Genomic DNA, 140500 nt, shown 5'->3' with positions numbered 1-140500 from the left:
GGTTGCTACGTGAACATTATATTTTTAAAATCATTAAAAGAGCCAGAATCATCTTTAAATCTCTGCTGCCACTCCACCTTGACGATGTCAGGTATGCCACTCTGATTTGCATGTAGTTTTCATCATTTGAAAGCGCAAACCGACATGCAGGTCGTTCTAATGAGCCTCTCTTATCTGTGAACAATTTCGACCAAAATGATCAGACAAACAATATTTTCTGAGACCTAATGAAGCGTTAAATCTATATTTTAAAAACGTATTTCACTTTTGTCGTTGCCTAGTTCTCTATGTTCATTTTCAACACCATGTGGCAGTCACCTGCGTTATCTCGCACCACTTTGGTTGCAACCACTTAGTAAAACATGAGGGACATCAGCTGCGAATATGTTTAACAATTGAAGCTAATTCAAGGGTACATTTTCCGATTATAATGCTCGAATGTTTTTAAATATCATGCTTGACACTTTTTATGCGTCATTTAAAGCAATTGAATCCTGTACTGTCATTGATACTTTTCATCTTTTTATTCGCCCCTGTTTGATGGTTTAGTCGTTCCCGGAAGAACCAGTGTTTACAGCAGCGCAGTAATAGTTGGAGGTATAGAGTCGAACTTAAATAGGAACTATGTGTGGGGTTTTTTTAGAGTTGTAATATATTGTTAATGCATTTGTCTAAATTACCAATAACCTGTGATAAAAATGACGGTTTGGACGAGAAAGAGCGGCCGACAAGCTGGCTAGCGTTGCTGGGTTAGCCAGCGAGGCGAGAGTAGCAGCAGCTGCTAACTTAGCACGGAGCGGCTGCTGGTCCATCCAGTCCAGGATCTCAGGTATGTCCGCCTCACCCTCAAACAGGTGTTCAGGTGTACGTGTGTCGGAGACAAGCAGTCGCATCGGTTCGTTTCCCCGTGTTCGGCAGGGAGACAAGCGGCCATGGGTGCAGAGAGCAGCGCGGCGCGGGGTTGCACTCTGCTGGAGGAGCCGCTGCTGACCCTGCCCTCCGGACCCACCATGTACTCGGCGGTTCTCCAGGACGGGAAGCCTGCTTCTGTGTTTGTTCACAAGCGGGACAATGAAGAGAAAGTCAACAAAACTGCTAAGGTGAGCTCGCATAAAGGCCTTTCTCCGGAGCTGTGGAATATTTGCACTTGCTGCATTTTGTTTACTCCTTATTCCTATAATAAGCTGCCATTGCAAAACAATTTCGTTCAGTGTAGGATGGAGATTTTGCCTCCTCAATCAATTTAAAAAGATAATATTAGCTACAGACGTGCATTTATTATAAAAGTCTCTCAAAGACTAAGCAAACTTGTGTGAAACTGTCTAATACACAAGTTTTGAGATTAAAACAAGTCTTCATTTTTGATAACTTTTCATGGCAGCAATTTGCGTCTGGGTTGTAACAGAGGATAATCAGAAAACTCATTTGTACATTGTTTTATCCCTGCTACTAAATGACCTGCTAGCATTTCTAAAGTGGCCATAGTTTAAACAAGGTTGCTGATATCACTTTCATTTTGATTACGTTAGAAGAGCAGAGTGGTTACTTAAATAGGAGTTTGCCTCAAATCCTTCTTTGTCAACCAAGATTGTAATGAAACAAGTGGTATTTTCAATACTTAATATTTAAAGAGCATATCAGGTTGGAAAGGTTGCACCCAAATCAACAATTAGCTCACTAGTGGAGAGCAATTCATACCCAAGAAATGATATAAAGAGTCTGGGGCCATTTCTTGAAGACTATTCAACGACTCAGTGCCCTGCATGTACAGGTGTGTCCCTTCAGACAGCTGAATAACTTGTTCAGTTTGCCATTCTGTTTTATAGCAGCCTGTAATAAACCATTTATTTCATTCAGATGTGTTCAACTTGGAAGCACCCTGGCTCTTGAGGACAGGAGTCGGACACGTCGGCACTATAGGAAAGGGTTGCCAGCAGACAGATTTAAGCATTTCTGTGCACACATAGCTTTGAGCAGTAGCCTTGTGTCATGTAGCAGGAAAGACTCAAACATGGAGAAACAAACCCTGAGCAACGGACCAAGAATGATTTGGTGATTAATAATAATATAATAGAGCACTATGTTTTAGGGCAGAAGTGATATCCAAGTGGCTCAGGGATAAAAGCACTGAAATGTGTCCTTGAACAGGAAGCTCTCAAAGTTTCTGCAAATTTACCTTCCCGTTCGCCGTTTCTCCTAGAGGTTCACACCACTTTGCAACTCCAAAGCAAAGAAATATTGACTTATTTCTTTGATGAAATGTGTTTAAAAACACAATGTCCTCTTAATGAAATAGGCTTTGGTTTGACTGCTTTGAAGAGCTTGTGAACGTCTAATGCTTTAAGTTGTATTCATAAAATACCAAGCATTTGAAATGCATATTTTACAGACACAAAACAAATGTGGCAGAATCAATTTTAAGCGCACAACTAATGAAGCCACTTTTCACGCCCTGCAGCATCTGAAGACGCTGAGGCACCCGTGTCTGCTCCGCTTCCTGTCCTGCTCGGTGCAGGACGGCGGCATCCACCTCGTGACGGAACACGTCCAGCCGCTGGAGCTGCTGTTGGACAGCCTGTCCCCGGAGGAAATCTGCTCAGGCATCTACGATGTCCTGCAGGCACTCGTCTTTCTGCACGAGAGGGTGAGCGAGATTAGGACCCATTTGCTTCTGTTGCCAGCGACCCGGGTGGACATTTGCCACTCTTGCCTCTCTTGTGTTGAAACCTGGCTGCATCTCGTTGCCCAGGGTAAATCGAGCCACAACAACGTCTGCCTTTCCTCTGTGTTCGTCAGTGAAGACGGCCACTGGAAGCTGGGAGGGATGGAGACCGTGTGCAAGTTCTCTGAAGCAACTCCAGAGGTAGAAGACGGAATAATAGCAGATTCATTGTTATCAAATATTCTTTGGGTGGATTTTCACATGCGCGTTAAAAGATTAAAGAAGTTTTGGAACTTGGTTTTCAACGGATCAGTTAATTTGACTGTATTTCTGTGTCAGTTTCTCGATAGCATTCAGAGTGCTAGAGAGGCCTCCTGTGTTCCTCCTGAAGAGCAGGTCAGTGAGTTTGACTTTATCACAAAAATGTGGAAAAAATTCTCCCTCCTACATTTTCATTAAAAACAAAAGACATTGTTGACAGGTGGAAGGCTTTCAAATCCTTCCAGACAACCATGCTCACGCTCGGGACTGTTACTCGTTTGGTACAATGGTGGAGGCTCTGGTCCCTCTGCTGAGTGACTATGGTGAGTGTAGATGACTTGATGAAAATCTGGTTGTAAATTGTTAAATTTCACTTCTTTTTCTTCCTCTGCTCTTCTTTTCTGTGTCGTTTCTAGTGTCGCAAGAGCTCTCCGACGGTCTGACAAAAACCCTGCAGGCAGGCCTGCTGAACTCTGACCCCCTGGCTCGACCTCCACTCAGCTCCTTGCTCAATCATAGCTTCTTCAGGTTCTTGTGCATTTCTTTTATTAGCATTTGGAGCATTTTATACTCACAAAACTGTGATTTTAAACACAACGCTATTTTTTTTTCTTCTGTGAATAGGAATGACTTTCTGGAAATACTGAATTTTCTGAAGTCCCTCACTCTGAAGACTGAAGAGGAAAAAAATGAATTTTTTAAGTAATAATTTGTTTTGTTTAAATCTAATATTAGGTGTACTCATAATTTGCAATGCATTGCAAACGTATTGATATCCCGTAAGATATTGTACATTTGTCACGTTATAACCACGTACTGTAAGCTGCAAGAGCAGAAGGGGCTGAATATAAATATTACATTCTTAAGACTTTCAACTTTCATCCATCACATACAATCCAATAAAAATACATTAAGGTTTATACTTGCAATGTGACAAATGTTTAAACCGTTTTAGGAGTCTGAATACTTTGAAAAGGGATTGTAAATTTTAATGGCGTCTGAATTTTCTTTGGTGTTATTTTTTTTTTATATTTCAGGTTTCTCCTTGACCGAGTCCAGAACCTTCCTGAAGAGCTGATTGCTTCACGCCTTGTCCCCAAACTTCTCCACTCCCTTGTTTTTGCAGAACCCATGGCCGTCAAGAGCTTCCTCCCTCATCTGTTAAGACCAAAAAAGGGTAATATGGCATTTTATCAAGAATATGTCAAGTAACTTGAAAAAGAGATGCTTAAATGTTTAAGCAAAGTAAATGCATAACTAAAAACTCATAATTTCACCTCTGTGGTCAGATTCCAGTCAAGATGATGGCAGTGAGGATTGTCTGCTGTCTGTGTCCCTTCATCGGAAACATGTGATTCCTCAGCTGCTTAAACTCTACCAAGTAAACGAAGAGCACATTCGGATTGTGCTCTTGACTCACATCCACATCTACGCCGAATTCTTCTCCCACGATGAACTAAAAAATCAGATTCTACCTCAGGTAAAAAGCTCAGTTTTGTATTACTCAACACACGCAGTTAAAGGTGTCGAGGTGTTTTGGGTTTGTTTCAGTTTAGTGCAGCACAAGCAGCTAGACCAGAAAATCATTTGTTTTAGTTGTAGTCTTGGTCCTGTTGGTTCGGGGCAAAAGTTATGCCGCATATTATCAACCAAATTTGACAATACATGTCCTATTATCATCAAATGTTACTTCTGTTTTTTGTGATTGAAGTATTTTTGGCATGTAAACCCCAACTGCCATCACTTACCTACTCCTGGTTGTGAAGTTGGTGTTGAATAGTAAAACATAAAGAGAGAAATATAACTGTCAGATTTCAGGTTTATTTCAGGTTATATCACAATGATAAGAAACGAAGGGCTAAAACTAGTTGATGTAAAGTTACCAAACAAAAGTAGTCAACATCCATGAGTAATTGACAGACCAAATCTTCACCATTTAACTTAAGAACTTGTCGTCATCAGCAGCATGCCCAAGTGGTGTCCCCCAGGGATGTAATCTTGGTCCCTTTCTGTTCTTTTTACACCTGCTTGTATTTGACGTCGAGTTTAAAGTAGCATCCGTTTTACTTACAATTTTGAAAACAAAAGAAACAGTTAATACAATTTGGACAACATGACCATATCCTTCTTTGTGAGTTAGGGCCAGTAAAAATATCCACATTTTGGTTTCCTTCAAAATCCTGAATGTTATTTTTAAAACAATTTTTCCATCCATACAATGACGAATGCAAGTGTTAAAACCATTTAATATTATTATTTTTTTTACTTTATGATTCTTGCTCAGGTCAAGACATTTCTCTCATTCTTACACTTCTGGAGAAGTTATCAGTGCCTTTATTTCTTTCAGTCAGCCTTATTCTCATATTTCTGAATGTTTTGTCTGCACCTCTAGGATGCAGCCTAGTGCTTTATAAACTGTTTTATATAAATTTAGTCTCCACTTTTTTTTTTTTTTTTTTTTTTTTTTTTACTGGGTACAGGTTTTGTTGGGGATGAGAGACACCAATGACTCTCTGGTTGCCATGACTCTCCAAAGTCTTGCTGTGTTGGTGCCTTTGCTGGGAGCTCAAGTGGTTGTTGGTGGAGACAGAAGCAAGGTCTTTAAACGCACAACACCAAGTTTTACCAGGTCTGCAGAGGTCACACCTGAAAGTAAGGAACTCCTTATTGAGATAAAAGCTGACACAGCTATTGTTGGACTCCACGTTTAGTGTCCAAAAGGATTATCCAGATCAATTTAATCCATTTAAAAATTTGTAAACAAGTGTCAAATAATGTTTTCTTACTAGCATATGGAGGGTAGAAACAGGTTTTACCGACAGCACGCACTAATGATATTTTACTTGTATTCCTTAGCTTCTCCTGTCCACATAGTTGGAAGCTCAAACTCTCAGATGGTTCAACCCTCCAAAATCCTGAATATGCTCCCCAAACCATCAGAGACCAAAGGCTCAGACTTCAGCCACGTGGGAAACTTGACAGGCACACAAGAGAAGCCCAGGGTGATTCCGCCATCATCTGGTAAGACCTTTATGCTGTTTAAGTTGGGTGTCGACTTTATTGTAGCTGAAATTCAGTGTGGCCTCTTTGTTGTGTTTTCCAGATAACAGCCGAAAAATGCCTTTAACCTTAAACGGCTTTCATCGGGATAATAATAGACAGGAAGTGTTCCTCGGTTCGGAGCAGGCTGACAGGCTGGAGGGCCCTGTGGAGGACTGGCCTGACTGGAGTGAAAACGATGTGGGAGAAAGTAGAAATGCGCAGTCTGTCCACATCCACATTGAGGCATCAGAGGGAGTTGATGCTATTGGCAGCAGCCTCCCAAATGAGAACGCAGAGGAGGAGCCTTGGGATGACTTTGAGGATCCTGAACCGACGTCGGATCTCTCCCCTACAGCTCCTTCTGCAGATTCACTGATTCTAACACCTTCCAGACGGAGCACCACTACGTCCGCTGATCAAATTACTGAAGCGTTGACACTAAAATCCTCGAAACCCCTAAAGCTGACCTCGGCGCTGTATCAGTCGACACAGGGTAAGAGTGCTTCCTCATTGGACGATGACTGGAGTCAAAAGGATTTCCAGAAACCACTAAGCCCATCAGCCCCAGTGCCCAAATCAACAGTGCCAACGAAGAGCGACAGGACAGGAGGCCTGGGAGATGAGTTCACTATTAAGGTGAAAAAGAAGGTAGAGCAAGACCCAGAACTGGATTTGTTTGCAGACATGGTGCCGGACATCAAGTTATCTTCAACCGTTCTGCTGCCTCTAGAGGAGAGAAGTGTGCATGTCGCAGGAACGTCAGCAGTCTTTTCAGATAAAACTCTTGAGATGGACTCAGCCATTGATACTGTAACCCTCACTGCCAAGTTTGCAGCAGCTAACCCGTCTGAGGTGGGTTTTTCAATTGTTATTGAATCCATTTATGGTAGATGAATCATTATATAGAGACTTATTTTAAAGTTGTATTTGTAATTGGAAAAACCAAGTCAGTTAGTGATCAAATGTGTGTGGGTCACTAGATTAATTATGTTTGGCTGTCACAACTAACTAACTTGCGCGATTGAAAGTTTTGATTCTGCTTGATAATTTATGCCCAAAGAATGTTGGTTTTATGACTTTCAAATGTACCGTTTTAATAAAGATGTTTCACTTGTTCCTGTTTTGGTCCGTTTTTTTAAGGCTGAGGCAGATGGCTGGGGAGATGGAGATGACCTCAACTGGGAGGATGAGAATGCCTGGTGATGGCGACTGACGCTAAACTCAATCTGGAGCAAAACACTCAACCACTGGAAACCTTTAATCCATGCACCACATCTGGAGCGCCACTGTCCCACAAAGCTGGAAGGAGCTTCTCATAAAACGATGCAGTCTGATCAAGGAGGGCCAAAATTTTTTTATCGCTGTTTATTATGGGAACGTGGTGATACATGGGCTGCCCGATGGTGCTAGACCTGGACAGAAGAAGCCATTTGTAATTGTTTGCCAGTTGACATTAGTCACCTCAGTAATGGTTAAGAATCCTAACTAGAGGTAAATGGCGTTGCTTTCATTTGCTCTTTTTTTATGTGCCAAATCAACTGTTAGCATCAAGCTCAAGATACATTTTTAGCAGGACAAAGGTTGATTTCTTAAAGGCTTGCACTTTGAATGAATGTGAAATAGAAAATATATTTATTTGAGCTTTTTGGTTGGTGGTGAAATAAACATTTTGCTGCAAAAAATGTTTTTCTGTCTTTACGTCATGTCACAGAACCAATAAGAAAAAATATGACTGATGGGATCAATTGCAAATGCTCAGTATTTAAAGAGATTTAATAAACGGCATCAAACACAGCAAAATAAACTAAAACTCGGCACACATCCGATTCGCTGTACAATAAGTCTTGAGGGGGTTTTAAAATTAGAAAAGTGCTAGGTTGAGTGTCTGACTGAAGTGATTTCTCTTATGAGGGTCATCAGTTGCTGAAGTTTGGCTTTAAGCCACGATGGAGGTGGTGCCGTCATGCTGGCTTTACTCTCCACGAGAGCATGAAGGGCTTTTAAAGAGCTCTGAGCCGTCTGGATGTGGCGCTCGTACTCCTCATCTGCACTCGTCTCCTGTCGAGCTCTCTTTGGGCTTGGCTAAGAGGGAGGAAATTACAGAGAAAGTAAAGTTAACTCAATGTTATTTATTTCCCCCTCATGCTTAAAGCAAAAATAATGGAAGCAATCTAGGTAAATGTAAGCTAGTTACAGATTAAGAGATTTTGTTGGAGTATGGACTAATGAAATAAACAGCAGTAAAATTTAGCTTCTGGTTACCTTTTTATACAAGCATGAAAATACCAGTCCAACATTTTCTTCTTTTGCCATGCCTGTTTTTATGTGACAGCAGGATTTATGTAGGGTCACAAGTCTTAAAAGATGATCAGATTTCCAATCAGAGGGCTTAGATTTTATTTAGTTAAGAACAGCAATACCTGTAATTGATTCCGTATATTGTACCTCTGGCTAAGTAATTAGGGTGTTATTACACTGTGGCAAAACTTTAAGGCTCCATATGTGGGACAGGAAACTGCTCTGTCGGAAGGAATTTATCGCTGGCACTCTAAAATATATTACCATAAAACAAGGCACATTCGACTCACCACATTGTAAATAATGATTAATGCAAGAACAAGTCCTAAAGACAAAATGAGAAGGAAGAAAAAGAGCTTATGGCGGGACTTTGTCCTCATGTAGGAACTGCTAGAGTTCATGTCAAGTCCTTGGAAATGAGGATTAGACTAACCATGGCTGCCATGGCAGGAAGAACGCGACGACTTGTCCTAAAATCAATAAGGAATTCTTTAATTTTCCCTGCATCAATTAAGATGGTCGATGCCTTTACACCAGTCCCCACCGCTGTGAGTTAGACCCCACTACTGCTGTCATTTTTAAATTTCAACATATGAAAGGCTGGATGTTCAGCTGAGCAGTTATGAGACCGTCATGAGAACAGAAGTGGATTCAGGACACAGGCCTGAGCTGAGATTGATTTCTGTGGATTCTGACAGTTCATGCACCTCATCGAAGTGGGAAGGTATTAATTCAAGCAGCAGTAGGGAGTCTCTGCAAGTATAAAAAGCAGAGCGAAAGTCCAGGTGGATAACGTTACACTATCCATTACTAGCTCCTTCAGGAGAGCGTACATTTTATCTGGCTTGAAAAACGCATGTTCTTCTAGTTGAACATATGAATTGGTATATTTGTAGCATAGACTACTTCATAAAAGGCAAAAGGTTTGATAAAAAAAATGCAGAAAACTTAGTAAACAGTTTTTTTAGTTTGAAAGCAGGTTGCCTTAGTCTGCCACCAGTTATAAGACTGTGTACATTCAGAGAGATGCCATAAATCTGAGCTCAATGACGCTGCTAACCTCAGGCTCTGTGATGGCTTCAGTTTCAGCAGCCTGTTTGTCAGAACCACTTTCTTTGCTCTCCAGTTTCTTATTGTGTTGCTCGATCACAGCTTTCTCCAGTTTCAGCCTTTTTAGCCGTGACTCCACATCTTCCAGTACTTTCAGTGTCTGCAAAAAAAAAAAAAAGAAAAACACACAATATCCACGATAGCCTGTTTTAATAAATCAGTTTCAATCCGAGTACATCCTCATTGAATGTTTATCACCGACCTTGCTTAGGTAATTGATCACTTTGGTCTTTGTTTCTTCCACACACAAACTCTGGGAAATGACCTCTTCATGGTTTGTATTCTTGAGCACCACAGGGAGATAATATGTTAAAGTCAGGCTGAAGCACCTACAGCCATGGCCAAAAGTTTTATGAATGACAGATTTTGTTTTTCTGCAAACTCTATTGTGCCACTGATGTTAAAATTGTTGTATAGCCAAATTGTTTTTTATGGTGTAGTGGTCAAGATTAAACAGTCACTCAAAATTTCATTGTTTTCATACCAGCCACTTGATAATCACTTTTGCCCCGAGACATGATGGTGCATCATTCATCAACACATTGCACCAGGAGGAAGCTTCGATGGTTTCCTTTTTCATGGCAGTGTTTTTGGACAAAACTATGAATGAGCCAATTCATCTGAAAGAGAGGATGCACTTAGGATGTTTCACTGTCGACATGACACAAAGTGTCCAGAGAATCCTTTTTCTAGATGTTCTTAACAGTCTAAACATGTCATCGGGTAAAACGACTCTCATCCTGTTGCTTCATGCAAAAGTCAGTCTCCCCTTGTTGTTTTTCTCAGAAAGAAATAGCTTCTTTGCTCCTCTTTGTAAAACAAGGCTAGAGTCCAGATGCTTACACCTCACAATGCATTCAGAAACTTTGCACACCATGCAATCGAAAGCTCTGTAGGTCGTGATCCTGGAGCTTACAGGACTCTCCTAAGTCCCTTGAAGCTTTGATCAGAGCAGCTGAACCTTGCCTTGACGGGTTTATTTGGTCGCGATCCGTTTTGAAGCAACATCCTTTCCTGTGAAGCACATCTGATGCAAACCAATGACGGCAGCTGCTCTTCCCTTGTCAACACTTTCCCCTAAGCTCATTGTAAGTATGTTATCAGGTCACTTTGTGGCAGCTCTAAAAACCACTGCATCTGTATTTTATTTTATTTTTTATAACTTTGCAGTTAACTGTCTTTCATCTAGTCACCTTACAGAGCAACATACAATTAATGCAAGTTGCCGAAGAAGTTTCCAAAAAAAAACAAAGATTTCTGTCAATCTGAAAACAGTTGGCCACAACTGATTATTTGAAAAAAAAAAAAAAAAATGTACAATGGCGAAGTTTGTGTGGTACCCCTGCAAAGTAAGAAAAGGCCTCTAGGGCGTGCTGATGTAGCAGCCAAGACTTGTCAGCCAGAAGGACTCCAAACAGACTGCTCAATCTAGGAAGAACCTGGCTCTGTGGGACCAAAATATGTTACAAAAAATATTTATAAGTATCTAACATGGTGCTGTATTGTTAGATAACACAAGAACTGGACTAACAGGTTTGCTTAAATCATTGTAAATAAGGATACGAGGTAAACATGTGTACTACTGTACTTTTCAGTAGGCCCACATTCAAGTTTTTTAAAAACTTTTTTCAATTGTATTGGAATTAAAATATAAATAATGTAACATTTTAATTAGGCATTTAAAAAGTTTCTAATTTTAAATAAAGTTAGTGAAACAAGTTAACTTTTTGACGAAATTATAATTTATTAAGATGTATCTGTACTTTTTTACCTGACAGTCTTCAGGAAAAAAGATCTTTCCCAGGGAGGAGAGAAACCCCAGAGCAGCCAGCAGTAGATAATCCGGACATTTCTGAGAAACTACAGCTTCCAGACACAACAGAGCCTAAAATAACAATGAGCAGAAATATGATCCACTTTTTAACCCTTTAATGTGTAAAAAGAAAAGAAAACAAAACAAAAAAACAGCATTACCTGAGAAATGGCTTCAGGTCTGATGTTCTTTACAACAACAGTTGTCGCTGACAAGAGCAGCTTCAAAGTATCTTGGAGCACAAGGTGGGTCTGCAACTGTTTAGGACAAGTTACACAGAAATGAGTCTTCAATCTTTTTCACTAATTTCGTGTGTGTACATTTGTGTGTTTTTGTCACCTGACTGGGATTCATTCGTGACCACAACTGTGTAATCATCCTCACAACAGACAATGAGCACTGTTCCTCAGGAGAAGGATGCCCTCGAAGCAGAGAGAGGAGCGACCCCAGCGCTGTGTTCTGGCACCAACACAGACATTGTATGAAAAAATCATTAATTTTTAATATCACAGTTTCCCCACCCTGCTCCACTGTATTGTTTTCTACCCTGAAGGTCATTCCGGGAAGAAAACAACCCTGAATGACAGCTGCTAGGCAGCAATCCAGTTGTCAAAGTGTGAGGTACACAGTCTGCTAGTGGCTGTTATGCATAAACTTTGACACTAAATGTGACATATTTATGTTGCAAGTAGATAATTTTGAATCTGTCCTTAAAACAGAACAGATGTCTGGATAATTTCCACGGAAAACATTAAAGTAAACATTCACAGAAAATATCGGATGTTTGACTAAGACAGCTGTCTTTAATCTCGGAAACAGGCGTATCTTACTCTTGAGCCCAACCATTGTTTCCATATCAGTTTTGGTGCACAGAAGCAAAACTGCTTTAAAATGTCAGTAAACCTCAAATATCCAAGACTGTCCTCACCACTTTGTCCACTTGTCCCAGTTTGTATCCTCCGTCCTCCCACTCCATAAGAACCCTTTGCATCAGGGCAATGATCTCTGTCTCCACACGAAGACGGACGTCCTGAGAAAGAGCTCTGAGGAGGACGTGATGCCACACGGGAAGATTTTCCACCTTTGATGGTGAGAACTCTGCCACCAACTCCAACTGGAAAAATAACTCCTAAGATCATTGTTTCTAATAATAAATAGGGTGGGTTGAGGCAATGAAGAAGCATCCAGAATATGAGATTTGCCCTTTATTTACGTTGTCTCTTCAGCAGAAGAGATAATCCTGACATTTTTGTTATTAGGACCTTTACTTTTCCGTTTAAAATGTCAAAAGTCTGTCAACTGGGAAATTAAAAAGTAAAAAAAAAAAAACTGTAAAACTAACAGGCTGCACCAGTTGCAGTTTTCTGGCCAATCTCCGATCTTTAAAAAGCCCGACGTTCTGATTCAGATTTTGATTTCTACAACTGTCTGTGAGGCCGTGGAAATCTTCAAAGATCCGTTTTTAACGTCAAAGGTTTTTTTCTGTAAAAAAATGTTCATGTCTCAGATTTGTGTTCTCAGGATGACTGTTCCATTGTCTCATTTTCTTTAGATAACAAGAGGATATTTTGTTATAACTAAATACTTGTATGATCTCAAAATATTACCCTTACAAAAGCTGAAACTAATTATATTAACAATGCAGAAACCCTGGTTGTTTTGCATTTTAGAAAACTCTTTGAAAGTTTGTTCAGATATGAAGTTACATTAATGTTGGCAAAGTAAGCAGAAGGTAAATACGTTTCCCATTTGTGACAGAAACCAGATTCAAGAGTGTCCTCATTTACTGTCCTGAGATACTAGCTGCTTTGAAAACAGAAACAGCAGAGCATCAAAACAAAGCTTTATCTTTAAATTAGTGATTGTCCAACAACTTCCTAGTTTTCCAAACTACTTAAATTTTATCTTCCTCTTTCTACACAGCCAAAGGGCTGGACTGACCAGTAAGTTAAAAATTTCACAGCCCTGCCTTGGGGTTCTTTCTGACAACCTAACCATTTTGCATTTCTGATCTTAATGCCTCTAACCTGGTGGCTCGGGGTCATGAGGAAAACCATACGTCTCAGTAGCAATCCCAGGTGTAACAACTGGTAGCATTCAGAGTTGCATGCTTTCACCTAGAGGAGGAAAAAAAAAACAGACAGCAGAATTACCCTTTAATAGACACTGAAGTAAACCTCCAAATCACCAAATTCAGGTGTTCTCCTAATTTTCATGCAAAGACATGTTTATGAAATTCAGCATCTTGGCATGCATTCTGCTCTTAAAAACATCTGTGAAGTCACTGTCTGGAGACAGTAGCTACAGGCCTCCAAACATCGTGGAATTCAAATTATGTCAATCTGAATTCCACAGAACAGATCTTGGAATGAATCACCAAGTCCAAGCAGCTGCAGGCAAATCTTGATATCCAGTTTGTGATAAGTGCAACGCAAAAGGAAACTGGACTACAGCAGATAACTGTCCTTTAGAGGGTCATAACATGCTGCTCTACTTGATGAGTGTGGTTTAGATGGTTGCCAGGGACATGGTACTTGAATGACTGCACTGTTTGTGACACAAGGTGTTTTTCTTCATAGGATTGTCGTTTCCCCTTAGTCCCAGTGATAGAAACTCCTAATGTTAACAATTTGGGGACAACCATTTCCTGACTAAACAAGACAGCACACCTGTCATGGATGAGGGAAATGTGTTTGGGAGAACTTGACTAGCTGCACAGATGAGTTTGAGTGGAAACCGTGCTGGAGGCCTGGTCCTCCGGGATATACATGACCTCACAGATGTGCTGTGGAAGACTACTTAGATAAAGAGACTCGTCAACCTTGTGGCAAGCGTTTCAATACTTGTGTCAACACAGTAAATGTCTTCTGGTTTTACCCACCAGCTGAGCAATAAGCAGGACATGATGTAGGCAAAGTTCTGCTGTTCCGTATCTGAAAGAATAAGTTGAATTAAACAGTCACTCATGTTAAAAATGCTTACTTGCAGACAGAGTTAAGCAAGTTAGACAAACAAATGGTGGGGATATGCATTTACTTCTGTGCAAATTAAGCTGAAAAATATAACTTTGCAAAGTCCTGGAAATGTATTAATGAATCCTCTTGTGACTCTCCTGGTTTGTGTAGGTGCTACAATAATTATTATAAGATACTATCTTAGTATCTTTCATCAGATCACAATTCAAGCTTGCAAAAGAAGCTTGAATAGTATAAATGTTGCTGTACTGCAAATAGCTTAACTACTCATCACTTAGTTGCAATGAATAGAAAAACCGGAGACCTCATTTTAAGTGCAATGCTCAGAACTTTGATTTAAAATAAGGGTGTGTTTATATTGCAGTCTGCAGTGACCCAATTCCGATTTTTTTGACGTAATGCGACCTGTATCTGATCTTTTCATGGCAGTGTGAACAGCAAAGGTCGGATTCTTTTTCGAATGTGACCCATATCCGGTACGCATCCGATTCAAATGCGACCTAACGTCCAGGTCGCATTCATCCAAACTGAACGTCACTGATTCTCAACAAATCTCACTATTCTGCGTCCTGATACGCGCAAGTGGGAAGAAAAACAACAACCATGACGGATTATATGAGGATTAAGTTGTTAATATGTTGCTTCGGCCGGATAACAACTTCAAATGTGTAAGCTATGCTCCACCGTTAGCCTCCATGTTTACTTCAGCAAACACTGAGCACTTCTTCTTTTTATGGCAGTTGGCAGAACACTGAGAACGCTGATGCTATTGCGCCCTCTATTGCGCATGCGGGACACTTTCAGGTCGTTTGCCCGTTTACACTGCAGAACTCATACAAAAAAATCGGAATTGCCAAAAAATCGGAATTGAGGCTGCAGTGTGAACGCACCCTAAAAGGCATATTTATTGCACTAACCGTGCTGTGAAGCACCACACATCTACTGCCAACAAAGCTGTTGGCGTGTCAGCCTGCAGCACAGCATCCATCAAACAACGTTCCTAAGGAAGCGAGATAGAAGAACAAGGGAAATCAGATAAGCGAGAACCAAAAACCACAAAGCTCAAAGCACAGGGAGGCAATTAAACAAATGTATATATATTTAACAGCCATATCAGAATGAAAGTGAAAGAATAGCTTGACTTGAATGAGAGGGACACCTACATGAAAACAAAGGCAGTTTGTTGCTTGCCAAACTAAATGTTTGGTTTGAAACTAACTTCAACCCAGAACTCCATTTCAGAGCCAAAATCCATACAAGTAGATAGAATACGTGCAAGTCAAAATTTAAGCTCAAATGTATTTTCCTCCAGCAGTAAAATACTTATTTTGTGTTTCCCCCTTATATGATTTAAATACTTTTCCAAAGAATAAAACTTGTCACAATTAAAAAAAAAAATCTCTAAAATCTCATATTTTTTAGATGAAATAAATGATAATTTGGTTCCACTTTTTGTTTGACATGTAATTCACAGGACATTCAAACTGATTTCAAAGTCGTACAATGCAAAGAGTAAGGACTGGACCCTCCTCAATCCTACATAGAACATGGCTATTTTGATTAAGTCAACAATACTCTGTGGGTCGGATCTGGAGGGTCTAGGCCACACAGTCATTTGCTGATTCTGAATTCATGATGGCTCTTGCTAATATGAGAAGGAAGTTTAATTTTCAAGCTTCACTGACATGCCAATGTTAGTTTTACCAGTCCTGTCTGAGTTGTATCATATTTGAGCTATAAATGTTTTAATTATGTTCATAATTGTTAACTTTGTGTGTAAGTGGCTGGACGTGCAGGCCTTACTAGTACAGGAAAGTAGACTGGAGGGAGCACAGCCACACTGGCACAGAGCTGTACACAAATGTGTTGGTGCAGGGTGACCTCGGCCTGGGCCTGACCCTTCAGCATAACCCCTGGCAACCGAACTGGTACTTTACGCTCAGTGTAGCATCGTCGGAAACTAATAAAGATAGCATGGAAAAGAGGAAGCCTAGAAAGGGAGAAAGAACAAAGGAAAATGTTTTGACACTCGGCCAACATAAACCTGCTTTACTTTAACCTGATAAGAAATCATCAATCAGGGCCAACAAGCTTACTGTACTGACAAAGGCTTTACTCTCAGTTTGAAAGATTAAATATGCATATAATACAATCTGAGAAATCACAATAAAATACGAGAATGACTGCTAACATACATTAGAATAGACTTTAAAGTAAGATGGCAAAACTGAAATAAAAACGCAAATTATCAGGGACCCTTAAGAGTATTAGGAAAACAAAAACTCTTTAGAAACCCCGGTGTGTCACCTCGGTGTGTCTTCTGGAAACTGACTTCCAGAGTACCAAAGCTCCATCACTTCCTCTGGTTGGCTGAGCAGCTGTCCCAAAATATTCACCAGCATGAGAAAATGTGGAAGCTCGTGCTCAGAGCTCAACCCTGCAGGGAAGGGAGTTGTGAGAATGTTAATATCTTTTTGTTTTGGGTTCATAGCAAACACAGACCCCAAACAATAAGCAGTCTATCCTGGACAAAAAATTACTGTTTCCGTCTGAGAAAAAGATCTTGAAAAAGTAGCTCTTAGCCAATGTCTGCTGTTTAGCTTTGAAACAACTTAGATGCAGTTTCTTCATGACGTGAACAATGTAGCAGCTTTTTACCTTCTAAAATGTTATCTTTATCAGGAAAATGAAATGACCCACAGAAGGAAGCTCAGTTATTTATCTGCTGCTGTGAGTCCATTTATAGCTAAATGTAGGGAAAACAGGAATTAACTATTAATTTTAGAAGGAAAAAAAATTGTGTCTTACCAGAAATGAGAATAATTCAATAGATTTAAAAAGTTGTTTCACAAATATTTAACAACTGTAAGAAAACATGGACGCCTTACAAAGGATATTTAATGGACACTTTTTAAAATGTAAACTCACACACGTCTGGCTCCAGGACAACTTCAGCAAAGGGCCTCAGAGGCAAAAGCTGAAGCAGGAAAGCATCCATCGGAACCAGAACTGATGCACTTAGCTCACCAGTCAGAGCTGTGGGCAGCGACGGGGCACACAAACTTGGAGGAAACTTACTAAAAGACACAAAGCGCATCATAATCAGAAGTATGCCAGGAATCCCAGACTAAATGTTTAGAAGTTAAATCTCACTTCTTCAGCTCAGATGGAAACATTTGTACCTGAATATCTGGAGGTAGAGTTGGTGAAAGCAGCTGGATTTTTTTGTCAGAAAATATTTAAATTCCTGTTAAGAGAAGAAGATTGAAAGAAAAGTTGGTAATACCTAAAATCAAGAGAGCAACACGTTTCAAAATGTTGCAAAAAAAGATTTCAGTACCTTTATGTAATGAACCAAAGTGTTAGCAAAGAATCTGCACATCTTTGCAGTTTTCTGGAAAAGCTTGTACTCTGGACTTTGAACAGTCTCCTGCAACAGGTCCAAAGTACATTAATAAGACAGGGATTTGTGATGCACAAAATAATAAGTTTATTATAGTTATAAACTGCCACTTTTATGTACAGTACCACTACAAAAGGTCAAATGTAGGTGAAAACAACAGACAAGTATATTACTAATAATTTATAAATATCTTATACTTTGATACTTTAAAATATCTAATTAGATCTTTCTGACCTGTAAACCTGCCAGCTTTATCTGTTCAGCCATCTCCACACAGCTGTGTAAGGAAGCCAACAAGTTGTCAGACAAGCTGTTGACGATGTCGCCATGGTGCAGCTGTTCCTCCACCAACGACTGGTACTTCAGGCTCTGCCTGAACAAAATAATTTCAAATATATAACTAGGACATATGTCTAAATCTGGATTAAGACAGCTTCATTACCCAGCAAAAATATCTAAGTATACATTTTCTCACAATACAACCACAAACAACACAATTTCATTGGGATTTTAGTTGATAGACCACCACAAAGTGGAAGATACATTTGATGTCAAGGGAAAATGGTAAATGGTTTTCAAATTATTTAACAATTAAACATCTAAAAGGTGTGGTGGGAAATTATCAGTTAATGGAAAACATCACAAATCTGACCTTTAACAAGGAGAAGCCAGTGAAATGCTACAGAGTTAAAACTGGGGCAGCTGCTAACCTTCCACTGGACAACAACCCTAGACATATAGCCAGTGATTCAATGTGACGGTTTAGATTAAAGCATATTCATGTACTAAAATGGCCCAACCAGAGATCTGACCAAAATCCTATCGAGAATCTGTGGCAAGATTTGAAAACCGAGCTCCTGTTTTGCAAAGAAGAGTGGGTAAAAATGTCAATCTCCAGAGAAGACTTGGAACTGTAAAATACTTTCAAAACCAGGTATTCCTTTCCTTCCACTTTACAAATATACACTACTTTGTGTAGGTATGTCACAACCAATCCCAATGAAAATTCTGTCTGTAATAGGTACACAATGTAAAAAAAAAAAAAAGCAGCTCAAGATAGATCAACAAAACATGCTTACAGAATAAAAGAATAAAAAAGGACTTACTTTATTAGGAACTTCCATGTGTTTGCATGCAGTGCAATGTCAAGGTTAGAGATAATGGAGCAGATATCGAGAAGGCTGTGAATCACTGTAAAACATTGACATGCTTAGTGAGTCTCAAACTGCATAAAATATACCCTGATAAAATAAAGTCAACAATTTCACAGTGACCAGTGTTGCAGTGAAAGACAGAAGGATGCGTACTTCCATACACACACCTAAACACACCTGCAACAATGTCAGAAACCTCTTCATCTGAGGCGCTACTGTCCAGAGAGATCCTGTCCAGGACCTCCAGTAGACTCTTTTGTAGGGAATACGCCTCCTTGAAGAGTCCTTGCAGCAGATCGGCCACCAGAGATAGACGGCCACAATAAACTATCTCACTGTCCTGTGGACAGAAGCACGGACAGCATGTTGCTGAACTCAGTTCTATACTTAAAGATTACATTAGTTATTTGAAGAACACAAAAACAGTTACCAAAAGTAATAAAAATATGCACTAAACATGTAATAAAGGTAAACATAACACATTTACATACGTCTCAACTCAAAGAAATTGAGTCAGAGGGTAAAAGTTTGCTACAACAAAAATCTAGCTTAATTTGTTTCATTCAAGGTCAGAGTATAAAAGTTTAAGCTTCCCTACTTTATCTACATTAACTCCAGGAAGAGGAGTTAATGCTGGAATAGAAGTCTAATCTCTGCTGCTGTTGGTTTTGGCTTTATTACTTGCAAATTATCAAGAGAAGGCTTCCCTTAATTCTTTCCCAGAAGGTTGAAAATACACCCCATTTCCTTCTTTCTTCGGAGGATCCAAACTAAAAAACAAACCTTGCAGTGCTGAAATGTTTTTCTCAGGACTTTAAGGATGCAAGTCGGTAGCGAACGGATAGCATCCAAACACAGACCTTCTTCAAATGAGCCAACGTGGCGCACACAAATGGAAAGTGCATCGATTAACTGAACCATTGCCTGAAAGAGACAAAATCTTAGTCAAGCATGAGCCAGAGGAAAAGTTAGTAATTAGAGATGCACCAAATAATTGGCCAGAGATTAGAACCAAATATATTTTTTTTCCATGATCTGAACATGCATTCTGTAAATGCATAAAAAAAACATCCAGATTAGAGATTTAATCTTTGACGTTTACTTTGGCACCATTTCATAATATCTTCATCAAAATCAGTTGGAATCTGTAGGCCAGATCCTGAATGTCAGGAAGAATTTTCATGAGGATATAACACTCTTTCTAATCTCACTTTGTATGCTTACCTGTAGAATGTTCCTTAGAAAAGCACACAGTTCAGTGTTTTGACTTGAAAGCTCGCCAACTTGATTCATAATTTCTTTCATCATGTTGTCGAACATTGCAACTGCCTGCACACATTTGTGTAAGACAAAAGGAGACAAATTGTTACACTTTTTCGGGAGACTTGTTAATAAATTGGTAAATCGGACGTCAACAAGTACCCACAACACAGTCTAATACCGCAAGGAAATAATATAGAACACTATTTTCCCCCTAGGGGAAGAATTACAGACATATCATTTAAACACGGCAGCTGAAGGATATCAAATAATCGTCCTCTATTCTTAAGTTAGAAATTGTGAGTGAATTTTACTATGTTCACAGGCCACCATGCCCTTAAAAATCACAAGAATTAATTAATTAATTGTGCATTAAAATATATATATATATATTTCTGAAATAAATGCAATACCAATATTTTGATGTAATGTAGTGGGAGTTTCTTCAACAATTAAATGTGAAACTTAAAATGGTAATATAGCATATGTTCTATTTAATAACATTAATTTTACAAAATTAATGTCTGTTTACACTTTATATAAAATTTCTAAAATTGGTTCTGAAATAAAAATCCACAGCACAAACTCGTTTTCCATTCACCTTTGGTAGGATCTTAGAAAAGCACTCGTCTTCCAGCTCTGACAAACCAATGTGTGGCAAGAACATCTCTGTAATTATCTTCAGTATACCTGTGTGATTATTTTTTTTACATTAGAGATGGTTCACAGGAGGATTAAGAAAATAAATACACAGAGATGTTTAATAATTAATAAAGAGAATAATTACTCACGTAGACAATCATTCCAGGTAGCTGCTTCATAATGCAAAGAGTAGAAACAGTCAAGAAAAAGTTCTGTATTGCACTTTCTTTTTATACCACAATTCTATTATGTGTCAAAAGTGTCACCATTCTATTAAAAAACATTAAATATATACTTGCATATGTAAAAATTTAAATAATGTTGGAAAAGCACAGATTGAAAAAAATCACTAAAGTTAAAAATAGTATAACTGTTGAAATTATCAAAAGCCATAGCATTAGTCAGCAAAAAAAGCTTAAGATTTTTATTATGTCAATCATCCATAAAATACATAGACAACTAAATGTGGAAGTCATTATTTAAAATATGAATTCATGTGTTGAAAGCATATCTTATAATTTCATTGTAGTTTCAGTGTTGTAGTGTATTGTGAATTTATTTTACAGATCAACTTTACTCAGTTGGTTAGACAAGCACAGTCACAGACGAGGTAAATGGTCTGCAGTTCAACTGTTGTCCAGGTTAGCAAATGTTAGGGTGCATTTGACATGCACTGTGACTGATTCAGTCATGTTGTGATGAACTGTAGCACAGCAAATATGAATTTGTTAATTAAATACTGAAATAGTTAATAACTTAAAGTTAATTGAGGTTCATGTGTGATTTACACATTTGCAAATTGTGCATTTCATAAATTACACATCTATATAAAATATGGCAGTTTTTATTAAATTTATTATATACATTGGGATTTTTCTGATGCGTTGAACCGTTCAGGAATTACGGTAAAGAGACGTACACAAGCCGAATCCTGTCGGCGGCGAAAGGCTGGTTATAAGACGGATTTTGTACCAGCTCTCATTAGCTTCATATAAAACAACAATCTTACGAAAATATGTGTACGTTTTGACTCATAAAGCATTACACAACATTCCTATTTGGATAAGACTGTGAGTCACTAAATGTTGTGTGAAAGGATATTGTAAGTTTAGGCAGGACAGACTTGAGCTCCTGGCGACAGGTTTCCTGACTCCACTGCACCACCTCTTCCAGCAAAGATGTGTTGGTCTGGGACATGATGAAAGAAAATCCGCCGGTGTTGGAAGGAAGGACGGGGATTTTAGGGTCCTCTCTGGGGGATGGAGTCAATAAAAGTGATTCGCATTCATATTCACCAGTATGTCCTCTTCTGGGGAACGAAGTGTTGTTAATAGCAAGTCATTTAAAGCTTTGAAAGGCGACAAAGAACCCGAGAAAACCTTAGCCTTACAATGCAAGCACAGCTCAATGTTACAATCAATGTTAGCTTGTTGTAGGTAAACTAGTTACTCGTGAACTCTTACCGAACAGAACACGGGACTGAATCTTTCAGTTCGGACATCGATTAAGCTCAAATTCCTTTACCTGTGTTTCTCCTGACGTCACACGTATTCTTTGTTTCCTATCCAAAAAGCCCTAAACTTATTTTTTTCTTTTAAATTGCCAAAGTAAAAAAAAGTATTGACGGTTTATTTTCGACGAGCATAACATTCCGCGCGCCTGTGCTTAAATCGGATATGACGTCAGAACTACGCGTATCATCGCATATTGTGCTGATTGGTTGGAATCGAAGGATAAACCAATGACAAAACTAAACGCGTTTAAATCGATGACAAAAGCAACATTGGGTGGAAGACTTTTTTTATTTTTACTGTGATGAAAAACATGTTTAGTTTCACTCACTGTGGTTCTTGAGTGTATTATTAATGCATTAAAACGCTTGAAATATAATAAATAAATAGAATAAATAAATAGAATAGTTGACGTCACACATCAGGCTTACTGTATTTATGTTAACAAGAGAAAAAAATAAAGTTGGTGGTTAACATCAGTTCAGCATCTTCTGACCCACAGTTAGAGACGGCAGTAATCACGTATCTTTAATATAAACAGCAACGAAAAAATATTTTTTAGTAAAGGAAAAATAATACACATACATATTTCACATTCAAAGGCTATAATTGGTAACTGAAATGTTATATTGCATCAAATATTAAAACATAACGAGAAACATAACACTCAACAAAGAGCAATGTTGAGGGCAATGGTTCCCAATTAACAATCAACAGCAGTTAACATCTGTAAAATTAAACACAGCTAAAATGCACATTAATTGTTAAAAACATGTACAAAACAGGACAAAATTGCGCATGAAATGTTGTACATAATTAAGTTTGCCTAAAATATATCTTAAAATGTCATACTTGAAAAGAAAACACGAAGTTGATCATAAAACTTACCACAGTTGCTGATGGCAACCGAAAAATGGGATGAACTGTCTGTTACTTTTCGCTATGGTAACAATCAACTGTCAAGAGCAACACAGAACTTAACATAAAATAACACATAACCTTATAAGTCAGGAGAAAATAACTGTTGACTAAACAACATGAATGTGAAGAATGAATAAACCTATTTGACAAACTTCACATCTATCTGTTATCTTATTGTTAAAATAAGATCATAAAAATAAAATAAAATCCTACATTGAATCATTATCCTTCTCAAAACCATTGGAAGCCTTTTTTTTTTTTTTTCTGGTAGTCTACAATTTTTTTATCGGATTTTGTGGTATCATGCACTGGCCTATCACTAAGGTTGGCAATTTAAAAAAAAAGATTCTCCATGACAGATTCTCCACATTACTTAACAATTGTTTTACAGCAAACATATTTATTTATATTGGGGATAAGCACTAACAAATGCCATACATTTTACAAATTCCATGTATAAATTAATCACACCGGTAAAAGGCACTTAAAAAAATATTTTGTAGTTTATCAACCACTGAATATACTTCTAATTATTTGATGAAACACAAACATCAAGTTGTGTGAGATCATAGACAAACACACGATTCAGTGGACATACTTAATAGCAGTGAGCTTTTCAACAGATCAGACAAAAGAATAATCATTACACTTGACATTTGTGAATTGTAGCTAACTCATTCCTAATGAGGTGCTTTCCCCACACACTCTTTTATTCCTGACCAAACACAGAACGCTTTCATTAAAGCTGGGAATGCAGCACATCTGTTGTTTTTTACGTAGTTCGATGGAAGTAAGTAACTGATAACATAAATTTACGATGTTTAGGCAGATACACTTATGTGTGCTATTTTTTAATTGTGTACAGCCTTTTCAAATAGTTTCCATATCTGAAGTGAGTTTCTATATCAAAACTTCCTTCCATAAATCTTATGCTGTATTTGTAGAATATCAATGCAAGCATTTCTAATGATACTGTAAAAAATTAATTACCAAGTAAGTGTATCCAGCTCTAGGTTAATGAATGTTAAGATAATTTTCAGAAGAAATTAGCAAAGCAAATACAGGCTTTTTACTTTTAAGTTGGGAATTTTCTCTCTGACCTAACTGACCTTATGGATTGATGCCAATAAGCTATTGTACTGCTGGTAAACTCTAAAGCAGGGAAGTAAAGTATGCCGTATATTCATGTGACTTCTCTTTTAGCACCCTGAGGTGTGAGTTGCAAGCTGCAGGAAATGACTAACTTCTTGTTTGGACAAATGGACTCCTGCAGAGATGTGTATCTTTCCAAAAGTGAGATTGGTTTCAGTCCACTTGGAGGAAAGATGTCTGGGACAGCGTGACCGTTTCTACCATAACAAAATCAGCAAAAATTTCTCTTCAGACATAGTGTGAACTGAGGTTGCCCAAAAATATGCCTAGCATGAATATTACAATATTACATGCAAGAAGCCCTCAGGTGCAGCCTAAGACGAAAACAAATATCGACGGTAATAACATTTCCAAAATGTAGTTGAAATCAGATGTCTACATAGACCAAATAAAAAGAAAATCAAATGGTTAGTTAGAATAACCAAAATGATTTCTATTCGCTAAATACGAGAAAACTGAGCTTCTTCAGTGACAGGCTTCATAATAGGTTCTTCCTCACGGCAGCTGTTAGACTCTAAAACCAGCACTGCTCCAAACAGTGCTTACCTCCCTGCAGGTATTTGCAGATTTTCCTTTTACGTCTGTCGTTTCTTATGCACAATTGTACATATATTTGAACATTTCATTTTAGAAGATCCTACTCATTTGCACAATTCTCTGAATCTGAAGATGCTGTTTTTTTTAATGTTGTACTTGATGTGACTACATATTTTCATTTGTATTCAATAATTTTTATAGAATCAAATTTGCTACCTTGTTCTTACAAGAAAAGTTAAACATATAAAATATTGGTGAGAGAATAACACAATTAGCCCAGAAGCTAATGAAATAAGAAAAAAAAAAAAAAACACTTTCAATGGGGAAATTTGCTCTGCCAGACAACATGGCGCTTCCTTTTCGTTCCCCACTTAATGTGGAGTAATGTGAAAAATATATAGTTCATTCAGTCTTTACAGTAATGAATGCATTTTCCAAGAAAGGGATGTGTCAGAGGAGCTTAAGAATGTTGCCTCCCACTCTGACCCTCCAGTTTGCAGATAATGTAGAGGTTATCGCTTAACAGGAAACCATGTTGGAATTTGAATGGAAACCGGAAAGAAAGAGCCCTTTTCTTTTTTCTTTTAAAGTCGCCGGGTGGCTGATTGAACATGGCCAAAAATCAGTGTTCACCTTGCACCTCGTAATGAGGGTCAAGTACAACAGAGGAGATCTCTGGCAGTGTTAGCAGAGAAGCTAAATCTGTTCTTGTCTGCCACATCTTATTTTCACTGTAACTAATTTCAGATAGGGGAAAGCCCTGAGCAAAAGAATGGGGGATGCCTGCTTGGCATAGCAAGAATTCTGTGTGGTACGACTTTGAAGCTGTTCTGTTCAGACCCAGACATTGTTTCAACCACACACACACACACACAAAATCTTTTGTTTGATTTCTTATAAAATAAATAAAATCAAAAACAAAAAATATATGCTTTTGCATTTATCACAGAAAAATAACATATTCAAGACATAAAAACATCCACGGCATATTTGCCTTGATTAAATGTTGTCAGAATATGAAATTTGAATCAGTGCTCACACTTTTTGTAGTAGTTTTGCTAATTTTCTTTTCCTTCACTCCCACATTATTCCTAATGATGTGTCTCTAAAGCTTTTGTGTAGAATCCCTTTGACACAGATTCCCAGTTAGATTTAGATCTGACATTTTACACCCAAATCCAACTTCAATTTAGCTCTGATAAATTGAAGTTGCTCTGACTATATATTCAAATGTTGTTATTCTGCTGGAATGTGAACCTCTTCCCCAGCCTTAAGACTTATGCAGCATTTAACAGGATTGCCCAATATTAAGCACCATGCAGTTGTCTTCACCTACTGAAAAAGAAAAATTACCACAGCCTGATGCTGCCACCAACATGCGTCACTTTAAGGCTGAGGTCTTCATGATGATGTAGTTATTTTGCCAGAAAGCTACATTCTGGTTTCATATGACCAGAACATCTTCTCACACCTCAAACATCTTTATGCATTTCTAAAGGCTTTGTTTCAACAACTTTAGTGACTTGTGACTTTCCTATGAAGATTTGCTGTGTGTTTGAGTTATAGTTTTCCCTTCTTCCACCTGAGCAGCTGCAACTCCCATGGAGACACCATAGACCTCCTAACTGCTTCTACTTCTCACACTGTTGGTAGGTTCAGAGCAGACATATTTTCAGATGATACGTTAAACAGTGCCTCATAAGTTGTTCAAAGTACACTCTTGTATGGTGTTTTCTTTATAACTTTGTAATTTAGTGTTTTTATTAAAGTACCTTGAACCTCCCTTTTGCTAAAATGTGCTATGCAAATAAACTTGGTCATTTTTAAAACATGACCCTGTTTTAAATGTTTACAAAGATATATTCCTGATTTGTTTGTTCACTAATGTCCCCTAACAANCTGGGACAGCGTGACCGTTTCTACCATAACAAAATCAGCAAAAATTTCTCTTCAGACATAGTGTGAACTGAGGTTGCCCAAAAATATGCCTAGTATGAATATTACAATATTACATGCAAGAAGCCCTCAGGTGCAGCCTAAGACGAAAACAAATATCGACGGTAATAACATTTCCAAAATGTAGTTGAAATCAGATGTCTACATAGACCAAATAAAAAGAAAATCAAATGGTTAGTTAGAATAACCAAAATGATTTCTATTCGCTAAATACGAGAAAACTGAGCTTCTTCAGTGACAGGCTTCATAAGAGGTTCTTCCTCACAGCAGCTGTTAGACTCTAAAACCAGCACTGCTCCAAACAGTGCTTACCTCCCTGCAGGTATTTGCAGATTTTCCTTTTACGTCTGTCGTTTCTTATGCACAATTGTACATATATTTGAACATTTCATTTTAGAAGATCCTACTCATTTGCACAATTCTCTGAATCTGAAGATGCTGTTTTTTTTAATGTTGTACTTGATGTGACTACATATTTTCATTTGTATTCAATAATTTTTATAGAATCAAATTTGCTACCTTGTTCTTACAAGAAAAGTTAAACATATAAAATATTGGTGAGAGAATAACACAATTAGCCCAGAAGCTAATGAAATAAGAAAAAAAAAAAAAAACACTTTCAATGGGGAAATTTGCTCTGCCAGACAACATGGCGCTTCCTTTTCGTTCCCCACTTAATGTGGAGTAATGTGAAAAATATATAGTTCATTCAGTCTTTACAGTAATGAATGCATTTTCCAAGAAAGGGATGTGTCAGAGGAGCTTAAGAATGTTGCCTCCCACTCTGACCCTCCAGTTTGCAGATAATGTAGAGGTTATCGCTTAACAGGAAACCATGTTGGAATTTGAATGGAAACCGGAAAGAAAGAGCCCTTTTCTTTTTTCTTTTAAAGTCGCCGGGTGGCTGATTGAACATGGCCAAAAATCAGTGTTCACCTTGCACCTCGTAATGAGGGTCAAGTACAACAGAGGAGATCTCTGGCAGTGTTAGCAGAGAAGCTAAATCTGTTCTTGTCTGCCACATCTTATTTTCACTGTAACTAATTTCAGATAGGGGAAAACCCTGAGCAAAGGAATGGGGGATGCCTGCTTGGCATAGCAAGAATTCTGTGTGGTACGACTTTGAAGCTGTTCTGTTCAGACCCAGACATTGTTTCACACCCAAAACAGAAATGAAAGTGTGATCTTAGCTCTCTCAACCACACACAAAAAAATCTTCTCTTTGATTTCTTACAAAATAAATAAAATCAAAAACAAAAACTATATGCTTCTGCATTTATCACAGAAAATAACATATTCAAGACATAAAAACATCCACGGTATATTTGCCTTGATTAAATGTAGTCAGAATATGAAATGTTCCTACAACAATCTCTTTCGGTTTGGCTGACTAGTACAGATTGTTGCAATATTACATGAACAAATTTGAATCAGAGTGCTCACACTTTTTGTAGTAGTTTTGCTCATTTTCTTTTCCTTCACTCCCAAATTATTCCTAATTATGTGTCTCTACAGCTTTTGTGTAGAATCCCTTTGACACAGATTCCCAGTTAGATTTAGATCTGACATTTTACACCCAAATCCAACTTCAATTTAGCTCTGATAAATTGAAGTTGCTCTGACTATATATTCAAATGTTGTTATTCTGCTGGAATGTGAACCTCTTCCCCAGCCTTAAGACTTATGCAGCATTTAACAGGATTGCCCAATATTAAGCACCATGCAGTTGTCTTCACCTACTGAAAAAGAAAAATTACCACAGCCTGATGCTGCCACCAACATGCGTCACTTTAAGGCTGGTGTCTTCATGGTGATGTAGTTATTTTGCCAGAAAGCTACATTCTGGTTTCATATGACCAGAACATCTTCTCACACCTCAAACATCTTTATGCATTTCTAAAGGCTTTGTTTCAACAACTTTAGTGACTTGTGACTTTCCTATGAAGATTTGCTGTGTGTTTGAGTTGTAGTTTTCCCTTCTTCCACCTGAGCAGCTGCAGCTCCCATGGAGTCACCATAGGCCTCCTAACTGCTTCTACTTCTCACACTGTTGGTAGGTTCAGAGCAGACATATTTTCAGATGATACGTTAAACAGTGTCTCATAAGTTGTTCAAAGTACACTCTTGTATGGTGTTTTCGGTAACACTTTATTTGAAAGGGGGAGAATAAGACTGTCATGACACTGTCATAAAAATCTGTCATGAACATGAATAAGTCTTCATGAATATTTATGACTGTTGTCATAAAGTGTCAGGTAAATTATGACACTTTTAATACAAAGTTGACATTATTCAAAATGTCTTTGTTATGACAACTTGATATTAACCAGGAAATCATTACTGATATAAATTTGTTATAAAAGTATTACTGATTGCACTTTAAAAATTAGGTAACTTTATGTTATTAAAGGTAAAGTTTGAACAGTAATGATTTATTGGTTAATGTCAAGTTGTCATAACAAAGACATTTTGAATAATGTCAACTTTGTATTAAAAGTGTCATAATTTACCAAATGACGCTTTATGACAACAGTCATAAATATTCATGAAGGCTTATTCATGTTCATGACAGGTATTATGTCATGTTTATGACAGTGTCATGACAGCCTTATTCAGCCCCCTTCAAATAAAGTGTTAGTGTTTTCTTTATAACTTTGTAATTTTGTGTTTTTATTAAAGTACCTTGAACCTCCCTTTTGCTAAAATGTGCTATGCAAATAAACTTGATTGAATGATTGTTTTTAAAACATGACCCTGATTTAAATGTTTACAAAGATATATTCCTGATTTGTTTGTTCACTAATGTCCCCTAACAAGTCTCTGAGGCCTTAAATGTCACAATTTTAGGATATTTAACATTAAAACTAATGTTGATCAAATAATTGACTTGCTAAAACTGTAATAACAGCAAATAGAAACTAAGGCAATTTACGCTAAAGTCATTATTTTCTGTAAAAAGGGTCTTGTAATGAAATGCAATGCCAAAATGGAAAAGGAAAAAATAATTCTTATCTGTCGGTGGCTTTCAAAACAACACGCTTTCCCCCAGCTTAACAGGATGCGCCGTCATTCCAGCTTGCCCACACCTTCCTGTATGGAATTTACGCTTGCCAAACAAACTTCAATTTTCATGAAGTGATGCCAACAGAAAGGTAAAATGGGGAAAATTGTCTATATTAAGATCCTTGATTAGCCTTTAGAAAAAAAAAAAAGAAAATGACTGAACTTGGCCTTAAAAATATACAAAGCATTTTATACAAGATTTCACTGAGACCAAAGAGTTTAATGCTGTATTTAAAATATAACAGACCAGATGGTTAAAGTATCATTCTGTGGTTTGGTGCATAAATACAGGCAGGCATTTGGAAATGAGAACAAGGCTCCTATTTTTTGTCATCGGACCAAGTGACCTCATAGTCACCGAAGACAGTTTTCAGCTTCTCAACAGACACAGAGTGGTCTGCTTTCCCAAAAGCCTGAAAAAAGAAGCAAAGAAAGCATTTATATGACAAAAGATTTCAAGAAAAAAAAATTATATGTCTTTAATTTTAATTCAAACTCACTGTGGATTCTCCAAACACCCTGATCTTCTTGTCCTTGTTGTTGTGCTCAATCTTCCCTCCTCCAAGGCATTTACACTCCATCCCTAAGGCCTCCAGAGCCGGACTGACCTTCTCAAATATGTGATCTGCATAGATAACATAAAAATAGGTTTAAATCACTTAACTCAAATAACCAACACGTGAAAGCTATTTATTTTGACTGTAAATCTCCTAAAGCCGTGGTCTGCATTATTCATTCTCGAAAGCGTGCTAAAAATTGTGCAGCTGAACTTTTGGCGGACAGTCCGGTTTGATGGGCACAAAGACAACACTTAAAGCAGAACTGACACACTTGACGCTCCTCTTGCAGCAGACCTGCAACTTAGGAACTTACTGTGGTACTCCGCACTTTTAGTGCCTCGTACTACGTCTTTCTGTGCATCGCCATCTTTTACTTTAACTCTTAGCAGTATATATTTAAAAGTCCCCTCGGGATCAATCTCAACATCGGGAATTTTAGCCAGAGCTTCTGCCATTGTGCCTACAGATCTACCTACGCTATCAGTGAGCCTCCGACTGATCAGAGACCTGCCAAGCACGCTGAGCATGATACGTTCACGCGATTGGTTCCTTTTGCGTCAGGACTTCTATTTCCGGTCTTAAAGCGACAGGGCATTTGCAGTTTGGCACCACATACTTGCGACGCGTCGAGTGCGCACGCTGGTGACCTCGCGTGGCAAACACATGAAACGTTTCGCTTTGTACACAGACCTCATATTATTGCGTCTTGAACTTTGCACGTCATTACTACACACTTAAATATTTTATTTGGATCTTATTTTAGAGGCCAACACAAAGTAGTCATTGCGAATTGCCAGTAAGTGGATACATGTTTTTTTGTTGTTGTTTTTTTTTTACAATTTCTACTGAGAAATAACTAAAGGGTTGTGCCTTTGTACTCCCATTAAGAAACATCTTTAATGTTAAATAACTTGCAAGTTATTTAAGGTGTGACTCTACCAGCTCTGCACATGTGGAGACTGAGATTTTTGCCATTTTTCTTCCTCCCAAAATAGCAGAAGAGCAGTCATACTGGGCAGAGACCTCTTCCCGAGATAGCATCTTTAAAGTCCGGTCACAGATTTAAGTCTGGACTTTGACTGGGACATTGCTACATATTTATGCTTTGATCAAAACCAATTCCACTGCAGATCTGGCTGTCTTTTCCTTGTCTTTTCGGGTGGCTTTTTATTTGCTAATGTCCTTCAACAAACCTCTGAGACCATAACGTTTACGATTGTAGAACAAGTTGTACACAAAAGTGCACGTTTGTTTTGCATATTTGTGGATGTTTACTGGTTGAATTCTCTTAACAGCAATATACACAACAACTATAATCAGGTTTTCCAAACAATGCTTCACAAGATTTGAGGAAAACTGATATTGCTAAATCTGACGGCAGAAGTTTTCAACAAGAGATTGTATTGTTCTCTGTCCATGTTTGTTTTGATTTGCTCTTGTCTATCAAATACGGATTTGGTCTTTAATCATAACATGGTTTGAATAATAAACTTAAAATGTTATTAAATTTTTGGTTTGAAGAGCATTTCAGCAGACAGCAACATTGATGTTTATCATTGCTCAGAAAGTCTTTTGGATGCACTTGCAACAGAGGTATTGGTGTCAGGCAAAAAAAGAAAAGAAAAGAGAGAGAAGTCACAGACCTCTTGTGAAGTGGAATGCAACATTTTCTGTAGGAAACTTGTCATGTAATCTTGCCTGAATTACATTTTAAAATTCATATATCTGTTTCAGTGTCCTTGTATAAGAATACAGTGTTTGCACTGTAACAAATGTAATTAGAAAACCAGTATAAAAGTTATATATATTTTGTCCTTGAAGTGCATAAGAGTGCATAACTCTTACACTTTAAAGGGGAAGTAGTAAAAGTTGTGAGGACTCAGTTGACATACCCACATACTAAATTGAGTTTGGGTCTGGACTTTGAGGCGACCATTCTAACACATGAATATGCTGCGATCTAAAGCATTTCATTAGAACTGTGGTCGTTTGTCTGGGTTGAAGTTGAACCTCAACCCAGATCCCAAGTGTTTTGGAGCCGTCTTTCTATCAACTGTGATCAGCTTCCCTGTCTCTGAGGAAGGAAGGCATCTTCACAACATAATGCTGCCGCCACCAAGTCCTATCATTGGTGTGTTTTGTTCACGATGAAGTGCAACAATAACAACGTGCATATAAGCTAAAATCTTTCAACAGTGTTTCTTTTTGTTGCTAATTTGTAAAGGCCAGATTTGAAGAATGCACAAAAACAGGACTCATAAAACTACATATCATTTTTGTTTTCGGTTTGAACTACTGTGCATTAGTCTTAAGGTGTTTTGGATGCTGTTAGCATCAGCAAAGCATTTTTTTTATTATTTTTTTCAGAAACATTTGGGTAAAAGAACAGATACCTTTATAACTATAAACAGAATGGCAAGAGTTTTCTATGTCAAACTGTTTTGCTTTGCTGATGTGTTACTTTTGATTTGTCGCTTCCTGACAAAACCTCTTTGCACTTTGTTGTCCACAAGACAGTCATAGATTTAGGTCAAAGGTCATAGTTTTATGTCCCTGCATGTTGATATTGCTTGTTAAACATTTTCCTCGATGATCTTGCCAGTGATTACTCTATCTTGTAGCTTTGGGACTGGAGTCAAAAAAGACAAAGGATTGAGAGGAAGCCACAAATTCATGTTTAACTTATATGCTAAATAAGTCATTGTCAACATTTTTGCATTTACTTTTGGTAACTTCGTGTCATGCAATTTGGTCCGTGTTGTTTTTGAGCATCTGCAAAGCTGTTTTATTGTCTCTGCATAAGTTATTTTTTGTGTGTGTTGCAGTTGTAATTAGGTCACAAATCTAAATTGAAATTGTTGCAGGTCTAGTCCAAATCGTAGCTACACATTGGAGCAGTAATTAGCACTGTTGCCTTGCAGCAAGAAAATCCTGGGTTCAAAAGTAGGGAAGACATAAGAATATAACTTTTCTAGGATGACTCCTGCTCCCTTCCTTTTGCTGGAGAGAGGCATGAGATCACCTGCCCTGCAATAATTAAGCAGGTACAAAAATTTGGATGGGTGACCTCCTCTAAATTACATGTGTTTTAAATGTTTTAAGCAAAGCTTAAAACCCTCATTTTGCCCCAGGGCGCAGTCCTTTGTGAGTTAATCAAAGAGTTGATATTGTTTTTCTGGGGAAGAGGAAGAGGTAGCAAGGTGTCAAGGAGCAGTGGCTGCTGTCCGACGCCTTGAGCCAGAAAGGAAGGAAAAGAACTGACAGGAATAGAAAAAGTCAGCCTGCAGGCGCCTCTGAGCCTGCATTAAACTGCAGCTTTCCCATTCCCAAGGGGAGTTATCAAAGATTGTCCATTCTTTTTGCTTCTCCTCTTTGCATGATGATGTCCTCATTCTGGAAATTCTGATTTAGTTTTGGGTTACGAAACATATGTTACTGTTTACACATTGTTTGTCGGGAAAACCCTTTGGCATAAAGGTAAAGGCCCAAGAAGTTTAGGTTAATATCTGTTCAGTTCACATTGATTAAACAGCTGGACACCAGCTCATCAATTTATTTGGTTGTTTTTGCTGTTTACAGATGAAGATACATTGAGCACACATGTACTTAGAAGACTTTAAAACTTAAAGATCTAATTTATTTTAATTTATAGTGCAAAATGATGTATTATTTTAGTCGCTTTTTTGTAAACTTTCAAAATCAAACAACTTTATAGTCATATTCTTTTGAGAAAGACATTGTCTTAAAAGAAAATGAGGTTTGACCACTGAATCCTCCAAAAAGATAGAAACAGGCGCCAATACTAATCAAATGTTAATTCCACCTGCTCAAATAGAGTCGCTTTGAAATATACAGAAAGGAAAGGAAGAACACCCTGATTTAAAAAAAAGAAGTAGTAAAACATTCTTGTAAGGAGCTCAACAACAGTAATTGAATTTAATTTGTATACTTCTTACATGATGAAGCCGAGTTACTCTTAAATCTTTGCCTAGAAAATTGTATGATCAAAATTCTTAGGAAGTAGATACTGTTATTTCTTACAGCTTCTCCCAGAACATGGCCAAGAAACATTTACTGTCAAATTTAATCACAGCTCCACTCTGAAAAATAACAAGAATATCTGAGTTCGTGGGAAGGAAACACAAAATAATTAAGAAAAACTAAAGAAAAATACACAATGCCGTTTTTGCAGATGAGGGTGTATTGGGTAGCAGGCTTCATTTATCATCCAGCCCTGACATCAGTAACAATGAAATGTTGGAGGAAATTTCACTTGATACTGATTCTTCCAAGTCATTACTCCTAGTCTGCACGCTTTTCATTTTAGAGGTCAAATGTTGATGCTGTAGTTCAACAGCTGGACTCATCAGGTAAGTTTGTCAGGCAACTTATCTGGGACCTGATGATCAAACATCAATTACTGAGCTGCATTTTTTTTTTCATGTCTCATTCACATTAAACTTGCCTTCTTATCTAGCAGACTAAAAGTTGTGCTAGTGCAAACATGTCAACTGATTAGAGCTCTTTTGCACATTTTATATCCATGCAGACCATATTATCACTCACATCGCACGCACAGCGATCCACCCACCCTGTCGAATGACGGCCACTCTTCTTTGAACTATTAAAACACAGCCAGACAGTTCACTGAGGTGCAAAGGCAAGCTTCTCCATTCTAATGAAAACAAAACAAAGAAAATAATCCTTCACACGCCCTCCCTACAGAATAGTGCAATAGACAACTGGACAACTAGATAAAGAAAATTTGAATATCTTGGTCACACCTGGGCAATAAACTCAGCATCAACCACCACAAAAGTGACATCCAAAATATGGTCCATCAGCAGTTTTGTGATGGCTCATACCAAAATATGAGCCATCAGAGATTTTCTGTTAGCCACAAACTCAAAGAGCTTTTTGTGGGCACCACAGATTCTCCTGATCCTGCACAGAAGCTTTTCCCTGCCTATTTGGCTCTGTTGTTCCACATGCTTTTATGAAATACATGTTATCTTTTGATTCCTGGCCCATTCGTGTGTGCAATACTTCCGAAGAATTCGGGATCTTAAGTGGTGCCATGCCCAGTCTACTGGAACTGACTAAAGCACATGTTTTTATTTACGTCACATGTACTAAGTCAGCACTAGGAAACTGGTGAAAACTGATAACCAAAAGCTCCCTTAAACATGACATCATGCCAAAGGCGTGTTGAGTAACATTTGACTTTAGTTTCTACTATGGTATTTTAGTCAGAACACGTCCCTAAAATATGTACATTGCTGATTAAATGAATTCAAGGTTTGAGGTCTTAAACCTCAAAGAAGGTTTAAGACCTTCTTTGCTTTCTTTCAGCAAAGAAAGCAAAGAAGAGTGTGTGTTCATCGGCTTGTTTATTTTGGTATCTGTTGCATGGTTCTGGTTATTGCAATCCATTTCTTGTGTTTGGAGAACATTGATAATAACACCAGACTGAAAGAGTGATTTTTTTTTTATTTAAACAAAGTTTAGATAAACAAAGAATTAATCAAACAATGTATAAACAAGCGAAGAAATAAGTAAATAAGTTGATTTGAATAATTCAGGCTCAAAATCAATCTGAACGATATTTATCAATTTCATACTGTAAGAATAATACAGAATATAAAGTTTTAATTGAATGACATGAAATTATATCACATTTAAATATAAGGTAGCATAAACAAATCATAAAGTATATTAGTGTATAGTTTGTACAAACAAAACCTAGATAAAAATCCCACTTAAAAATTAGCATTTTCTCTTTGAAAGTAAAAAAAAAAGAGAAAGTTTCTAGATATCAAGAAGTGAAAGGAAACGATACGTGAGGTTCGGGGAAATTCCATGGAAATGCTTCACTGGAATGAAGGCTTCCTGTAAGCCTGAACCGGGTCAGAGCAACGTATAAAAATAGGCTCCTCAGCAAATCAAGCTCAGAATCGTTTCAGGAGAATCACAAGACTGTTGAAGCTCTTCAGCCATCAACCCTAAAACTGTGAGTTCACTGGATTTCATTTTATTTTATTTTATTGTTTTGCTGTGATCAGGTTGCTAATGCAAAACTTGGCATTGTTTTGTCTTAATGCACAATTTTTGTTTGTTTTGACAGAAATTCATCTTTGGATTTAAAAAAAAAAGTGGATATATGATGTCTGCCTCGTTGATGCCATTTGTCTTTTTCTGCTCAAGTATGTAAAAATTAAATTCATTAATAAAAGTCACTTTTTAGCTTTTGTGAATACATATTGATGATCCCTTATGATCCCACAGTGTAACACGTGTCTTTGTTCTCTCTTCAAAGTGCTGTGCATGTGGACTGGTGTGGAGTGCTGGTCTTACTTCCACTCAGAAATCACAATGGACTGGGTGTCAGCCAGAAAATGGTGCCAGACAAGTTATACAGACATGGTCGCCATCCAGAATCGAGAGGAGATCGAGCACCTGAAAAGAATGCTACCGAGGAAAGCCGGCTACTACTGGATTGGGATCCGCAAGGTTGGTGATGTCTGGACCTGGGTCGGGACCAACAAATCACTCACAGCAGAAGCAACCAACTGGGCTGATGGTGAACCAAATAACGGCCAGAATGGGATGATCTCAGGCCAAGCTGAGGATTGTGTTGAGATGTACATCAAAAGGGAAAAGGATGAAGGGAAATGGAATGACGAGCGGTGCTCAAAGAAAAAGACCGCTTTGTGTTACACAGGTGAGGACTTTATTTTGTTTTTCTAGTTTTGTTCATGTTATCATGAAGGCGTCCTTAAAGATTAAAATTCTGAGGATTCATCAGCTATGTGGTATTTTTTTGCAGCTGCCTGTAAAAGCGACTCATGCATCCATGGTGAATGTGTGGAGACCATCAACAGCCACATGTGTAAATGCTCTCCAGGTTTTTATGGAGAAAAGTGTGAGCAAGGTGAGAAATTGTACTTTATTGTTTCTAGTTGTGGTGGAGATTTTTTGATGCTTGCGCCATTAAAACATCTGAATGCGCTATGTTCGTTTTGCAGTTGTGCAATGCGACGAAGATCAAGTGATCGCTCCTGGAAACGGAAACGTAACTTGCAGTCACAAGCACAAGAACTTCTCCTACGACTCTTTTTGCCAGTATTCATGTGAAGAAGGATATCAGCTTAGTATGTCAGAACCTCAGAAATGCCAAGAAACAGGGACATGGTCAAAGCAGTCCCCGACATGTGAACGTAAGTTGAATTGCAACACAAAGATGAAATGACTCAGCATCTACATCAGCACCAGCTTCTAAAGCCTCTAATCCGTTTTGTGTCCTGTCACCTGCAGTGATTCAATGCCAGGTGCTGTCTGCTCCCGAAAGAGGATTTATGGACTGCTCTGATCCACTGAGCAGTTTCAGCTATCGCTCCAGCTGCAGCTTTGCCTGCATGGAAGGATACGAGCTGGACGATTCGTCCTCCATCACTCTGCAATGTGAATCATCTGGAAAATGGAATGCATCAGAGCCATCATGTGTTGGTACGGCCACTGATTGTTCACAATTCAAACAGCTCCGAAATGCAGATTAAATGTCATCTGTGATGTTAAAGTTAACATTTATGTCTTTCACACATGCTGAAGAGCTTAAGTTTGTTTCTGTTCTCTGTCATCCAGCTGTTCAGTGTCCGGCCCTCCAGAATCCAGACAATGGTTTCGTTACCTGTGAAGATGACACAGACATGAGGTTTAGCTACGGAAAGAGGTGCAGCTTCAGCTGTGACCCTGGCTACCACCTGATCGGATCAGAGATGATCACCTGTACATCAGAGGCTGTTTGGAGTGACAAGATGTCGCTTTGTGAAGGTGAGGCAACAGCTAAAGTGTTTTTTTGTTTGTTTTTTACAGAATTAAAAGTAACACTTCTTACCATGGTTCTCTTAGCTATAATTTTATGTTATAAGAAAAGAATTGGGGTTTATTAATAAGGCCTTGTTTCGCAGCTGTTCAATGCCCCGCCCTCAAGGATCCAGAAAACGGCTCTGTGAAATGTGAAGATGGACATGGCTATGAAAAGAACTGCAGCTTTAGCTGTGAACCAGGCTTCGAACTGCAGGGTGTGCACACCATTCAATGTTCTGAGGATGGACAGTGGAGCAATGGCATTCCTACCTGCAAAGGTATGTGTCTTTTATGTCTTTTGTTTTGGCAAAGTTTTTAATAGACTTCTCTTTTGTGTGACATCTTAAGGCTTTCCTTATATTTAAACTATTACTTTGTGTTGTAGCCGTCCAGTGTCCAGCCCTGCAGGGTCTAGAAAACGGTGCCCTGAGCTGTGACACAGAGATGAGGTTCAGCTACAGAACGTCGTGTAGCTTTATCTGTGATCCAGGCTTCGAACTGCAGGGGGCGCACTCCATTCAGTGTTCTGAAGATAAAAGGTGGACTGATGCCATACCTTCCTGCACAGGTTTGTTCTCTGTTTTTATTTTTTCCACAAACTTTTCAATCTATATATATATATATATTTTTTTTTTTTTTTCCTGTAAAACTTTGGGACATTTTACAGCTCTTCTAAAGGTTAAAACTATCACTCTGCGTTGCAGCTGTCCAGTGCCCAGCCCTGCTGGATCTTGAAAACGGTGCCATGACCTGTGAAAATGATGTGGAGATGAGGTTCAGCTACAAAAAGAGCTGCAGCTTCACATGCGTCCCTGGCCATCGCCTGGTGGGACCGAGCGAGGTCACATGCACAGCAGACGCAGAATGGAGTGGGACGATGCCACACTGCGAAGGTGAGAAACGTCTTAGAGTATGCACATCTTGTTCTTCATAATTCAATTACCTGCTATGTGTCAAAGAAGCCTTCACTAAATATACATTTCACACTCTTCCGTGACAGCCATCACCTGCCAGAATCCGGATGGGGCAGCTCACATGATTGTAGAATGCAGCAAACCTTCGACCGACCTGGGCCCCAGCTCCACTTGCAGCTTTCGCTGTGAATCCGACTTTGAGCTGCGGGGAGCAAACACCACTACATGCAGTCAAGATGGACAGTGGAGTGAGGCCCTACCAACCTGCAACGGTATGAAAAAAAATAAATAAATAAACAATGGCCTACGTGTAGATGTTGCTGTAAGCAGAGATTTATTGCCATAATTGTAAGATTTATCTTTTAAGATCATTTCTTTTCATCCCTCAGCTATCAGGTGCCCTCCTCTTGACGCTCCAGAAAACGGTCACATTAATTGCTCAGACAGGCAGCCGGTCTTCAACTCTCAGTGCTCCTTCGCATGCGATCAGGATTACACGTTAGACGGACATGAGATCCTGACCTGTGATCGCCGTGGCAGCTGGACCGGAAAGAACCCCACTTGTCAAGGTAAAGAAAAAGGAGAATTAAACATACTCAAATAAAAGAAGAATTTATGGCTCAAAGCACAGCTGAGTGGAAATTTGGTCAGATTGTTCACATTTCACAATGTCTCCACAGCTAGTCCGGCTTCTGCCACTGTTATTGCCACTGGTGTGGCAGGAGGAGCCACTGCTTTGGCATCCGGTGTGTCTCTGACCATGTGGATCTTGAAAAAAATGAAGCAAAGGGCATCTAAGTTTGAGCTAAACAGGTAAATTTTGCATTTATATCTTTTTTTTATTTTTTTATTTACCAAGTTAAATATAAAATTTGAAGAATCACGGCACTCACCTTGTTTTCTTCTTAATTTTTTTTCCTTACAGCACCTCTGACTCGGAAGAACCTCTTCAGGTCTACAAAAGCAGTGGTGACAGTCTCATCTAAGCCACAGATATTCACAAAGTAACAGACAGAAAGCATGATTTAACCAGAAAGGATGGACGTGGCATGTGTGAATTTTCTCCCAATGGGAGTTTGATATTGAACATATTGTTCTGCAGCACTATCAGTATGCTGGAAACGTATTTTACTTTGGCTTTACTGTGAATGTTTTATAAGATTGTGGGTGTACTGTGAATTATTTTGGCATATTAATATCAGTATTTATATAGTATTATTTATGGGATCTGTATTTCTGAATGTTAAGTATAAAACTGATTTAATGCAAATATCTCCTGTAGCTGTTGTTCATCTGCATCTGTGAGTGTATGGATGGGCGAGTTTTCTATATGCGAATAATCTTAATAAACATGGTTAAATACAGCAAAATGTCAAACTGTACTCATTACTGTGCTCACATCATCAGGTCTTATATAACAGGTCAGTTTTATTTCCATATTAAGTTCAGAGGTCCTGCTACCAATGCAAAGGTCCTACTTGTATGTTAGTTCAGTCATCCTATCTGTCTACAAATGTTCCCACATAGTGATTGATGACAGCCATCCTGTCCTCCTGACTCTGCCCTGACCTCGGGGTCGGCAGGGGTAGATGAGCAATTCTGATTGGCTTACCAGGAAGGAAACTACGCTGCTGAAGTTGTTTGTTCCACAACTGATCAGCATTTCTTGTTTTTGAGAAGTGGCTGTTTCGCTTGTCAGCACTTTTAGGGGAACACAGAAGAAGTAGAAGTCAAAGTTCACGGCAGATACCATTACTTCTTTATGTAACATCTCAATTTGTCTCCTTATCAGAGTTAAATTTCTTATAACTGCTGGTTCAACCTCCATAATATTTAGTCCTTTCCACAGATTTTAGCAGCAGTTTCTTGTTCCTTCCAAGAAATTGCAAACCCTTTTGGACATGTATCAATTCCTTCCATAAAATTATTTTGTTCTACAGCATTATAATTTACTCTTGTCAGTCAACATGAACACATTGTTATAAGGAATGCTGAATAGTCATTCCCTGTAAAACTACTGGTTCTCATTTCATTGCTTGAGTCATTATAAACAAAAAATGTTGAACCTGTTAAACTCTGCCAAGCTAATTTGAACATTTCTTTATGACTCTTTCCCTAAAATGTTTCCCAATTTGAACAATTTATTTTAGAAGAACCTCTGCTGTCACTGATGATATTGTTCACAGTTGTGCAAAGACTGTTTTATGACTGTACATTAGTTTGTACTTTGCTCTTGTATAATGCTGTAAACAGATTAGAATAGATAGTTAAATAGCAAATTCCTCTAAGAGTTCATGTCACTTGAAGTGTCAGTGTCACCAAAATGAAAAGTCCTGATACTATAATTATAAACACAAGTAAGAAATCAGGTAAACTCTTTTATATAGCACACTACATGTGAGTACATCAAACATATTAACATAGAAAAACACAGAGGATAAAACAAAACAAAAGATAAAACTTCACACATGTGGCATAAAGCTGTATAAAACACATTGACTGGGGTAACCACACAGGTATGTTTTGCAGTTTTACTGCATAACATGCTCTGCTTTTTGAAAAAACTACAATTGATAATAACACACAAGATCATTTTGAAATAATCTTCTAAAAGAAGTAAATAAAATATAACAAAGGACTATATGGAAAATTGATCTTGTGCTGTAACGCACGGCTTCCCAGATTCCTAAAGAAAGTAAAAAAAGGCTAACGTTAATAAACCAGGTGATTGATGGCTAGACTTTGCAGCTTTGTCCAGTGAGAAACTACAAGTGAGCAGTTTTTCACCTGGTGAGTAGTTTTTCTATATTTTGATGAATGTAGAAACAAATTATTTATTCTCGTACAGAAACAAAGTATAAAACTATTAGCGCTGAGAAGAAATAAACGAAAAACCTGCCCCTTGAGTCACCTTTATCAGAAATGAGTGGAATTCCCCCAAAACATTAATTCTAGATAAGCACTAGGCCAATAAATCATTCAGTGCCACTATGACACACATCCAGCTATTCTATGATAATGTTGGGCAAGTATAAAACTCTTTCACTGACCAAAAGCTGTGCCAATCTAATATTCAACTTACTGTATGAACCTCATGCGTACGAGGTTCTCTCTTTGATATAACTGGGAAAACAAATGTTAGAAATTAAGCATTTTTACAGTTTTTGATTATTTATTACGCCAGCAGTTCTGGGTAAGTAAGACATTATACAGTTGCAGATTATTAACTATTGCTAACTATTCACTTTATCCTTTTAAATAGGTAAAGCTGCTCATTGAAGATGAAGTGGCTTCTGTTCATCATTCTTGGTGGGTTTTGATTTTAATACGTTGAGCTAAATAAATGTTAGCTGCCGTTGTATGGAAATGAATTCTGTTCCCTAATGTCTTTTTCAGGTTGGTCTTTTGCAGAGGCAACATGGGGCTGGACATACCACTACTCAAACAAAACAATGACGTGGTCTGAGGCTAGAAAATGGTGCCAGGAGCATTTCACAGACATGGTGGTTATCCAGAACCAGACAGAGAACGACTACATCGTTTCCATATTGCCGAACAGAACCAATAGTCCGTATTACTGGATTGGACTCACAAAAAAGCACATAAATGAAACCTGGAAGTGGATTGGTAACAACAGCACCTGGGTCGGTGAACACTCATGGGCAGTGAATGAGCCAAACAACAACCACATCACCGAGTTCTGTGTTGAGATCTACATCAACAGTGGACAGAACCGAGGGAAGTGGAACGATGAGAAGTGTGCCAGAAGCAAATACCCAGTTTGCTATCAAGGTAAGTGGAACAGATTATTTTGAGGAAGCAAGTCAGTTAAAAGTAAAATAAAAAGGTGCAACTTGGCTTCAGAAGTAACAAAGAATATTTGTCCTGAACAGCTCAGTGTGATGATTCGTCGTGTGTGAAAGGAAGCTGCCGGGAGACTTTAAACAGCACAGCCTGCCTGTGTAGTGATGGCTATGAGGGAGACAAGTGCCAAACAGGTGATGATAAAGATGTTTCTAAAAGACCGAAATGCATGAGATTCACAGTGCATAGCCAGGACACAACCATCCAACTTCAGCGGAAATTGTGCCAAAATAGCCAATGTGCTAAAGATCTGTCTTGTAAAGTCATGTTCAATTTATCAAATGTCAGGAAGAGCAAAAAGACAGACTGAAGCGGACCACTTTTTAAATTATTGTTCACACATCTGACCTACTTGTTATCTCTTTCCGCATAAGGTCATCGACATTGTTCTTGCACTCATCCTGCTCTTTTTTTTATAGCATTAAGCAGAACACCTGTTTCCTTCGTTTCCTGAGCCCCACTTAATTATCGAAATATGCACACATCAGCACTCCTGTCCTTTTTGAAACACCTAATATTTGGAAAAAGTATTTGTTCTTACATAACAGGTTTTGTGTTTGAACCACCCTTGCCAACAGTTGTGGATTGCCCCCCTCTGTCTCAGCCTGAAAATGGAGTCCTAAAATGCTCACAAGGAGGGTGGGAATTCAACACGACCTGCAGCTTTAAATGCGATCCAGGATTCGCCATAAACGGCTCGTATACGGTGACCTGCAAGGCCAACAGGACCTGGAGTGATCTACAGCCAGTTTGTTCTGGTGAATACATAGTTTTAACCTCAAATGCAGTATTACTAAATTACTAGATTGAATCTGTGTTCAATAACTTCCTTTGTGTGCACTAATATGTTTTGTGTTTTTAAGCAAATATGTTTTACACAGAATGTAATTCCAAGGTATTACATCATGTTTTCAATCTGTTTGCGCCCTCAGCTGTGCAGTGCCCCCCTCTGTCTCAGCCTTCTAATGGCAACTACAGTTGCTCCAAAGAAGGCCAGATATTTAACTCAACCTGCCACTTCGAATGCCATCTAGGTTTCTTCATTATTGGCTCATCAGCCGTGACCTGTGCGGCTAATGGCCACTGGACTGGACCGAGGCCTGTTTGTACAAGTAATTACACGCAAGTACTAAGATTCTGTCCTAAAAAAAAATCGACTTTATGGCAGAAGACAAGAAATCTGTGCTGCTTTTCCGCAGGCTATAAACAGGCGCTGCTGGCTGTTGCTGGGTGTGGAGCCTTGTGTTCATTCTTTTGCATCTGTTTCTGCTGCATAAGGCACAGAAGAAGTCAGTATTTCTCCATTGGGCTTTAAAGAAATATGAGATGCTGTGAAATCCTGCTTCGCGACTGATGTCTGTGACTGTTTGTTTCTTACAGAGAAGAAACGCGCTCAAGACAGGTCAGTGTTGAAGTAAGGAAGTTGCTCAAAGCACTTTTCAGATTCCGTACGGCCTTTAATCAATGCAATTTTGTCTTTTATATTGACAGTCTTGTTATTCATAGGGAGCCAGAAGATGCAACGAGTCCACCCAGTGAAGTAAATGGAGGAGCAAGTGGAAACTCACTCACACCCTAACAAAATATGCAGATAATTATTATTGAATACAGATTTTTATATTTATCATGGATAACTGTTCCGTTACCTGACTAATATATTTACTATCTGTCTGTTGTCAAGTACACTGTAAAAATAAAGGTTGCATATCACATGTCTAATAGATTAAAATTTTGTATAAAATGATCAAAATGCCTTAAAATGTCCAACTTAAATAACCATTGAATGATAATGTTGTATTCTTTTTTTTATCTTTTTTTAAAAAAAAAAACAAAATAAATGTAATTATATGGACTCATATTTTATTTATTTTACTTGTATGTCTTGGTGTTTGTACTAATGCACACGTTCTTGTATCTTGGTAGAGACCTCAACTTAAGAGAGTCCAGTGCAGTTTGGTCCTTACAAGCAAATCAGAAATTATGAACTCTAAAGGCCTTAATTCAGAAAAGCCCCTCCTTTGAACGGTGCCTTTGCTCCTGGAGATAAAAAGGTTAAACAATGGTTTATTTGTGGACTATGCATCCTCTGGGTGGACTACAAAGACTAAAACTTTAATTCTTACTTATGTTAAGAATATTTCCTGTATTATTTACATCATGCTGCTGCTGCCCAATAATTCCAATTTAGTACATCTTTATCTTATACTGAAAAAGAAATAATACAACTTTAAACCGAATCCTGAAATAAACAGAAATCTGATGTAGTAAAGCAGCACTATACTAGACAGTTTGTTGCCGTGTTGATGATTTGTCAGAACTATGAATCTGCTTTGCAAAGAAGATTCTTCACCACTGAGCAGATCTGACAAATTTAAAGTCACTATCAAACATTACACAAAGGTTTACTCGCAAAATGAATAAGAAAAGAATCGGTGGCACTGTTGTATGCATGCTGGAGATAACATTGTCCAATTGCGATGAGTTTAAGGTCAGGCAATGAGCGTATGAACCAAAGAAGCCAAGATTACTATAGTAATTGATAGCTGAGCAATCTTTATGAAAGACTGGCAATGAAGAAAGCCAAAATTGACAGGAAGTCATGAGAAATCCCTTTTTAATTTTTGCCACAAGATAGGAAAACTGTGCAGCGGTTCACTTAACCCTAGACATTCATGCTGAACATTCTTGTTCTGGTGAAAAAACAGCTGAAAAACACATTGCAGCTGCATACAGCTATGATACACATGTTCAGATCAACTTAATTAATGTGTTATATTCCCCCAGTCAAAATCATACTCTAATGTAATGTCCATTGCAAAATAAATGTGTGCATGCGTGCACAGTACATGTACTTAAACTTAGTTATTAAACACTATGTTAATAACTGAAGAGGGAAACGTTTCTTTAAACGTTTCCCTCTTCCTCTTTAAAAAACAACATTTTTTTGCATCTCTTTTGCAAACACATGCAATCTCTTGCCAGATCTTCAGCAAGGTTTCCAGCACTGTTTCCACCCCTTTGGGTCCAGTCATTTTAACTGTTCCTGCCGATGCCATTGTGAACATGGTTTTGGATTAGTAGGCGGACCCTGACCTCTACTCCTTGCCTGTGGTTGTTGGAGCCACTTTGTTCCTCTGTGCTTGGAAAACTGGAAGTGGAATGCCAACAAAGTTTATGTTTGAGATATAAAAGTAATTTCTTTATCTCTCCCTGTCACTTGAGTAGCATAAAAAGCAGGTTTACAAGTTCTTAAATATTGAACAGAACTGGAAAGAGTGCAACCACAGACGTTTGAGGGCATTTTGTGACCTTGCATGACCAAGCAGATAAATTGTCTAGAACTAAAAAAGTGCTTTGTACTTTAATGTTTTTCTTTCTTTATTCTGGCCCAAACAGAACTTACTAAGGGACTTTTCTTTGTTTTCTTTTTGTGCTTTTAATGCCTGATTGTCGTCATGCTCGAACACTCATGGTAAAGTCACTTCCTGTCCAGACTGTGCAACAGGTCAGATCGAAGTCACACCTGTCATCAGTTTCCTTCACACTCATTTAGGCCCACGTTGGATAACAAACCTGTGCTTTAACGGTTGTGGGTAGCTCGTGTTTATTTTACCATAGAATATGTACACTGTGATTATTAATCTCCTGTTTACAGGGTGAGTTGACACAAAAGTGTTTCATAAGGATATTGGAACATAGCATTTGGTTTCCAGTCATTTGTACCCTTGTCCCCTCACCTTGAAAAGATGGCTACAACAGGAAACTAGGAATTTGGATTATGTGTTGTGTTTCTCACTGTGCACCTACACCCTCCAATGTACATAACCTCTTACTTGTGCATAATTGTGAAGTTGAATGAAAAGGTTTTTTTTTTCTTTTTCTAATAAAATAAAATCTGAATAGTGTGGGATACCTTTGTATTTAGCTGCTCTAAATGTTTCTACCGGCTTCAACATTTTTAGGTTGCCCAGCCAATGTCCCAGTTTGAAACTGTTAGAGAATCAGTGGATGAAGCGAAAGATTAGTGTGATGACAGGAAGAAGCTCCAACCTTGAAGAAATAAATCAGCAATAAAACAAGTTGAGATGACTGTTGTAATACCAACAAAACTTTTTCATTGATCGCTTAGAAGGATACGAATAGTTTAAAAAGTCAGTGTAAGAATGTGCAAAGAACAGAATACATATTTTTCATTAGGCTGTTGTGCAACTTTTATTTCAGCTTTGAAAATGTTCACATTTTTCACATATTACATTTCTTTTGAAAAATGTATAGATTAAAGCATTTTCTTCCGATCCCATTACAAGATAAAATTGTCACTTTGTAAAATCATTTACAGTTTCCAATCAATATTTAGTTTCCATTTGCAAAATATTAAATATACACACAAAAAAAGATTCTTTTTTCAAAATCAGGGTTATCTTTTGGGAATTGTCTGTCATTTCCGATCAGAAAGAAGCAACATGGTTGAATATAAATAATGTAAAATCCTAACCTGCCAGAGGTATGAATAATTATGGGCTTTATTGAACAAATATGGTTAAATAAGTCAAGTAAAGTAGAGTAGTGCTTCAAAAACTACCTTTATTATTGTTATCGAAATAGAAATGTAGACAAGTGATGCATGTCTGTTCAATATTCTTCTCCTTCATCTTCCTCTCCCATGCTATCAGCTCCAACCTCCTCATAATCCTTCTCCAGAGCTGCCAAATCCTCCCTGGCCTCAGAGAATTCGCCCTCTTCCATCCCTTCCCCTACATACCAGTGAACAAAGGCCCGCTTGGTGTACATCAGGTCAAACTTGTGGTTAAGTCGAGCCCAGGCTTCAGCAATAGCTGTGGTGTTGCTCAGCATGCACACTGCCCTCTGGAGCTTGGCTAGGTCTCCCCCAGGAACCACTGTGGGTGGCTGGTAATTGATGCCTACCTTGAAACCAGTTGGACACCAGTCTACAAACTGGATAGACCGCTTTGTTTTGATTGCAGCAATGGCAGCATTGACGTCTTTGGGCACCACGTCGCCACGGTACAGAAGGCAGCAAGCCATGTACTTGCCCATGCGGGGGTCGCATTTGACCATCTGATTGGCAGGCTCGAAGCAGGAGTTAGTGATCTCAGCTACTGTAAGCTGCTCGTGGTACGCCTTCTCGGCTGAGATCACAGGGGCATATGTGGCCATAGGGAAGTGGATGCGAGGATATGGCACCAAGTTGGTCTGGAACTCTGTCAGATCCACATTCAGGGCACCGTCGAAACGAAGAGACGCAGTAACGGAGGACACAACCTGGCTGATGATCCTGTTCAGGTTGTTGTAGGCGGGACGCTCAATGCCAAGGTTTCTCCGGCAGATGTCGTAGATTGCCTCGTTGTCCACCATGAACGCACAGTCGGAGTGTTCCAGGGTGGTGTGTGTGGTCAAGACAGAGTTGTACGGCTCCACCACAGCAGTGGACACCTGAGGAGCGGGGTAGATTGAAAACTCAAGTTTGGACTTCTTGCCGTAGTCCACAGAAAGACGCTCCATTAGCAGGGAGGTAAAACCAGAGCCGGTTCCTCCACCAAAGCTGTGGAAAACCAGGAAGCCCTGAAGGCCGGTGCACTGGTCAGACTGGGGACCAAAGGAAAGCACACATGAAGTAGAGTTACATCTTATTTAATCTGAAAACTAAATGGGACTCCAGAAATAGTCACCAGTCTGCGGATCCTGTCCAGAACCTGGTCGATGATCTCTTTTCCAATGGTGTAGTGTCCACGGGCATAGTTGTTGGCTGCATCTTCCTTACCAGTGATCATCTGTTCAGGATGGAACAGCTGGCGGTACGTTCCAGTGCGCACTTCATCTGAAGACAAGACACTCAGATTCAGAACAATTTTCCCTCTTCATCTCCTAACATGTTGAGTGATCTTTCTTACCAATGACAGAGGGCTCGAGGTCTACAAAAACAGCTCTGGGGACATGCTTCCCAGTTCCAGTCTGACTGAAGAACGTATTGAAAGAGTCGTCTCCTCCTCCAACGGTTTTGTCACTGGGCATCTGTCCATCCGGCTGTATCCCATGCTCCAAGCAGTAGAGCTCCCAGCAGGAGTTACCAATCTGGACACCAGCCTGGCCGATGTGTACAGAGATGCACTCACGCTGTGGAAAAAAAGATTAATCATCTCATCAAGAAATGTTAAAATATATGAAGCAAGCAATGGAAAATGCTGGTCTATCCCATTTTCCCCTCTCAATTACATTTCAAGGCCACAAATCACAAGGCTTTGGCTGCCCTTTACCTACCAGAGCAACAAGATAAGGGCTCTTTTGTTAATAGACACCAGCATCGGATGACTACAGTCATTTGACTAGTCAAACTAGAACATTGGAAATGAGAACATAAATAGTTTTCCAGCTAAGAAGTCAGAAAACAGATGCCCTTGTGTGAACAAAATCCCATTTGAATAAAGTTCAGTAGCCAAACAGGAAGTAAGTGCGCCTGATTAAATACACAGATGAAAGCAGTTTCTTTAAAATATGAGAACTCCCATGAAGCTTAATAAGCAAGTTTTGTGGGAGCAAAAAACAAATAAAAACACACAAGCAGTTTCAGTTTCTATGAGGTTCATGCAGCTCCTTACATAATGTACTCCAAGAGGGGATTGCTTCCTGCATTTGAAAAGCCAAATACACTTCACATATTCATGTGATAATTTTGTTATATTAGCTTAACAGTTTGTAACAAATCATTATGAATAACAGTGGCTCATTTTTTATGCTCACCATGATTCCGGAAGTTGAGAGTTTGAGGTGTTGGAAGAAGAAAAAGCTTCAAACTTTTCCCTCACTGACAGCTAAGAGTCTTCAGAAAGATGAAAGTGATGAATTAAGGTTAGAGGCACTATTTATATTCATTTGCCCATAGAAGTACACTTTAGTCTGATAGGTTAGGTGCCAAGAGACACATTCTTATTGGTTAAAAATGAAACAAGTATTTGACTTGCTGAAACACCCCCAGCTTCTGGTGAATGCCATCATTATTGACACAGGAGGGTTTTCAACTAACTCAAGCTAACTCATTTGATTATTGCTATTATAAATAAGAAAACATTTTTTGGTTCTGAATATTTATGTCAGTGTTGCTTTTTAGAAAATAAAATAGTGAAACGGATTATTATTATTATTGTTATTATTATTATTATTATTATTATTATTATTATTATTATTATTATTATTATTTTATTTCATTTTTTTGTTAAAAGCAACAAATTCTTAAGACATTTGAGATTTTCACTCTGAGATTTTGCTCCAGTTAAAGAAAAGGGGGAAAAAAAAAAGATTTATTAAACATTTTTTTGTAAATAATCAGGTCAAATCAAACAAACAGTGGTCCAAACAAAAAATATATATTATGGGAAGGAAGTAAGTCATGCATTCATCTGTTTTTCCTGATCCATTTGCATCATGCTGTTGATAAACCGGTAGTGAATACACAACAACTAGTTCACAGTTATGGTGTATAGACAACTGGTAATAAGACTTTCAAATCTGTGAACACTCTCTGTACACTTTTCTAAGAAAAAAAATCTGAATTTTAAGGCAAAAAATGGTATTAATAATCATCTGAAGTTAATTTTGATTCCTGGAGATCACCTGGATCTCCAGTTGGGTCTCCACCCTCAAATACCTTAACCAGTATTTGGGAAATGTTTTCTACTAAGCTAAGTTCACCAATATGGAAACCACTACAAAATACATTAAATTAAATTAAAGATTAGGTTAGAGGTACTGGAATCATTCTCTGGTAAATCATTAAATTGTAATTTAATTAAATAAATGTCAGTTTGGACAATTAATTTACCAACATGTAAAAAAATATTTATATAATTTTATTTACTGGAATTTATTGATGTGAAGTAGTCAAAGTTTCCAATTAAAACTGTACAGGAAAATAAAATACCCTCATGTTTTTTTTTTCTTTTTGTTTGTTTGTTTGTTTTTTGCATTCCTTTTTAATCTTTAACAAACTTGCCCGTACCTTTCACATAAACCAATTTTAAATAACATGTATTAAGAAAGCTTTTTATGTACATGCTGGGTGTCATCTGTTATCCACTAGGGGGTGCTGCAGCGCTCTACATCCCTCTTCTTCTCACAGCTTTGGTGCTGTGGCAAACCTGAAGTGTTGAAGCGTTAACAAAACAGCACAAAAGAAATCTATTTAATAATTAGGCAACTTTAAAGTCCAACTGCTTGCATTTGGATTTATTTAGTAGCATCAGAGTGAAAGGGTTAAAATGTATGCTTCAGATTTATATTTGTTTTAAAAATCATGTAATTTCATTTTCCTGTCACAACTAAGCACTACGTCGTGGTGGTACATTGTAGTCTGTGGCTGTAATGCGACACAATGTGAGAATATCAGTGGTTGGGAATGTTTCTGCAAGGTCCAATTTAATCATTGGAGCCTAAACATTTAATAGATAGACTATTTCATCTCACTTGAGCAAATTCGCATAATTGTTTCATGAGGTGTCTATTATTCAAATGTAGAACTGGACAAATGTGTTCTGTCTTAACAGCTCCCTGGGTTTTTTAGTGAAATACTGCAGCAGTTTAACAACTACTGAGGCAGCAGTCCCTTTACTGTCTAACAAGACAGTAAAGAGAGTTGACTATATTTGGCTGCCACATTTTGCCTGTTTTTATTTGTTAAAAAAAAAGAAAAGAAAAGAAAAGAAAGTGCAATAATTTGCCAAAATATATGTTTTCCTACCACATCACAATTGTGTGCTTTTCGGTCTGTCATAGAAAACGCATTTAAGCTAGAGGTTGAAATGTGTCACCACGTATAAAATTCACAGGGCCCAATTCAGCAGTCAGGCAGCACTTCCACTTTTCACTTTACACATGCTTTAGAGCGCCCTCTTCTGCTACAATAATTTTATGCCGTCACTTCACTGGTTTATTTGGTAGCACTGATAAGAAATGAGGAAAAAAAATGATCTGATCACACTAAACCACAACTGGGTAATAACAACAGCAGCACCTAAAACAACATTTTTTAACCCAAATTCCAGGGATTTAAAAAAATATTTTAGGTAATGTGATCACTGCTAACAACACAGCTAAGGATAAGGAGGCAGACAGCATTTTAATGTGGAAGGCATTTTGTGTTAGGAACATTTTCAGTGCTTGTTGTTGTAGATAAATTGTAAAGATTCTCCCAGGTGTATTCTTTAGTTTTTTCCCTTGTTTCTAGATTTTACTTTACACTTTATTGAGTGATAAACATGCTTGCTGCATGTATTTTGTTTTTGTTATATAAAACATAATTAATGGTTTGCAGAAATATATATGTTGTACAGTGAGCAATATTGTTGAAGCTAGATATTTACACGCATAGTTTGAACACATAGTTTTGACTCTGTGTTTTGCCATAATGACCATTGCTACATTTGGAAGAAATGGGGAAATGGAAGGACAGAGTTTGTTGATGTTGGAACTGGTGATCTTATTAATATGAGACTCTTAAGGTGGGGGGTGTGGGGGGGGGGAGAAGAAAACAAGGACTTGTCAGCAGACAAACTGAAACTTTTGACTTTGGGTTGAGTGAATTTTGTGCCACTCAACCCAGATAAAACAGAGTTTCTGTGAGTAGAAACTGTTTTATCGTTGTTAAGTTTAAGGAAGCTTGATGCAAACCGGGATTTTATTTCAGCACAAAATTTCTGACCCAAATCATAAAATTAATAAGCATATTTACCAAATGTACAAAGGCAATGTAGGTACTTAATTTTTTTTTTTTTTTTTTAATTTATTTCTTTTTTAAATATACTGTATATAAAAAAAACTCTTGTTATTCTGGCTAACTAGGAAGAAAACCTCACAATCCTTATTGACCTAAAAGACAGTAAGAAACAAGTGTCTGTTTGTAGGTCAACTATTAACTATTTTAGCTGAAGCGGGTCACAGTCACAGTGTTTGCATTGTGTTTACTTTAAAATCAGACTGTGCAATTTATGATCTGCACTGATTCTTTTTTGTTGTACATTCGAGCTGTTACCCATTACCAGAGAAACATCTTGTTGGCTGGTAAAAGCCTTTGTAAATGTCTTCAGGAAAGTGTGTGTATCTGTCTTGATGCTACAACAGCATGAAGCCAATTATACCAGTTAAAAGACAGAGGGTTTGTGGCCTGCAGCTGGCACAAGGGGTGCAATTAATAACCCACTGCTGACAGGAAACGGTTTGGCTACCATCATGATAATAATGAGGTTATTGCTACCTGCTGTGACTGTATGATCACATTTTATTTATTTGTTTTTTTGTTTTTTTTAATCCTTCCCCTACTGCTGGTAGCATTTAACGCCGTTCAAATCTCTCACAAACGCTGTTTTCTCTTATTCTTTTTGAACACGGACACCAGTTAACTCTTCAGAATGTGCCTTTAAAGCTAACGGCGTTGCTCCTCCTTGCACATGAGCCTGCATTCATGCAAATGCCAGCAGATACTTGGAGCAGATACCGACACAAAGGGACTCACACGAAGATATTCTCTGCTACACACTTCTTCAGCTCTCTGCTTGGCACCAGATCACCCCGCTGACAGACACTTAGATTGTTCCTGACCAATGACTTGCGCTCTCTGCTCTGCGAGGTCTGATTTCATAGTGGGAAATGTGAGACAAGTCCAGGAGAGGGTTCACGGCAGGGGCAAGGAGGCAATCCGTACAGTCGGGCTTCGTATCTTCACGTCATGCTGGGCATTCTCTCCTGACACAGCTTTCAGCCCCTCCGTTGTCTGGTGCCTCGTCTATTCTGAGGGTTTTCTCAGCCTCCCGTCCAAAGGATTGGAAGCATTCCAGTCGGGCACAGTGCCTGGGTGGTCCCACCACCCCACCCTCTCCCCTCGTCCACTGGAAGAAGAAGGCAGAAGAATGTGAGAGGCACAATGTGACCGTTGATGAAGACGGCATGGATGCAATGCTTACCTGCCGTTGACCCATACAGCAGTGAGGGCTCCGCGATTTACAATCTACAGATCCAGGCCAAGGCCAGGGGAAGAAGATCCACTGACCCATCATTTAGATGGGCCTGACAGGTGACGAGGACGGACTGACCTGCACGTCACCCAAAGAATCTTTGGGTGACATGCAAAAAAATAAAAAATCCGGCGTATCTTGAATGTATTTTTATTATTTTGAATGAACAGTGAACACGCACACATTGTGAGAATAAATACAAATACATTCCGAGGTTATTTATGTACATGAACAGAAGGGGTTTCTGACTAACCATGAAAAGTGAGGGGAACGGCACCATGCGTGGAGGGTTTATACGCTTTCTAGACATTGCGCTGCAAATGGGAAATGGAGAGCATTAACGGAAGCGATGTGACAATGTTTACCAAGAATCGAATATGTTAAATTACATGGCATCACAGTGTACCCATCTCCCCTTCTGAAATTTTACATGTGTTGACCTAACTAGCCTGGGGAGATGAAAATGTGTTTCCAGAGTGGATTGCAGCTTCTCCCTGAGCCTGAACTCCACCCTCAGGAGGTGAAGTATGAGTCCTGCATGGAGTAGAGGCAGTCAATGGGAGTGAGTGGGGACGATCCGGCCAGAGAGAGGCAGTCATTGTCAGCAACATGGCACAGAGACTCCGTGTCTATTTCCCCATACAAGCCTTGAAAACCTGCGAAAATACAAATTATTATTAGATTAGCGCATGTAGACTTGACCTTTCACTTACAAGAGCCGACTGTCACACGAATGACTTCGCCAGGCTTGTTATGCAAAGCAAATGTCTTACCCATGACAATTTAAAAAGACATGTTCGCATCGATACATGTTGAAATTCTTCTAAAATTAACAATCTCATGTTGCTCATTCATGATTAGTCGTAACTTTCTAGTTAATGTTTCAGACCGAATAGAATGAATACATCGTTGAAACAGCTGAATGTGAAAACGTCAGTGGGATGAACGTTGATATGACTCTGGATTCAAGACTGTGGACAAGTTTTGGAATTGAAAAATCACATTGGTATATTTTAAAATAGTGAATAAAACTATATTCTTCATGGTGTCCAAATAAACCACAAGAATCCTATTTCACCCAATCAGCCAAGTTTTATTTTTGATATTTTACATTTTGTTTATGCTATATTGTTCCTCCAGATTAAATAGAATGTAGAATATAAATCTTCTAAGATGGCTCCATGTTTAAGAGGGAAGGTAATATTTTTATTGTCTTTTTTATGTTTATTAAAAACACTTTACTAGTTAATTTGAAGTTAATGTACCGGTAGTCTAAAACACAGCTTAGGATAGTAAAATCTACAGTAAATTACATCAATTTCCAGTAAATCGTCACTTTTCCATTTGATGTGGCATTAGTTTGGGATGATTAAAGGACTTTATGTAATTTTTTATTTTTTAATAGCAAGAAAGTTGAAGGTCCTTTGTCTTTGAAGACACAATTATTTATCTGAGTTAGTTCTTTCATCTGAATGTCTGAAGCACAGTATTTTACCGCAGAGTCAATAGTCTGGAGTGACCAGATGAAATTGACTGTGTCTTTATACATACAGAGGAAATTTTCATTCACTGACTATTCTGTTGGATAAAATGTGATTCCTGCTCAGACACAACCAGAATAAAAACAATGAACCAGTGATAATGAACTGTACCATATTTATCAAACTACTAACACATGATTCCAATTCCACAGTCAGTTCTTTTGTGCTCAAAGTGAATTAAAGTTCTAAAAATAACTTTTTTTTTTCATTTTTTTTACATTTGAAAAGAATACACCCAGTTTTCACAAATGTATCTATAAACTTGAGAATTGATATCAGAACCCTGTCTATGTGAGAACTTGTCTGTTCTCGGGGTATCCCTGCTGATGTGGGAGCCGTAAGCAGTGGCTTATGTTGCTTATGCATTGTGCTGGCTCAACAACAACCTTCTAACTTTTTGGAAAACAGCCAAGCTGCAAAAATAATCCTGTTTTTTTAACGGGGAGGTAACACAGATTCTGATATGAAAAAAGAAAATAAGGGTTAAAAAAAAAAAAAAAAACAGAAGGTGACTTGATTCCAAATTCTAGGTTTCGCACTGATATGTGAAATTTCAACAAGCTTAAATTTTAACATTTACAAAATGATTTAAATTCACTCTCACTTTTCTTTCTTTGTCAAATTACAAAATGCTTTTTCATGAACTAAAACAGGGTTTAATTTGCAGAGTTCTTTTACCGTAAGGGTGCATGTGATCCCCTGGCATCTGGGGTGGAGTCAGGCCCTGTCTGAAGGGGTCCGTGTCCCAGTCCTGCTGCTCCAAAGAGGTGAGCCCCATCTGCTGCTGCTGCTGCTGCTGAACATGGGCGAAAGATGGCCCCATGCACTTTGCCTCTGAACCTAAACTGCCACATGAGGGCACTGTAGAGCACAGAAACTCAATGAAATTGTTTCATAAAGCTGATTGATAAGATTCTTCTTTAACATTGATGTGAATTTGTTACATTTGCTCTTTTTGTGATCTGTGATTCAGTTGATTTTACTCTTAATCCAAATTGTGAGTAATTAAAGTCACAAGTGATGAATTGTAAGGTTTTACGTCTGTACTCACCTGTTGAGAGTTCACACTGCTCCTGAGTGTGTTGCTGCTCCTGCTGCTGTTGTCTTCTGGCCAATTTCTTCATCTAAACAACAAACGTCCATTAAATTAAATACCAAAAAACAAAAAAGAAAAAAAAAAAAGAAAAAATATTTTTTGCTCTGTGTCACGTGACTCAGTCGCAAAAATATTAACAGTGAAGTCAAGAACATCTGTCATTGAGTGAGAGAAACCACACATGAGTCCACTTTGAGAGGAAATATTAGCTCTAATCTCCAGTGATCTCCCTGCAAGATGTCATCAGCTTCCTGTATAAGGAGATAACTCGGCTGATTTCCACTCTGGCTCACAAAGTCAGTGCAGAAAGACTGCTTTTATTAAACGTGCATGTGAGATTGTGTATGCGTGTGCGTGTGTGAGCGTGTGTGCGTGTGTGTGTGTGTGTGCGTGTGTGTGCTTACTTTAGCTCTCTGGTTCTGGAACCAAACCTGCACAACCCGGACACTTAGGCCTGTTTCTGCTGCCAAGGTCTCCCTTACCTTGGATTAAGATTCAGGTGGGAAGCAGAAAAAGATATAAAGCAAGGTTAGAAAAGTACAAAACAGGAGGAAAGATAATTGTGCATTTGAAGGTTAAAAAGTTTGTTTGCTCTTACAAGGGTCAAATCATAATGACGCTACATCTTAGATTTATATGAGGTAAATCTGCTTTGTATCTTTACAACTTCCTTCAACTTCCTAATATGAAACAAAAACAAAACAAAAAAACCCCACTGTGTCACTGAGCTGTGATGAAGTCACTTGCCTCTACTCTGTATAAAATCAAAGCGCGTTACCTTTCGGCAAGGTTTTGATGAGACCTCAAAGGAAGCCTTGAAGGTGCGTCTCTGTTGGGTGGTCAGAATAGTGCGAGGTCTTTTGGGACGTTTGGTTTCTGGATTATCTGCACCGCCTCGCCTCTGTGTAATCCGCCCCAATTCCTCCTCTTCTTCATCGTCACTTTTACCTGCTGGGCCAACGTGACAGGGAAAGACATGCAGAAATTAGACCTGGGAAACATTTTACCAAGCAAAACCTAGTTGTGTAATTTAATATGTAGAGCAGATATAATGTACCTGGATGAACATTTTAGGCTTTAACAGCAGTTAGTCCTGATGATCTGTTCAAATCAGCTGATTGCATCACTACTTTTATTTTTCATTCAGAATTTCACAGATCTTACTTGATTTAAATAAATAAATACTCACAGCACTGTCACTTTGTGTAGTACTAAATAAAAGTAGCGTTCCACTACAGTTTTTACACATTTTTGTCAAAATCATGACAACTCAAATGTCTTGTTTAAACCATCCAAACTGATGCTTAACTGTTAGGTGGAATAAAAAGGATGAATTATTTTTCAGTTTTACAAATGAAAACTTTGATGCTTATAGATAAAATCCGGTGCAATCAATTTCTTTGATTGATTGTCACCCAATTGATAAATGGAGACCAGTTTTGTGCGCGTCTGCCTGTGTGTGTGTAAAAACAACTGCTTGTTCCAGTTAAGAAATAAAAAATAAAAGACAAATATAGGGAAATCAAAAAAAAAAAAGAAAAAAAAAAGTTTTGAAGCCGCGTAAAACTAGGTGAGGTTATACAACGATACATTAAGGTTTAGACATCTTACAGAGCGCTGTTCAATCCGTCATTTGAAAAACAAATTCAGACAGAGAGAGAGGAAACAGTTAAACAGAGAAGCAGCCAAGAGACGTGGTGGAGTTGTGGAGCTCTGCAGCTCAGGTGGGAAAATCTACACTGACAGAACAACCAGTGGTGGTGCACGCTAGAAATCTGACCACTATGGAAGGTTGCCAAGAAGAAAGACATTGCATAGGAAAAAAAAAATCATAGGAGGAGCTGTCTGCTGTTTACCACCAGCTATACATGAGACACAGCAAATGTGTAGCAGAAGGTGCTCTGCTAAATGAGCTTTTCCCCTAAATGCAAAATATGTTGGGAAAAAAACATTTTATGTGTGGGAAAACTGAAGCTGGTCACCACTCTGAACAAACAAAGCTCATAGCGACAGCATCATGCTGCTTCTCTTTAAATTTGGGTGTCAGACCTGTTTTAAGTGAGCTCAAAACAGGTAATAATAGCAAAAACCAATTGTTTGTCTAGTCACATTCAGCAAAAGTAGGAAACTGTTGTCCAAAACTGACTTTTGCGATTTTGGACGACAGCACTTAGTTTATATGAACTAATTAATCATGTCTGAACGAGGTTTGATTCACATAGGATTAAATATGAATTTCCTGACTTAATAGTAGTTGCACATTTTTATTTAATGTACTTTGCATGAAAACTTAGCGTGATTATTTTGAAATCACATCGTCTGCAACAGAAAATATATATATATATATTTTTTTTAATCAGTCATCATATCTAACAATGCATAAGGCATATACACATCAGTTTTTTTCAGTGCATTTCTTTTGAGAAGTTTTTGATAGGAAATGAATCAGGTATCGCTCTAAAGTCAGTGGGAAAGCAGCATCAGTTTTAAGCAAAATAATATGTTTCTGTTTTTATTCACATTATATGAAAAATGGGATTCTGTTTTATACTTCTCAATAATCAATAGAAATACTTACATCTGCTTTTTATTTTAAAAAAAACTGTATTCATTATTGTAAAGGAAGCAATGCTATTGGTCTAACGGCGTTTTAATTATTAAATGATGATTTATTTCTCATCTTAAAATGTTAATGCATAATTAATTAAAGCAAGCAGCTCCTAAATATAAATAATTGACTTATTTATGCATATATAAATTCATACATAAAACATTTCTAATACTTACACATGTAGACCTAAATAAATGATCTCATAGTCTGCTTTTCGAAAGGGCTGCTATGTCAGCTGCTGCCTGCTTTAGTGAGCTACACAATTTTGAGCAAACAACCCCCAAAGCAAGAATAAAGAGCACGTATGTCATTAATAGTCAGTGGAAGAGAAGCAGCATCAAAGAATTCAGATTGTATACCCGTATCTGAGGACGCTGGACTCGCCAGACACTGATGGTAGTCCTCTCTGGCACACAGAAGCTGTCCCTCCCTGAGGACACAGCGGTCTCCAGTCTGCAGGCGGCAGGAACAAACTTTGCAGGTGAAGCAGCGCAGGTGGAAAGCGGCGGCTCCTGCTCGCATCACAAGCTCTGCAGGGGAGATGGCCTCCGCACAGCCCCCACAACGCACTGCAAACAGACTGAAGACAAGAAGGTGTGAGTAGGCATAAGTATCGGACACTCAACCAGCCGTTAGGGTAATGCGTTTGTTTGCTTTAAGTTCTCAAAGACTTTGTACGCCTCAGTAAAACGTCACTTCATGAGAAGAAAGTACACTTTCTTGACCTGGAGAATGTTGCTGAGTCTCGCTGTCACTCAAAACCGCAACCAGCGCCTGACTTCTCCCCTTTCCTCCTCCTTCCCCTCCTACCCCAAAACCGTTTAGACACATACCCTCAGTGTGTCGGGTGTGTATCTTAGCGCCTGGCAACCAGAACTGGTGGGCTCAGCCCCGAGAGACTGTTGCCGTGGCTCCGACTGCTGTGTCCGAGGCCGTGCTCCTGGGGGCCGGAGAGAAAAGGCTCTCGGCAGGCCATGGCTCCAGGCTGAGGGGGGGAATCAGGTCTCCTGGTGGGAGAGACTGAGCCGCTGGTCCCAAGAATTATCCGTGGAATTATCTTTAAGTCTGCTTAACCAGAGTCGGACAAAGGCAGAGCCGGCCCCCGAGCAGCGGGACCATTGTCCTCCAGTTGGCAAGGCCACATTTTGGGTCTGTCACGCAGGATGATGCGTCATCATCCTGGAGCTGGCGTTTGTTTCCAGACCTGACTGGGTCACCAGACCAGGCAGTGAGGAGGCATGAGAAAGTGACAGCTTTACCCCCCTTTTTTTTTTTTTTGTTTTCATCTAAAATACTGCACTTGCCCAACAAGGAGAGAGAACTGGGTTTTATACCTTTTTTTCATACATAAAATAAAGAATGCAAACAGGGTCAAAGCGCTTTTAGTTTCTTCAGTCGTAATTTTCCTAAGATAAAGCAAAATGCATGGCAAATAACATAATAATGATTAATGCCCCAAGATTTGCTACAGCTACTAAACGACAATAATCTTGTATGTTTTATAATTTTGTGTGTTTTGGAAGCATGCTTAGGGTCATCGTTCATGTTGTAACCAGGTTGTAACTTCCTGCTTGATGTCTTGACATGTTGCTTCGATGCTGTTCTTTCCTCCTGATGTAATCTATTTTGCGATGCGCTTCAGATCATCCTGGAGAAAAACAATCCACAGCACGATGATACTACAAACATGTCCGTTTCTTGGACACAGAGGCATTTCTTTCCTGAATGGTGTGGCTGGACAGTCCTGTATTTTATCTAATTAATTTTTTTTTGTTTCTGCATATAATTGATCGAACAGATGAAAGCAGTGATTCCAGGCATCTGTGAATTGTACTCAAGGGTTGGCTAATTTCTTTTGATTTTTTTCATGATGCCAGAAGGACCTGCTGAGGATCAGATGTTGCTCTAAAATACACTTGACATTATGTTTAATCCTTAGGTTGAGAATACACCTATTAAAGGCTTGGAAAGTCGTTAAATCATAACCTAGACTTCCCTAAATTGTTAAAGCAAATGGTAATGTCAGTATTTGTAAAAAAAAAAAAAATTCATTTGAAAAAGGTTGCATGATTTTAGCATTTTAGCAGGTACAAATAGATTAAGCTAAACACAGGCACATAAAAAGACATTACGTTTTATGAATAATTTTGGGAAAGTTTATTTTCTTAGGTTTTCTTATTTTTCTTTAAATATCCAGAGGAACATGTTTTTTTATGTAATATTGAACACATTTATGATTTACATTTTCCTTAATATTCACAAACCAACTCAGACCAAGACAAAACAAACACTTACGATAAAGGACCCCTGTCGAGTGGTCTAGAGCTCCTACATCCTAAAGGCAAACATTGCTGAGACCTCTTAATGTCACTCTGGAAACGGTGAATCCCAGCCCCAGAAACTCACCAGTCGCCCTACTTGACCCGTCAGAACCGTACGGCCCTCAGCGTTGATGGTGTGGGCTTTAATATGGCCAACATACCATCTGTGGTATGTGCATTCCTGTGGTGACACGAGGTGAATCACCCAAATATATCAAAGGACGTGTGGCTGAGGAAATACCCGGAGTGTTTGCGGGTCTCTGGGATACACTGAGCCGATCTCTCCCCGTGACGCTAATGATAGATGTCAGCAGAGAGCAAACTGCGGGCATTAATGTTTTGGAGATCATTTCTTGTTTTGAGAATCGCCGTTCCATTACAGGCCCAGTCCAGCTCGCCCTATTAGCCCTGGTTCTTTTAAGAGTCAGTAATGCAAAGGCAAGAGTACCTCAAATACTTAGGCAGCAGCTCAAGATGTTTAATATTTCAGAGTTTCCGCTGACATGATTGGCCCAGCGACTCGGCCGGGAGAGCGGGAACACTCAGTCACGCTGGATTAAGACCAATTAGTGACATGGTGGTTATAGAGAAATAAGTCAGCAGAATATTATTCTCCTCCATACCATTATGGGGCACATTTAAGGTGAACACACCGTGTAAGAAAAACAAAACAAAACAAAACAAAACAAAACAACTAAACTCTACACTCACTCACTGTTCTTGCCATGACCTCAGAAGCTGACCTTTGGTAGTGGGGCAAACAGACTGCAGGTCTGCTGGACATGCACAGATCCTGTTTCTGGATCAGGTTAACCTGGATCCTCTGCTGAACACACACAGCAACATAGGACACATATCAGATATGCATCTTCGGGTCAAATGCACCACCCGTCACATCGCATATCTGCAGACCAATCTGCTGTCCACTCCACATGCCCACTGAGCCATTTAGGTAATCTATATACTGACAGTCCAACCAAACTAAACCTCCTGTTGTCTGACAGGATTTATGTTTTAATAAATAATACGACAGCTTGTTGCATGTAGAGTACCATATCATCGACGCCGGTCAGAAGAACAAATGTAAGACTAATTTAATTAAGTTAATCCTTTGGTTCTTAAATGTAACCATTGAAAGAAAAGTGATCAAAAAGTTCACATGTTCTTCACACCATCTGGATTTAACCAGTGATCATCATGAGCAACATATTACTGGTTGGATGCAGCATGTGCAAGTCCAGATAAATGCAATGTTATGGCTATATTCTTGCTATATGCACACTCATTTATGTATTTTATTTTTTTTTAGCGTGTAAAATTATATTGTTCACACTTATTTTCTCCAACAGGTACTACATGTTAAAAACCTTCAAAAATGTGTTGATGTCCCCACTCTGTTTCAGCCTGGGTCCATCAGTTGTAATATTATGGTTTCTCGAAACCAGAACAAATCCAAATGAAAATGTTCCAGTTTAAAATCATTAAGTCACAAATCTAAAAAATATTGTATTAGGAAATTTTCAAACCATAAACTTCTGGATAATTTTTGCAAGTTAGAGTGAATCCCAACTTTCAAGCTAGTAATGAAAAAAAAACAAACAAACAAACAAACAAACAAAAAAACACGTTAACTAAAGACACCATGTGTTTATGCATTTATTTAAAAATACATTTAGCATTCCAGTTCATATGATGTAGTTCATTAGTATTTTTTTTTCCAAAAGCAATAATACTGTTTTATTTTGCTTAGCAATAAATGTTTACATTTAATTTAGTTTACTCTTTAATTGCTTGAAAAGTTTGTATGGCTTTTACAGTATTTTAATCTTTACAACACAATTATGAACTGGTTTAAATTGGCACTTTATTAAGTAAATCTTCCAACACATGTGCTCTACTTTTTACTGGTTCATGATGATCTTTTTTTCTGTCAAAAGAATACAGAAAAAAAAAGTAATATCCAAATGCTATCCCTAAATTAAAAAAAATGGTAAAGGGCAGTAATAAATACACAAACAAAAAAAAATATATATATATATATATATATATATATATATATATATATATATATATATATATATGCAGAGAACACTATCATTGTCTTATAACTCCTTATAACTCCATTCAGCCTCCTAGCACACTCTGGCTGCTCTCACAAGCACAAAGGAAAACATGATCCAGACAGAAGATCCTGCATGTGCTTAGAGACAAATGTTGTCTCAGTATGAAAAAAATCACACTAAAAAAGTGGCACCGTTTGTTTGGTGAGCTGATTCTGGCACACATTTCTAAAACACTCAACGAGGACAAAAGCAGTGCCCATGTGTGTCACCCAGACAGGAGGCTGGGGGTGTGGTGAGGGTCGGCAGGGGGAGGGGGGTTTTCAGAGGTGGAGCCTTGGCACCAGGCCTCCTGCTAATTGATCAGCTCAGATATCTCACGGTCGACTGGACCTCGTCCCATTGCTCAACACAGGGGCTGCTGCAGGAAGAGATTTCCAGATGCCGCTGCGCATATCGCCAGGGCTCCTGGAGCGCACTGTCCCCCAAAATAAGTTCACACCATCCTCACCGTCTCTCTGCAAGGGATGCACCAGACCTTCTGACATATGGCTCTGCTCTACTAATTACCTCTTTGCACTGCTCTTTGGTTCTGAACTGTTATAGCCGCTCATCACATGGAACTGTTTGGAATTTCGACCAGAATAATAGTGTTGAACCTATATAAAATTGCTTTCTTTTTTTTTTTTTTACATTCGTCTGGACTACTTTTGTTGGTGCAACCTTTGCCAAACTGGAGCAAAAATAATATGGGCTAATACCTTTTGGGTGGGTGTATTTCCTCTTGTTTGGGTGAGAGCAGCTTGAAGGAAGACTGTGGCGACACGTAAGTGGGAGAGAGTACGGTCACTTTTTTTTAGGGAGGTGTGAGAGGTGGGGAGGGGACCATATGCTGTCCCCAGCTTGCATTTGCCACGCCAATGGCCCCCAACATCTTAACACATTTTGACAATGTGTCAGCTGAGCTATACCCCTGGTTGTGCGTGAAGGTGTGATGGTGTTATTGTGCATGTGTTGTCTGTGATCATGATGTACCATAAACAATAGTTTCCTTACATCCTTTCCCCGCCCACCCATCCACCCACTCTGCAGTCACCTTGTTCTCTCAGCTCGCCAAGGCCAACTTTCTTTAAAGTCATGACGCAAAGTTAAAAACCCTTGCAAACTCAACCACGGAGATTTGACTACACTGCAAAAATGGAAACTATTTCATTGAGTCTTTAGCCTCTGTTTCTTACTGTTACACAAGCAAACGCCCACCAACACATGCATTCTTCGTCAAGGTCAAGATGTGGACAAGGATTCTTTTGTGAAAGTCGGACTAACATTGGGATAGCGAGTACGTAAATGGGCACCAAAGGAAAACATTGCACTTGCAAACTTGCTGTAACTCATAGGTATCCTATTTTGGTATAAAATGTTATATACGGTTTCCTAGCAAGTGTTCATACCGTTTGGGGTTTCTATGCAGGGGACAGAGTAAAAGTGTAAAACATGGTGCTGTGGTTAAATCAGATCAAGACTGGACTTTTTTTAACCAGCATTGTACATCCCTACTGTGATCAGTGGTGGTGGCAGCATCGTGCCCTTGGGATGTTTTTTCTTCATCAACAGAAAAAAAAACATCTGAGAAATATCTCAGAAGTGAAGATGGAGGGACAAAAACAGTGCAAAACTTGAGGTGGAGTTTGACAAACCAGGACAGCGAAGTTAAACATAAAGTCAGAGCTACAATGGACTCGTTTTAGTACAAGTATAAAAAAGGTTCAATTCTAAGGTCTAAGTTTGGACTTAAATCGACGAAACGGCTTAGAGACTAATGTTTAAAGAAATTCAAAATGGCGGAAGAAGGTGAGCTGGTTTGCAAAGAACAACGACAGAAATACCCAGACGACTTTTGTGATGATCTATGAAATAAAATTCCAATCAAAAATATTTTTTAAAAACAAACACAGGACGAAGTTCAAGGAGTTGAGAATACCTTTGAAACTGTTTCCTGCACCTTGAAAACTCTGATGCATTTTTATGGACGCCCAATATCATTTATAATGCTAATGTGGGAAATGAAATTAATCGAGTAAAAGTAATTATCCCTGTATAATGAGTTATAGTAGGTTACTTATCTGCTTTGAACCAGAATGGTGAGAGTTTGTCAGCGCTCATTGAAAAACTCTAGACGACTGAAGATAATGTCAGAATGAGGTTTTTGGTTATAGCATGGATGTCTGGTGAAGTTGGAAATTGTGACTTTTTTTTTTTTTTTTCTTTCCACACTAAGAAAATATCATAAAGTTTCTGTACTCACTGAGCATAGTCCCGCCTGCAGAAAAGTTTCCGGTCCCGCAGAAAGCAGGAATTCCTGAGCGGGTCCCCGCACGCCGCGCACCGCACGCACTCCTCATGCCAGAGGCCATCACTGACTCTGAGGAGAAACCTGTCTCTGATCGGCCGGTGGCACCCAGCGCACACTGCCTTCTGATCCATGCCTGCAGGGTTCAGAGGGGGAGCTCCTTTGACGAGCGGGCTTTCAACTAAATCAGCGTATCTGGGAAAAAGAAAAAAAAAAAAGAAGAAGAAGAAGAAAAAACTCATTCAGATCGATGCACCAATCATCACTTGGATAAAATGTTTGAATGCAATACAATTTCCGTAACGTCAGAATTGCATTTATTTTATTTCATACGTGTCTGCTAATTTCAATACTCATCGCAAAGGCCTTGAAAAGAAATATTTTTTGAAATATTACGATAAAATAAAGAAATGTTCACATAGCCGTTCTCTAAGCCTATATGGTAGAAACTTTATTTATTTTACTTTATTTCTTTTTTTACTTTTTAAGAAATTTAACTGACATAAAGCACTTTCAATAAACTTTTGCCACTAATGCTCTGAGGTAGAACTTACAACAGTATTACAATGACACACATTACCTGTGATATGCGAATTTCTCTTAAAGGAAAAAAAAATAATAATAATAATAATAATACTTTGGTTCACAAAATCCCACGTCTTGTACGGAGCATCTCCGGCGCTCAGGATCCCGCTGCTGCGGCTTGCTGCCGAGCGCAGAGCCGCGCATCAAAAGTTTCTCCTCGGGGGTTTCCACTCAGAGTCCTCTACAAGCGTCCACTCCCATCCAGTAAAAAGCCTGCGCTGCTCTATCAATTATCCTATTATCGGAGAACAGGAAAGAAACAGAGAGCTGTGCATACTTCCTCCATGTGCAGGTGCAGGTTACCTCTTTCCAAGTCTCCCCCTCCTCCTTCGGTCGCTTTCTCTCCCCCTGCAGTTCACTACTTTCTCCACTCTGAATTCCTCTGAGGCAGCAGCACTCTCTTTTTTTTGTTGCTCAATAGATAGATAGATAGATAGATAGATAGATAGATAGATAGATAGATAGATAGATAGATAGATAGATAGATAGATAGATAGATAGATAGATTGTCATAAACGTTAAATCAAATTTCGATTAATTAGTTTGTTTATTACCCTGTTATTCTTTTTTATGTAATGCTGTCAATTGAGTTTGTCAATAGTAAAAAAATTAGTTTCATGTTTAGTTGTGCTTTCATAAGCTGCAATCAGGAGCAATGAAATTAAACTAAGGGGGAAAACCAGTGTTGACAATGACAATGAATGAAATGCAAGATGTTAAAGGTGCAAAAACGCAAATATCTCCTTAAAATATTAGTTGATTTTTTTTAGGTCTCTCTGCCTCTGAAGTTGGCACATCCACAAGTTGCAGTGCAGCTATGTAAGGACAGTCAATGATTAACCACATATCTTCTTTGTCTTAGTCTAGCCAGGTCTCCAGCCACACCTGAACTGGATAGTAAACTGTTTCTGTGCATCTATATTGTAATCAAAGTACTTTTTCAAAGAAAACTTAAAAGTAAAGGGTTATCTTTAAATCTCCCTCAATACACAACTGTTTTAAAAATAATATTTTTTAACAATCCCTCAAGAGTGCAGGAACTCGTTCCATTAATTATTGTTTATGTTAAACCAACATGTAAAGGTTTGGTGAAGTTATTCCAAAAACAACCTAGTTATTTTAAAATTTAGGGTCATGTTTTTGGATGAATGAAGACATTTCTTCAAGTTACGACATCTTTCTGTGTCTGTGTTGACTTGGACAGCTTTGGAGGTCTTATTAGCCTACTGAAAGGTCCATTAATGATCAGTTCTCGGTCTTCTGTCCACCAGAATATAGTTCAAGACCCTCATGTTACTTTAAAGAGTTTATGATGAAAGAGAAAGAGACCCTCAGTATTGGTCAGCTGACCAAAACAAACGGTTCAAAAATAAAGGGCCAGTCCCCCCCCAAAAAACAAACAAACAAACAACAAAAACAATCAGCAAACTCTATGTTTACTTTTGTGACAGTAGAAGAGAAAATGCTTTTTTTCTGATATAATTTCCAAAAATGAATTTGGCATTTGGATAGTCTACTGGAGTTTGAAGAGAACTGGGGGCATGCTGCAGTTCTTTAACTTTAAATGCTGGACATATTTGTGCCTCCCTCACAATTCTCACCCCCGTTCCTGATGGTGAGAATAATTTTGATCCCATCCATCCTCAGTGAAATAGTGAAATAGATTGTTTTGTCATGTCATACAGTATTTACACCCAAGTGAAAATGTAATAATAATAATAATAATAATAATAATAATAAAACAAAAAAGGGTTCTTAAAAACTGATGCAAAGTAAAGAAAGTGTCTCAGTTACATGTATTTTAAAGCTTATTTTAAAGCATACATGTGTTCTTCAAAAGACATTGTATGGGTGACAAACATTTGTTTATGCCCCCTACAAATTATTCCTACTCAATAAAGCTTGGATATTTCAGAGTTTTCAGTGTGAGATTAATTATATTTACACAGTTCCACTCGGGGTGGCAATAAAGCTGTCTACATCTGTAGGTGTGTAGGTGTGAGATCTGAGGTTCATGCTTTATTGAAAACCACTTTGAAGAGTTTTAATTGATTGTTTTGATGAGACTGGACTCAATCAGCTGAGAAAATGTTCTAATAGGCCATTGGAGGCGATTGAACGAGTTCCGCATAATTAAATTCAGCCATTGGAGTAAGAGTGAATTGTATTGCACGTTTTGGAACACTTAATAATAAGCATCATAATCTTTTAATATTTTATGAAAAAAAAGTGGGTATTGCTTATTTCAATCTATTTAATTTTGCCATTCAAAATTACTAAAAAACACAATCCCCCCCTCAAAAAATAAATAAATAAAAAATAAAACTGTCTCTAACTGTCCTTGGATGTCCTGCAGCTGAACCACGAAGCTAGAAAAAGATCCATGAGTCTGCACACACACACACCCACGCACACGCACACACACACAAACACACGTCCCAAATACTGTGAGGCACTTTATTGGCGCCCTCTCGTGGACAAAACCTGGCAAAGGTGTTGCCAGATTAAATTTTTCACTTTTCATTCAATAATCTGAGAAAAAGAAAAAAAACCTTCAGAATAAACAACACATTTCACTCACATTTTAAATAACTTTATTCTGTAAGAAGCTTTAAACGTGTTCTTTTATGAAATGTTTTTTTTTTTTGTTGTTGTTTGTTTTTTTCTCTCTCTTAGAATAAAATTATTCCTCTGTAATTTGCATTGGGATGCTTTTAAAACAAATACAACAAATCATCTATTTACAAAATCTGTTACCAAATCTATCAGAATTTGTGTGCATATAGGATTCTCCTCCAAACAACTGGAAAATATCACTGTTATTTTAATCACATTGCTTTACTTGGTAGAAAACAGTTTAACAGTTTTGATCAAGTCTCTCCTTTTTTTCTTCAATCCAACTTCACATCGCTCACAAGGTGGGGGTATTTACAGGGGAAGGGAAGTGGAGGACTGGTGTCATGTGATCTGATGCGGAGCCTCCAGCATCTCCATCAGGAAAGTGTCAATGGGCGTGTCCCCGATTAGTTTAAAGAAGAACAGATGCTCCAAACACTTGAGGCCGATGGAGCGCAGAGCTGGCAGGCGCAGCAGCAATTTGGCGAACCTGCAAATGATTTAAAAAAAAATCTAGTTTCAAAAATTATCTTCAGACATCACCTAAATAGTAATGAGGAAAATTATCCTGCTCTTCAGGCGACAAGCTGTTTGAGACATGCCCATCGAGGGAGGCTACATTCAAGCACAAATATTGTTAAAATTGTTTAAAATATGCTGTTACCACAAACTATTTTACAGTGATCAATGACATTAAACCACAATACGATGACATGAAGTTTGTAGCTGAAATATAGTAAAATGTAGAAGAGATAGAGTAAAAACTGTTTAAAACAATGTTACAGTTAAATGTATTCACAATATAAGATAAAACCATCAACTGGGAAAGTGGGCACGTCGTCCTCCTGATGGCTTCTATTTAATTGACTGAAACATTTAATGTCTTCTGATTATAATATCCACAGTGCAATAACTGGAACCCATATATTATGGTGTGAGTGCGACATTTCCCACCTGCCAGGCTGGTCGGGGTACTTCTGTTTTGTATACGACTCCAATGACGCGTAGACTTTTTCCCTTAGTGCCTCAACCTCTGATGGGTTTGACAAACCTTTTGCATCTAAAACACAACAATCCAACATATGTTTTAGTCCAGCGCAGTACTGAAAGGTGCAAAATGCCGCTGTACTCGAGAGCGGCCCAGACTGACCTGGGTTGAATAGGACGATGGCTCGCAGGCAGCCCAGCTCTGTCTTATCCATCTGCATGTCTTTCATTTTGGATACCAACTCTGTGAGAACTCTGCAGTCAAAGATTTTCACGTCAGCAGGATAAAAATGTCTTTTAAAACAAGTGTTCCACAAAAAGACGCAACGTAAATTTTAACTGAGTAGTCTTAGGCCGTTCCTGTGAGACTCTTTGGAGTTTGCATCTTCAATATAAACATTTTAAGCCAGAAAGGCCTCCACAGGGCTTTGACAGATTTTCAGTTTCCATATATTTCCAGACTGAAATTTCAAATGATTTTCTGAAGTACTTTAGAACATTTTGGACTTTTTTAAGCGCAAAAATAATTTACCCTTATTTCTGAAGTACTTTCTGAAGGGTCTCTTACCTGTCGAAGATGGATCCCACTCCTGCACTGTGGGCGCTACTTCTGTGCACGTGTAGACCTGTAGCCAACAGGATGCCGTCTTTAACCGTGACTGAGCGATGCGAGAAAGAGGCAATGAGCAGCTCGTTCCAGCCTGGACAAATAAATAAATGAATGAATAAATAAATAAATAAATAAATAAATAAATAAATAAATAAATAAATAAATAAATAAATAAATAAATAAAGACATATTGACTATATTATGCATTAGATTTTTTAGCAAGATTGGTTGCTTTTGTCTTTTTTCTTTTCTGCGACTCCCTTTATTTATGGCACGTGTGCAAGCTCTCCCACCAGTAGGGGTCAGTGTAGCGGATGCTGCACACTGCACTAGTGGGACTTGGCTAGTGCAGTAAATATTCCAGTTATATTTGCTTTCACTGCTCTATAAAACCAGGTGGGAAAAACATGTCGAGCAAATGTAACAGACTGAAGTAGACAAAATGTATGTATGTGTTTTTAAAAATGTTTTTACTGGTTTCACGTGTTTATTTTTCTGCGCAGCTGAGCCTGAATGAGTGCGCGTACCTGCTCGAAGCAGGATGACCTGGTCGTCCAGAGGGAGCTCAGAGAAGTGTGGGATCCTTTTGGCCCACTCCACCAAGGTGAAGAGCTGCTTGTCTGCTGCCTGGCAGATATTAGTGACGGGGTCGTTGGTCTGGAGAGAAACATGGAGGAAGGAAGCCCACACGACGCAGTTAATACCTGAGCTTGCGAGCTCCTGCATTGTGACTCACAAAGTCACAGTGACCACAGTCAGTGAGCAGGTGTGGGCGTAGCTATGTTTAGCTACTTTGTAAACCAGCAGCTTCCTTTCATGACTCGAGACTCTTGAAATAGTCTATACTTTGAAAAGAAACTATCCACAATAATTCTTAATAAAACAGCGCCTTGTAAAAGTATCCACATCTTGTTGTTTTTTTTGACATTTCGTCACGGTTCAACTGTGATCCGCAACAGTTTATAATGATGGTTAAACACAAACAGCACCTATTTAGAAAATGGAAGGAAATTGTTTAAAAAATGTACACAGGGCAGACGGGTCAAGGAAAAAGTTGAGGAGAAGTTTTACGCAGATTCAGGTTATGATCCCATATTCCAAGCTTTTCAAACCAGATTCACCTTCCAGCAGGAAAACAGCCATCAATATGCAGCTAGATCTGCAAAGAGTCTCTTTATTCAGTGTGACAGAGTTTGAGTTATTTTGCAAAGACTGACCAACATAATTTTTCTCTAAGTGTGCAAAGTAGGAAGTGATAGCATCAATGCATCTGACCTTTTTTATTCTGTAAGATATTTCAATCGGACTTCGGAGTAAAGATTATGACATCCGTAAGTCTAAATTGGATTTAGTCTCTCAAGCTGCTTAACCTGGCTAACCTTTGATTAACTCATCAAGCAATCTTTTATCAGTGTTTATAGACTCGATTCCCTTCTAAACTCGTTTCAGCTTGGATTGGTCGGGTTCTTTTTGTTTAGCTTCATAATCTGTAATACACGTCGCTTCCTCGCCAGTTTGTTGATCCCTATAGATGGATACAGCACATATTGTGGAAATAGGAGCTTTGTATTAATTCGTCTCTTAGATCCTTACCGAGTTTCCGGGGCTGCCATCGCTGTACGTCTCCGTTTTGGGCTCCACAGCCAGCTCAGCATCCAGGATCTTTTCCACCGGCATGTCGTCGTTGAAACTGCTGGTGGATTCCACCTCGTTCTCGCCACGCTCCTTCCCGCGCTGCCTCTCTTCCTGCACGGCTGCACACACACCCACACCCAAACACGGAGACACACCCAAAACATCCATTTAAATTCAAGCTTTTTAAACACAGATATGTGAGCTTATGAAAAAGTGTGTCGAACGACTGACGGTACTTTGAATCAGACAAACTGGCCTCATAATATCGCATATTCCAGTTTATTGAATATGACTTTTACACTTTGTTGAAGCACCTACTGATTTATTTTTTTAGCACCTAGTCTACTTTGGAGGGAGTTTATCAGCATCCCACATCCTGAAGTGTTAATATTTGACCACTCTGCCTTGGAGACGTCATTCAGATCTGTCAGACAGTGAGGACATCTCCTGTCCACAGCTCTGTTGTGGTGACCCTACAGATCTGCTGTCAGATTTAGTTCTTGATTCTGTCTTGGCAATTTCAAAGCTATTCCAATGATGAAAATGCTTTTTATTTTTTAATTGATTTGAATACACACACTCCTTCCTCATCTTTGGCTTTTCAGCAAATGTTTAAAAGTTTTGGGTGAAAGTTGATCTGTAGTAATTTCGCTACAAGTATGGTTTTGGGTAAATGTCAGGACAATCCTTCTGATAGCTGAGCTTTACTCGGTTTCAACAAATTTACTACAAATGATAACGTGTGTGTATGAGCACAAGAAGACTGAATAGTGGAACTGAATCATGATGTGGGCAAACAAAATGTTGGTTTAAAGATCAGCAGAATAATAGTCAAGTTATTAAGGAAAAAAAAGGTAATAACACAGGATATAGGTCATATTAAAGTTAGAGAATGATGTATTTAAAAAACTCCTGTTTGAACAGGACCCTTTTAAAAGCCTCTGCAGATGGACCTCCAACAATTAAAATTGTGAAGTATGGACTTGTCTTAGTTAAAACCTTGACAACTTCAAGTAAGAGATTATATCAAATCTACGGAGCCTCTAAAAACCCACTTAGTCTGCTTTATGTTGTTTCTAACAACAGATATAATTTCCCTAATTGTTGTAAAACTGAAGATCAGTCAGTTTATCTAGGATTTAAGGAAAAAAGTAAGCTTCAAATCAATAATCAGATATCACCCACACCTGCTGTTTGAACCTGTTAATGTGTCCAAACAGAAAATAAGACTCACAAACGATCAGGACTGTCAAACAAAAACCTGTTTGGTGTGAATTAAAACGATTCTACAGGCTCACCTTCCCTCTTCATGCCCATGGCCAGGCATTTCTGATAGCGGCAGTACTGGCAGCGGTTCCGCTGGCGCTTGTCTATCAGGCACTCTTTGTTGTCTCGACACGTGTAGGTGAGATCTTTACGGACAGTGCGCTTGAAGAAGCCTTTGCAGCCTTCGCAGCTGTACACACCATAGTGCTTTCCTGCGCGACATAAATCCAACCCGTCAGACCTGCTGCTGTTCTGAACCACAAAATCCGTAAATCTTTTTTTTTGTTTTGTTTTTTTTTGGGGGGGGGGAGAACATCTCAAGGTCTTAGATAATTACAGCGGGAGGAAAAACAGAGCAAAACTTGAGAGGATTCTTGGCAGTGCTTGGGTCCACCCTCAAATGTTACCTGAAGAGCGATCCCCGCAGATAGCACAGATGTGCTTTGACATCCCCCCCGGGCTTGTACATTGGTAGTTGATGTTTCCCAGGGACTGCAGGCCTGGCGGAGGCTTGATGTCCTCCGAACTGCTAACACTGTTCATTGAGTTCATCTGAGGATGGCAGGAAGACAGAGGATAAAACAAAGAGTTGAGGCTGGGTTGGCTGGAGCTGCGCAAAACAGAGCACAGGAGGAAGTACAGAGGAAGCGAAAGGAGTTCAGCAGTCTCATGACAGTATCTCCCTTCCCCTTTCTGTTTTTTTTTTCTGCCTTCTGCTAGATCACTTTTTTTTTTTCCTCTCCCCACCCACACACTTTATTGTGAAAGTGTCTCAGCAAACGATCACATGCTTGGTCAGAGGGAGGGGCTGAATCCGCTTTCTGAGACTTGTCATACAAGTTTTTTTTTTTCTTTTGAGCATGTGTACTTGAAGGAGGTGTAGGAGAGGGGAATACACATGGGTGCTGCAGTACTCAAAAACAACAGCAGAGGGCACTCAGACAGAATTTCCTTTTTTAAAGCTATTTAAATATACTGTGTCCACTACAGTCAGAAATGGTCTTCACTAGTTTTCCCCCCAAAATTTACATTTGAACTGATGTACGTTTCTGTAAAATAAAAGTATTTTCTGCCTGACAGATTTCTTTGGTTTCTGCTTTAAGCTACACTTGCTGGTTTCAGATTAGCGAACAGACGCTTGATAAAACCAATAAAATAACCTGTGTAAATACACAACGCAGGTTGCAGATGATAAGCTAACATATTAAGAGACATGAAACTACCCACACCATTCCAAAGCTTTGTGTGAAACATATTTCCGTTTAAATAGAGAAACTGGTTGTGCCACTCAACTCCTGCCTTCCGGTGTTTACAGTTACTGCCAACAAGTCTTTAGTGGATTTTCAGGCACTTCTTCTTTGTGGAACGGGTGTTTTGTTTTCCCGCCACATCAGAGGGATTTCAAGAACGAGCAGCCTGTTTAAGGTCCATGTCACAACATCTACCAGAATTAAGTATAGACTTTGACTAGGTCATTTCAAGGCCTTCTTTTTGAGTTAGACTATTTTCTGCTGAATAGCCTAAGTGTGCGTATCCTTAAGATCAGAACAACAGTCTTCTTCAGGGTTTTCTGTTAGCAATCTGAATTCATAGTTTTCATTTAATTGAGAAATGCATTTCTATGCCAAATATGCCAGATGTTTAAAATGTTTTACTTTTGTTTTGCTAGTGCATAGATATATTTTTTTTAAGTCTCATGTTGGTGATTTTCACCCTGAAACTCTCCTATGGAAGTCATTTTTGCCCCATCACTTTCTTATTGTTGAATCGAGTACCCAGGCCGTAGATGAGGCGGTTGAGGCCTGCAGTGCTTGAGATGTTGAGATTGCTTCTTTTGTGATAAATCATCAAGGTATTATGCAAAACTATAAAAGCGAAACCAAAGCCATTTGTGGGTCCCTTAATGCCGGCTACTACAACGTGGCCCGTATTTACCCAAAACTCTGCCTTGGAGCTGCAGGCCCCAGCCGAGCTGCAGCACCAGTGAGCACCACTTTCTTTTGAGCTGTTTTTTTGATATACGCAGCATTTTTACAACAAATTAAGGTAACATAGTTACTTGCTTGTGGGGAAAAAATGGCAGTATGTGTTTTGATAATTTTGTTCAACTTCTTTATGTATATACTCGGGTTATCTTTGTCTGACAATAAATGTTGCTCTGTGATCTGTACTTAAAAAAAGCAAAAAAACAAGCATCTGTATAGGGGCAGATACTTTTGTCGCAGCACTGTCAGTGACAAGTCTAGCTCCAGGTTGTTACATCATGGTGTGCAATAGCAAACTTAAACTTCAACGAGGTTAACAGGGACATCAATCCACGAGAAATGGAAGTTTTTATGTAATCACTTTCAAGACCGTGAAAGCTTTCGACTCCTGCATATTTTCAGCCTCTTATCGACATCCTGCCCTTTGACCTTGAGCCGTCGGCAGCTACCCTGCAGAATGCACATTTGTCTCCCGTACTCACGTTTGTCAACGTGCAAACATCTGCAAAACAACTGGAGAGAGGCATGCCTCTGACCTATATATTTAGCTGAGAATGACATATGGATAATCCCCCTGTCCAAAGTCACCTCTAGCTCTTCCTATCACTTATTTACAACATGCACTCTGCAGATCCTCTGATGGCCAACTGGGCCTGGGTATTTCAGACCTCTAAAGGTTACCAGAGGTTTTCCTTCATGTTAGTTCTCCCTTATGTTCTCAGAGAGCGCTGGTTTTCCATGCATCTGTCACCCTCTCTCAGCGCGGGTGGCCCCGGAGGCAGATAGTCATACTTAAATGAAACATCAGCTCCTCTGTACTCGCTCATCGGTGAGTCAGTGGTGAACTGCGATTCTTCTTTAGCATGCAATGGTGTTGTCACAAATAATTAATATCACAAAGACTAAAAAAGTAAACCTTTTCAGCGGTGTTGTGCAGACAGGATGCTGCTTTAAAAAAAAACAAAAAAAAACAGTAAACCACTACATATAAGGACTACAAGCTCTTAGTATGGATTATTGATGGATCATATATTCTTTATTCAACACAAGAGCACATTGCTTCATTTAGGCTAGGTTTATATGGGCTTTAAAGGGGGGCAGACTCCACTATGACCTGTGAATCAAGCACTTTCAAAAGTCTGAGAAATGAGAAATCATTTTGACAAGAAGATAAAGCAATTTAAACCAATTTCAAGCAAGTTGGAAAGAAATTTCACATTTTTTGTGGAAATTTCTGCTCTCATCAGAATTAGTATGGGGGGGGAAAAAAAGGGGATCGCTTCCAAATTTGTCAACTTCACCACAAATGATGAGCCAGATGAATTTGGGTCACATCTTGGGGTTCTAACTGGACAAAGATGTTAAATAAACATCACAACATGTTTTGCATTGTGTCAAGCAGGACAACATTAGCCTTCTGGAATGACTCCGACCTCAATCCTTTTTAACCAGTTTGGCCCAGAAGCTGGGTCATTGCTGGGTAGCCATTCAGATCAAATGACCTCTACTGATTCTAACAAGAAGAGACCTGAGATTGTGCCTGAATTCATGCAGGAAATGTGGTTACTCTGCGTCTTGCTATAGCCAAATATTTATTACCAAATACTTAAAGGTTACTGAGCCCTGAGCTAAATAACTGGAAGCTTACAATAATAATAATAATAAAAAAAAAATCAATTCATGTCAATTGATTCTGACCCAAAACACAGTTCCTCACTAAACTAAACATACAGTGAGGTAAAGAAAAAGAAAAAACACCATTGATATCAATAAATAAATTAATCTTTGACAGTTTTTGCTTAGAAAGAACTAACAATTGATGAGTTAATTTAGAAAACCATTGACCTGAATTGTTAATGAAATCAACCATCAGTTGCACTCTTTTAAATACAAATAAACATGGAACCAACTCATCCTTAAAAATTAAAGCCAGTAAAGGATTTTAAGAGCCAGAACTAGTATGTTCTGTAAAAAAAATAATAAAAAATGTCCATATCAGCAGTGACCCATTTATAGAGAAGAAATGATTCATGAAAACTTTTAACACCCTCTATGAGCAATATTAAAACCAAGATAGAGACGGGGTTATCTGAGGTTATGCACTTCCACACCAATACTTAGTTTTTGCCTGTGCCTTTGGAAATAAAAATGTAAAAAGTGACCTGACAGTATGAGCATTCTTGCCCCTTTGCTTTTGGCAAACAGAGAAAAAGAAACTGTGCCATCAAACACCCACATCTACCCAGACTGTCGCTGTAGGCTGGATCCATACCACGACTGAAGTAGTTTATAACGCTGATTGCTGCTTCCTGCAGCAAGGACCTCAGTTCAGCCACTGCCATGTGATCATGTGTATTCACAGCTGATTCCTTATGGGGCTGTCCTTCATTCATTCAGTAGTGGAAAACAATAAAGAGGAAAGACAATTATGGATTTAACAAAAAGAATTCAGAAAAGTATGACATCCATTTGTATTCAGCCTGCTTTAACTTCCTTCCAGACTGAATCTGTGTTTCATAATCCCTGTACAAATGCAGACGTTCAGTGACGCCTCCGGAGTTCTGGCCTTGACGAATAAATGACAAGAAAGTCATAGGTCAAGTTTGCATGTATAGAGGACACAGCAAATGTGGAAAAAAAACAATCTGCTCTGGTCAGATGAGTCCAAACCGAATCTTTTAGCCTGCATAAAAAAAGGCTTTCAAATGCAGAAAACTAACACTAAACAATCCCCGACATGAAACACGGTGAAAGTAGCATCATGTTGTTGGGATGCTGTTAGTCACAGCAGGTCAGAGTTGATGGAAAACTGGATGGACCAGAATCCCATAAGAAAGGCAGCAGGAAGCTGCAAAGTATTAAAAACTGGGGCAGAGGTTTACCTTTCAGCAGGACAATGACTCGAAACGTACGGACAGATTTAAATTATGTTTTAGATTAAAAGGTGTTTTAGATTAAAACGTCCACCGCTCAGATCAGACGACGGTGGACCAAATGTCCACCGTCTGATCTGAGCTACTTTGCATAGTTCAGTCCTGTTCACTTCCAATTATTTTGCTGTTGTAATTGTACAAACAAATGGTTCTACAAAGTATAGAATCAGTACACAAAACAGTAAAGTTTCTGATTCTAACATAAAAAAATGTATGAAAGTTCATACATTACCATGTACCATATATATGTTCTTTATCCATATATATGGATAAAGAACAGAGGAAAGCCGTTGTGGTGGATGTAGCAATACCAAGTGACCACAACATCAGGAAAAAGGAGCATGAGAAACTGGAGAAATACCAGGGCCTCAGAGAGGAACTGGAGAAGGCCTGGAAGGTGAAGACCACAGTGGTGCCTGTGGTCATCGGGGCCCTCGGGGCAGTCACCCCCAAACTGGAGCAGTGGCTCAAACAGATCCCAGGAACAACATCAGACATCTCAGTCCAGAAATGTGCAGTTCTAGGCACAGCCAAGATACTGGAGGAGAACCCTCAAGCTCCCAGGCCTCTGGTAGAGGACCCGAGCTCAGAGGATGAAAAAGAGGTGTCAGGTTTTTCTCTGCAGGTATAGCGGGACTGCCCCTCTGCATCACAGCAGTACTTCACAACTCAGATGACCTTTAGGGCAAGAAGTTTAAAGGTCAACAGAAAGGTTAAGGAGAAAGAGGAGGGCCTAAGTGAGCTAGTGGACAGACCCATACATCAGGCTCTGATCTGCTCTAAGATATTCCACAAATGAGAGACACATGATCAAGAGTTAAGCATGTCAAGTTCTCCAAGTACTTTGTTTTCAGACTAAAAATGTTGTAAAGTAGAAAGTGTAACTTTAAACAGCTTGAAGGGCAGAAAAATAAAACACATATTAGAACCTTTCAAAAATATATATGCTACTTCTTGAAAAATCTCAGTCTCTAGCTTACATCCACACATTTCTCACCTGTGGACTGCTGATTGGTCCAAAGTTCATGTTGGGAGTAGACTGGAGGGGTATGGAGGGTGATCCCAGAGACGACGTGATGACGGGATAAGGCGATGCCAGGCCGTTCATCGGCGAGCCCAGGGTGGACATGGGGGACGGTAGGGGCCTGGAGCTGCTGATGACTGAAGGATGTCCCACCATGCCAGCCATGGAAGGGGGATGCGCGTGGCCTGCATTCATTGGCCCTGCCGAGTCTGGATAAGACAAGAGTGTAGTGAGTGACTGAGCAACCTACTTAACGCCACAAACTTTGACCTCATGAATTACTTATTGAACCGAATGCGCTGTGTTAATCATAACTCAATCAGTCTGCAGTTTCCTTCCAAATGATGAATCAAAGTCTAATATTTACACATAGTTTATAGCCCATTAAGGATTCCGCCGACTCACGGGGAAAATATCTCTCTTCTGGGCTGCTAAACGATCCACCAGCTTATCTGTCATCTGGTTGAACAGTTGGCTTTCTGCAGGTTTATGATAGTCTTTAAAAGGAAAAGATTTAACAGACTTACAACCAAAAACATTAAGCTGACAGATACTAAAAACACTGATCCCAGTTGTGAAAACAGTACCTCGTTGCCATGGAAAGTAAGAATAATAATAACTAGCATCCAAAACCAGAAGAATATGTCCAAAAGATCAACACCTCAAAAAAAAAACAAAATATATATATATATAAACAAAAGACTACAAAGAAAATAAATTCAAACTAACATAACAAAGCTACTCCAACTTGCTGCCACCATGAGCAGCGCAATTACAGAACACTCCAGTCCTCAAGAGCAGGGGTCCTACAACTTTCAATGTGTTCCAGGGTTCATACGCCTGAATCAAAGGACTGAATTACCTCCTTATGCACTCAAGAGTCCTGATAATGACCCAATTATGTGACTCAGGCATGTTGACACAAAGACACACATCTAAAAGCTGCGGGACGCCGGCCCTCAGGTAGTTTGACATCTGTGCTTTAGAACATTCGCTGTTTAACCTACAGACAGATTTTCAAAGTAAATCTTAAAGTGATTACATTATTGCAGGGTTTAATGATATCAGCAAAAATATGTCTTTATAATTGTATCACTGAAAATTGTTCTGATAATTTCTTTATCATTGCACAATGTCCTTTCTAAACTAAGCCTGTTCAATTGGATGATATATATAATTGACATGAAACTTTCAATGTGTTATCCTACTAAAAAAAATGTTTCCATGCTGTCTCCTGCCAATGTTACGTTGCCGTGGCGATTGGGATGTACACACTGGGGCTCAAAATCAATATGTCACTTGACATATTGAGCTCTCCTTTCTGATTATGAAGAAAGAAAATAAACCTTAAAAAATAAGTAATATTGCCAAGTATTAGTATAAACATTAGTCAATCAGCAGGCTATCATGTGAATGAGCTCATCTCATCTCATTTCAACATTCTTGGTCCAGCTATGTTAAGTTTTCTCTGGGTCACAATTTGACACCTAAATATTTTTATTCGTACCCCTGACAAAAACGTCCACACAAAAGTTTTAAAATATGTAAAATTTTATTACTTATTTTTTACTTGTTTTTTTTTCATTAAAAAAATCAAACTGTTAATGTGAAAACATTTATTCTATAAGGATTTTTTTTTTAAACAGCACTCTTCCCTATTACCAAACTACCAAAAAAACTACAATAATAAAAAAAAATCAACTTTCTTAAAACCCGTCACATTAAGTGTCTTATTTAAATATTTCATGCTCAAATAATACATTTACCAATAAAGTTGCTTATGTTAGTGTAATGAGCATAAATGCTGATATCACTAGGTTTGTTCATACCTAAAATGTATAATTCCCAGACATTTACACGGCTATTTCCAAGTTTATCTGTAAATTAATGTAACACTATGTAATAAAGGATTAATTCATTTTAGGGGTGTTTTCCACATCTTTATCAGATGTGCCGATAAATGTGCAGGGCGCCGCATGTCCGTTTGACTCGGGTATTCTAAACAACTTCTGTGATTAGCTGAAAAAACGAAATGTTCTAGCTCAAGACAGATGATTAACACAGAGTCTTTGATGACAACGCTGCAAATTCAGTGATTGACTACAAAGATCCTCAAATAAATTGTGGCTGTAAGGGGGGAAAAAAAGATTAAAGCCAGCTGAGATCATGCTAACGAAAGAAGCCATGTGTTTCTGCGCTATCAGTGTTCGCTGTGTATGGCTATACTGTTGGAAGCCCACCTGATTTCGGTCACAGGGCGCTGACTTTGCCTTGCATCCAGTGATGTAAACTGACAGGCTGGCATTTACACAGATGACCTACTTAGAAAAGCTGTCAGTCAGCTGGTTAACAGGGCATACAGTGTAATTTCATGCATGTGTCGTAGCTGAGAGCCACACAACTTTCACCAAATAACAATGTACTTGTAAAATATGTACGACTGCGTACCACACACACAAAACCACACTCTGGCCACAGGCTATCCCAATGCAGCAACAACAATCTAGGCTGATGTTGTTGACTCAGAAAAAAAAAAAAAGAAGAAAACCGAGTTGCCTTAAGCAAAATGTTACTGATGAACAATGACATGTCTATTGTAAGCATGTAAACATTTGGATCAGACTGCACAAGCTGCTGCCTTTGTGTCAGTGCCTTCTCCCACCAAACACACTGACACACACACACACACACACACACTCAGTGTGATAATGGGCGCAGTGCCAAAGGTCGTATTTAAATGTCACATTCTCGTGTCTTGTGTGTTAGGAAGTGGGAGTGTGATAGCAAAAAAAAAAAACACAATCAACAGCATCACGGACTTGAATTCTGCGACAATCTTTGTTTTGTTCTGCAGCGCCGTTACAAGTAGGCATGCTGAGTCAAAATACAACAAATGTTCTAAAAGTGAGACAGGATCTTATCTGACATGGAGAAGATCTGCTCTTTGCAAGGAAACTCCAACTCTTTAGATCTCCATCCTCTGTGTTTCATTTATCAAAGATGTCGCTGCAGTTGTGGAAAGCAAGAAATACGCAGCGAGATTATCTAGACCTTTGGTTCTTGACAACATAAATTATTCACAAAATTACTGAGAGAATAAGAGGTGTTGTTCATAAGAGGTTAAAGCAGAAGCAGTTTCCACAATTTAATAATTCATCGTGTCATGTTCCTTGGGTGTTTTGATCTTTATGTTTGAACATTTTCTAGTTGTCTTGCCATATTTAAGTAATCTCTCTGTGTTTGTTGTTGTTGTTGTTAAGGTGCTGCCACAGTAGTTCATTCCTTTGGATTTAATTTACCAATTTATTCTTCAGATATGTTTCTTGTGCATGTAAATATATATTTTCTTATACATTTTTGTCAGGCATTTTCTCTATTTGGTTTCTACAGCCTTGGGTCTTTGTTCAGTTTGCTCTCCTTGCCACAGCTGTACCATATCTTCCTGAAATAGTTTATCTGGCTCTCTTTACTGCCTCAATATAAGTTGTTGATTTTTCATTGTCCTGTACTTGAGCCTTCCGTTTATACGCCTGCTATTTTTGTCCTCGCTCCAGGTCCCGTTCAAAAAACCTGTAAGTTTCTTTTTTTATTATAAACGTTAAAAATGCCCCATTTGAGAAACAGCCTGTGCCTTGACTCACACTAACTAAACTTGACACTTAAACGGTTTCCGACCTTGACTTGAGTCATTGGCAGTTACTTACCTGTATAAATTTTACGTGGTTGGAAAGCTATTATTCTTTTTCCAACGTTTTGCGCCATTGCCATTTTATTTGATCTGGAGGGAATGCAAGCACAAAAACAGACTCTAAGAAGTTTTTCTTGCCCAGAGGCAGCAGTTGTTCCAGACACTCAATTCTAAATGACTTTAATTTGTCCAATTCTGAGAAAAAACAAACCTTTAAAACTGTTCTTTTTTTTTTAAATGACAATTTTTTTATTTTTTTTTTAGTGTTTTGTTTCCCAATGTTGTGACTTCAGGTTCTTAGTATTTTGAAAGCCACCAATGGAACAAATTGCTTGTTATTTTGCAAAGATTTTGAAATCCTGTCCTAATACTTAACCTCTGGCAGCAATACAGGCCCCATCAGTTTTTTTTTTTTTTCCTTTTTTCCCACTTTATTTTTCAGACAATAACATCATTTTAAAGGAAACGGAAAGTCCTAGTAATGTGAGGAGGGTCATAATGTTTGCCTGCTGCCTCCCTGGCTGGATGTAGCATTTTTTTTTTGTACAGACACTTAATGAACACAGCTGGCCATTCAGTCCCTCTCTGTTTGCCGAGCTACAGGTATTGCACAACTTCCTGTTTAGGACTGAGACTATGGCCTCCACCCCTATTATACTTATTCACTTTCTCTAACCCTACAATCAATGATCCCTTGCAGATAAAAATGCAGAAGTCCCTCTTCTTCTAACCCCAGAAAAAAGACTGGATGAAAAAGAGTTCTAGGAAACATGTTGAGCATTAAAGTAAAATTTTAAAGAAAAATATAATGATACCTAGATTTCAATTTAACAATAGTGGGAGTGTTCCCTCACTTTGGAGTGCATGTGGAGCCCGTCAACAAGATTACATAATAGATGACCACTGTACAGCATGTACTGTGTCTGATTCTGTGCACTGACCTCTCTCTTTATGTGCATGACAGATTCCCCTCGGGTTCACAAACATCTTGTCTGGTAAGCAGACAAAATGACAAAAGGGCAGCAGTCACAACAAACATTTGGAAAACATAGCATAGCAATTACAACAGTCTCTGATAAAGATGTGTAAATGGCCATGGAGATTTATATATATATATATATATATATATATATATATATACGCCTGTTATATATATATATATAGCAGGCGTATATATATCTGCTAGAGTTATATATAGGATGTTTTGAAGAGGGCTGTCTGTATCAGTTCCAGTTGTTTTAACTATTGCTCTGACTAAATATGGGCAACTATAAGCAAGAAAACATTTTCCGGTCTTCACATTGACTTGCGAAGAGAGGGACGGCATCTGTGATTTAGCAAGAAAAAAAAACAGTTTCTTATTATTGCATATTTATTTTTACTGAATAAATGCTTGATCAACTTTCTTTGTCACATATAAGGAACTGCAACTCTAAAAGTGCAGTGACAGTTTTCAGAGAAAAGGACTTTGTGAAGGAGGTCCTGGGAACTCTTAGACTTTTCCCGTATGATCACACTTATTATTAGGAACACGAGCTGTCACTAGTAAAAACATATAGCTTATAATATCCCAATAACAATCTCATGTCTCTTAAATGAACCTAAAAATGCAGAGCTGCTAAAATCTTGGATACCTCACTACAATCCGTTTTGCATGGTGAAATAATTAAAGGCATACACGTTTTTGAGCAAACACTAAAATAAAAGTGACATACTGTGATTCTATTAATTCACTGCTAATTTCTGTGCCTGTTAACCCAGGCACAAAGGCTCCTTTTGTCATTTTCATCAGCACGTCGGTGTGATGTGTGAAGGTCACTTTAACAGAGTTGCTAAGCTGTTAATGTAATGTTTACAAAGAGGAAGATGTCAACGCATGAAAAGAGGAAACAACCCTGCTTTACTTTAGGTCAAGCATTTTAAAGACTTTCACTGGTAAACTGAGTTTATACTCTAAGTTCAAAAACAGACACAGTTGTACACAATAGATTCTTGTTGTATCATGCAAAAAAATGAATGCCTGACTTTTAAAGCTTAAAACAACACATCTAAAAAGGATACATAGAAATATAGCAGCATTTTTAAAGTAAACCCACTAAAAACATCTTACAATAGTATTTTTCTCGGACTATTTTAGGTGGACCTTTCCTCTTCATTTCACCCAGAAACTTGTTTGGAAAGTCACAAAAGAAATGGAGACCTATTGTTTAAGAGACTGGCAGAGTGCCACCCATCCTTCCTTCTAATTTAAAAGTCATACTAAAACTACCAATGGCTGATTGGATGTGGCTGGTTTATTATCAGTACGTTTCCTCTACAGAGAGCCAGTAAATATGTGTGTGAAATGTGTGAAATAGTTGTATTTTTACCTCAAAGTTATCACACCAAGAAAGGACTTTGCCTATTACTTATTTCCTCAGCTGATTCCTAACTCTGATGAACCACACTTAGACATATTTAGGAATGCCCACTTACTGTGCCGATGGTTTTCAGACACTGAGCAGTGAAATACTTGTCAAAACACGTCAGCAAGAACTTGCTTCTGTTTGCTGCTGCAGTACATTGCAACACAAGATCCACACTTCATACACATAAACCACGGTTCCAAACTCAAACCTTCCAGCAGTCATGAGCTACTCACCCAGGGGAACCAAAACACACGGGTGACCAGCTGGCAGGACGCCCGAAGGGGAATGACTAGAGAGGTGAGCGTGCTTTGAAAGGTGAAGGTGTGTATGTATCAGAGTGTGTGAGGAAGAAGGGCCAACAAGGCCATTCAATGAAGCATACATTTCCCCACTGCCACTCAAAAGGGCTTATCCTGGAATAACCTGCATTGTGACTCTTCCATAAGTACAGATGTACGTCCTCATCAAGAAAGTCGGATGTTAAATCTAAATTGATTTAAATCTTGTCAGAGGTTAGCAGTCGAGCAATTTCAAATGTAAAATGTGTAGTTTTCTGAAAACCTGACAGAAAATTGTAAGCATTTTACACAGATTGAGAAATAATCGGTCTCTATTACACAAAATAAACCTCTTTATAACAAGTTTCCGAACATTAATAAAGGCGTCCAATGAAAAACAGCATGACACGAAATCAAGCCACATAGTTTCCTGTCTTTCTCTGTGTACAAAATCTGCCCTGCTCCAGCATCTATCTGAGAGCAAACAGACAGACAGAGCAGAGAAGGGCACCTTTGACCACTGGCGTCGCCAGTCAAAGGTCACCTGTTGCCAAACTCCCGAACCAAGTTCTCGAGAGTTCTCTACCTGCAGGGTTCCCGTCACACAGATCGCTCCCAGAAGCGACTGTAGCAGAGGAGCATGCAACTCACAAACGAAATCAGCAACCAATAATGACAGCTGGATCTGACAAGGAGATGTGCGACTTTTATGATAAGCCGCGGTGGCTCTGAGCAGCAAATGCAACAAACACGGGCCAGTTTTTTCTACTAGTCAAGTACAAGTTTAAGAGTAGTAATCAATTTAACAGGGAATGCTGCAGACTTCTATTAACCTTCTGTAAACTTTAGCATAAACAATATCAGATAATCTTGTTCCCTGTTCGAAAATTACTTTAACACCAATCATTAACAAAATAGTGTTGGATAATGGCCACTAAGTCTTACACCAATCTGGTAATCAACGGGTTTAGATACACATCATAGACCATAAACCCTTTAACTCCCACTCTGCTAATTACTGGGTTGGAACTTGCTGGAGTGATCCACTGTGCGGTAACTCAATAAGGCCATAGCCCCCAAACTAATAATATCTCCTGTCTGGAGAGTTGGGAGGGAGGTAGGGGGAGAGGAGCAGCAAATCTATGCCTGAACAGCAACACAAGTCCTAAAGTCTGAGAGATTAGCCCTAACAAAGACAAATAATCCTCAGCATGTGCATCAGTTTGTTTAATAAATATCTTGCAAGTATCTGCATTTAGTGACTGTGTGCGTGTGTGTCCGCGAGTTTCTGAAAAATGGGGGTCTGTAGTTGACAGTGCTGCAGCCAAAAGAACAGAGAACTTCCTAAAGTAATCAAACGGATAGCCTGCGGAGCTCATTACATGGAGCGGGCTTGTAATTAAGAAACAACCTCCCTGAGAATCCACCCGCATTGTGCTCATGTGCACAGCCTGCGCGCGTGTAGATTACAACTTTGTAAAGTCCTCCGCATCCATCAACACAACTAAGCCACACTTCAACCATTCATTTTATTTTTCTGCCTAAATGGGGTTGATGTTTGATCAATTGTGTCACTAAATCCTCTTATCCCGTAGTAAGTATCTGCAGCTCAGCAGGCCAGCTGTCAAGAAGGTGGGAGGCCCTGGGAGGAGGGAAGGGGGGCGAGGAGTGGAAGAGAGCCAGAGAGGAAGGGAAGCAACGGGTTGGTGAGACGGACGGATGTAGAGGGTGATGGAAGGATGGGGGAGGGATCTGTCCCACTTCCCATCCACAACACCACACAAACTTCAAATCTCTTTGGTGGGAACGTAAAATCGTCAACTGATTAGAGCCTGTGTGTATTATTATAAACAGATGTGTTATCAGGAGTAAAAAAAAAAAAAAGTACTGGAAAGAAAAACAAATGCAGATCCACTGATCAGTCTTTTTTGACAGGTTTTTTTTTTTTGTAAGTGTACAGTAATTTTTCTTATGTTTTAAATTTTTAACATACAGTCTCTACAGGCTAAGGACAGACAAGTCATCTGATGATGGGCCTGATTGGCTCACCTCAAAAAGGCGAAAGTGCGCCATTAATCTAGCTGCTTTTATTTAAAGAAGAAAAGTACCAATATTCCAGCGATGAAAATTACAGTTAGAAAATTAATGTGCAACATGTTTGTGACTGTTTTGTGTTTTTCAAGACAGGAAATATTTGCAAACTGCCAAGTGTCTCAAATCAAAGCATAAATTAAGACAACAATGTATATGCCTTCCAGTTAACTGACAGGCAGTGCACAGCAGCAGGTGTGGAAAGGGCCTCACCAGGTTAATCTATGCTGCAACTAAAGAAAACAAATATATCTTGCTATGTCTTTGCAACATTAACCAGCCCAGGTCTGACTGATAGAGGGGAGAAAATGATGATGTTTTCTGTTGTTGCATAAACAGTGAAATGTCTAATTTTGCCTTAAGGACTCCTGAGTCACTGACAGATTTCTTTTCTAATGGGATGAAGCTCTTTTTGCTTCCTACCATGCACAGAACATATAGAAATGTGATTTGTTTTTGTTTTTTGTCTTTTTTTTTTCCCCCGATAAAGTCAGACGGCTGTGAAAACACAAGAAATTGAGATGGTGAACTTCTCTGACCCCACAATGTGCCCTCTGGTGAACTCAAACAAATATTCTTAAAGTCTCACACCGAGTTTCAGCAATATTTAAGATTTGACATAAATATTTCATTGCGTCTATATGAAGCACATTTCATACTGTGTTTTTTCCTCTCCACATTTTGCGTCATCACACGCACCAAAGCCTTCCAGAGGGAAACGCGTTACACAGAAGCAGAAGCGGCATATCGACTGCGAGGCCAGGGCTGAGACAAGGACAAGATAAAGATTGTTTTGCAAGTGATAAAACAGTTTGAAGCTTAAACAAAACAAAACAAAAAAAGCTAACAGAGAACAGGCTGACCAAGCAGTCCAGGAAAGCAAACAAGCAGCCGTACTAAAAGGGCTCAATGCAAATCAAAGCATCCGCCCTCGTGGCTCTGCCTGATGAGGTAACTCCAATTAGTTCCTGGAAGTAGTCGTCCCCTGTTACACAGGAGGACCATCAAAAGGTGAACACAAGCTCACGCTGTGACACAGCACGTCTGAATAAGGGCAGCCTGACTGTGGACATCCCAAGCAGCTGCGATAGATGAAAGATCACTGAATAATTGAAGAAAAAAGTAAACCTTCCTTAAAATGCTCCTATGGAACACAGTGAAAATGCAGCGACAGGCGACTCACGCAGCTTATTTAAAATCACGCCGCTGAGCCTTCAAATCTGGTCTGGAAAATACAATACTTGCCTTTATTACAGTGAGAAACCCAGTGAGAAGCAGGTTTAAACAACAGACGCAATAGCTGCAGACAAGCGTTGAGCAATGATGCAAAGAAGTTTAAGTTAAGTCTCATTTTGTCAAAACCCAGACAGTAAAACATGCACTAATTATTTTGTAAGGTACAATGAAAAATAAGCTTAGACTGAAGTACAATTTAACCATAAGACTGAGAGGCACAACCAAAGCAATCTCTGTGACGCTGCACTGAGGCACAGCTGTGCTTTAAGATAAACGCTGAAGTCAGACATACTTATGGTTTTAGAGGATATAATCCCTACAGTCATCAGCTTAAACAGAGTGACAGACAGAAACATAGAAAACTGCAGATTTAGTTGTGCTTCGTTTGGACATTTGAAATACTGCCAGGAAGTAAAAAAAAAAAAAAATCATGACACGTGAAAAACAACACCAAAAAAAAAAAGAAAATCCACACCAATTAGGCATTGTGAATGCAAAAGAAATACAGAGTGTCAATAATTTTGAGAACATTTGAGTTAAAAACAGTAAGTATGCATACTTAAGATGTCAAGGCATTTTTACGTTATCACTTTCTGGAGTTCAAAATAACCGATACTGAGTTGCAGTTTTACAAATTAAAGCTCTTTTCATGTCTCGGGCTTTTCTTGATTGCTTCTGAGCAGCAGTTGCAAAATGCAAAAACAAAAACAAAAAGAAGATAGGTATTAAAATATTTGGTTTTAACTTTAAATACTGTGATGTTGTGGTGTTTTATTCAAGGCTGTCATACTGGTAAAATCTCACATTGTCTCAAGTTTCATCGTCAGTTAGTGTGACTGAAATTAAGAAGATTTGTCCGAATGTTTGGGTGTGACTGCGAAATAAATCAGAGAAACATGTGAGCCTGAAAGCAAAGCTCTTGATTCACGAGCGTCTATCTATCACCTACAATCATGAGATGTGGATCAGGACCGAAAGAAGGAGACTCCAAATACAAGCAGGAATTTCAACGTTGATCCTTTGGATTGAAAGAAAGTCAGGTGACATGGTTCGTGGTCTTCCTTTGAAGATTTTCTGGCAGTGTCCCACTGTGAAGAAATGCGCCTTGCAGACAAAGTACTTGTTGAAGAACTATAGCTCTATTCTGACCCGAAAACTCCTTATGATCCCTCAGAATGTGCTACATGAAGTATCATCTGTTACATCTACAATTTAATCTTTAATGAAAGACAATGGATGGACAGATGAATAAATGAATGTAATCTCTTTTCTCATACTAATTACCCAAATTTGAAAGTTGAACTGACATGGTGTAGGGCAACGCAGACATAAACCTCTCCAGATTCAGTTTCCACTGGTTAGATAAACAAAACAGAAGAAGTATGAATGTAACTGTAAAGTATTTTTATTGTTAAAAAAACAAGAAAACACTGCAGAAAATATCTCAGTGTCTAACAGGTACAGTGTGCATTTAAGCCAAACATAATCCTCAACTTTCAGAATAATGTGGATTTAAATCTCTGTCGAATGTCCAGATGTGCTCTCGGCAGAGAGGAGACCGGAGCAATCTGCCCTCCCGCAGTCAACAAGGACGCACTTAATGCTCAAGACTCCGCTGAACACCCTTGTGTTTACACTTTTAGCTGGAGTGATGCGCCTCTCAAAGGACACTTGAGAGTACGATAGCTCTCCGTTATCTGCTCTACTCACAGATATAATCACACATGCTCATAAACAGGGCGGCGCGTCCCAGTGAGTCGACTCGGACACATCCCGCCCTAATCTCAGGAAATATGCGCAGCGACGCTCACGCGCCGATAGAGGGACGCAGGGTGACGGACAGCATAGGCAAACCATGATGGAAAGGGACTAATAGGAAGGGACAAGTGTTGAGAGTTAAACAGATAGTGAAGGACAAGGCAACGAGAGCTGGAAGCGTCCTTTAAGGTTGAGTGACATCCCTGCTGAACACATGTGAGACCTCAAGTGAGTCACAAGCTCTCAATTCTAGCAGGAAACAGCAAAGCCTTGTAGCTGTCACAACTGGTTAAAATTATTCGATGGTTTAAAAAGCACAAATGTGGGCTTGGGTACATTAACACTAGAAAGATTAAGTTGCAACAATGGAAATTATCCTCACTGACAAATAGTAGATATGAAGTGAGCCATTAAAGACAAAATAATTTTTAAAAAAATCCGCAGTTGGACATGATAAATGCAACTTAAATTAAAATGAAAAGGCTTATTTAAAGATGTGCAAACACAAAACAACAAGAAAAAAAAATCCAGTTACTGCTACTCACAGTGACCGAAACCCATTTCCCTCCTAGGGCTGCCTCCGGTTGCAGGTAAAGAGGCAGGGTGCCACATGCCTAAAACAAACAACAAAAAAAAACAACACAAAAAAACAAAAAAAAACAAATTGTGCGTGCTTCAGCTGATCCCAAATCGCAACACTTTCTAGAAGAAAACAGAAAGGAAAGGCTCCATGTGGAGAAGGAGGAGCCGTTTTCAAGTTGGTACTGCCAGGGGGGTGCGGCACCGCATAGCAAAAAGGAGGCGGAGTCCACCGGCGCCAGTTATAGGATTACCCAGATTATCCTTCCACGGAGATCAATCCCACAGGAACAGTTTGCTGGCCGACTGCTGCACAAATCAGCTCCTCCACCACCCACTCAACTCATGTCTGTCTCTGTGCATGGTCCTGTAGCTGTGCTCAGACACCTGTTGCAGTGGCATGACCAGGGTGTCAAGCGTATGGGGAGACAAGGGTCAAACTTAAAAGAGTCCAGAACAACGAGAAGACTCCGATTACTACCTCATAAAAGGGATCGAGCCTAGAGATCATGTAAAGACATTGCAGAGAAACTCGATAGCTACTAGAGGGATATATATATATATATATATATATATATAAAATTCAAGGACATTTCTGTAATATATCTTGTTTTATGTGCAGACTGAGCATAAATGGGCTGAGAAAGTGAAAACATGGGGGCAAATATTCAAGAATTCTCTCTTTTATCTTCCTCCAAGCATCTGAAATCTCCCGTCGACTCAAAAAAAATAAATAAACATAACAGCATGAGCGCTGAATGGTATTACTTATGGCATGGTGAGTTCTGCTTGAGTGTTGTGTTGGTTTGTTTGTGTGCTTAACAAGTGTTATGACATTCCAGGATGTTAGGAATTGTCTTTTCGCCAAAGCTGTGGGACGGACAAGAAAACGTGGCGCAATGCGAGAGCCTTAATGCAAACACGGGCCAAAAATACACCTTTAAAGGCAATGGGGAACAATACCTGGCAAGTCCTTAGGGAGCCTATACAAAGTTTGTAGCCAGTAGTATACAATATGGTCCTTGTTAAAGAATCAAGTCAACAGAGTCTTGTTTTAATAACACAAAAGCAACACAGAAATCAGTCATTTGTTCACTATTCCAGGAGGAGTTTTCATTTATCCTGGAATGTGAGCACGTCATGTGATTAACAAAAATGGCCCAAGCCAACAAATGTGAAGCTGGCAGAGATTTCAATTTATCCTACCCACCAATCAAATGTTCATCTTATGAACTCAGCTGCAGTTCCGTAATCTCGAGAAACTTTCCCCGATATGTGTGCATCTCTTTCACTTTGCGTGACTCGACAGTTTTCTTGTGCGAGACACCTGTAGGACACTGGATCGACTGACCACACATCACTTGAATGAGAGACTCCGGTAACCTTATCCTCCCGGTGACAGTAGTTGGGCAGGAAAATTGTTTGGCAGCGAGGCAAATGAAAAAGAGAGAGAACGCCAAAGAAGAAACGGTTTAAAAGAAAAATTGCCCAGAAAGAAATTACGATAATCTTTTTATTCTTTAAAGCATGCCGTGTTATGATAGTGTGTCATGGCCCACATTAAACATGTCAAATCAACTCCTGAGAACCCTAATTAGAAATCAGAGATGTAACACAGATTACAAAGACAGGAGGAGGATAATTGGCATTACTAAATTTAGGTTACACTCCTTATTCTTAAATCTGAGTTAGAAATATTATAATCAGCACACTCTATAACCTCAGGAGGAAACCATTACCTTATATTCTTATCCTTTCATAAGATGTGAATTTTTGAGAACATGAAGTCATAACATGTAAAGCTTAACAATTTTATTTGTTGCTTAATCTACTTGGTTAGGATTAAGAAAAGGCGGTTTGTTAACAAAAGAGCTCGTTTTAAATTAAAAGGCTTGCAGGTATGTGTAATAAACAGAACAGCCAAAATATACAATATTCACCCCAATAATTGGAAACTACTGTTAACTTTAATAGGCGTTAAAGTCATGGTAATAACTCCTGCTTTTCTGTTTTCAGTAATAAAGAATAAAAGAATAATAAAGATCACATTAGACATTGTTGTTTTAAACGTTTGTGTAATGAAACTGTGACATTTTTCTTAAAGCCATCACACCGTGAGGGTCTCATGCCGGCTCATGCTTGTTGGAAGTAAGGGGGCCGGGGGGACATTACATCAAGATACCGTACATGAAAGTGGCGGTGAGACTGAGAGCGACCTTGCCTCGTTCTCCCAAACAATATAGCCATCCTGTTTCTTCTGCAACACCCCGAAAATTAAACATCAGCACACTGTAAACATGACAAAAGCCACCGAGCTTCTCAGTCCATTTCCGCTCTAGTATTTTCTCTGCACGGGTCCTGAAATGAGTTTTGGAGCCGGCGTGTGGATGTTTCTACGAGGGTTTTTCAGTAAGACTATAAATAAACAAAACTATGCTGATATCACATAATATTACAACAGCTAAAACAGAGAGGTTTTTCTGTTTTCGCACTTTCTCACATTATCATCATAAAATATATATATTTTTTTGTCTACCTTTATAAACTTCCAGCCTACTCAAGCATGCTACAACTCATAGTGAAACTACTAATTCAGAGTCAGCTTTTCTATTTTTTATTTTTTTTTTAACCAACCTTAATTCCAGGCAAACTCTGAATTTCTGCACTTGGGTGTCTTTGCTTGACATTTTCCCCCTTAAGAAATTTGCAGAGACTAGCAGCTGGGGCTATGAATCAGCACCTGCAACCATTTAAAAACATTAATCAAGCTACTGCGCAGCTGCTCAGTGATTAAAAACTCAGTCCCCCACAAGATCAGAGAGATGTAAAACAATCTGCATCCATGCACTGATCTGTTTGTTGTTACAATAATTAGCAAAGAAATAGTCTAATACCTCTCATGACAAAATACTCCCGCAGCCCATGGGTCTTTCCAGGTTCTCAGCTTGATTAAAGCTGGAATTAAATCATGGCTATGACCTTCTTCACTAATGACTAATTACTGGCAATTAGCCCAGAGAATGGCCTCCTTACGCCCCATATTTTTTTCCCTTATTCCCAACTCACAATCTGCACGTACGCGCACAAAAAGACATCCGAGTCTTTACACTGACATACAAATGCACACGCCCAGTGAAAAGCACAACAGCAAAAAAGACCCATTGTAAATATCGTCTGCAAGGACGCGTGTTGGCGCTGAAGAATTGAATGCAAGTCTCAAGCTACAGAGTGCCTGAGCAAACACTCGTGGAGAGCCACACCTACCTTACCTGTGTGGTTTATTCACTCTGCGGGATTTGTGCACGACTAAGCATTAAAGCTCCCATACTACAACCCACATTCTTCAGGTCATGTGATGCCGTCACTTTTTTTTCTTTTTTTCAGTGAAATATGTGCATATGATGCATGCGCAGAAAAAGTTATTGGGTATATCCCTTTTTTTTTTTCTTTTTTTTTTTTGAGTGTATGAAGAGGTGAATCAACGACCCCTGGCAAGTGTTGAGAGCTCACCTCAACTCTGATGGCTCGTTCCTTCGCCACCCCTACTTCCAAAACCTCCATTTCCCCGTTGTTTTGCTCCAATCCTGTTCTTCTTTCTGCTGTTACTTCCCCAATCTGCGAGCTAAATAAGTTCCCACCGACAAAAGCAGCAAGAGGGTTCTCAATAGCTTGTCTAGAATCACTTCCACTGACGAAAAACTAAAATTGCTGAAACGCAGAGAGGGAAGCGGGGGGTAAATGCTGATTCTGTAACTGCAAAGCCCAGGGCAGGCCTGTGTGAAAACCTGCTGAAACATAACATGTCTGGGAAAAACTGAGGAGGAGGAGGAAGATCACAAAAACAATCCCCACATAATCACCGGCTTGTTTCTTGACTCCACACGCCTTCGGCTTCATGCTTGTAACAGATTACAAAGGCTGACCATTACAGCGTCGAAAAATGAGCACAATTTATGACTCTATTATGCATCTGAGTGTGTGGGCTGTCGATGCAAAAATATGTACTAAATCATAGTTCTGAGCCAAAACAGAGACAAAGAATATTCTCTCAGCTGTTTTTTTTTTGTTCTTGTTTTTTAATGAGTACTGTGCTCCACAGTGTAGTGTTTGAAATATAAGTTAACTTTTATTATTTTATTTTGAAGACATTTTCAATCCATAAATAACCCCAGTTTGGGACTATTGTGGGATTGGGGAACTTTTCAATTCAAATTCTTCTGGGAAAAGCTGCATTTAAGTCTCCGAATTGACAAATCTTGACAAATTTTCCTTTGGGTGAAGAATCATAACTGGGAAAACAGAAATGTATTGGACCTCTATCTGAAGTAGAGCAGCCAAACACAGTTGAAGTGCGTGACTCCTGGGACTTACTCCTCAGAAACTTACAACAACGTATAAGTGAAGCCCCTGAGGGGGGTCTGCTCTGTTCTTTCTGTATCATGGGTTTCCTTCTCTCCGTGCTTTCCCATCCACATGTCTCTGCCATTCCCCAAGGACCTGCCGTCATTACAGAAACAATTTTCAGCCTCACTAAGTAGTCCTGAGATAACAGGACACAGCAGCAGTTACAGTTGCTTTAAAAAAAAAAAAAAAGCATGTAACCTCAGAACCTTTTCACATTTTGTCATGCTGCAACCACAAATTTCAATGTATCTTAAGGGATTTTGTCCAATGCACCCATTGGACGCAGCGAAGAGGCCCATGAGAACACGGTAGGAGCTAAAAAGATCCACAGCTCAGAAGAGATAATCTGTCAACAGGGAAACCCTCAGTCAAGCACTACACAAATCAGGTCCTTGTGGAAGAGTGGCAAGAATAAAGTGGTTGTTGATAGAAATTTACAAGAAGTCCAGCAGATTGCCACAAGCCACGTAGTATCAACATCAACAAGGGGCTCTGGTCGAATGAGGTGGAAACTTTTCGGCCTACGTGCAGAATGCTAACGCTGCAGATCACATCATCTCCATGGAGAAGCACGGTGATGGTACCATGGGGACGTTTAAATTGTAGAATAAATGCAGCTCAATACAGGTAAACAGATAGATGGTGGAGACATACCCTCCCAAAGACTTCCTCGCTGTTATTAAAAGGTTATAGCAACTCACAAACACAATTCCTTTCACAATTTATAGACTATTTCATCTTCGTCTTCTTGATAATATCTAAATATTTATATATATATATATATATGTTTGTAGTTGCAACCTGACAAAATTAAAACTCTTCATCTTCTTATACAACTTCTACTTATTTAACTGCATACTTTACTATCATCTATTTTCTTCTTGTTGTTTTTCCACTGCTGCACTTCTGGGTTTAAACAAACATCACATGATAGCTGATGCATGTGGCGACTCAGTCAGATTCAATAATCGTTTATTAAAGATCGGAGTTTAACAGTAAAGACAATCATCTTGTTCAGGGAGAGCTCAGCAAAGTAGGCCATAACTAACTCCACATGTTGCAAACTGATCGCCTAAGCGGTCGCCGAGGGATAACGGGAGAAAGCCATCAGCTGGTTCAAGGGCAAAGTCAGAAAGGGTGACCCCGAGAGCTGCTTTACTGTGCAAAAAAAAAAAAAAAAATCACATCACAGTGTTTTCCGGAGAGGCTCCCTCAGCCCACAGCGCTGGCCAGGGCGCGTCCAGCACGCACGCTCCTCTCCGCTACCTCAAAGGGACTCCCAAGTTTGTTTATCTGCAGAAAGCCGACATTCCTCCGCGCAGTTGCACGCAGTCCTCTTCGGACCCAAACCACCGTTCCAGACCAATAAATTGTGTTTCTGTCTCAAACAGTTTAGCAAGAGACGCGCGACAAGCGCCATAAATTACATAAGCGCAATTAAAGTGCCAACCTCTGACCTTGCCAGACCGGGCGCAAGCATGATCACCTGACTTTATGCAATGGCAACAACTCTGGATTCTGCGTTGCAACTACTATTCAACAGCTTAGTCTAACGTTCGCAGGCAGGACTCGGTGATTAAAGTCCGCGAACAGTTTCGCTGGACAGACGGTACGGAGGAGACGCCATGAAGCGATTCTCTCGAGTCAAAACAAAACGCAAAGCAACAAGCCGAGTCGAGAGGAACACAGACGAAAGCGCAAGGCTTTACTTACTGAGGTGTAAATATGGATCATTGCTGTCCATAGTGAGCGAGTTGTTGCGTCGGTTTCCTACAGTGGTTGCCGCTCCGCATCCCAGTGCATTCCTCTCTCTCTCTCTTTCTCTCTCCCAGCCCGACTGAACTCTGCAAGGCGGCTCAGCTCAGCGCGGGGGCCCAGCCAGGGAGGGGGGCGCGGCAGAACAGGGCTTCTCCCAATGACAGCAGTGGTCGATATGGAGCTCCAGCACGGGTCATGATGAAATATTTCACCATCTCTGACAATGTGTTGCAATACTTTTTTTTTTTTTTTTTTTTTTTACAACTAAATGCTCAGACTGTCTCTGTAGGTGTATTAATAATGCAGGAAACCCCCATTTTTAAAGCAACAGCTGTGATTCAGATTCAGTACCAACAACACCGTGGCGACGATTTTACATTGATGTCGCCGACTAATACATTGATTAGCCTGCTTTAGCTAAAGTATAAGCTTTGCTGTTGCTTGTTCTGAACCATAGGCTTTCCTAATGTGAACTCATCGATGCGCAATGCAAGTCTATTCCAAATAAATTGTACACTGAGCAACGCATAATTAATCGTGCGATTTATTTTTTTTTCAATGCAAAGCATTGTTTTTAATCTCCTGCAGTCTTTCCCTAAGAGGGGATTCCTCCTGTGTTTACCTAATTGTTAATGTGAGTCCTGGTCTGGATACCCCCCGCAGCCCCCCACCCCTTCCTCACACACCCCTGTTCAGAGTGCGGGGTCATGCAGGGGTGAAGCTCCTGGTACCTCAGAAGGTTATTCAGGAGTCAAGCCGCGCTGAGGTATTCACAGTCTTGAACCGCGGAGCGGCCAGACGCTCCGTCAACGCCCCGGCCCCGGCTGACCACTCAGCGGACCCCCTTTATCGGCCTGCCCCGCTAATGGGGCGAGCACCCCCGGCTCCACCGCCGTCCTTGTAACAGCGACCCATAAAGGCGCACAGGAGGATGCTAACCAAGATGAATAGCGTTTTTTTCTCTCGCCTCATTCTACACTAATCAGAGCTTTTCATTTGTTATGGCATCGCGCCAGCCCCTCCACCGCAGCCTCCATTAGGGCCAGATAACGTATAAATTCATTAAAGTCAAAGAGGGGGGCATTAAAATGGTCATTTGTCAGATCTCCCTTTGTGTGTCCCTAATGGTGGCACATGGTTCAAGGCATTGAGATGATTTTGGTTGCTTTCTTTAAACTGCTGTGCATAAGGAGAGGGACGTGGGAAGGAGTAAAGACTCACACATTCCTCCTGGAAACGTTAACATTTCACATAGAATTCTTTATTGTTTTATTTCTTAATTTTTGCCCACTTTTAGGACTTAAGTACAACTTGTTTGTATACCTTTTATTTTTTTTCTGTTTGTATATTTAAATGAGAAGTGCATTTTTTTTTTGAATAACCACAGTTAATGTTTTATTTTGCTTATCAATCCATCCATCAACTTCAGATTGCCCCCCCACCCCCTCTCCTTTACACAAATACAAACTCACAGTGAGTGAAGCAACCCTGTTCACTAATCCCTTTGTATTCACAGGCCCATTCCCACCAAACAATGTCCTAAAGACTAATCTTAAACTGAGTTCAACAAACCTATAGGCCACCTGTTTAGAAGTCACAGTGCAGACAAAACAGGCCAGCAAAAAAAGTAAAAAAAAAATAAAATAAAAAATCTTTGCAACAAATCATCACATTCAGTCACCATTAAAAAAAAAATCATCTTAGGACACAAGTTTTAGCATTCATTCACCAAAACACCAACACAAAATATGAAGGTGGTCCATCCCAGTTTGACCATTCCCCCCATCTTTTTGGCTGTTACTTGCAGGCGTTGTCATGGGAGATGACTCTCTCCATCTGCCTCCTCTTGTCAGTAGCCCGTCTCCATCAAGCTTTATCAGAGGGAGCTCTGCCACCCCCCGCTTTTCCTGGACTCTCTTCAGCCACCCCCACCCTCCACCCCTCCTTGTCCCTCTCTCTCATACATAAGCCCGAGATGATAAGTGTTCGGACTCTTTGTGCGTGCCGAGGATAAGACAATGCCACACATCACTACAGAACATCATCCATCTCGCAGGCCATCAATCTGGCACACAAAAGATGAAATGTGACTCAAGCTCCCTTTTAGCCAAGTGGTTTGTCTTTGCTTAAAAGTATCTTTGTCTTTCATCTCTTTTTCTCCTTTTCACAGCTAGGTTTGTGTTAAGCCAAGAAATTCCTTTTGGTTTTGAACACATGTTGGAAAACTAAGCAATACCAGCCAGTTTTGTCTCGAAACACGAGCGCAAATGTCAAAGATACTGAGTCATTCCACAAAAGTAGTCTTTGTCCTTTAGCAAAGGAAACGATTTATTGAAAAAAATAAACGAAAGTTGCATGCAGCCTTTCTCCTCTTTTCAAAAATTAAAGGCTGTTTGTTGCTTGATTGAAAACATCAAGTCTTTGTTTCTCCTCTTCTGCTCATAATTGGCTTTACATTGTTCCGAGACCAGCACGGTGCTTTTGTTTTGCATTGTTCACAGCCTGTGAAAGCTGTGAGACATTAATGTAATTTGTGAATGTATAAGCCGCAAAACGGTTTGAAGCAGACAACCGGCCACAGAAACATATCTGAAGGTAGTTTAGATTGACTCCAAAGAAGAAAGAGTCGTACAAGCAGGAGCTTCTGCAGTCTTTGATTTTAAACTATAGGACGTTTATTTATAAATTCAGAAAAAAGTGCATGATAAAAAATAAATCAATTTGCAAATAAGGATGGATTCATATTTAGTGTTTGGATTTTCCAAATTGTATATGTAATCCTGTCCGTGCGAGATGAGTCCTCGCTGTTCCCTGGACTCTGCGTTGTGTGTTCTTTAGGGTTTTTGTCGGAAGGAAACGAGACAGGAATCTGACACACACGGCGGTTGAAATCGTGGTTGGGACCGTTTATTCGGACCTCCCGACAGCGTAGCGGCTTCTGGAGTACTTTGCAAAACCTTTTTTTTATTTTACATTTTATCACGTTCCAGCTTCAAACCTCTTGAGATTTTTTGAAAACAAACAAACAAACAAAAAAAGACAACATAGTGTATAACTGTGATGTTGTTGAAGAAAAATAATGAAGTAAATTCTAAACAGAGTCAATAATTATGTCATTTCATCTCATAATAAAAGTATCTGTTGTGCAAAGGACTCAGGTTTGCTAGAAGACAATAACAAAAACAGCATTACGATGACCAAGACAAATAACAGACTGATTAGAGATTAAGTTGCGGAGAAGCAGAGATGAGTTATAAAACAGAGTGTAGTTCAATCCGTCATGAAACATGCAAAGAATATGTTGCAACAGCAAACCTACTGTTGTGCCATATCCAGCTAAACTGAGAGGTTGTTCAAGGAAAGCACAGAGCATAAAAATACAGAGGTCCATGGTAACTCTGGAGGAGTTGCAGACATCCTCCACTCAGTGGAAGACAACCATGAATCATTCACTCCACAAACCTGGCCTCTACAGACCAAAAGAAAACCATTGTTTAATGTCTTAACATGTTCTGTTTGCAGCTTGTTACAAGTGGTGTAACGACAGAGCAAATATGTGAATGAAACTGCTCTGGAAAAAAATTTAACTCTTTGGGCTTCATTCAAAGTTCTCTGTGCGGCACGTTGCGTCATCCTGACTCTTTTCTTCAACAGCGACAAAATAGCTGGTCAAACCTGATCATTAAAATGGATTGCATTAAATACAGGTCAGTCCAAGAGAACCTTGTGGAGATTGCAAAAAGCTTGACATGGGGGGATGTAGACATTTCTAGCAGCAAAATAACCCTAATCATACATCCAGGTTCATATGAGAACATATTTATTTGTTAGAGTTGCACAGTGAAAATCTGGACCTAAATCCGGTTGAGAAAATGAGACTTGAATATTGCTGTTCACAGATGCTCAGAATCTAATCAAAGTTGAGCTAATTTACAAAGAAGAATGGATAAAAAAGTTCAATTCCTAGATGTGCAAAGCTGGTGAAGATCAAACTTGCAGCTGTAATTACAGCGAAATATGGTTATTCAGCATGTTGAATCAGTGGTTGCAGTGTGAAGAAATATGAAAAAGTTCACAAATCTCACAGTTTGGCTTATTTCATACGGACTGTTTCAACCTCTAAATAGTCAGTTTTGACTACATCGTCTCACTCAGTATAAAGCAAAATAACAATAATTGCCAAACTGTGTGAAAATGTGTTGAAAACCTCAATTAAAAGTAGTGCTTTTACAGTTCTTCAACTTGAATTATGATTTCATTGTAAGACCTTTAGACTGAATTGTTACTGAATGCAAAGGCCTCTTCATTTATGTGTTTCAGACGAAAAAAAAAAAAGGACGCACACTCAAAGCCGATTCTGTAACAACGTGACCAAAAAGCCTTAATCCATTTTCCTCAGATGTTCCATTAACCGTTGAGCCATGCTATCAGGTTAACCTGTTAATCTGCTCTCTATAGCTCTGGGTTAGAAGCTTTAAACAATCAATATGATGAGCCTCGGCTGGTGCAGACCAAAGGCGGCATCCATTTAATACTCTGCTCCAATCATACATTGTGATTACCAGACATCACACAGTAAACACAGGGTCTTTATTATTAGACGGCATGGATATTGTCAGAACACTTAAGCATTGTTCATGTTCATCTGTGAACTGGTCACCACCATATATTAATTATATAGGTTTACTAGATTAATAAACAGATGACTCGGTTTTAGGTAAGACTGCAGGTTGATTGCAGACCTCTGCCAGATGGTTGACCTTCACATTAGTCGTCACCTTGCTGTAATAAGTTAAGACAGACTAGGGGCTTGTTCTTTTTAAAAGGAGCTGAACCGGACCACCTCAGGTTAATCTCTCTATAGCCTGAAATGCCCATGAGGGATTAGGCCCAGTGTACACCTGCTGCTGGTTTTTAACACACCATGTCTCTAATGTCTCTGCTCTGCTAGGATCATCCAAGCTTTCAAAATCAATGAGTGAAAGAACATATAGGATATGTAAATTCGATTTTTTAAAATTATTATTACTAAAACATATTTAGCCGTAACAGAAATCGGATTTGTTTCTCAACATTGTGCTTTTCACCAGTTAGTATCTTTAGAAGCTTTTATTTCTTATGTTTATGTTTTACGTATTAAAAACACTTCTGACTCATTTGATATGTTGTGGCATCGCAGAAAGGCCTGTTCGAAATGTTTCCGATTAAAACCCAGATGCTTGGACTCGCTGTCGTGACACTAAAGTAGAATTCACACCAGGACTGAGACGTCAGCAGCAGTTTAGCCCCGTAGAAGAATCTATCCAATCCTTCTGACACGGCCCCAGAATGGTGACAACCCTTTAGGTGGTTTAACATCAGTTCACAGTCAAGCTGGAAATTTGACCTGACTTTAGCATTTATTTGCTCTTTGATTTGCACGAGTCTGACACTCTTACATGATTGACATGTGAGTGTGGCGCCTATGAGTCATCAGTGTGCGAACGACCCAAGGCCTTCGCAATGCCCGAATGCTCATATCAGTCAGAAGAGCAAGTTCTTGACCACACAAACACTCCAGTAAGATTTAAACACTGCCTTTTCAGAAGGAAGACAGTGTAGACTGGGATTTATTCATGCAGAAAAAATAAAACAACTCAATTTTGCAATGTAGAAAGACAAAACCGTACATTTAAAATGCTTTTCTAAACTTTTAGTTGAATTAAAAGGCTGGCCAGCATATTTATTATTTTAATCAATTTTATGCCACGATTGGCTGTTTACAGTTGTTCTTATTACTAAAATATATATGAGCTTGGTCAATATGTTTATGCTACTGGTTACGCTATCTAAAATCAAACAAACTGCAGTAAACAAAACAAAACAAAACAAAACACAGTCTTCATGAAGAGTTGCATATTGTTTTGAATTCAGAGATTGCTATAATTAAGCTATTGGGGTTGGTATTGATCTTTGTTGTAAGAGCCCTCTTGGCAGAACATTTTGCAGTTGGAAAGCATGATTGTTTTCCCCTTAAATAGAGCCAAATTTGTAAGGAAAATGCATTTGTGGATTGAGTTGAGAATGTACATTGTGCTCCTTAAAAACTAGCCAAATGTCAAAAAGCTTTTTTTTTTTTAATGTTTCTGGTATGCCAGGAGCTGTCAATTAAGTACATGACTATGTCCACTAGCCGATTCTGTAACATCAGCTAGTGCACATAGTCATGTGGTTATACTTCAGCTAAGAATGTGGATTTAATTTCACTTAATTAATTATAAATTATTTACTATGGGCTAATGTTCTGTCTCACCACACAAAATTAAATAACACATTACAGGCATTTAAATGACCTTGCATGCGTAATTTAATATTAATTGAATTTATACATGCAAATGATATGGAATGATCAATTTATTTGTGGGATAATAGCAATTTTGGACCTTCTAAAAACTACTATCCCTGATGAATGTTTTTAACCTTCTTTAAATTACTCAGAATTTCATTTTCAAGCTGTAAAAGACTTTGTATACTTTTCGTACACGAAGGTCATGTGCTCACATCTTTCACAACCTGGGGGGAAAACGCGTAATTCCTCTTTACTAATATTATAGCGCATCCTGGTGGCTAAGATAGGTAGCGCAGGCCTGCACAACGGAGTCGTATGCAACACACTGGTCCCTCAACGGCATCCGTAGAACTTACGGCAAAGACAGACGTGTATTTAACTTGACAGTGATGTGAGTCTGCGCTTGATCTCTGTTGGTTTCCGTTTGAGCGATAAGTCACTAATGAATTCAAAGGGAGATGTCATCCGACTTAAAGTTAAACTTCGGAAATTGTCAACAAAACCCAGTGATGGATAGCGAAACGGGCATGTTCCCTATCGATCAGGGAGGAGAGTGGGGTAAGACATCTGATTCTTTCTAGAAACACCCACACAAGGAAGCTGTTCGTAGACACTGTTTAGCGATTTATTTCAATAAAACATCTAAATATATATCATCTATGGCGATTTGTTGTTTTAGAATGGCCTCTACGTAAGTTTGAGGTTGATGTTGTAACGTTTGTTGGTGTGGTTTTCAACTTTCGGCTAGCCAGTTAGCATTAGCGGGCTATGGATGCTGAGGTGACGTAACATTATCGGTTTTTATGTAAATAATGGAGAAGACACGAAATGAAACGGTTTCTTTTTTTAAAGTGAAATAAACCGATTGACTGTTACAAACACCCTTAAATCAGCTTAGCTACTGTGATTTTGTTTGCTTCAAGTTTATCTTTAAATGTTTATATCTGTTTTCATATACATATGAAACATACGTAAACATTTACACCATACAATGGTTACAATTAGCCACTAAAATTTAACAAGTTATTCAAACTTTAAGTATTCAAGTCTTATTTTAGGTCCAGATCACGAGTTTTGACATTTGATAGTATCTTTGCTTTCACTTTGGTTAAATAAATGGCTAGATTGATGCATGAAGTCACCAGGAGAGGGACGCCAAGTCAAGATTCACGTGTAGTTTAAAATATAAATATATTACTTTAATATGTTTGACATCTAGGTAAGATGCAGCTTTAGATTTATCATGCAGACCTGTCAGGTGCCTATGTAAATCTTGTGAGGCACTGCTGAGATATTTCCTAACTTTTGTAAATTAAAAGTTTTTATGTTCGTACTGTACTTCCCACTTTCACGAGCTGCTTATGCACACAGTATGCCACTTGCGCAGGTCGTAGAAACTGAATCAGAGTTTAATCACAAGGACAAATGAATCTTTATAGAGATATACTTCAACTGTGGCGTCAGACTTGAAGAAGACGCATTCCTGTGACAGATTACCGGTAGCCCTGAGAGCTGTGAAAAGTGAGAACTGTTTGGATCTAGTAGCAAAACATTGTTGCATAATATGCAAATACATTATGCAACAACGCTATTAGAATGTCATGGTGTAAGATGCTATTGTTTATTCGTAAAAATTATGTCAAGTGGTACAGTGAACATGCTGGCTTTTACGTGTTGACTATCTCATTAACTTCTCGTCTATGAAGCTTGCTGCTGTTCTGATTGTGTTCTGTCAGGCAGATCCTTTCTCTGCCGGACAGTTTCTGCCGTCTCTATTTCGTTGTTTTATCAGCATCTCTGGATCATAAACATGAACATATAGATAAGGGAGAAGGCTGGTGCACATTAAGAGAACTTAGCAGTGTATCAGTGAATACTAACTAATCTTCTATACAATGCTGTGGTCAAACACATGATGGCCTTCAAAGAACCTCTGCTGCATGTCGTAATCTTTACACTGATCTAGTCATGTTAAAACATCACCATGTTTTTTTTCAGTGCAATTTCTGTCCTATTTTCCAGATTGATTCGACATTGTGTAAAAGTTGTGTTATTGTGAAAACTAGTAATCTGCTTATGGAAGCCATGTCAAAATCATCACTCTTACAACCAATATCAATAGATTGTATTACTGTTATTAGTGAACTGATCTGGCCCATATGCCTGTGTCCTCATCGTTACACAGACCTCAGCCTGTTTGACGAACTGGATGACCTGGGGGATGCAGATCAGCTGCTCGAGGCCCTCGAAAGCGGTGCCTACGTGAGTATCTTCAGAGTTGATCTGGCGATGACGGTGTTTCACTTTCAGTCAAGTAAGCGCAGGTTTTATGACATGGGAGCAACAGTTTAGATTTAGAAATGTTTGCAATTTACATTTGATTGAAAGATATTTCTCCGTGAAGTTATTTATTTTTTTTTTGTAAAGAAAAAAAAAAAAATTGTTTTGGGTTCTCAGGCAAATGAAGGTCATCTGGACTTTGATATCGACATTCCTCCTTGGAATGAAGTGGACACGAGCAGCACCTGCACAGGTACAGCCACGGAAGTGATCATTATTTTTTTTGTTTGTCTTTAGCTTCCTTTTTAATGCAACATTTATTACCACATATATATAATTAGAAATCATATTTGTGAGTTAGATTTTTTTTTATGATGGAAAAAGAAATATTTAGGGGTTTTTGTTAACAATATATTGAATTCCTCATGATTTGGTTTGTTGTTTAACTCTGTTTAGGATGTTAGTTTTGTTTTGATTTTTATTGTTCTCATGGCATAGCACGGTGTGCAATGTGAAAATAGGAAACAATTTGTATGTTTGAATATGTGCATGGTTGCCCAGATCAGAGTATTGTGGCTGTTCTTCTATTTCTGTCCTTTGCCATCCTCTAACCTTTTAATTTTGATCTCAACTTTTCTTTGAGGGCTTTGATATGAGCAGATATAGGAACAACATTCAAAATATTTCTCTAGTATTTTTGCAGTCCTTGGTTATTATTTATATTTACAACTTTTTTGATGGTATAGTGCAATAAGTTTTCAACAAAGATCCAATTTTTGAGTTTCCAACGACTGACCGTTTTCGGTGATGACTTTGATTCTATAGCTTTAAGGGGCGAGGATGCCAAAGATTGCAAAAAGTGAAAGGAACTCTGTTACTAAGCAACATTTAAAGAGAAAATGAGGGTGGTCATTGCAATGTGTTTTGATAATATAATAGTGAATTTGCATGTTATCATAACTGTGTGCAGCCATGAGAGACGTTACGGTTTGAGGTAAGTTTTTGGGACTGTGCTGCATGATTTTCCATGTTAATGGCTTGATTGTTTGTGTTCGTGTCTTTGTGCATCCAGATGGTGAGGTGAGTGGGGACTCACTGTCTCCTTCCCACACGCTGAGCTCCGTCCCCTCTCCTGCTTCGGTGGAAGCTTTGTCTCCGTCGTCCTTACATGTAAGAATCTGTCCTCAAAGCTTCGCCCTTCCCCAGCTTTCTGCATTTGAATTTGGATTTCCAATGCAAATTGTTTCACAAGTGTTTCGGTTGCGAGCATTTCCATACCCAACCATCGCCGAATCCGCTTTGGAACAAAGATAATTATTTAGTTTTCCTCCAGATGTGGATTGAATATTGATGGGTGGAATAATAGTTCAGAAACTTATTAATAAAATCTGTAAACACCTCGTCAGATTAATAACGAACTGTCTGTATGAGCTGTGGGCCAACCGCTCATTAAAATAAAGGTGCCGACAACTTCAGACACATTAGCATAATTTAGCGGGCAGATGTTATCACAGTTTGTCAAAACAAGGGCAAGGGTTACAGTTTTTTTTTTTTTTTCGTCCAACAGTCGGCACACGCTTGTCTGCTAATTATCCTGACAATTCAAGGACGCACATGTCAGCTGGGACAATTTGAAAAGCCACTCATATTTTATTAATGCGCCAGTTTGAGATGCATTAGTTAGAACTGACTTTATTGCTTGTGTCACATCCAAAGAGTCAAGCATGTTTAGCAGTAGAAGAAAATTACTGTTGTCGATGCTGCACTCAGTCTGTTCGAAGACGTCTGCTCAGGGCTTGTACTTAAAAATAATTGTTGACAAAATGTCGCGGAGATCTTACGTCGTATCTATTTCTCCATTCAGGATGAGGCACTGTCCCCTCAGTCACAGCTTTCCCCAGTTTCAGTTTCGTCCGAGTCCAGTGGCTTTTCTGAAGTCTCTCCGCCACCCAAGAAGGCTGCAAGGAGGAGCACGCAATGGACAAGAGGTAGCGATCGTTTAAGGCTTGTATGCACAAGGTCATTCCAAGTGCTTAACAGGAAAACGGTGAAGCAGACCAAATTAAAACGATAAATACATTAAAAGAATAATAGAAAAAGCTGAGCTACATATAAACTACTTCATCAAAACAAAACATGTCCAAGACATAATGACATAAACAGTTTTATTTTTAACTGTAGGTTGCTGTAAACAATAGTTTTAAGCCCTAATTTAAAGGTGCCATTAGTTTCTGCACATCTCTGGTTGCTGGGATTTTGTTCCAGAATTTAAGGTCATAGAAAGTATATGTGGTCTTTGTTTAGATCTGGTCCAAGACAGTTTGCGTAAACGGGTGTCTGAATGGATGATATATGACATGACCATTCATTACCTCCAAGGCCTAAAACTAGATTTTAAAAAAAATTGTCATCACTTCTTAACCCCTTAACTGTTACCCTTAAAACACTTACATGCAAGCCAATGGGTCCATGAGGAAAGCGGTATCCTCATGACGGTTAAGGGGTTTTAAACCAAAAAAACGATCACTTGCCTTTTCTACCTTATGCCGGAGAAAACTCTGACCACCATAAATATCAAGCTGTTTTATTAGAATAATTTAAGAGATGTAATTGTACATAATCAAAACAATGTGAGCTATTTGGATACGGAACAAAAGTGCCACCTGAAGCAACTCCACAAGTGGTGTTTGCTAAGATTTATAACTATCAGGTGGTTAAAAAGAACGCTTAATAATACATTTAGTACAAGACCAAATCAGCTAAGCAGCAGGGAGCTCCAGTAATACCGAAACAGAAGGTTTTAACATGTAAAGCAGCTTCTAGTGCTAACATTTTTCATTTAGCAGTTATTCCACCATCGTCTAGGGTTGTTTGTTATTGTCATTACAAAATCATGGTAGCATTTTGACAGTTAAAAACCCCCCAGATATTTCAACTGTAAATGCAAATTTCCTGGCCTGGGCTAAATCCATTTTTTTTCTCCCCCCATATCTTGTCCCTCCCAACCCTTGCAATTCAAATATTCAAATGCCACAGCTAAACCTGCTCAGCCTGCAAAGAGGCCAATTCAGATGGGCTCACAGATCTCCATCCAGCCCAGACCGCTGATTGCAGCCATGCCCTTGGCTCCGGCGGCAACAGCAGCTCCACTGCAGCCCAAGACGATAATCATCCAGCCCCTGCAGACCACTGTGCTGCCTGTTGTCAAGCCGTCTCCAATCAGCATCCAACCAGCGCCCCCACCAGGTCAGTTCTCACACTGCATAAAATATTATTTTTTTGTGCTCTGCATTGATATAGGACATCTTACCAAAAGGTCAGGTCTTGTATTTTGTTGTATTTTAGGGATATCAATGTATTTATTGTTTGCCTTTGCCAATTAATTTTATTCAGATGAAAAAAAATAAATAAATAAAAATGCTGTTTTTGATGGAGCCAGCAGATGGCACTGTGAACTCAGTTGTTTTTCCCTCATCAGTGAAGCTCACCTACTTCATTGGAAAACGGTGAATAAATATGATTTGTAGGCCTAATACACCAAAACTGTTTAAGTCTGACATACATTTTATTGGCAACATGAACATGGAAGTAAAAATCATAAACATACCAACATGTTGAGCAATGTCCTAAATATCCGCTGATGTTTGTGGTTTTCATTAAAGTCATCAAGGATTTTCTTTTTTTATGTCTTTTGCTGGCCTTGATTTGGGGTCTTACATCAGCACCATGAAAGCCAGAATAAATACTTATCTCACCGCACGAAGCCCAAGTGGGTGGGGTGGCTGACCTTTGCTAAAATGCATTTGAACTTCTGACGTGTTTGCCTAGTGTTGACCAATACGCTGAAGAGCTTAGGGACGAGACATCCTGACCTAGATCGAGTCACAAGATGGGAATCCAGGCTGTTTGTTTGAAAATCTGGTCTGTGTTTTTTTGTTTTTTTTTTAACCTGGGTAGTGCCATTTCTCTAAAAAAGTAATGAACTCTTTGGAGTCTGATCCACAGAAAGTTTGTTTATTCCTGCGCAAACACATGCACTCACTGCTTTCTTTTTATTCCAGCCTTGTAAATTCTTCTCACAGATGGTGAACTTTCGTTCTGCTGGCAAATTACAGATTTGTTTACAAATCTAGTAAGTGCTTTCACCTGATTAACACTGACAGAATAGAACATTATGATTGCTGGCTCTGTTTGGGTAAGAGTTGCTTTCATAGCCTCGTACTCATAAGTGTAGGGCTCACTGAGTAACAGAACATTAGTGAGCACCAGATATTATTGTGTTTTTGTGTCCTTTTTTTTTCTCCCCTTTTTGGGCCCGTGTTTGTGTGAGTTCAAATGCATAACTCACGAGCCTCTCAGTTTGGAATGTGGACGTTTAAAGGCGCGGGTCAGTTTGCCAAACATCTTCACCACCTGTACTTTAAACACACAGAGCCCAGTTGAAGGCAAAGGGGTAGGACGCCAGAGGCTGATGGGATTTTGAGAGACTTGGTCTGTATCAGATGTAGGTTAAGGCTCTTAAAGCAGCAACTTGATTCAACTTATGTCATAAAAAAAAAAAAGGACGATTTTGAACTTTTTCGATTGTTTGAATTTCTAAATTATACAATAAAAGTTTCACAGCTGTGATAACAAAACAAAAACTATTAGTGTATATTCCCTTATAGTTTTTTTGGCCCTGAATCTGTATATTAACTAGATCTTGTTTTTTTTTTTTTGTTTTCTCCTTGCTCAAACTCTCAAGGAAGTATTAAAAAAAAACAAAAAAACAAATTGGATCCCCAGTTTCTAAACTGTTGATATCAGATTATCTGGTTTCTTTTATGTCAAAAACCCAAAGTGTTGGACAGCTAGACATGTTTAAAATACACCAAAATGGAATACACCAGTAATACTACTGCCTATTATCAGTCATATTAATAGAAAAATAAATCAGGGTGTCTTTATTTAGTTTGAGTTTAGCTTTTGCGTGTGTGCTAACTTTAATGAAATACTGGGCTTGGACTTGCTATCTGCAAATACTGAATATTAAATGACTTAAATTTCTCAAAAATAGCAACAACAATAAAAAATACCCAGCTCCCTGTAGTGTAATATATCACTGCAGCCTAACCAAGAGAAAGTAAAACAGCAGTTCTATTTCTTTCTTTGAAAAGGTCGTTTTCATAACGGATCACAATAGCATACGCTACGTAGTAACTTTGCCTAAAATTGGTCTTGAACCACCAGAGCTACATCACTTATTTGAAAAATGTCCAATAGGCAGGATAAAGGCAATGTAAAGATGAGGTCTTGCTCTGCTTACTTGCTGCTTCAAGCGTAACCCTACTCACAAAGTTCACACTGTGTAATCTGTTCCTGACGATGCTGTACGGCAATGACAGAGCAAAGCCTCGGTGTTTACGAGCACTGACTGAAGTTCGTGGCATACTTTTAATCCTAACAATGTTAAAGATAGACTACTTATTATTACAGATAGCCAAAGCAAAGCTTCCCGTGAAGACAAAGCGCCCTCCTCTGCTTAGTTATGCAGTTTGTTTAACTGCGATCTGATTACTGTTCGTGAAGCTCGAGGTCGTACTCGCCTGTTCATGTAATCACAGTGTGTTGGTTGTACTATAAACATATGATTACAGTAAAGCTTGTAATTAAAAAAAAAACAAAAAAAAAAAACATGCATGCTCTGTGTCTTTCATTCAGGCCATCCCATAGTGCTGTCCCAGGCGAGCCAGCTTCTCCACATCCAGACACCACAGGCCGTCGCTGCTAATGTGGTTGCTGTGCCAACACTCAACCAGGACAAGCATGTCCCGGTAGCTGCGCCCCCGCTGGTTTCTGTCACGCTGCGAACCCCTTCCTCAGATGACGACGTAAGTCAATTGACGTTGAGACGTCAGCACACAGAGAAGGAAACGGAACATGTACTCCTGTATGTATTTCTTTCGGAGGCTAATGATTAACACTTTTGCTGTCACTGTCGTGGTTTTCATTGACTAAAATCAGTCAAAATCCTGAACTGCTTTGTGGAAGTCAACAAAATTAGTGCTGCCCCAGCTCAACAAGCATCCTTCGAACATTGGAAAAAAAGTGATAATAAAATCAGCTTTATTCCAGAATATTGTGTACGCAAACCTTTTTGGCTTTTGTTTCTGGCCTTTTAAATTTTAATTTTTTGGGAGGGCAAATTTTTTTTTTTTTTTTTTTTTATTTTTTTTTCCTTTTTTTTTTACAAACAAGATGAAAAACGTGGTAGATTTAGTGCAATAAGCATGGTATCAATCAGGCACTCTGACTGTTTAGTGAACATAAAAAAAATGCTTTTCAAAACACATATTTACTTCATTATATTTTTAAACTTCCAGCATTTTATAACATAAAACCGCTGGTGGACAGCCCTGTAATTGTTCTATTCTTTTATAGTGTTGTAACTAACTCAAATTTAGGTAGATATTTATTAGTTTATTTATATTTTGTTGAGTTAATATCTTTTAGTGCTGTCAAACGTCAGAAAATACTTACAGGTGCTGCTAACAAAAAAAAAAAAAGAGCATTTAGAAACATCAGGTGCCTGCAGAGTCCGACTGCTTAACAGAGATGTTTATTGGCTAAACCAAAACGGTAAGACATTACGTCTCAGTTTGTGTATTTACACATGGCTCCATTTTAAACCTGTTTTTGTGGATCGGTGCATCTCCGTCTCTCATTTTCTCCCTCTGTCAGATAGCAGCTATGCAAGCGAGTTTAAAGGTTGTCTTTTAAAGCCGTTTCCTTACCATTAGTCTGCCAGTCAGTTATTTCATTGAATATATAAGGCCTTCAGCTGTTGTTTATGTGTGGGCATGCAAAGGCATGTTCATATGCACTCTCCTGCAGCTGCACAGAATTATAGCGCACACAAAAATGCTCAGTTACTATGTAATGTTTGACATTTTGATTGTCAAGCTCACACTCTGACTGGATGGATCGAGTCCAATCCAAACTCGGTCTTTGGGACCCTTTTTCTTGTATTTGCTTTAATTTCACAAATCATTAACTTTTAAGTTGTGTTTAAAATGTGAAAATAAAGTGCTGATGGAAAGGCACTTATATATATTTTAATGTTAGTGATTGTGTTTTTCCACATGGCTGTACAAAATTTATTACATTTCATGGACCACGGCTGTCTAAGTAGACACTAATGACTTCAGACCAGGACCGTTTTATTATTTTGAGACCCTAATATATATATTTAAAAAAAAAAAACAAAACAAAAAACAGATGAAGCACCGAAACTAATGTTGAAAATAGGGAATGTAAACCTACAAATTAATTTTGTTTGCCAACTGACTTGTGATTGTAAAACAGAGAAAAAAACTTTTCTTTCCACCAGTTTGTACCAGAGACCATTATTATTGTCATTATTTTTATATATTTGCCTTTTTTAAGACTTTATAGTTGTTGTTTTGGTATTGTTAATGTCTTGCAGAAACACATAATAATAATTATTTAGTGATATTTTCAAATTTCCTGTGAACTTTAAATATGTCTTTACTGAAAATTGCGGCAGGCTGCTGGATGACTGACTCTGAAATATGTAATCAATTTGATGGATATTTTGATAAACATTTTACAAATTAGCTTGGTGTAACAACAAGCTGCTGTTACTGAACAGGACTGCATTGAAAGAGATTTAATTTGTACATAAAACAAACGCACACAAAAATCCTGGAACATGGAGCACATTTATTGTTTTGTGTTGTATTCCTTAGAAATAAAAAAAAAAAAAAAAAAAAAAAAAGTTAAAGGGTTTCCAGTTCTGAAGAACTCAAACAAAAAAAAAAAAAAAAAAAAACAGATTCTGTTAATACCCAAACTGGCAGGTCAGACCTCAGAGAAAGCACAAAATATGTACTGGCCAGGAAAAGCCTGATCGGTGCATTCCTTATTTAAAACGACAAGAACCGTGACAGACAATGATGGATGCAGAGCTACGTCCATTTTGCCATCATGCACAGTGAGGAGGTTGCTAAGAGAAGTAAAAAAAACAAAAACAATTTCTAAAGTTCTCTTGAGAACTATTGCTACTGCAATAAAATATTTATTTTATGTGTCTTTACATATTATTTTTTTACCAGGGGTGTTAATAAGTGTGGAGGATGATGTATATCATTTATGGAGAAAATGACATGGTTATTAGCCTTTTTTGGAACAATAAAATTCCACGGATGATTTTTATTTTTATTTTATTTTTTTCTGCTTTGTTTATGACTGCAATAATTGTAGCTGAAGTGGAGTGAATGATTCAGACAATATGTCTCCCACACATATTCAGTTAACTCCACTCAGCTGGGATTTTTAGGGATTTCATGATGCTACGTTTCAGCAGCAGGGACTTTCGCAGATAATCAACATGTGAAAAAAAATGTTGGTGGTCTTCAGTTTGTGGTGCGTCTTTGCGGTTGTTTATTTCACATTTTTGTGAACCTTTCAGATTCTTCCTACAGACTTGTTGGTTGGGTTTTTCTACTTTTTCATCTTGGTTATTTCTTTCTGTTGTGCAAATCTGAAGTTCAATGACAAAGGTCACTTTTATTGTGTTGTTAGACTTATTTTTTTCCCCCACAGCATTGTGGGTTTTTTTTATTATTCTTTGGTCTGTTTTGTTTATACCATGGAATTAACAAAACAGGAAGAAAAGCTGTAAATTAAATAAGACCTATTAATTTAAACAGTATTTCACTTTATTGGTTGAAACCCAAAAAAAGCAAAAATATGTATCCAGATTTCTCTTTATTATCATTGTCTAAAGCTGACTTGTGGCCCTGATGCGTGTGAAAGGGAATACCTTCAGTTATGACCTAAGGCTTCAGTATTTTTGTTTTATTAGTCTGGGCAATTCATCTTGAGCCCAACAATGCTGGAACTTGTCCGGTTATTGTGGGTATAATTAAGTGTGGAGACACACTTTTCCTGCCAAATCTAGAGGATGATGTGAAGGAATTTCAGACTCTAGTGGCCAAAGCAAATACCAAATTGTGATGGTCGGGTCAATAGCATTTGCAATTGGGGGTTTTAAAGGGAGGGTCCGAGTTCCTTACTTCCTTAATTGTGAGGGAGGGAGGAATGCTGGGCACATTTGTTAATCCCCAAGGGAAAGTCGTGGAAGTTCATAAAACAAGATGTTAGATTTAAAAAGTTTGTTTAATGTTTAACAAAACAAACCAAGTCTTATAAAAGTCTGTCAAAGATTTCAGCTGGTGGCAATTTAAGCAAATGCAGTGACGTCAGTGGATGTGAGAGTCGGAGAGCCCGAGGAGGCGATTCACGCTGTGTGAGAGTGCATGCGCTGCTTTCGCGTCCTCAGCAGCTGTGCTCACACGCTTCAGCTTTGGCTGGCTGTTGAGGTTGTAAAATAACTCCTAAAGATGACATGCGTGAGCCAGGTGCTGCTGCAAGTTATGTCTTCAGCCAGCCCATGGATGTCACTGCTCCTGTTTAGTTTAGCTTTTTTTTTTTTTTTCTTTTTTCTTTTTTGTTCCCATTACTGTATTTTGGCCTGGGTGTGCAAACGGCTGCTAATGATTACACGCTTCAGGCAGGTGTTACGCAGGACGGAGCCCTTTGCGACAGCTGTAAACAGCCATCAGGGGATTGGATCAGTGTAATGTAATAGGCTGCTATACAACCAAGGATTATAATGTGTCTGCTTGACCCATATGGGTGTTCTACACCAACGGAGACAACTCCAGGTTGAAACTCGTTGGACACAAGAAATCCTCTCATCATTTGGAAAATGAAGATGACCTGAGATCATGTTGAACAATCGGGGACTACTAAAAGAGGCAGTGCCATTTCATAGCACAGTCAAGTAACTATGTTAACTTCAGTTGTTATAAAAATGCTATATATCAAATATGAATTAAAAGAAGGTTTACTTTATAATTTAACGACTTAAAACTGCACCTTCATCTCTTTAAAAACTCCTGCTCTCTCTGAAACTCTGCCTTCAGGAAGTCATCACAACAGCGCTCCTCTATGAACGCTTTAGCGGCGTTTTTACGTTGCACCAAGAAGCAGCTTGTTATAATGAGCTCGGCAAATAAGCAGTTCCATCAGGTGTTTGCTCATTTCTTCTGGCTAGTCTGAAGGAGCTGAGCAGGGGCGTTGCAGGGGAGAAATGCTCTGTGAGTCTGAAACTTGGAAACTGCAGCTCCGAGGAGGAAGTGGGTCCACCCAGGCCTTGTGCACAGCTGAATGGTTGCTATGACAGATTAGAGGATTTCTCATGCATGAAAGAATTAAAGCAACATCCCAGGTATGATTTAGATGAGGGAATAACGTTATAGCAAGGTGTAAAGGTAAAAAAATAAAAAATTTAAAAAAAAAAGATTTTTCCATAATACTGCCCCTGTAAGGAAGCTTATTCTTTATATCCAGCTCCATAGTTTAAACTTTGATATTTTTTTCACTTTTTATCAGTTACATGTTTAAAAACAGATTTGTAGTACGTATAACGTCCATATAACAACAAAACTATATGATATAAAAATATTTCAAGTTGCTCACATTAATTAAATTACAACATAGTAGGTTCAAAGCAATCATATGATTGGGATTAAGGATTAAGTGAGAGTAGAAACATGGTAAACGTTAAACTAAAGTAATATTCGATGGAAAACATATGGCGAGAAGTGTACATTAACAGCAAAAACTTCAAACTTTGTCACTTGTTTTATGAATTGAAAGTTATTTTGATTTGGTTATAGGGTTTGAAGATGGAAAGGCACCAAGCAGAGATTCTGTTCCTGTTTCCAGATCCCTGAGGTTTTGTTTAGTTTTTCATTGGAAGCCATGACCTGCTTAGACTTGACTTTAGGCAATTGTGTCTTTGCTTTAATTTAAAGCAAAATTACTTTTCCTACTCTCTGGAAACATTCAGTTTGTGATAACAAACTTAGTAATGTTGTATTTTTGTCTTTCCTTTCCTGTATTAGTGATGAGCATGGTAAAAGCACATAGCACAGTTTGCATTGTTGTGTATGCCAAAGGTCAAAACCCAACAACTTTCCTGTAAAATGCTCAGCTAGTTGAAGCAGTCTGCTGAAAGCTTTTTTGATAAAAAATAACTTCAAGATGGCCAACCCTGAATCTCTTTCCTGCACTGACAACTTGCACATATAATTGTTTATTATTTGTGAGATCTATTGGCACTGGGTAAAAAAAAAAAAAATATATATATATATATTTCCAGTTTCCAACAAGGCACTGGTCAAGTGTAAAATCATGATTCTGGTCACAAGCAGAATGACCAATCTTGGTGCAGCTCATTTCCCTCCTCAGTGACCCTTGAAATCTTGAAAAAAAAGGAAGCTCCTAAAAACTCAATGGGAGTCAGGCATGCTGGGAACTGTTGTTTTACCCTCGACAACTCTTCCTTTTCTGTCTTCACCTGCATTCATCTGTTGAGAAGTTGAATGGACATCAGCCCTCAGAGAGGAAAATGGCTTCTGGCATTACTCACATAAACACACACACACACACACAGACCTCCTCAGTACACTCTCTAAAGTTGGCCACTGTATGTTACCACGTTTCCAAGCATATTCCTATTCTTGTTGACCTTTCTCACCGTCACAAAAACCAAACTCGAACCCGCGTTGGTGTTAACCTCTTCACGATTCTAAGGCGCCTTATTGAAACATGCCTCGTTCTGTCCCAAATTCTCCACGTCGTTCTCATTGCCGAGTCAATATAAAGTTCCCCCGTCCTCCCCCCATCCATGGTTGCCCTGGTAACCGCTACTTGTAGTGTTCCCAGGCTGGGTCTGGTGGCACGGCTCCCAGTTCTGGGCTAAGAGACAGAGGGGTTTCTCAGGAGACAGAACACAAATACAGCAATCCAAATAACTTAATCACCATCGGAGCTGTAAGGCCTGTGCTTGTAGAGGCTGACCCCGAGGAAAATGATTGCCTTGGAAAAATAAAAACTGCTGCACATAGGTGGCACATAGGGTCTGCATGGACAGGTACTCCATTCCCCGTGAGTTCATTGTCATTCATGCACTATTTAGGTTTGGATGCAGCGACTAAATTTCGCTTCTCTTCTCATTGAGGTGAAGGCGAAAGATTTGCGAGGTATGGTTTACGGCTGAATTATTCATTCATTCGTTTTCGTGCGTTAAGTATTTTACGTTTGTGCCGACAAACTCGGTCTAAATGCAGAAGTTGAGTCCGGCCGTGTCTCTACTCCATCCAGACATCTAGGATGCCTAGAGCCCCCTGTGTTTATGTGTCTTGGATGTAAACCCAGTCCTTACAGAGTCACACACTCCATAAACACGTCCTTCCTCACATTTGAAACAGTCGTCGCAAATGACCTCTTGACCTCTGAGATTCTGTTATAAATATATTCATGCCGAGTGCATAGTAGATCTGTCTCTGGGACCGTTAAGACTGGGGTTTGTTTTAGAGGGCTCCGCGACGCAAACACATCTTGAACTTGTGTGTTTATTATTGTATCGCTGTGATAAATGGAAGTGAAAACAGATGTGACACTGTTGAGTCCCCTTTTCCTCTTTTGGATCTGCTTTTCATCCAGTACCTTCTTTGCTAAAAAATCTCTTTTTTTTCCCTTCCTTGTGGTTTGTAATATTTTATTTTTCTGATCTTTTATTTACCACCTATTTCATGAGAGGGTATCCAAGCATACATTGTAGCTCCTATTGGATATGAAAAAAGTCATAAACACTGACACTGAGATGTTGTACTTATACTACTATAATGTTTTTTTTGGCATGTCAAAATGAACAGATTTTTTTTTTTTTGACTAAATGACAAAATATTATGCATGATTGTGCAGGGCCAGGTTTGCTTTGAGCCCACAGGTCATGGAAGACATGTGGAAGAACATGCTCTGATCAGATTAGAAAAAAAAAGAAAATTTTTAGCTTAAAAATGATTAAATTTAATGATTAATGATTAAAATGAGCAAAAACATAAACACAACCCTTTAAACTTGTGCTCCTGTTTTTGTTGCGCTCTCCCATCAGTCCAGGCTGTCCCAGAAGCAGCAGCGCATGATAAAGAACAGGGAGTCGGCATCGCTCTCTCGCAAGAAGAAGAAAGAGTATCTGCTCTCGCTGGAAGCTCGTCTGAAAGTGGCGCTGTCTGAAAACGAGGCGCTCAAGAGTGAGAACGGCAACTTGAAGAAGCAGCTGGAAGGCCTGCTGAGTCAGGTGAGAGATATTCCGAATGGCCCTGAAAAGATAACGAGTCGGGACAAAATAGCGTCGTAACATAAAAGTGATGTTTTTGCAGAACTCGGTTCTTAAAGCAACAGCACCCAAGAGGAGAGCCGTGTGCCTCATGGCGGTTCTGGTGTTCCTGGTGCTAAATGTGGGACCAACAAGGTGAGAGTCGCTCTGTCGGCATCTGCGCTCTGCGGTGATTTGATTTGGTGGCCGTAGCTTTGTTTGAAACTAAAGGAGAGCTGAAGATGGCAGATACTGTTGGGGAACAGCTCCGGATACCACCGCTAAGTGTAACCCTGTAAATGTCTTTGATTACCGGAGAAAGCCAAGCGGGAAGCCCCATGACTCACTGTAAGATTCTTCCTCATGCTGGAGGTTCAGCAGAACAAGCCAGTATAAAACAATGAAGTATTTTATTGCTTTTTGTCTGCACAGGAAACCAAATGTTTGTGGATTTCGTCAAAAATAAACTTGTTAGGTCAGCGTTGACGTTGACTTTATCTCGATAATTCTACACTGTAGCAATGAGTGGCGTTTAGTTCGGTTGAAGGTGCAAGTCCGGTCTCATTCTTTGTTTCATGTGCTATAATTGGGAAGGAAATTATTGGTAACATGCCTGTGCCCTATTCCTTTTGTTGTTCAGACATCTAATGGGTAATGACGGTTCAAAACTGCTTTGTTATTCCATAAGTCGAAGGAAGACAGAGCCCAAACATCTAAAACATGTCTTATGTTGTTTGTAATAACACTTGACAAATTATGATTTGAACTAAAAGCTGAACTGGGATTTCTTATTTTATGTTTTTTTTTAAAGCTTTGTTACTTCCAACAGACGGAGAAATTGTGTAATTCCACAAACTAAAACTCGGCCTCCATCTCCAACGAAAATGTCAGATTTTGTTTTCATTTTACAAAAATGTTTTCTTTTGGGAATAGCTTTTTCCACAAAGATGTAAGCATGACTTGTTTGGAGAGATGATTTGCTCTGCCTACTTTCTGAGCTGGGAAAATGCTCTTTTGGTTGTTTTCTAGTTCTCAGTAATGAATAAGTTTGTCTTTTCTCATCTTAGCTGAACTTTTTCTACTTTTGATATACTTTATTTGGATTTTACCCAATAGTCTAACACTAAGTGGGGCATAAAAAATGAAAGGAGGAGACATGGTTTTCAAGTTTCCTTTCCAAATAAAGTGTAGAGGATGTTTGTATTATCATCTTTTATTCTGATCAATTAAACCTGAGAATTTGTGTACCTTTTTTTACAAGAGAGCCAAGAAGAAAGACTTTTTTTTAAAGGAAGTTGTAAAAAGTCACATTTGCAGTTTTCCCCAAACCGTAAAAAGAACATAAGAAATGTGAGCGAAAGTGACCCTTCTAACCCTTTTCACTTGCATAGAAAATGCTGTTTGTGGCAGAGAAAACTAATACTCCTCATCACAGTCTACAAACCAAAACAGCTCTGAGAGCTGGCAGCATCATTGCCAAAGGTTTTTCTATTAACACTGCCCTGAATTTAACTTTGTCCACATTCCCAGCGAGCCAAGTGTTGACTCAATGGAGCTGAAATACACTGCCCGGCACATTTTTACATTTATTTTAATGAAATGTTTTAAATTTATGAATCCTTTTCCAATTATGATATAAACTGTGTTGGTATGTGACATCAGCTCGCAGTGTAATACGATGAGGTTTATGGTTTTAATGTCACTCTGTGTCAGAAAGTTCAAATAGTGTGACTGTATGCCCTACCTTGTACTTCCAAACAGATTTTTTTTTATATATATATACATCTGCAGTTCTCTTCAGAATAATTTATTTTAAAATGAACCCCCGTGTCATTTTTTCTTCTCTTTTTCAAAGATTCTTATTTATCCTTTACTATGACAAGCAAGGGGCAGTTTAAGATATTTTTAAAAAGCGTATCCGAGTTTTTCCACATCTTCCTGACTGTCTGTGTCGTGGTCAGTTTGTTTCAGAGGGGCTCCGTCTCCAACCTCGACGTTGCTCCCATGCATCACAGTGGCAGACACCTCCTAGATTTCTCCGAATCCGACGCGGCGGCGGCAGCGGCGGGTCCCGATCTCACCAGCACGCCCTCGGAGACGCCAGACAGGTGGGATGGAACTAAACCAGCGTAGCTCACGTGTTTGTGCTCACCCAGTGTGTTAGTAGGCCAGGATGCACCTGTGCTTGCGTTCTGCCTCACCCTATTCAGCTCATTTATTCCACCTGTAAACATACGGGGAACTGATTAACAACTTGTTGTGTCAGCCTTTTTTATTTTACTGCAGACCCACGGAAAAACAGCTGGTGCTTGTGCTTTGAGTAACAAGGTGGAAAAGTGGACTCAAGCCGTGTTTGACGTTTAGCTCTGCATTGTTGATAATGGTCTATTTTCACAGCAGTCTATGTATTTGTCTTTCGACTTTAAGTGACCTCTAGGCGGAGCAGTCACATTTTGGAAATTGCATAAATAACATTCCTCTATTGGCAAACTACCAGAACCTGCGTGTGTTTTGCAAGGTGGTCATCACCATTACCGGCCTGCGTTGCATGCTACCTCCCTTGTCACATGTTAATTCAAACCATTCACCAGTGGTTTTGGGTTTCCCTGCAGCATTTAACCAGCTCAGGCAGGAAGGAACACATTAGCCTTTGCTAAAGGGGTGATGGCACCAAACGCAGCGGGGCAACGAATGACACGGTGGGGGCCGCAACATTAATTAAGGTCCTACTGAACTGAAAGGTGTGTGTGCGTGTGTGTGTGTGTGTGTGTGTGCGTGTGTGCGTGTGCATATGTGTGTGGCTGGAGGTTTACTTGAGGCTTTATTACATATTAAAAACAATATATGTAATAAGGTCTTAATGATCTGACATATTATCTGGTGAAGCTGTTTCCAGAGCATTTAGAGGCCAAAAAAAATAAAAAAAATAAACCGTTAGCTCACATTAGGAAAGCCCAGGAGAAAGATTAAGTTAGTTGCATGTTTTCCTTAACAACCCTCCATTTAGACTGTTTCTGACTGTGTCACCATCAGCATTTCAACCGTGTGAATCATTCAGGCGGTTGAATGATTCAGTCCCAGAGAGGAATCGCAGTTGTGATGAAAGCCAGAGTAGAATAAAAAAATGGAAAATGATGTAAAAAGTCTGCGCTGCTAATCGCCAGTATATGTAAACCCTGCGTCTCTTTGGACCATCGTCTTCATCCGTCATCGACATCCTGGGTGCGGCCTATTGGGTGGCTGCACTCGCTTTTTTCTATCCGTCTCTGGTGGTCATCCCTTCAACCGTCTGTCTACCAATCTCTGATTTTATTTCCATTCATTGGTTTGTTTTTTATTTTATTTTTTTAATCTGATGGCGTCTCTTTCGATGTTGTTGCAGATCGGAGGATAAGGCACTGATGGTCGTGAAAAGTCCCGACTTTCTCAGACCTCCTCCCCCCTGCCAGCCTTCTGTCAACAGGACCAAGTGCATTGAGTAAGTACTGAAATATCGTTTTGACCTTTTTTTTTTTTTTTTTTTCATAAAGTCACAAAATCAATCAATTCTCACTGATCTAACTTGACAGGTTGGCTCATGAATTGAGGGGTTGGGTCCACCGCCATGCAGTAGAGCAGACCAAAACCAGACGCATGAGTAACAGCCACCATAAACCCATCAGAGACATCCTGGTAATCCACAACAGTAATGCAGACTTTGCTGGCTGTTATGAGAAAGCTACCTGTTACATAGCTGTTCTGAATTTGTATTGAAATGGCGCCTCCTTTGTAAACCAGGTTGTGATCTGCAGTTTTAGGTATTTCTGCAATTTAGATCCTCCCTTTCACCACTTTTTCACCTCCACTCACATCTTCCCCCTTTTTCCGCCTCTCGTTTTCGGCCAGGGTTTAATCCGGCAGCCCTGAGAAAGTAAACATAACACTTCAAGGGGAGCTTTGGGATTAGAGCCCCCTGCTCCCTTTTCCAACATTTTTCCCTGAGAGAGGCAGTAATGAAGTGATTCTGAGACTTACGTTATCACTACAGTTGATTGGCTGTGTTCAGGATGCGTGTCCTAAACACAGCCAATCTGTCCCAAGTTCAAAACTATCTATTTTAAGGCTATTCTGTGTTTATGTGGTGGACAGCATTGCTGCAGTTTCTTTCTTCTCTTTTGAGCTGTTTCTTGATGTGTTTATATAAATGTAGGAGCTAATTCTGTTCATTTCCTCAGCAGAAAACGGATAAAAAGGAAGATGAAATTGTCCAAATTGTCACTGTCCCGCACGGAGAAAATACAGAGGAAAAGTGAGTCTTTCTTGTTTTTGTTTTTTTTGTTGTTTGTTTTTTTTTTTTTTTTTTAGAGATGTTTGTCGTTGTGCTTTAGGCTTATTTTTCTTTTTTGTGATGCAGCTTTAGATGTTAGATTGACATTTTACATCCAGGCAACCCAGAAGAGTTACCTATTATCATCAACTTTTATTGTTTGTTGCAATGGACACTGAGGTTTTAAGGCAAGCAGAGCTTATAAATATAAGTCTATTGCTAAACTGTGCAAATAGTCACTATCAGGCTCATCCCCTTGGGAGAAGGGTCTATGGTTCATCTGCTGAGCAAATATCAGTTTATTTACCCTATTTATTCATTTATTGGTGTTAATGTTGTCTCTGTAACCTGTTAACAGAAATTCAGGCAGTGAGCTGCAGGTTTACTACGCACGTCAGCACGTCTACAGCGACTTCTTTGATGAGCTCAATCGCCGCCCAGACACTTTCTACGTGGTGTCTTTTCGGAGGGTGAGTTAAATCCTCATCATTCTGATGGAAGTAAATTACTCCTGGCTCACAAGCAGGATTAAATCCACTTTTTTTTTTTATCTCAACTGGCTCCAGCGGCCATTGGAGTGAGAGGCAGGGTTCTCTCCAGTCCATCACAGATTAATCCTCATCATCATTTGTCAATATAATTTCTTAATTGTAATGTGCATTTTGTTATTATGGGAACTCTCTCATAGTACAGCCAACCTTTCTAGCGGTACTTTTATGAAGAGACACAGTTCATTAAGGTTTTACAAAACGAGATGGTGTGTTTTTCCATTCTGGCTTAATTGGGCAAATTTCAGGATTTTGTTGTTTTGAAAAATAAATTAAAAAAAAAATAACTGAGAGGAAAACACATCTTTTATTGTGTCAAGTGTATCTTTTTTTTATACGTGTAGTATTTGGCCTCTAATTTGGCAGATTGACAGTGGAGTGAAAAGCAGCCACTAAACCACTAAAGTCTCTTTAAGTTGGTAAAACCAATTTGCATCAGATTTCGTCAATGTTGTTGATCTACGATATGAAACAAAGTATAAAAGTTTTTTTGTTTTGTTTTGTTTTTGGGTTTAACATGTAAAACTACAATATTCTAATAAATAGTGAAAATTTGCTATTACTGTATGATCATATCGACATTTTCCAGTCCAAAGCCAAACGAAAGTTAAGTTTCTTTACTTTGTCAATTTGTTTGTGTGTCTTTTTCAATGATATGGACATTGAAATATTGAACAATATCTCTAGAAGGTTTTCTTTGTGCAGCACAAATTCCTGGGTTTTATTCTAAGAAATAAACGGTGGAATTTGGAAAAAGGATAACACTTAAAAAAAATCAAAATACACTTAAAAAAAAATGTTCTGTGCTATGGAGCCCTTCCAGAAACACTGTAAACAGCGGTCCAGATGAAGAGCTCAGTCCTCAATATGAGAGTTTGTTTCTTAAAGTGCTTCATTAACTCTTGTTACTCGGTTTATTTGTCTGTATTGTGTTTCCTGGGTCCCAGTGTGTGTGTGTGTGTGTGTGTGTGTGTGTGTGTGCGTATAACTATGTGGGCCCTTGTTTTCTTCTGAACTCTGTGTGATGCTATTACAGCACCGCCAAAGCTCTGGATTAAATTTAAAATTCGTTTAGATTAGTCCATCCACCACCATGCAGACATGTGTTCCTCAAGGTGAAAACATCGTGTTGCTCATTATCGCTCGTTCAGGGCCCCTGCAACAGTTGAGGTCCCGCAGCTCATCACGCCGTACCAGCGTTGACTAAACAAATAGTCGAGTGCGGGTCAAGTTTGTTGTAGCACCTGCATCTCTGATTCAATGGAAACTAAAACTCTGAAGAAGGAGGGAAAATATGACACTCGTGCTCTGTCATTTTTCCAGCTTTGCAGAACGTTTCGCATTGTGTTGCCATCGACGCCTTTATGCAAGTGCTCTAGGGTGAGATCATAGTTACTGCTGGCTGTTATTGTGTGTTGTGTCAATAAGGTTCAAGGAAACTCCATCCGTAGTCTTAGGAGCAACAGCTCGCACGTAATTTGAACAGGTTCGGCGTCTTGCCATCGCGCTGATGAGGAGCAGCGATGTGACCGATGTTTTCCGGCTTGCCCCCGCCCTCCAGCTTCAGACGCTCTGTCACACTTTTGAGTTCATCTGCTTGTCTTGGCTGGAGCTCATCCTTTGTCTTGCACTGCTGCATGCATGTGAGACGCTGAATCCTTCCTTCAGGAGAAGATCGACGTTACAGACGACTTTGCTCAAATTAATGTGTTTTGATTAGGCCGTCTTGTCTAAACTCTGGACGGTCATCTGTCATCACATTTTCTTCCCTTCTCCAATTTAAAAAAAAAAAAAGTTTCACAAAGACCAAGTTTTATAAGCAGTGTGTGGTGAACTTAAGCTGTTGACAGATCAGTTGCTTCTCCGTTTCTAAAATGTGCAAGTGTGGCTAGAAAAGTTATTCAGGCAGTTCTTTGCTATGGCAGAGATAGACACAGTGATATTGTGATGATACATTGTGCAGGTCTAATACACACAGCCTCAAATATCGGCAAGTTGCAGGAGAACCCCATGCTTCCTTTAAGCTGTTGACAAACTTGTGTTTTCTTTTGTTTAGTGGACTAGTCCAAGGGTTTTCAGCTGTTAGAGGTGTAATGTTGGGCTTTTTCGCTCAGGTTTTGATGTGTTTTTAGGATTTTTCTCTTGATAGTTCTCTGCTTCTGTTATACCATCCACTTTGTGCAAGACAAACCCTCAGCATGATCACACCACTGCCATGCTTGACAGTTGGTACAGTATTTTTTGTTTTCCCTCTACACACATTACTTGTCCAGGTGGGTGAATTTCAGTCATTTCTCTGTCCAATCTGATGCTGAACTTGCTTCTCTGCACACAGTTTGCTCCTCAATATCCCAACCAATTTTCTTTACAAGGTTGAATTTCTGTGTGAGATACTTAACACAAATCCAGGGAAGGGTTCAGATTCCGATTGCTACAACCTCAACTATATCCGTTGAGAAACTCATGCAGCCGATATTTATTTACCACCGTGTGAATTGCTTTTTCCACTCGGTGACGTTCTCCTCATTGTTTCCAGGATCATCTTTTGCTTCCTGCCACTAACCACAACAAAGGAAGTCGACCCAAGATGTCTGTCGTGTTGCCAGCCATGAACATTAATGGTAAGTGCTGCAGCACACGCACCACAGTCAGAGCTTTGTTGCTCAAGACATGTTCAAGCATAAAAAGGGAAGCTGGAAGCAGATTCAGAGAGTAGAGCGTCTCGCTGGTGGTCTGCAACATATTTCATTAAATAAGCTCCGTACCTAAAAGGGGGAAAGTTGATTTTTAAATCAGTTTGTCTTTACAGTTATGCCTTCTCTCCTTAAGCACTACTTTGTTTTTACAAATCTACAGTATCTCAGTGAACAAACCGTTTTTGCTACTTGCTGCTGTCAAAATGTGTTTCACTTTCTGCTTTGCTATGAGTTCGCACATTGACGGTTAATTTATTAAAGTAGAATATGGTTCTTTCTGTTTAGTTCTTTCTATGGTTCTTAGGATACAGTTAAGTTCACTTATTGTGTTGCAAAGTTGTGCTAATTCCAAATGAGAAAAAAAAAAACAAACTAATTTTAAAAGTTCAGGAATTCATTCCTGCGATCGGAAAAGTCTCACCTCTTTGAAGACATTTAGTGACCTATTTGAACTATTATTAGAAGCTGAAAGCTTTTTGGGAAACAAAAAGAAGAGACTCTTCATTTTGAATATTAGCAAAACTGCTGTCCTGAGGAATGTAATCGGTTGTAACACAGCTTTGACTTAGTGGGTGGTGATGAGAGTTTGCTTGGTTGCATTTGGGGAGGTGGGCTCTGGGGTATTTTCACCAGCCCATTTGAGAAGCTCTCATCCATTTATTTGACTGCCTGCTATACATGAGTTACCTCTGCACATTTGATGTGCAAAAGCCTTTGCTTTTGTTTGCCGAATTGTTATTTTATGAATAATCGCTGTGGCCATTTGGTTCTTATTTCTATGACCTCATGTAAGGTTTTCACCAAGGCCCTCAGATCTGCTGGGCTGCTATTAGTACCATTTTCCAGAGTTAGGTCATGAAGGATGGAAAGAGAGAATCATGATCAAATGTTTGTTACAAAATCTGTACACAGTGAACTCCAGTATACTGTTTTTATGACCCTACTGGATGTTAATAAAGTGGCTCTATTGGTTTCGACACTTTCGTGGTCATTTTTGTCACATCGATAAAGTCATCCGGTTCTTCCATTTTCTTCACCATCTGTGGCAAGACACCAGCAGCAGTTTTGATCAGAGATTGTGAGTCGTGTCCATCTGAGTTGGTTAGTCGGTAGGAAAAATGCCGCCATCGAGAATATTTAGGCAAAGATTGATGAAGATAAACATTTGTTCTCGGTTTGTCTTGTTGCAGTGGAAAGAGCTGGTAGGATGAACCATTGAAAGGCCAGTTGGAGTCAAATCCAACGGATCTTCTTCAGCCAGCAGCCATAGTATAGGCATTCATAGTGAAATATCAGACCTCAAAGTCCTTGCCTCCCCATAAAGGAGGGTTTCAATTTGCATGAATTGTCATCGATGCTCACAGTGGATTCGCTATCCAATCTAATGAGCAAACAAAGTGGATCTGACCTGAAGTCTTTGACCCGACATCAAAAAGTGCAATGAGCGGTTAAGTTCCAGCGGAGCATAACAAAATAAAACCTGATTGGGATTTTGTGCAGCGCACGGGACGTTTCCCTTTTGTTTGTAACCCCCATGTGTCACCCAGATGACAGCTTCTTGTTGCACTTTTGTTTTATGCTGACTTTATGTGCGACTTTAAAGTAAGAAAGTGCAATTCCACATACTTATAGAGCCAACATCCTTGGAAAAGAGAAAAAGGCACGGCTCTGTTAAAGAACTCCTCAGTGGAAGATAATGCTTTCCAGCTCCCTGATGGTGTGCTCCTTTTAGGAATGCCATACTCCTATAGTCACTTAATGGTTCTCATCTGGAAGGAGGTGGATGGACTGTTTTAATTTGAAGTGATTGTCTGGTCTGTCTTGGACAAAAGCTGAATGCTGCAGATAGAGGCTTTGATCTGAGGGTTTGTGTGTTCTGCTCCGCTGCCCGATTCGGTTCAGTAGTTCTGTTAAAAGTACCGCTTTGATCTGGCTCACCTTTATTTGACAATCGGAGTCTGAAAGTAGCTCAATCAAGTGGAAGCGACATGTTTGGATGGAGAAAAATGTTTTTAGGATGACGACATGTACAGGTGGGGCGTTACACTTCGGATTGCTTTATAGGATTCTCACTGTACATTGTGACGGAAATAGTAGAATTGAATTTTTTTCTTTTTTTTTATCGTCCCATAGTTTGGAAATTCAGGTGTCCTATTCACACAAAGGCAAAAATCAAAACTAATGATGCAATATTTAAAAATAGCACATCTGGATTTAAAGTAACGTCACATGTCAGTGATTTTATTTTAACCGGTTAGCCATGGGAGAAAAAAAAAAAAAGCAAAAAAAAACTCTCGGAACTTGGCGTAAGATTCAGAGCCAGTGAGTTTCATGAAACGAGAGAAAACTTTTCTGTCCCTATTCACTCAGTTATTTTGTCTCTTCAGACATACAATATATATTTTAAGGGTTAATTAAAATCTGTCAGTATATTTTGCTGTATGTTAAAATCTCCTCTTTCTCATTTGGCTGGCCCTTTGTTACATGTGGCACACTAATTGTAGCTTTAACAATAAACATTAGAACAAATTGTTATCCAGTGGTTGATTCGATGCTGCTTTCATTCATCATGCACCGTAATTTTATTTTTTTTTATTTTTTATTTTTTGTGCAGACCGGTAAAATGATAATGAGGATTATCTGCACTCGGATACGATTAAATTTGCAGACAACATGCTTCCTTATGTAAAGGAGAGAAGAAAAGCTTCCTTCATGAATGGATCCTCTGAGTTTGTTCCAATTTGGCATTTGACATCCTGCTGAGGGACTCACTCAGGCCTCCTCATGCATTAATGCATTGTTGTAGGACATTAGAGCCTTATCGGCGTACAGCAGCTGGAACGTTTCCAGATGGCTCAAGTGAAGTAGGGGGGTAATAAGGCCACAAGCAGTTGGTCGGTGAATCTGGCAGCCTCTTCAAAGCATTGCTGTTTGAGGTGAATCTCGTGGCTGTACGCTGATGTGTTTCATCCTTCGCCTCTCAGGCTTCTTAAGAAGTTAAAGATCAAATTCTCTGATAATCTATTGAAGGATGGATAGAAAAATATAAGATGGAAAAATAATCTGAGTCTAGAATTTTACTGCATTATGTTTGTGGTGGATTTGATTGCATCACACAGTCGCAAAGCTTGAAGTTCACAAAGTCTGATACCGTTAGCTGTGTTTTCCAAATGTTATACTAAATTCCAGTGTAATAAATAAAGACGATCCACCTGCAAGCAATTGGACACACATGATCAGGAAATGCAACAGCTGTAAAACCGTTTAGTGTTCCTAAATTTAGAAGGGGCATTTTTCACTTCTTAAGCGTGTGTGTGTGTGTGTGTGTGCGTGTATGTGTGTGTCCAAAAAGCCCCACAAATTTGACAATTTTTAATATGAGGGGAAATATATGGAATAATTATTCCAATTTTATATTAGAATAGTTCTTGAAAAGTAACTTTTTGTGCTCTATTTACTTCTTTTAATTTAGATAATCATTGCTTCTAGCTAATGAAAATCTAAAATTTCAGTTTCTCGGAAAGTTGAAATGTCACACGAGGCCAAACCAATTAAATTAAAGACCAGTGTACCGGTTCATCTTGACGATTTATGGGTGGATCTACATCCCCACCCTCATTTGTGGTCATGATCACTGCTAGAGCTCCGCCCACACGCACTACACACTGCGCATAAGGCACCCAGTGGCCAGGGTGGGACCAGAACAATCAGACTCAGTCAACAACATGCTTACCTATAATATGAGAGGCATGTTAGTAGGTATAAGAAATGCATAACAATTTGCTCTAAAAAAGTTGCAAAGGCAGCCACGGCCAAATATTAAGCACACAAGCTGTGAAGTACATGGGCAAACGTTTCAGGAACTTGACATCTTAATATGTAAAATATTTTCTTTTTAATGTACTTCAGGACAATAAAAGAAAAAAAAATCAAAGAAATATTTTTTTTTTTAATTTGGCTGTAAGCTACGAGCATCAGAACAAACAAAAGTAAAGAAAAATACCTGCTTGAATTGGATCAGTTTGTGTAATGAGTTTATATATTGTCACTTTTTGAAATAAACAAACTGATATCATATCTGCATGGTATTCTGAGCTATTGAGACTCGCCTGCATCTGTTGGGATTTCCAAAGTCCACTTCACACAGAGCTGCTTTTGTCTGGTGAATGTAGCGTTTCAAAAAGGGTGAAATGCAGAAACAAATTATTTTCTTTGATGTCTCTCCAAACACTGAGGCCATCCGGAGCATCCGAATTTGACTGCAGGTGCACAAGATCAAGTTTTGCCAGCAGATAAAGTCATACCGAGCTAGATCAAAAACTCGCCTGCCCAAGACTTATTCGCCCATGAAATCCGGCAGCTGCAGCAGAAACGATCATATGGTCCAGTTTGATGAGATCTGCCGGCCTTATTGCATCCCAGAAAGCCCAGCTTTTGGAGAAGGAGAAGCTCATGTCTTGTGCAGGTGTCTGAAAAACAGCCTGCAGCTTTCATTTCTTTCACGTAGGCATTTCAAAGACACCCCAGCACCACTTCTGGGTCTTATAAATGCGCTAAAACTGAGAGCGGCGTGCTCCAGATGAGGAGCGTTTTCTCCACCAGCCGATGATCAGAGCTTCAAGTTCTCAAGCTGTTGACGTAAAGGCCACATCAAACCAATGTGGCATTTACCAGTGGGTAAATGCCACATTGATGCTTCTTTTTTCTTGCTCAGAATTTCACAAGAGTCCTCACTCTTGTGAAAGGCTCTGTTGCTCGACGTCGAGTAAGGTTTGGAAGTGGGAGCGCCACAAACCACCAATGTTGAGTCGCGGCTCTGATTCCATGTCTGAATTTATCAAAGGAAACGTAAATAATTGCCTATGTGTAGGTTGAAACGACTGTGAGAACGTACAGTATTTATGTAGGATAACAATCCAAGACACAGTCTGTGGTTGGGAGCTTTATTCAAACACAATAGTCTCCCTCATGAACATAAATTACTTTCAGTGTTTGAGTCTCTGCCCAGGTTTCCTCTGCTTCGCTGAACACAGCTACAGGGATCCTGAGTCATCGTTAGCGTTCTCCTCCTGCGCTCCCTTTGCTTGTTCTGTCTTCTGCAATTTGCATGCCCCGCTGTTGTTTCGTGAGGTTTTGTTTATCTCAGCGATGGCGAAATCCGGTGTCTGACTCACCTCTGGGCTCCATCTGTAGCTCAGCTTGTTGCTTCCTTCCCCCCGCTGTCACAGTCAGCAATCCTTACAACATCGCTTACTTTCACCTCTGGGAAAGCTTTGGAATATGCTTTCAGATCAGATTAGACTGTAATCGTAGTCTTATGCAAAAAAGGTAGAAACACAACAACCTTAAATGGAAAGATTCTTCACCAAGGCTCCATCTAAGCAGGCTAAAGCTATCACTTTGTGCTGCTCTAATTAGTCTTCTCCTATAACATTCCACAAGGTTGGAACAAGAAGAGATGGAAAACTTTGACCCGTCTTCACGCTCTGTTCTTTGTAGCACATCCTGCAGCTTTTCTACAAGAGAGGGGTGAACATGGGTGGGTCTGTGTTGATTTGGACAGGATACATTTTGAATAATTTACGTAATAGATTTTTTTTTTTTAAACATACGAAGGACCTGGCCAGAACATTGGTGTGCTGCTTCTCATGACCCAATGGGGGTTAATAATGGTTTCAAAATTGCATAAATGATCAGGAGTTCCTGAAACACTTGACAACCAAATGGGAATAGTATCACTTTTACACCAATCTGATGGTTTAATAACCTAAATAACGGATTAAGAGGAATAAATATTTTTGTTGTACAGCTCATATTTCAGTTTATTCAATAGTTTTATAGCAAAAAGGTGTTTTGTCAGTAAATTTACCCCAAATAAAGTTTGCATTTCCCCCATTTTTTTTCTTGATCGGATAATCCTATTGCAATAATCCCACACGACCATACCCTCTCTTTATTCTAACACTTTTTTAAATTGTCTCTGAACAGAGTGCCAATAAGTGTTCAAGAAGCTGTAAATGATCTCCTTTATTTGTTCACTTGCTCATGAGCTCACTGGCATCCTGTTCTTGTCTCGCCGACACAGAGAGCATCATTAAAGACAACGAGTTTGAGGTGATGATGCAGATCGACTGCGAAGTTACCGACACCAGGATCCTCCACATCCGGTCCTCCAGCATCCCGCCGCTGCTGCGGGTCAACCAGACGGACACTTTTTACCAGCACACCCCGACCGACGGCAAGCCTGCACCTCCGGTCGGCGTGCTGATGGGATCATCGTAACGTCGTCTTCGTAACTCAACGATTGGGGGAAAACCCAAGACAGCACCTCACTTTACGATTATTTTCAATAGAGGAGGATAAACTCTGTGTTGTCCCACAGATTTTATATTTGTGATTTTTTTTAAATGAAGGTGTTTTTTTTGTTTTTTTCCCTGAATTGCACCATGTTAGAATAGATCAAAAGCTGAGAGCAGAGGCTGCCTCCTTGGGTGGCAACGCCGACTCCCCCCTTCAGCCCCACACATCCAGATCAGGGTAATTGTTAGTCTGCAGGGAGCCGGCGTTGAACTCTGAGTCACCCCATCATCGTCACACAAGTATTTCAACTCCTAAAAGCTCTGTAACATTTTTTTTCTCTGTTGTTTTTGACACGGTGATATTTAAAGACATAAAAAATAAAAATAAAAAACTATATGATGTTGGTGTTTCGAGGCACAACAGGTTCAGTTTTTAATCTAACAGAATGTGCTGTTAAATTTTAATATTTTTTTATTTGTAAAATGTTAAGATATAACTATTGCATTCACAGCAGAGAAACTTTCAGTAAACAACTCAGGAAGTTGGATTATTATTTTATTTTTATTTTTATTTTTTTGCATTTTAAGCTACCTGGCTTTAATTGAAATATGGGTGGATGTTTGCAACCATGAATAATTGTAATTCTTTTTTTTTGTCTTTGCACTCTCATGGTCATACCAGTACTGTACATATTTATGTCTAAATATTATGTAACAGTACACATTCTTGGTTCCATGCGTCCTGCTCAGTTTTGTTTGTGTCAAATTATTTTGTCATTCTTTTTTTTCTCTCTCTCCTGTGTGTTTGTTTTTTTTTCAAACTCATTTATCCTAAATGATTTATTTTATTTAAGATTAACGGAGATCTAGAGAAACTACACATAATTGTATTTTTTTTGTCAGTTTATTTTAAAACCTAATTGAAAAAGGGGAAAAGAACACTTTGACAAAATATTTGAAGACTTCCTCAGTCTTCATTTTGTTTTTAACTTGTATTAAAATTAAACCTGCTGATTATTTTTTTTTTCCTGTATAGTTGTATCCACCTACATGGCATTGATGCACAGTACATTCAGAACAACATTCAGTTTTGGCTTTAAATGCCTTACCTTTCTGGGCAGGTGATTCTTCTCCTCATGATACCTTCTGTTTCTTTGACATGAAGTGATGAAATGAAATGTAAATTGCCCTTTGTTTTCTATTATCCAGGACCAGGTTTTGTATGGTGATATACCTATCAAAAAGTGTGTTTCTATTAGCAACTGATGGTTGCTTTTGATTCAAAAAAATTGCTCATAAAAGAGCATAACAAGTTTTCCTGCCATGCCTCTTTGTGTTGCGTTTTATGTTATTTCTAGGATACAATCTCTTAAACATTTTTGGTTCACCCTCCAAAAATGTGAAATTATAAATTTCTGAGGTTTTGTCTTTTTATGCGTTTCAGATAAAATAAACACTGGATTTTCTTTAAAATATACTTGTGTGTATGTCTTGGCTTGTTTGCAAAAATCCCTTCACTGCTTTACTTTAAAATGTTATTTAAGTACATTCCTGTTCGCTTCTCCCAGAATGACTGTTTCCATCCAGAGACTTTGCTCTAAATTACCGGTTTAAGCATTAATTTCTGCATTCTTTAACTACTTCCTGCCATTATTCCTTTATTCTGTGCTCCAGGTAAGTAACATTTCAAAGCTGCAATTTAAGCTGCCTTTGCATTCTCTGACTGCAGCAGAACAAAGGCTCATTCTTCTTTGGCAATTATGGGGGATTTATTACAGAGAGAGGATGTTTTCTCTGACTTCTGGCATTCATTTTTGATGCAAAGAGAAAAACAATTTGCTCGTTTCAGAAAACTGAAAAAAATATTTTTTTTGTTGTTTTTCTGTTTCAAAGAGAAATCTTCTAAAACTTTTTGTTAAGCCACTTTTTTCTAGATTGTTGTAAAAAACATTACCTTACGAAATTATACTTCTTGGGTTTCTAGCCTATTGCCATGTAGCAACACAGGGTTTATTGTACTTTCTTTGACAGAACAACAAAAAAATGGCTGAAAATAAAAAAAAATGAACAAGTGTGCTATTTGTGTTCACTCCCCTCGTATCTGATGCCTCTAAATAAAATATAATAATATCATAGGAAACCAATAAGCTGTGTTAGTTATGAACTTGATCAATCTACGCTCTATGTAAGATTGATAGGAAGAAAGTCATAAGCTGAATGTACTGCCCCTTCAATAAAGCACACTGGCGGCAGCAGGGGCAGAGATTTTTTTCCTTCAGCAGTCTTAGATGCTTTCCATCTAATGTTAAGCACAAATGTGTAAAGCCATATGCCAAAAGATTTTCAGCTGTTCCTGCAGCTAAAGGTGGTTCTGCAAAACAATGACTCATGGAGGTTGAATACACCGTTCAGACCTCTATTAGTAAAAATGTAAAAAGTGACAGCCATGTTTGTGTCGCGTTTCACAGGGGTTTCCACCGGAGGAGCCGTGGAAAACGTGCAAGAGGTATCCATCTTTTAACAAAGGGCAGAATGCAACGAATCGTGATACAATGAATGAAGGCGAACTTATTTTATTTTTATAAAATGTAAACTTTAATATGAACAATGTAAACACTAAGTATATATGTACATTTGGCTCAGTTGTGAAGCCAGTGTGGACTGATCTACAGTCCATTCAGAAATGACAAATCAAAGGACTGTTAAGGATCTACATAAGCAAACTTTATGTTGTATGTGACCTGGTGCCTATTGTCCCATGCGTACAAAACGCCTTCCTTCGGGTTATAGTCGATCTGTGTGGTGTACGTGTAGTTGTTGATGAAGGGCATTCTGGGAGTCATCTGAGTGTTTGTGTGCGTATCGAAGGCATACTCCAGGTTGGCGTCCCTTTTGTTGTAGCTGTCCACAGCATACAAGACGCCACACACGACAAAGCAATTCCCAAAATTGTTCCTCCTGAGCCCGGTCCTCCAGGTGGTCTCGCTCTGCATGCTGAGGTCCGTGGGGTTCAGCCGACTCAGGATGACCACTTCCTGTAAGAAGCCCTCGTCATCCAGTGCCGGGTAGATGATCCACAGGCCGCTCTCGTCCACGGCAAAGTCGATGTACGAGTGGCTGCGCCATTCCCATGGCGACGAAGACTCCTCAAACACGGCATCGTGTAGCATAGTCCAGGCAGCCACGTAGCGAAGTCGCAGGTCGTACTTGATGATGTCCCGGGAGAAGGCGCGGTTGTAGTAGAAGGCCCCGCCGTAGACCACATGGCCTGTGCCGATCCAGTTATAGGGGAGCTTGTAGGAGTTGGTGAAACGGCCTGGGATATTGGTTTTATTGAAAAAGACAGTGGACATAAAAAGTCAACCCACTCATGTTAGAATATCAGCGTTTTATGGTGTGAAATAATGAAACCAAGAATTTCAGAACTTTATCCTCTTTAATGTTGCCTATAACCTTTACAAGTCGATGTTGTAAGAGAGAAAATAATTTCAATCAGATTTACATTATGAGGGTTTTGGTCTGGCACTGACTACTCTTCGAAAGTGTCAATAATTATGTCCACCAGTTCCAGCTGAAGAAAACCAGTCATAAAGCATGATGCTGCCACCACCATGCTTTCCTTGTGTTTGCATGGTGTTTGTTACGTCCACTGACTTCTAGGGGTCCTCACAGCGGAGGACTGCCTTTGCTCTTTTGTTTGTTTGCAGGCCACTGTCACATCTGGAAGCACTTCCTCCTCATCAGTGGACTCCATAAAAGCTTTGGTGTTGTTTCCCCCTGGGCATTTCTGTGACGTGGTGGACTCTGAACTGAGTACTCAGTGTTGTGGCAATTCTGCTTAGGTCTTATTGGCATTTGAACTTTTGTATGCTAGAAATATTGTTTAGATGGACAGTTTAGTACGAGTTCTCCACCATTTTCTTTTAACTAATTTCTTCCCCATTTTGTGGCCAGCTAGGGAGCATAGGAAATGTAGTTTTTATTTTTGTTCAGATCAGAGTGATTTTGTTTTCAAGCTGGAAGGAGTGCACTGAAGTTTTCACTTCCCTTGTGTTTGTAAAGCCCAGGGCCAGTGGAAAATAAATAACTGAGATGTGGACTTCTTTTAGTTGTTGGGTTCACATTTAACTTGCAAGCTGTGTCACACTCTGTGCCCTCCTAAACTCACTTAAAAGTGTAGCAACAGTGTTGTTTTGGTAATGCGCAGTGTTGATATTGCACCAAACCCGCCTTTGGGAATTAAAACCAAATCAGTTAAACTTGGACTTATTGGGGCTCATTTTCCGACTGTTGCTAAATTCAATTGGGTTAATGTGTTTTTCTTCAAGAGAAAAGGATTCTGTATCAACATGTCAGTGACCACAATGTGAAGAATAGGGGAGCTTTTTGTACTACACTGTCAGTTCTTGCTAAAAATTAGCATAGATCATTTAATGTTGCTCTGGAACTGTTGTCAAATTGCCTTGGAAGGACGTCCAGTTCTTTGACAACTGCATTTAAGTGTTGCAAGAACTGGAAATAACCTTTTCAAGTCTCTGTGGAGAACATTTGAGTCACACTCCTTTAGATAATTGTTTTTATTTCAGCGACAATGGATTGTTTTCGAGATCCAATGGCCAGTTTAAGGTCACAACACTGCAATTCAAAGTCTGCACTTTGACAGGGTCACTCCAAAGCTCTAGTCATTTTTGGGGGGCTTGCTGGGGTGCCCAGGGTCTTTGGCCAGCAGCATAATCCAAATGCACTTGAGTTTAAGTTCACACAGGGAAATCTGGACATTCGGATTCAGCCTTTTCTTGGTTCTAAAGCAGCACAGGACCATCACACTACCACCACTATGTTTAAATGTAGGAGATTATCTTTATATATATATATATATATATCAGCTTTAACAGAATAAACATCTACAACAAAGTTCAAAATTTCTGTCCTCAGTTCACATAGTACTTTCCCAAAAGTCTTAAGGATCCTCAAGATGATTTTTGACAAATGCGAGACAGGTTTTTGTCTTCTTCTTGGTGTAAAAATGTTTTTTTTTTTTTTTATAATCTAATCTCTCCTCTTGAAATAATTTTTTCCCTGCTCTTCTTAGTTCTAAATTGTGACAATTAAATAAGCTAAGTTGTGCCTACAGTGCTTTGGATGTTGTTCTGGATTTTTTGCGAGCCCCTTTATGAGTCTTTAATTGGTTCTTGGAGTAATTCTGGAAGGCCAGTCATTCCTGTGAAGGTGCACAACTGTTCAGTGTTTTTGTGGATGATAGTTCTCACTATGGTATGGTGGCGCCCCAAAGATTTTGTTGCTCATCTGTTCTATTGTTAGATTAGGGCATGGTGTGTAATTTTATTTTTTTTTCCGGGTTAACCGGAGACACGGATTGGGAGGTGGAACATTAGTTAGTGTGAGTTTTAAAGTGGGGATTATTTTTGAATACAGCCATGTTGTCAATTATAAACGGATGTGCGCACTTACGCAATCGTGCTATTTTATTTTTGTTTTTCAATCAAGTTGTAAAGGGCTATCAAACAAATTAAAGGTAGCAAAGGCAATTGCTACCTTTTGATTGTGGTCTCTTTTTCTTCACCACAAAAACATAGCATTTTAACTGGAGTGTACTGACTTTTTATAGCCACTGAGTGACACCCATTGAAGGAAAACAAGAGACTACCGTTATTTCCAAACCGGTGGCTCTTACCTTGTTTGAAAACCTCCAGATTGTGGAACTCCAGGAGATTATTCCCATAATGGAAGTTTGTCACATAGATTTTGTCTTCATTGGACTTGGGGTCCTTCATCCAAGCTCCCTCGGGTCTGCCATAGTTGTTGTGAGTAACTGGCTCAGCGATACTTGCCAAAGTGTCTTTACACTCCCCTGTGAAAAACACCCAGAGAGAGGGTAAACATGAGGATTTTAGGGCCAGTTAATACACAAACTAGACCATGCCAAGGAGTCTGAAATTAATTAGGGGGTTTTTGGTTTTAACAGCATGAATTAGACAAAGGTTCCCACAAGCAAACAGAGCTTAGCCAGTTTGGGAATTTTCTGAAAGAAATTTCCATTTGTTTTTCTCCAAATGAGAAACACTAGGCTGAGTTAATGCTTTTAATGTGGATAAATAGAAATTCACAGCACATTTTGTTTTGCTGGCTAACTCCTAGTAAACACTGGTGTTTTTACCGTTCAGGTGTTTTCACATTACAGGTGAGGAAAAGTACAAGATCATTATCGTTTACCAGCTTTGCTTGAAGATGACTCCTTCTGGCTTTTCACTGGTTCATGTGCCTCGAGGTCATCCGCCATCACGTCTTCTTCTTCCCAGTTAAATTTGTATTTCCTTTTGATCGGGACGGCCTGTTTGGGAGTAGTGGTGACTTTGGGGAAGGTGGGTGCAGCTGTGGTGGTGGGCGGAGCGTTGTCACCAGGTGTATAGGACTCTGAGGTCTGAGGGGGAGGAGTTTTCACATGCAGGGTTGAAGCATCAGTCTGGGTTGAGGTGGGATATAATGCAGGGTGAGTAGGAGGTGAAGATGGAGGGGGAATAGATGAGGCTTGTAGAGGGGCAGTTGTTTGAGTCTCTGCTGTAGCGTTCAGATCGGAAGTCGTCTTTGTTTGATCTTTGAACTCAAAGCTGGTGGTTTCCATCTCCGTGATGGGATAATATCCTTCGGTTGAAGGTTGCCCAATGTCCTTAATGTCTTCCCTGACAGAGGGTTGGGTTGTGATCACTGTATTTTGATTGGTTGTTTCTGCAGGAATGATAGTTGAAGGAGCTCCTGTGGCTACCGTACCAGGAATTGTCCAAGGTGTGACGCTCCGATCCGTTTGAGATTCTGTGGTCTTGATCTGTAAAGGTTGTGTTGCACCGGTTGCTCCCGCTGTAACGCTTCCCACTGTGGATGCCTCTCCAGACACATCCAAGGACTTGCTCCCTCTGTGACTGATAATCTCATTATGAGTCTCTGAGATGGGCTTTGTTTCCTTTAGTTTTACAGGTGGGCTCATTTTC

The 140500-nt window shown here is 39.1% G+C and overlaps 10 protein-coding genes across 19 annotated transcripts in view; 4 read left to right on the top strand and 6 right to left on the bottom strand.

The window, feature by feature from the left end:
- Window positions 1–500: 500 nt before the first annotated feature.
- On the top strand, window positions 501–7641 carry scyl3 (SCY1-like, kinase-like 3). The gene is made up of 14 exons (XM_007558727.2): window positions 501–829; window positions 919–1100; window positions 2459–2644; window positions 2750–2863; window positions 3002–3058; window positions 3144–3246; window positions 3340–3451; window positions 3548–3625; window positions 3961–4100; window positions 4213–4403; window positions 5404–5575; window positions 5780–5944; window positions 6027–6817; window positions 7106–7641. The coding sequence occupies exons 2-14, from the start codon at window positions 933–935 to the stop codon at window positions 7166–7168; spliced, it is 2340 nt and encodes a 779-aa protein (XP_007558789.1). The 5' UTR covers window positions 501–829; window positions 919–932; the 3' UTR covers window positions 7169–7641.
- A 79-nt stretch (window positions 7642–7720) lies between these two features.
- On the bottom strand, window positions 7721–23197 carry firrm (fignl1 interacting regulator of recombination and mitosis). Of its 4 annotated transcripts, none has more exons than XM_016674604.1 (26): window positions 23020–23197; window positions 22495–22498; window positions 21722–21845; window positions 20770–20809; window positions 20580–20668; window positions 19943–20047; window positions 19502–19642; window positions 18896–19058; window positions 18671–18755; window positions 17799–17937; window positions 17502–17591; window positions 17344–17408; window positions 17090–17238; window positions 16469–16598; window positions 15965–16151; window positions 15079–15161; window positions 14068–14119; window positions 13214–13303; window positions 12115–12300; window positions 11526–11645; window positions 11348–11443; window positions 11145–11258; window positions 10714–10818; window positions 9576–9656; window positions 9324–9473; window positions 7721–8047 (listed from the first exon to the last, which is right to left on the bottom strand). In XM_016674604.1, the coding sequence occupies exons 3-26, from the start codon at window positions 21815–21817 to the stop codon at window positions 7838–7840; spliced, it is 2766 nt and encodes a 921-aa protein (XP_016530090.1). In that variant the 5' UTR covers window positions 21818–21845; window positions 22495–22498; window positions 23020–23197; the 3' UTR covers window positions 7721–7837. The 4 variants fall into 4 exon arrangements, with proteins under 4 accessions (XP_016530090.1, XP_016530089.1, XP_007558787.1 ...); XM_016674603.1 differs by lacking the exons at window positions 22495–22498; window positions 23020–23197 and adding exons at window positions 21916–21968; window positions 22145–22313 and having other exon boundaries at window positions 21722–21847; XM_007558725.2 differs by lacking the exons at window positions 22495–22498; window positions 23020–23197 and adding an exon at window positions 22145–22313 and having other exon boundaries at window positions 21722–21872.
- A 6762-nt stretch (window positions 23198–29959) lies between these two features.
- On the bottom strand, window positions 29960–30870 carry LOC103142589 (14 kDa phosphohistidine phosphatase). The gene is made up of 3 exons (XM_007558722.2): window positions 30634–30870; window positions 30261–30385; window positions 29960–30173 (listed from the first exon to the last, which is right to left on the bottom strand). The coding sequence occupies exons 1-3, from the start codon at window positions 30845–30847 to the stop codon at window positions 30081–30083; spliced, it is 432 nt and encodes a 143-aa protein (XP_007558784.1). The 5' UTR covers window positions 30848–30870; the 3' UTR covers window positions 29960–30080.
- A 5382-nt stretch (window positions 30871–36252) lies between these two features.
- Window positions 36253–40470, top strand: sele (selectin E). The gene is made up of 14 exons (XM_007558719.2): window positions 36253–36330; window positions 36445–36523; window positions 36637–37041; window positions 37147–37251; window positions 37346–37537; window positions 37635–37826; window positions 37962–38150; window positions 38288–38464; window positions 38572–38754; window positions 38891–39079; window positions 39187–39372; window positions 39490–39669; window positions 39781–39913; window positions 40026–40470. Exons 2-14 carry the CDS (start codon window positions 36481–36483, stop codon window positions 40084–40086), a joined length of 2235 nt encoding a protein of 744 aa, XP_007558781.1. The 5' UTR covers window positions 36253–36330; window positions 36445–36480; the 3' UTR covers window positions 40087–40470.
- A 1696-nt stretch (window positions 40471–42166) lies between these two features.
- On the top strand, window positions 42167–44763 carry LOC103142588 (L-selectin). 2 transcript variants are annotated; one of them, XM_016674618.1, is made up of 9 exons: window positions 42167–42293; window positions 42363–42409; window positions 42512–42892; window positions 42994–43098; window positions 43543–43722; window positions 43897–44076; window positions 44164–44253; window positions 44345–44366; window positions 44456–44763. In XM_016674618.1, exons 2-9 carry the CDS (start codon window positions 42382–42384, stop codon window positions 44541–44543), a joined length of 1074 nt encoding a protein of 357 aa, XP_016530104.1. In that variant the 5' UTR covers window positions 42167–42293; window positions 42363–42381; the 3' UTR covers window positions 44544–44763. The 2 variants fall into 2 exon arrangements, with proteins under 2 accessions (XP_016530104.1, XP_007558782.1); XM_007558720.2 differs by having other exon boundaries at window positions 42497–42892; window positions 44471–44763.
- A 2331-nt stretch (window positions 44764–47094) lies between these two features.
- On the bottom strand, window positions 47095–49818 carry LOC103142586 (tubulin alpha-1C chain-like). The gene is made up of 4 exons (XM_007558718.2): window positions 49724–49818; window positions 48877–49099; window positions 48655–48803; window positions 47095–48571 (listed from the first exon to the last, which is right to left on the bottom strand). The coding sequence occupies exons 1-4, from the start codon at window positions 49724–49726 to the stop codon at window positions 47597–47599; spliced, it is 1350 nt and encodes a 449-aa protein (XP_007558780.1). The 5' UTR covers window positions 49727–49818; the 3' UTR covers window positions 47095–47596.
- Window positions 49819–54128: 4310 nt separating this feature from the next.
- On the bottom strand, window positions 54129–66150 carry lmx1a (LIM homeobox transcription factor 1, alpha). The gene is made up of 7 exons (XM_016674619.1): window positions 65920–66150; window positions 59593–59813; window positions 57401–57570; window positions 57027–57104; window positions 56578–56650; window positions 56205–56387; window positions 54129–54641 (listed from the first exon to the last, which is right to left on the bottom strand). The coding sequence occupies exons 1-7, from the start codon at window positions 66096–66098 to the stop codon at window positions 54499–54501; spliced, it is 1047 nt and encodes a 348-aa protein (XP_016530105.1). The 5' UTR covers window positions 66099–66150; the 3' UTR covers window positions 54129–54498.
- A 2976-nt stretch (window positions 66151–69126) lies between these two features.
- On the bottom strand, window positions 69127–97923 carry rxrgb (retinoid X receptor, gamma b). 5 transcript variants are annotated; one of them, XM_016674608.1, is made up of 11 exons: window positions 97761–97923; window positions 96030–96140; window positions 79579–79814; window positions 74071–74215; window positions 73696–73875; window positions 72356–72534; window positions 71290–71419; window positions 70721–70853; window positions 70316–70407; window positions 70120–70225; window positions 69127–69655 (listed from the first exon to the last, which is right to left on the bottom strand). In XM_016674608.1, the coding sequence occupies exons 1-11, from the start codon at window positions 97789–97791 to the stop codon at window positions 69508–69510; spliced, it is 1491 nt and encodes a 496-aa protein (XP_016530094.1). In that variant the 5' UTR covers window positions 97792–97923; the 3' UTR covers window positions 69127–69507. The 5 variants fall into 5 exon arrangements, with proteins under 5 accessions (XP_016530094.1, XP_016530096.1, XP_007558777.1 ...); XM_016674610.1 differs by having other exon boundaries at window positions 72356–72516; window positions 97761–97919; XM_007558715.2 differs by lacking the exon at window positions 96030–96140 and having other exon boundaries at window positions 97761–97917.
- A 6551-nt stretch (window positions 97924–104474) lies between these two features.
- atf6 (activating transcription factor 6) lies at window positions 104475–133888 on the top strand. 2 transcript variants are annotated; one of them, XM_007558713.2, is made up of 16 exons: window positions 104475–104691; window positions 106319–106395; window positions 106591–106666; window positions 107486–107583; window positions 108278–108401; window positions 109450–109659; window positions 112114–112283; window positions 119441–119626; window positions 119709–119800; window positions 121606–121752; window positions 123027–123122; window positions 123214–123316; window positions 123862–123932; window positions 124309–124420; window positions 127035–127119; window positions 133280–133888. In XM_007558713.2, the coding sequence occupies exons 1-16, from the start codon at window positions 104592–104594 to the stop codon at window positions 133474–133476; spliced, it is 1944 nt and encodes a 647-aa protein (XP_007558775.1). In that variant the 5' UTR covers window positions 104475–104591; the 3' UTR covers window positions 133477–133888. The 2 variants fall into 2 exon arrangements, with proteins under 2 accessions (XP_007558775.1, XP_007558774.1); XM_007558712.2 differs by having other exon boundaries at window positions 123859–123932.
- A 2162-nt stretch (window positions 133889–136050) lies between these two features.
- The window catches only part of olfml2ba (olfactomedin-like 2Ba), a 10609-nt gene continuing 6159 nt past the window's right edge, over window positions 136051–140500 (bottom strand). Inside the window, exons 6-8 of the mRNA XM_007558711.2 lie at window positions 139728–140500; window positions 139189–139365; window positions 136051–136809 (exon numbers count right to left, since the gene is read on the bottom strand). The exon at window positions 139728–140500 is cut by the window's right edge and continues 148 nt beyond it. Coding sequence (XP_007558773.1) covers window positions 136196–136809; window positions 139189–139365; window positions 139728–140500 — 1564 coding nt within the window. The 3' untranslated portion in view covers window positions 136051–136195. The remainder of the gene's footprint in view (window positions 136810–139188; window positions 139366–139727) is intronic.

The sequence above is a fragment of the Poecilia formosa genome, unplaced genomic scaffold, assembly GCF_000485575.1.
Source record: "Poecilia formosa unplaced genomic scaffold, Poecilia_formosa-5.1.2 Scaffold98, whole genome shotgun sequence".
Taxonomy (NCBI): Eukaryota; Metazoa; Chordata; class Actinopteri; order Cyprinodontiformes; family Poeciliidae; genus Poecilia; species Poecilia formosa.
This window is presented reverse-complemented; position numbering and strand designations above follow the sequence as displayed.

Bases quoted from the DNA above. Each gene is read 5' to 3' on its own strand.
- LOC103142588 (XM_016674618.1), top strand. From the start codon at position 42,382: ATGAAGTGGCTTCTGTTCATCATTCTTG. The intron at 42,410-42,511 runs GTGGGTTTTGAT...GGTCTTTTGCAG, and splicing joins GCTTCTGTTCATCATTCTTG to AGGCAACATGGGGCTGGACA. The intron at 42,893-42,993 runs GTAAGTGGAACA...TGTCCTGAACAG, and splicing joins ATACCCAGTTTGCTATCAAG to CTCAGTGTGATGATTCGTCG.
- LOC103142589 (XM_007558722.2), bottom strand. From the start codon at position 30,847: ATGCTCAGCGTGCTTGGCAGGTCTCTGATCAGTCGGAGGCTCACTGAT. The intron at 30,386-30,633 runs GTAAGTTCCTAA...TTATCTATGCAG, and splicing joins TAAAAGTGCGGAGTACCACA to ATCACATATTTGAGAAGGTC. The intron at 30,174-30,260 runs GTGAGTTTGAAT...TTCTTTTTTCAG, and splicing joins GGGTGTTTGGAGAATCCACA to GCTTTTGGGAAAGCAGACCA.
- atf6 (XM_007558712.2), top strand. From the start codon at position 104,592: ATGTCATCCGACTTAAAGTTAAACTTCGGAAATTGTCAACAAAACCCA. The intron at 107,584-108,277 runs GTAAGAATCTGT...TTCTCCATTCAG, and splicing joins TGTCTCCGTCGTCCTTACAT to GATGAGGCACTGTCCCCTCA. The intron at 123,123-123,213 runs GTAAGTACTGAA...CTAACTTGACAG, and splicing joins AACAGGACCAAGTGCATTGA to GTTGGCTCATGAATTGAGGG.
- scyl3 (XM_007558727.2), top strand. From the start codon at position 933: ATGGGTGCAGAGAGCAGCGCGGCGCGGGGTTGCACTCTGCTGGAGGAG. The intron at 4,404-5,403 runs GTAAAAAGCTCA...TACTGGGTACAG, and splicing joins AAAATCAGATTCTACCTCAG to GTTTTGTTGGGGATGAGAGA. The intron at 6,818-7,105 runs GTGGGTTTTTCA...CGTTTTTTTAAG, and splicing joins CAGCAGCTAACCCGTCTGAG to GCTGAGGCAGATGGCTGGGG.
- lmx1a (XM_016674619.1), bottom strand. From the start codon at position 66,098: ATGGATCAGAAGGCAGTGTGCGCTGGGTGCCACCGGCCGATCAGAGAC. The intron at 57,105-57,400 runs GTAACGCGCTTT...TCTTAATCCAAG, and splicing joins CATCAAAACCTTGCCGAAAG to GTAAGGGAGACCTTGGCAGC. The intron at 54,642-56,204 runs GTAAAAGAACTC...GTATTTTCGCAG, and splicing joins GGATCACATGCACCCTTACG to GTTTTCAAGGCTTGTATGGG.
- sele (XM_007558719.2), top strand. From the start codon at position 36,481: ATGATGTCTGCCTCGTTGATGCCATTTGTCTTTTTCTGCTCAA. The intron at 38,465-38,571 runs GTATGTGTCTTT...TTTGTGTTGTAG, and splicing joins TGGCATTCCTACCTGCAAAG to CCGTCCAGTGTCCAGCCCTG. The intron at 39,080-39,186 runs GTGAGAAACGTC...CTTCCGTGACAG, and splicing joins GACGATGCCACACTGCGAAG to CCATCACCTGCCAGAATCCG.
- LOC103142586 (XM_007558718.2), bottom strand. The intron at 48,804-48,876 runs GTAAGAAAGATC...TCTTGTCTTCAG, and splicing joins CCTCGAGCCCTCTGTCATTG to ATGAAGTGCGCACTGGAACG. The intron at 48,572-48,654 runs GTGACTATTTCT...TTTGGTCCCCAG, and splicing joins TGGACAGGATCCGCAGACTG to TCTGACCAGTGCACCGGCCT.
- firrm (XM_016674604.1), bottom strand. From the start codon at position 21,817: ATGTCCCAGACCAACACATCTTTGCTGGAAGAGGTGGTGCAGTGGAGT. The intron at 20,048-20,579 runs GTGAATGGAAAA...AAATGTGTGCAG, and splicing joins TTTCTAAGATCCTACCAAAG to GCAGTTGCAATGTTCGACAA. The intron at 12,301-13,213 runs GTTAGAGGCATT...TTATTTTTCCAG, and splicing joins TCATGACCCCGAGCCACCAG to TTGGAGTTGGTGGCAGAGTT.
- rxrgb (XM_016674608.1), bottom strand. From the start codon at position 97,791: ATGGACAGCAATGATCCATATTTACACCTCA. The intron at 79,815-96,029 runs GTAAGTTTCTGA...TGTCTTATCCAG, and splicing joins GGCTTCACTTATACGTTGTT to ACTCGGCAGGGCCAATGAAT. The intron at 70,854-71,289 runs GTACGCGCACTC...TTATTTGTCCAG, and splicing joins GGTCATCCTGCTTCGAGCAG to GCTGGAACGAGCTGCTCATT.